General features: G+C 39.9%; 5 protein-coding genes across 6 annotated transcripts; 4 read left to right on the top strand and 1 right to left on the bottom strand.

Annotated features, from left to right (window-relative positions):
- Window positions 1–7,048: 7,048 nt before the first annotated feature.
- LOC133994355 (uncharacterized) lies at window positions 7,049–10,410 on the top strand. The gene is made up of 3 exons (XM_062433600.1): window positions 7,049–7,190; window positions 7,290–9,436; window positions 9,583–10,410. The coding sequence occupies exons 1-3, from the start codon at window positions 7,049–7,051 to the stop codon at window positions 10,408–10,410; spliced, it is 3,117 nt and encodes a 1,038-aa protein (XP_062289584.1).
- Window positions 10,411–24,527: 14,117 nt separating this feature from the next.
- Window positions 24,528–41,525, top strand: LOC133994014 (transmembrane protein 164). Its single transcript, XM_062433181.1, has 6 exons — window positions 24,528–25,382; window positions 31,670–31,719; window positions 36,252–36,318; window positions 37,468–37,546; window positions 39,012–39,112; window positions 39,957–41,525. Exons 1-6 carry the CDS (start codon window positions 24,945–24,947, stop codon window positions 40,161–40,163), a joined length of 942 nt encoding a protein of 313 aa, XP_062289165.1. The 5' UTR covers window positions 24,528–24,944; the 3' UTR covers window positions 40,164–41,525.
- Window positions 41,526–44,818: 3,293 nt separating this feature from the next.
- On the bottom strand, window positions 44,819–57,137 carry ammecr1 (AMMECR nuclear protein 1). 2 transcript variants are annotated; one of them, XM_062432892.1, is made up of 6 exons: window positions 55,530–57,132; window positions 52,931–53,041; window positions 51,548–51,662; window positions 51,247–51,337; window positions 51,009–51,105; window positions 44,819–50,063 (listed from the first exon to the last, which is right to left on the bottom strand). In XM_062432892.1, the coding sequence occupies exons 1-6, from the start codon at window positions 56,012–56,014 to the stop codon at window positions 49,949–49,951; spliced, it is 1,014 nt and encodes a 337-aa protein (XP_062288876.1). In that variant the 5' UTR covers window positions 56,015–57,132; the 3' UTR covers window positions 44,819–49,948. The 2 variants fall into 2 exon arrangements, with proteins under 2 accessions (XP_062288876.1, XP_062288875.1); XM_062432891.1 differs by having other exon boundaries at window positions 49,937–50,529; window positions 55,530–57,137.
- Window positions 57,138–63,290: 6,153 nt separating this feature from the next.
- kif4 (kinesin family member 4) lies at window positions 63,291–75,655 on the top strand. Its single transcript, XM_062432925.1, has 31 exons — window positions 63,291–63,374; window positions 64,685–64,829; window positions 65,221–65,335; window positions 65,748–65,938; window positions 66,049–66,138; window positions 66,252–66,418; window positions 66,725–66,819; window positions 67,000–67,119; window positions 67,301–67,476; window positions 67,649–67,710; window positions 67,794–67,926; window positions 68,132–68,190; window positions 68,479–68,584; window positions 68,725–68,832; window positions 69,044–69,226; window positions 69,437–69,540; window positions 69,676–69,820; window positions 70,133–70,243; window positions 70,359–70,442; window positions 70,696–70,809; window positions 71,004–71,159; window positions 71,281–71,378; window positions 71,675–71,804; window positions 71,900–72,070; window positions 72,187–72,303; window positions 72,418–72,495; window positions 72,666–72,767; window positions 72,925–73,092; window positions 73,212–73,337; window positions 73,722–73,820; window positions 75,051–75,655. The coding sequence occupies exons 2-31, from the start codon at window positions 64,707–64,709 to the stop codon at window positions 75,246–75,248; spliced, it is 3,729 nt and encodes a 1,242-aa protein (XP_062288909.1). The 5' UTR covers window positions 63,291–63,374; window positions 64,685–64,706; the 3' UTR covers window positions 75,249–75,655.
- Window positions 75,656–89,381: 13,726 nt separating this feature from the next.
- adssl (adenylosuccinate synthase, like) lies at window positions 89,382–98,987 on the top strand. The gene is made up of 13 exons (XM_062433536.1): window positions 89,382–89,721; window positions 91,128–91,230; window positions 92,011–92,079; window positions 92,887–92,937; window positions 93,017–93,083; window positions 93,240–93,347; window positions 94,141–94,222; window positions 94,590–94,716; window positions 94,803–94,957; window positions 95,954–96,078; window positions 96,215–96,312; window positions 97,217–97,366; window positions 98,061–98,987. The coding sequence occupies exons 1-13, from the start codon at window positions 89,488–89,490 to the stop codon at window positions 98,111–98,113; spliced, it is 1,422 nt and encodes a 473-aa protein (XP_062289520.1). The 5' UTR covers window positions 89,382–89,487; the 3' UTR covers window positions 98,114–98,987.
- The last annotated feature ends 7,555 nt before the right edge of the window (window positions 98,988–106,542 follow it).

Raw genomic sequence — 106,542 nt, 5'->3', positions numbered from 1 at the left:
AATTTAATCCATTTAACACTGCAAATTGATTTTAATGAGTAATACATCAATACTTATTACTTATTACTTATTCAGAAAATAAATTATACATCTTAACAAGTCAAATTAGCCACATTAGGATAGCAGATGCATCCAATAGAAGTTACATTAAGAAAATGGTTTACCAGGAGATTTGCTAAGAATTCTATTGTACTATATTAACACTTATGTCAGTGCATCAGATGACTACTTTGACCCATTTTCTCATTGGTTAAAATCGTTTAATTTTTTTTCATTTGTCTGTTGATAGCAAAAAAGGGGAAAAAACACTTTCAGAGCCATACAGCCACAACCTCTGCACTCTGAAGCTGGACTACAGCAGAATCTCTGTCATCCAAACTGCTCACTGACTGATAAATGAATGGACCTAAATATGCAGTAGTGCAAGAAGGACTCTTAATACAACCGTGTGATTAACTGCATTTTTGTTTTGTTTTTTCAAGGAGTACATTCGATTAATTTCAAAAAATTTAATGAAACAGTATTTTTGAAGAATATGCATGTGCAGTGGGTATATTAGGAGAAGAATTTATCACATTTGGAGGGGTTTTGATCAACAGGACTCTACTGCATTGTCCCCTTCATGTGGTGAATCTTTTCCTCACAGGGCCAGAGTTAACTTCAGCAGAAAACATGTCATCCTATAAGATACAGTATATTAAGAGTATATTACTATATGAATATATTTATGCTATTCAGTACAGCATTAAATAGTATATGTTTTATAAAACATAACCTCTACAGCATTGATGCAAACCTCTTGTAGAAAGCCGTAGACAAATAGATGAACTGAACAAAATTATTCAACTAAGTGGCAACAACTCTAATCGCTCAGAATAGTGTTACAAAGTTGTGAATTTGTAGATATTGTGAAATCAATTCCGATAGTTTTTTGTGAATATTGATATGTCACGTTATTTATTTTTACATCGGATAAATACTGCTGTCTTACATTGAGCTCTGTAACACTACGTGTTACAGTATTTTAAAAAGACGTACAGTAGAGATTATGTTCATCAAGCTACTACTACAAGATTAATACCTTGTGTGCACTTTTTCAAAAACCTAACTGTGAATTAGCAGCTGTTTGCAAGCAGAGTGGTACACACTGTGTTCTCTCTCTCCAGCAATTTCACTGCATGTCCCTACACATTGAGAGATCAAAGACTTCCTCCACTAAAGACAGCTCCGGGAACATAGTGGACTTTTGTGTGTGTTTTTTTGTTTGTTTTTGGGGGTTTTTGTTGGGAAGTTGCTCTCTATATGCTCGATGACTGGACTCTGTATGTTGCCCTCTCTCGTTCATGTGCTTACTGTATGAGATGTAGAAAATGGAAATGGGAATTAAAGCGGACGTTGTATTTTGTCTCGGAGTCATGAGGCCCCATTCTTGGTCACATTCAAGCCCCTGGGTGCTTTTTTTTTTTTTTTTTCAACACGGTGGACTCGTCTGATGTTCCTTGAGACGCTCATTTAGAAAAAGCGCTCCTGTCTTTGTGGTTTTCATCATTGTCTGGGGGCTGTGCGTGCGAGTTGTTTTGTTTGTATTGTTTACACTGTTGATTAATGGGAGGGGAAAAAATCCAGCAGTACAGTGTGAACAAAACACAAAGCACAGCCACTTGAAATGTCTGAATATTACTGTGATATTTCTGTCCTGCATGAACAATATGCAACTCACAATATTTAGGACTATTGTTCAGTACACACAAACAGCCAGACAGTTTTATAAGCTCACTATACTCCCATTTTATCTACTGCTGCGCCTCAGCAGGTGCACCAACAATTCACCCACTTGACTTCAAATGATTTAGCATTACAAGTACAAAACCTACAAATCCTCAGAGCCGATGTTTTTTCTATGAGACTGCCAACAATTCCCAACAAGCATTGCTTTTGTTTCTGGTGCATCAATAATATCAATACCACTATCTAAAGCTGGGATCTTCAAACTGTAATGAAATAGACACAAAAAAAGAAGATTCGACTAAAGCCTGTGCAGGGCAGGGAATGAAGCAGAGGGATTTCACTGTTAACATTACTGAGTTATTTTGAATAAACAAGGCTGTGCTGCTACCTGCAGACTCTGAAGGTTACTGTTGCTGTCCTGTAGACTGCACAGGAACACCATTATGTTTAAAGTTAAAAAACACCTCATTTTTCTCAGCGTACCATGGAAATTATCTCTAAAGTCCCCACGTGGACATGTGAGGTTGTTTTGCTCGCTTGTGCTCGCTATGATAAATGAAACTATCCATTACACGTTTAGTGGCTATTGTTCATACCAGCTCTAGGACCATGTAGTGCTTTGTGTGGGTGTGTGGGTGTGTGTGTGTGTGTGTGTGTGTGTGTGTGTGTGTGTGTGTGTGTGTGTGTGTGTGTGTGTGTGTGTGTGTGTGTGTGTGTGTGTGTGTGTTGCACTGTTAAGCTCTACTCCCTGATATCACACCAGAAAAAAAGACATTTGAGAATTTTATCATAGTAAAGATGAAAGACCTGTATGCATTTATATTTAATCAAGGTAAAAGCTGTCTTATGCTGGCAAAACAGCTCTATTTATTCAGAGACAGTGTAACATACAAGACAGAGTAGCACTGACACAAATCCTCAATACAAATAAATGAATTATAATTTTTCTGGTGGTTATTTAGACATATTCAAAACACAAAGCAGTTTTAAAAAAGATGTATCATTTGGAGTCAAGAATTATATAAGAGGTAAGGTCACAAAAGGTGTTTATATATATATTTATATATATTTATATGGAGAGAGAGAGAGAGAGAGAGAGAGAGAGCGAGAGAGAGAGCGAGAGAGAGAACATTGGGATATAATGCCCACAAATATGTTTTCCCCTTAAAGAAGGCAATCTGACACCTAACATTTTAAAATAAACCAAGTTAAAAGTTGTGTAAGTCATTCATGCATGAAGAAAAGTGCAATGCCATTGTTAAAGTGTTTGATATGTACAAACTGACAACCTCAGTGAAGACAGTAAGTCAATGGAAGCTAACATTGAAACACGCAACCGGGGCTAACGTGCTTCTCTGTGTGACCTGAAGAGAGTTTTTGAACAAACAGAGTTCATAATGTGAGCCCTGGCCCTATCGACGGTGTGAAAAACAGGATGTTGCAGGAACGGAAGAAGCTGCTCTCTGATCTCTGCTGACTTTTGTTCTTATGAGGATGATGCGGAGCAATCCTGTCAGACGTGAAAAGTTTTCTCCCCTTTATTTTTAACCTTTGTTAACCGTCATCTACAACATTTTAAAAAGTGTTCACCTTTCTATTACTGAGGTTTATTTGTGGGGCTAGTGACAAGATGTTTCCATCCTTTTTGTCCGGGAATTGCTGTTCTTCACAGTGAATAAAATATAAAGTGCTTTCATGTGTCTGTTAGTGTGAATGACTGTTTGGTTAAAAAAAGAAAAAAGAAAAAAAGAAAAAATGAGCAGCTGATTCCAGTTAATGAAAAACATTACGGAGAATACTGCAGGCCATGGATGCGCCAAGAAATAGTCTGGTCCACCAAAAGCTACTCAGGGGAGTCTTCAATCTTAAAGACATGCAGTTGTGCACAGGAGATAACACCATTAAACTGGAGCCAGCCAGGGGGGGCACTTGAGATGTAGTTCAAAAGGTGCAGAGACACATCTTAACACTACAGTCAGACAACTCACATGGAACGGATTTATATGAATGCTTAATGTATAAGTCTTCTATGCAGGCCCTGACCTTGTCATTCACTGTACTGCGCAAGTTCAGCACAGCAGAAAGAGCAGGGTGACAATAAACTCTACCCCTCCAACAGCAACATACAACCTGATGCCATATTATATGGGCCACTGCCTGACAAGCACTTTCACACATTGCAGGGAAAATGCAGAGAAAAAGCTTTCAATCAGCTGAGATGGAAATATCTAAACTATGTCCAACTGATATGCAGCAACAGACAAAGCCATGTCATCTATGCAGCTGGAAATTATATGTTTTAAAATATACAAAAATGATCCGCTTTGAATAATCTTTTGTGTATTATATTTTTCTCCATTATAGAAGTTCAACTACCTCAAAATGAAATCTACTCCTCCTTTATTGGGAAAATCTGTGAATTATATGCAAGTTCACTCTCAGTGTTTGTGCACTGGAGGCTTCAAGTTTCCACATCACTCTTGTGTACGTTGCATACTGATAAACAAACAGAGATGTCAGCACTCACACATTACTGTATATTATTATAACTTTAATGGTGCACAGCGGCAGAAGCAACGGGTGCGTTTCAGCCCTGAGCTTTCGTCAGCGTTACTGTCACTGTTGTGGTTTGAGACTATAACACAGCAGACATGGATCCGCTGGTGATTAAACGCAGCTGAAACACATCATCTCACAAGGTTTCATCAACCAGAAAATAACAAGAAAATACCTAACACATGAGATGTTCCAAATTGTGACAGGGTGACCAAAAAATTCAACTATTACTTTACATGAGCAAATATGTCAAGGAGTCTACAAATATGATTTCATCTTTTGCAGAATCTCTATAAGAACAGCCGACCATTGCATAAAAACAACCATCTTCAGGAGACCCAGTGTGTTCAAAAAACAGCCTAAAAATAATCAAATAGGACGAAATGTCACTTTCTGTGACTACAACAGCTCCATTAAGACCACTAAATCCACATCATGTATTGCACATGTAACTGTACCATAAAGCATGCGTGACTAACTGATTTACCAAAGACATCATATATTATAAAAATACTAGTGACCAGTAGGTTTGCACAGGAACATTGAAAACATATGTCCATGTACATAGACTAATCATGTGCTAATCACCACAGTAAGTGCAAAAATACATATATCAATAACTAATACAAGGACTAATATTGTGTTTAAGGCCCATCAGTATAAACACTAACAATAAAAAAAAATGTGAAAAAAATAGTAACCAGAAAATGTATCTAAAAAGGAAAGTTCTCTTTCATAATATTTCGTTCGATGTCTCACTATGGGATGCACGCCTCGCTGCAGCCCTCAGAAGCATTTATCTCATTACGCCAATCCTGATTGGCTGGTGAACGTGTCCGTCCGCCACAGGTAGTCCCACCTACCTTAAATAGCTCATGCGGACGGCACCACCCTCATTCAAACACCTCTTCTCACTCGGAGCATATCTCGCGTCCAGAGCTAGCTAGCTTAACTGTCCATAGACGGATCTTATTTAGCTTCTGTCGCTGGGCGCTACTAGCTTAGGACATTTTTTCTGCTTCGTCGGTCACACCAGATCGAACTCAGTGCTTTCCTGCCCTCCACGGCTTGGTCAGCACTGCTCTCGACGCCCCACCACGGCTACTCGAGCACCGGGCATTAGCACACCAGCTAATTCTCGGCTTCTTCACGGTTAGCACACCAGCTAACTGCCTCGGCTCCCTGCCTGCACACCAGCTCGCACGGAATGGAGGCTAAAACCCCTCACACCAGAGGGCACGGAGACTCCGGAGCCAGACTCTGTCGCTGCGGGAATAAGATATCGAGCATGGATCCACACCAGGTCTGCTCGTGCTGTCTTGGGCTGGAACACGCCCGGGCGGCTATCGAGGTCCCCGGCTCGTGTCAACACTGTGCGGTGTTCACCATCAAGAGTCTCCGCAGACGACTAGCCCGCCAGGCTAGCCTGTCTGGACATGACCCCTATCTCTCTTCCGACGGCGCCGCCGTCGAGGGCGGAGAGGAGGTGGGGGTCGCTGCGGTGGCGACACCGGAGGCTAGCGCCAGCTGGGGCTCCCAGCTCGAGCTAGCCGCGGTTCCCCCGCTGGAGGAAGACGTCCTGGATTTGGACTATGGGGAAGATGATGATGGCGCCTTGGATCTCCTCATATCAGAGGATGAAGAAGAGGATGACATCTTCATCACACCGGCTCGGGCTGCAAAGCCCGCGGCTTCCGTCGACTCTCGGGATGGAGACGAGAGTAGCACACCAGCTTCTCCCTCCCCCAGCTCGGACATGCTCGACGTGTGCAAACGCGCAGCTGCCCGGCTGGGCATCCCCTGGCCCGCTGTCGTAGCTGAGATCACCAGATCACGCTACGAGGGGAAGAAATTGCCCTTGGCCAAGAGCGCGACGAAGCAACTTCTCCCCGTCTTCCCGGAGCTGCTGGAGGAGGTGGCGCGCTCATGGAGAGACCGCCCCTACAGCAGCCGGAGCCCGGTTCCCGGGGCCTCGTCCCTCGACTGTGAGGCGATGGAGAGCCTGGGTCTGCTCCGCATGCCTCCGATGGAGCCACTTGTTGCAGCTCACCTTCACCCCCAGCTGTCAGCGGTGTCCTCCCGGAGCCCCAGCCTGCCGTCCAAGTCCGACCGTTTTCAGTCAGCCCTGACTGAGAAAGCGTACAAGGCGGTGGCGCTCTCGGCCAGAGCGCTCAATGTCCTCTCGCTGCTCACGGCTTACCAGGCTGAGTTGTGCGAGGATGTTGTGCAAACTCAGGACTCAGCTGCGTGGGAGGAGATACCGGTCATCACCGACCTGTGTCTCCGTGTCCAACGCTGCGCGGTCCAGGCCACGGGTAGAGCGATGGGGACCATGGTTCTGCAGGAGCGAGCGCGGTGGCTCAACCTCGCCAGCCTGTCAGACAGAGAGAAGGACGACGTCCTGGACATGCCCATTGTCCCGGAGGGGATTTTTGGTTCCGCCCTAGCATCGATGCAACAACGGTGTGAAGCCAAAAAGAAGGAAGACGAAGCTCTCAAGCTCTGCCTCCCTCGCAAGCCCCCAGCTCCCTCTCCACCTGCGCAGCGTAAATCATTCGCGCAGGCTGCTTCCCGGGTTTCGCAGTTCAAAATACCGAAACATCCGAAGCCTCAAACCGCCCCGCCGCCCGTGCCCGGTCGGCCCGGCTGGTTCAAGAAGCCCTCGGCCCCGGCTACAGCTCCGCCGGCACAGCCCGCGCAAGCTACCAGCCACCAGGCCAGGAAGAAAAAGAGAGCGGCCTGACCGCCCCTCTCGTCACCGGTGATGCAGCTGGAAGTTCCCTGTTCTCCAGCTCCACCTGTTTGGCTTCCGAGCGTGCACTCCGGGGCCCCCCACGCCCCCATCTCCCAGCTGCCACGGACCGTGCCAGAGCAGACCGGGAGAGACGGACATCTGACGGCAGAGGGTTCAGCGGTTGCCCCTCTCCCATGTCCACAAGCACGCACACACACACAAGTTTTCATAAAGAAAATAAAATGTGTCCCGCTGTCGCATCCGGGCCGAGTGCCGAGGGCGCAGCTAATAAAAGCCAAAACTATAAAAATAAACAGCGCGGTGGCGGCACCTGCTGTCCCACCCCCGGGGAAAGCTGCGGCTTTTCCCGGGGTGAGGGCAGTGAGGTCCCCGTCACTGCGTTGTCCTCCCGGGCCAAAGTGCACAGCACCGCCCAGAGGCCATGTCAGTTTTCCACCACGAGAGGGCGCCACCGCACCGCGGTTGGGACCTCTCATGGTGGAAGAGCTGCAGCGCGTCTCACCTCTCTGCCGCAGGTGGCAGAGGTGGGCTGCGCTCGCAGCTTCGCCCTGGGTGTTGAAGACGATTTTGAGGGGTTACAGGCTGCAGTTTGCCGCTGTTCCCCCTCGATTCGCCGGCATAATACACTCCCAGGCTCAGGGAGAGTCAGCTCGTGTTTTGCAAGAGGAAATCCTCTCACTGTTAAACAAAGGAGCAATCTGTGTCGTTCCTCCCACACAGTGTCAGAGCGGTTTTTACTCCAGGTACTTTCTGGTCCCAAAACGGGGGGGGAGTGGTATTCGCCCTATCCTGGATCTACGTGCTCTGAACAAATTTCTCAGGAAATACAAGTTCAGGATGCTCACACACGCATCCCTGCTGCGCCTGGTGCGACAGAACGATTGGTTCACTTCTGTCGATCTGAAAGACGCGTATTTCCACATTCCAATATATCCTCCCCACAGAAAGTATCTGAGGTTCGCTTTCCAGGGGACGTGCTACGAGTACCGCGTGCTCCCATTCGGTCTGTCTTTAAGCCCGAGGGTGTTCGTCCGGTGCACGGAAGCGGCGATAGCCCCACTGAGACAGCAGGGCATTCGCTTGGCCACATATCTGGACGATTGGCTACTTTTGGCACAATCGAGGCAGGAGGCCATGGCGCATACGCGTATTCTCACACGGCACCTATTAGACCTGGGTTTTGTGATAAACGCGGAAAAGAGCATGCTGTGCCCGACACAGGACATAATCTTTCTGGGATTATCCCTGGACTCGGTGATTTTCACGGCGCGCCTCTCGGCGGAGCGAGTGAGAGCTTTCAGAGCATGTCTCGCGCTTTTCCATCCAGGCAAATCTGTTCAATTCAGATTGTGTCTTCGATTACTCGGACTGATGGCGTCAGCCATTCTCGTGGTTCGTCTCGGTCGCCTCCACATGCGGGAATTCCAGCTCTGGGTGGCCTCATGCGGGCTGGATCCCGTGCGTCATGGCGCACGGAGAGTGTTGGTTACGCCGGGGTGCGTCAGGGCACTGCGCCACTGGCGAGCCCCGTCGTTTCTGACCCGCGGGGTGCCCATGGGCTCTGTCCTGTCCAGGAAGGTGGTCACTACGGACGCCAGCCTGACAGGGTGGGGCGGAATTCACGAGGGCCGGTCAGTGAGGGGCCGCTGGAGTGTGGACCTCCAGCGGTCTCACATAAATTTTCTGGAACTTTCAGCGGTGTTCCTCTCCCTGAAACACTTCCTTCCGTCTCTCATGGGCCATCATGTCCTGGTGAGGACGGACAATACGACGACGGTAGCGTACATCAACCGCCAAGGGGGGTTGCGCTCTCGTCAGTTGCACATGCTGGCACGCAGACTGATCCTGTGGAGCTGCGGTCGTCTCCTCTCCCTGAGGGCGACGCACGTCCCGGGGGCTCTGAACACGGGCGCAGACCTGTTGTCCAGGGGCGCGCCGGTATACGCCTGGTGGACTCTGCACCCAGAGATTGTGGAACAGATATGGGCCCGTTATGGTCGGGCCGCGGTGGATCTGTTCGCGTCAAGAGGAAATGCGCAGTGCGCGCTGTTTTACTCTCTGCGCAACCTGGATGCTCCCCTCGGCATAGACGCACTAGCGCACGTCTGGCCGCACGAGCTTCTTTACGCGTTCCCTCCCCTGGCCCTGATACCCCCCACTCTGTCCAGAGTGAGGGACCACGGCCACGCGCTGATTCTGATAGCTCCGCATTGGCCTGCAATGCATTGGCTGGCGGAGATATATCGGTTGCTGTGCGCGCAACCTTGGCAGCTCCCGCTGCGCAGGGACCTGTTATCACAGGGGGGGGGGACGGTTTTCCACCCGCACCCAGAACGCCTGGCGCTGTGGGTTTGGCCCCTGAGTGGTTCAATTTGTCGGCTGTGGGACTCCCACAGCGTGTGATTTCCACTATACAAAGTGCTCGAGCCTCTTCCACTAGGTCTCTGTATGACTGTAAGTGGAGAGTGTTTGAGGACTGGTGTCACAGAAATGGCCACGTTCCTTTTCAGTGTCCAGTAGGTGTGATATTGTCATTCTTACAGGACCTGATTGACAAACGAAAAGCCTTCTCCACAGTTAAAGTGTACTTGGCAGCTATAGCCGCCTGTCACGTGGGGTTTGGGAAACAAACAGCGAGCCAGCACCCGCTGGTTTGCCGTTTTATGAAGGGAGCGCGCAGGCTTCTCCCCGTGTCCAGACCGCTGGTGCCACCATGGGATCTGGCTGTGGTTCTGGAGGGGCTCAAGGGTCCTCCTTTTGAGCCGCTGGGGGGAGCAGGCTTGAAACACCTGTCTCTCAAGACAGTGTTGTTACTGGCTCTGGCTTCGGCTAAACGGGTTAGTGACATCCATGCGCTTTCGGTGCATCCATCATGCACTCAGCTTTACCCGGGGGATGTGAGGATGATTTTGAAGCCCAACCCGGCCTTTGTGCCTAAGGTAGTGGGCTCATGTTCTCCTATTGACCTTGTGGCCTTTGCTGCCTCGCCTGGAGAGCGGCGGTCACATGCGTTATGTCCAGTCCGTGCGGTGCGCACTTACATGGACAGGACTAAGGGTTTCAGGAGGAGCGATCAGCTGTTTGTCTCCTGGGCTAATCCTCATAAGGGGAAACCTGTCACAAAGCAGCGCCTGTCCCACTGGGTCGTGGAGGCGATTGCTTTGGCTTATACGAGTCAGGGTTTGCAGACACCTGCGGGTCTGCGGGCGCACTCGACTCGGGGCTTGGCCGCATCCTGGGCCTTATTCAGGGGAGTTTCTGTTCAGGACATCTGTGCTGCAGCGAGTTGGTCCTCGCCTCTCACTTTTGTCCGTTTTTATATGCTGGACGTCTCCGCTCCGTGCGTGGCACGCGCGGTTTTGCTGTCCTGATTGGAACAGAGTACCTTTTTCCCTGTGGGTTGGTGGACGCTCGATAAGCTTGTCTGGCAATACGGGAGCAACCATATCCCATAGTGAGACATCGAACGAAATATTATGAAAGAGAACTTTAGGTTATTTACATAACCCCGGTTCTCTGAGTAATATGAGTGAGATGTCTCACCAGACTACCCTTCTTGCTTGGGCGAGTGAGAAGAGGTGCTTATCTTGAATGAGGGTGGTGCCGTCCGCATGAGCTATTTAAGGTAGGTGGGACTACCTGTGGCGGACGGACACGTTCACCAGCCAATCAGGATTGGCGTAATGAGATAAATGCTTCTGAGGGCTGCAGCGAGGCGTGCATCCCATAGTGAGACATCTCACTCATATTACTCAGAGAACCGGGGTTATGTAAATAACCTAAAGTTTTACTTTGATTTGATGATACTTCTAAAAGAGTTGAGTACGCCACCTCTTTTGTACAGTAAGTTACATTGGACCAGGATTGGCTCCTAACTGGTTACACAGCTTAAACTGAGATGTAAGGTGAGCACAGAGAAACTTTCCTCCTTCAGCAGCAGATAAATGTGAAAACAGCTTTACACTGTCAGGCTGTGCACATACAGTACCATGTCAAATGTTTGGACACACTCATTTAATGCAATGGAGAAGTGTGTCCAAACTTATAACTGGCACTGTACATCATTCAGCACAGTGAAGGAGGGCAAGCTTTTTAAACTAAAGTATATTACACTCAGACATTCAAAGAATTCATGGCTTGGAGCAGACAGTCTCTACTTATGTAATGTTATGCTGTGTTGCAGCATATGACCTCAGTACAGTACATTCTATATGAGTTTAATTAAACCATTAGGCTACTTTCAAGCTGAAATGTTTCTCTAATGCTGAGATAAATATTACAGGAGAGAGGCCAGAGGTCACTGTGTTTTTTTTTATTTTTCTGAACTACTTTACATTAGCAGGCAATATATTTTGCATTCCCTGTAATTTGCCCCCTATTACCATAGAAAAGGTTAGTGTGTTGGGTCAGCCCTTCAGAGTGTTATAATAAAAATTAGGATAATGATCTGCAGATCCTACAGAATAGAAAGATGATAGATATGTACTTGACATTATGTATTCATCATTTGTTCCTTTCAAAAAGGACGAGATCCAACAATATACAGACACTGAGTGTGACCACAGCTGCAGCAGGCTATTCATGGCAGTGAGATGAACGATGGCTGAAGCTGTGGCTCAACCTGTGACTGTGGATATTAGGGGCTAGGGCAACAGATGCAGCTGTGGCTGTTTATATTGCTATAGCTATGGACATGGCCTCGGCTGTAGGTGTATTGCAGCTATTCTTCAAAACTCCCATAACATTATCTGAGAGAGCATTGTAAATCCAGAGATGAACCAGGATATGAAGCCTGTATTTCACATTTGACAGACGTGATGCCAACATGCACCAAAGGGGTTCAGGAATAACTTTACTACGATGATAAGCCAGTACAGCTGTGCCAATTCACTATACACACACACACACACAAAATCCCTGCATGTAATTAATAAATGTCAAAGCCATGGTAACCATAACAACGGAAGCCAGAGCCATATGGCTTTGGTTGTTAGGTGACAGTGACAAAGCTATTGTCATCCTCTGGCCTCAGTCAAAGTACACATGTGGAGAAAAATGTGCCGCCTACCTGTGTGGCACAAAAGCTTTTAGTTTCCCATGAAGCTAATATTACAGGAGTATAATTATGTGAGATAACTGCCAGACAATAGTCACATTTACACCCTGAACGCAAACAAGCTTACAATATTACTCTCTATTAGAGACCCTCCACAGTAAGCTAACAGCAAAGTCCCCAAAACAACAACAACAAGCTGAGAATAAAGATGTCAAATTGTGTTTGGTGCTGTACCTGGGGAGGTATTACAACTTCTTAGTGGTTCAATATTAACACAGACTGAGACTGAAAATTTGTTGGCTGATCCTATAAACAGTAGTGTATTTCTTGGAGTTGACATAGCCAAGAACAAATGCTTAAACAAATATATTAGAAATCATGTACAAGTTGCAACACTACCCCCAGGAAGATTCTTTCGGTCATCTATTTATAGAGAAGTTAACCGGTTTAAAACTTGGATAATTAGAGACAAGTTCTGTCTTAATAATAAAGTTAAGGAAGTTTCCTTTCAAATCTCGCATTGTATATATCCAGTAAAAAAGACATTAGAGAGATTTAGAATAGATATTGAATACTCTTGTGACTTCTGTGGTGTAGAAGAAGAAACAATGTCATTTATTTGTTCACTGTATACATTAAAATATTTTGGGTTGATGTACAACATTTTATAATGAGAAAAACTAATAAGACATTTCAACTCAGAGATAGAGATGTGTTTTTACACTTTGAAAATGAAGAGAAAGACAAACATTTTGTTTATCTTGAACAGTTAATATTGTTGCTGGGAAAATTCCATATACATAAGAAGAAATGGACTGACTCCAAGCCCAGCTTTGGACACTTTTCTCAAGAACTAAATCAATATGGCACCACAATTAAGGACATTAAAAACAGTAAGGCAATGAATACAAACTGTATTTTTGAATACATGTGATTGTTTCCCTGGCAGAAACAGATTTGTTTGTATATATTACAAACAATATATGGGAGAGGGGGGGAATAAAGTTGTCATAATTCAGCTCATAACACTGTTGAGTCATGTTGGGAGTCCAAAATAATCACTCGACTCACAACAACAGAAAAAAATATAACAAGAAGTCCATTCACACTTAAAATCAAAGCAAATACTACACAGACTAGAGGTAGATTCAAGTAGACTACAGCAGCATGAAGAGCACCAATTAGCGGCTAGCAGACGCCAAGAAAGTGACCACTAGCAACTCTGTGGTAACAAACAACCAACAACCACTAGCTTTGACAGCCATTTTACCAAGAAACAAAACACAGAGTAGTGAACAGAGAAAAGACAGGACTCACAATAAACATGTCAGCAAAAGCACCAAATACAAACTTACCTGGGAGCACAAACAAAGATGGTTATTCCTTCACAAAGTCGTCCTGAAGAAACAGGCTGGTACAGGTGAGCTAGCAGCAGGTGTCATGTTTGCTAATTAGAGAGAAAAGGCGGGCGGATAATACAACAAGCTTAAATAGAGCGCGTTTTTTTTTTTTTAAAGGTGCGTTTGATAAACGTCACAGCAAGCACAGTGTGTCACGTGTAGTTTGAGTGTAGCAACTCAGTTGTCACCTTGAACTAGAATGAAGGCTTCCTGCCATGTAATACTCCTTTTTCACAACATTTTGACCTTTCATGGTAGAAAAAAACGCACAAGTGATACTAATAACATTAAAAATGTCTCTGTTTTATTCAAGTGTCCCAGTGTGCCATCATTAGAGGTGGAAAGGAACTATAAGTAGGCTACATGACACAAGTCTTTAAGTAGGCTACAACTACTACTTGTAGGCATTGAGTATTTCCATTTACTCCAACTCCATTACATTTTTAGAGGGAAATATTGTACTTTCTACTCCTCTACATTTATTTGACAGCTTTAGTTACATTTCAGATGAAGATTTGACACAATGGATAATATAACAAGCTGTCAAAATACAACACTTTGTTAAAGATGAAACCAGTGGTTTCCAACCTTTTTGTCTTTTGATGTCTTAAAAACAGCAGTGTGTAGTCTGGGTCACATTTCAGTCTATGAGTTATTAACAGCTCCACCAAATAGTGATTTTTTTCCCTCTAAACTTGACATGTCCTCTGTGAGAAAGGCACACAGTCCAATTTCTAAAACTATTTTGAGGTACTTGTACTTATTTCTCTATTTGATTGTTTTGCACGTCAACAGTGTCAATGGTTACAGATTTTGTTAATAGACCCGTTTCACAACAGACACTTTTGCTTATCAAAGCAATGTTGTAAATAATAACATTAACAATGGCTCCATTGTTATTTCCATTAATTTTCCTAGTTTAGTTTAGTTTTATTAGGATCCCCATTAGCTGCAGCCTTGCTGAAGCTATTCTTGTTGAAGCCATGTTGGTGAGTGAGCATGCACAATACCAGGGCACTGCACTGGATCACCTAAATCATCCATCACTAATGTTTTTAATTCCACCTGTGCTTTTTCTGCTTTGACCAGTCAAATGTCTGCCATTAAAAGGGTCTCTACCATTACCTTGAGCTTGCAAGTTACTTATGTCCTCATTTTGGGATAACAATGATTAGTTATTAGTGATAATATTGCAGGCAGAAATTTAACTTGTGAACTTACCTTACACAAGTTGTTTAATTTGACTAATTTTACCATCTCATTTTACAGCACATCACTGTACCAACCACCCTCAAATATGGTAAGAAGGCCTAGTCCAAGCTATTAAAGTATGTCTGTAAATGTTTAATAGTTGATGTTGCAGATTTTGTCCTACAAATCTGCCATAAGCTATAGCAGCTTTTACAGTCAAGGTAAAACTGTAAATGTTGAAGAGACTCCAAGAATCACAGCTGCTAACATATTTTCATCTCCAGGCAAATTTGATTAATACATCACACTTTGTTCCACCATGTAATTTGACAATAATACAACATTTATGGATAGAGGTCACCACTACCAAATAATAAAAGTGATGCCGGCCAAAATCTATTGCAAATTTGTATGACTTTTTCATATGGTATATATTGAAATGGAAACTCTGGAATATCACTGTTTTTTGAAGCTGCTAATCTCCCCATGAGCATAAAGAAGTCTTTTAAAGGATCAGGAGATGTCAACGTAGTCAGACACTTTTGAGATGCTTTGGAAGTGCATGTGGAGGTGTGAATGAAATGCATCAATGTGAACTGACATTTAATGAGTCAGTCATCTTTCAGCATCCCTTCAGCTTATAAAAGCCTGACCTTTGTGCCCACTGATGCAGCTGACAAGTACATGTAAGTCAGTAATGCACAGTATTATTATCTTTAATTGTAGCCATGTAGTGAAGCAAGAGCATTGCCTTGCCATCTTCAAGGCTTTGGAGCCATTTCTCCTCTGTGTCAACTCCGACTGTTACAGTGAATACAGCCTGCTTCTTTCTGATCGTCACTTTCTAACATTACGATGAGTCTCTAATTGTTCCATCAGAGTGTGAACGTAATCCCATTTGTACATGATCCTTTTCAACTATTTAGTCTCCTTTGGGGCCAGTGTCCAATGCAACTGTAATGCTCAGCACGACTCCACATTATTCTTTAAGCCACTTGTCACTTGGACAAGGGAAATAACCTTTTACTTGTCCAAACCTATAATTACCCAGACAGAAGATATGTGTTTCTCTGTCGACATCTGTGCAAAACATTCAGTATGGTAGCATTTTGTGTATCAGAAATTATGTTTTATTTATTGGCTCATTATTAGTTAAGTATGGCTAGTCAGCATAATTGATGATTATTATATAGTAATAGTTATAGCTATCTAAAACACTTACACTAGAGTAAATCATAAATGAGTTGCCTATAATTATTAGTAGTAGATACTGATACAGTTATCATTTCTAAAAATATATATATAAAGTAAGGACCTTAAAATAATGTCAGGTTTCCTTCTTGTTATTACCATGTGACTTGTATGCTTGATTATGTCCTTTTTTTTATTGTAAGACTATTGGAAAGCGTGTAAGTGCTGTAAACATAACCACAAATATGTGGGTTGAAACTGAAGCTTTAATTTGATTTATTTTCCTTCAAGGACTCCTCTACTTTGACACCTTGTAATATTAGGGCTTAGCTCAGTGGTTCTTACTGAATAAGATACCACTGGCCTTGGTGCATGCTGCTTTTCAGCGATTTGTTCAGGTACTGGAACCCCGCAGGCAGACACTTTGCCTGGAGGGCTTGTCGAGGCAGGCTTTTGTAGCTACGTCGTATATTAGGTTGCTTGCTTTGTGTTGTGCATTAGTGAAAATAATACTTAAATTGTCTCATTTTATTTCTGCTATTCTCATGTTATAAAACACATGAAAATAAGTAATAAGTGGAATTATCACAATCAAACACTCACAACATATACAACTGATTATTATGGAAGGAAATTGGAAGATAATAATAAGATAAATTGCCTTAAAGCACCACTCAGTGACAGATTCAAGTGTGCTGTGCCCTCTAGTGGGCAGGTGGGACAGGTGCAGAATAGGTATACAACTCCATTACCCAAAAAACTTTCAAGTTTAATTAATTAAGTAGTGACAGGAAAGGTAACAAATCAAGGGAGGATTTTGACTCTCCAGAATCACTGTGTACTTGCCAGTGAATCATTTTAGAAATCAAACAGTATATATAATAGATCTTTTTCACAACAGACATTTTAACACCTTAGGAAACAGGCAGGTGTTACTAATAACATTAACAATGGCTCTGCTCTAGTCAAGTGTGCCAATTGCCTTTTTGACAGTGTGTGATCCAGCATGCAGAATAGCAGGACCCTGAAACTGAAGCATCTCAATTGAATTCAGCTACCATTCATTTCATTATTTACACCTTTGCTTTCTTTTACTACTGTGGCATGTCAAAATGTATTTTGTTAAAAAGGCCTATTGTCTTGATGGAGCCATTGTGTCCTGTGTCAGTACCAGCAGTTAACATTTGATAACCTTAAGATTTAAAAGTTAAATACTAGTATAGAATTAGGGGGAAAAAACTTTGTGGAGAAATTGTAAATTATGGAGGATACATATTTGCCAGGTTTTTGTAGGTCCCTACACCTGCCAAATGGATGTTTCTAAAGAGCCATAATTTACTGATTGTACCTTTAGAAGCACAGTGAATAGCACCAGGATTTTTGCTCAGGGTGATTATGATTTATCGTCAGGGGGCTCAGCCCAGTGATGACGATAAATACTTTACTCAACACCTGCAATTACTACCCTGAGAGCAATTATTTGGTGTGTGCAAAACAGACTGAAGAGGCATTTTTTCTGATCTGAACTGTTGACTCATGGGCAGTCTGGTGGGCTACAGTGCTAATGTGTTATTGTGATGTCAGGCACTTTTTGACTGTGTGAACAGGGACCTTTGTCACATGCCATTGCCATTGGGGACAAAAGCCGTGTCCCCAGTTGGGAAAAAGCTGATTTTGGGGTCAGTGGTTAAAGTTCGGGCTAGGTTGAGCGTAGGGTTAGGGTTACACAAGCAGTGGCGATGCTAAGGGTTAGATTAAGCCCAAGGAAATGAATGTTTGGCCATTTAAGGTCCTGAGAAGTGTCCATAGTCAGCTTGTGTGTGTGTGTGTGTGTGTGTGTGTGTGTGTGTGTGTGTGTGTGTGTGTGTGTGTGTGTGTGTGTGTGTGTGTGTGTGTGTGTGTGTGTGTGTGTGTGTGTGTGTGTGTGTGTGTGTGTGTGTGTGTGTGTGTGTGTGTGTGCGTGCTTGCTTGATGCCTTGTCATTTTATCTGCCTGGGAGAAGATTGCCCCACAATCTCTGATGATTTTTCAAGCATACAAGAGCAGACTGACTGGTCTAAACATTACGACGAGGCTATTCATCTGCCTCTGAGTTCTGACACGGCCCTCTGCTGCTGGGACAAGCAAAGGCCCCTGTGGCTTCAGACTGTGGATGACTAACAAATGGTTTTGGAAATAAATATGTTATGACCCGAAGAAAACTTGACTTGAAGAAAAGTTTTTGTCTCCAAAGAGGAGGAGACACTGGATACACACAGATGCAGATATGAATAAATTGTGTATACTGTATGAACTTATCATACTTTGTTGTGTTTTGAGGAAACAATTGTCCATGTGATTAATCAAATGACCCCCCAAATTTTTAATGTGGGTATGGCTGAACTGCACACGGACAACTTATGTAAGTATGTGTAATGATGTCAGTTCCATCAAAATTAAAAATGTTTGACACTGAAGCGTCCTTGACCAAGACAAAATATTGCATGGGCAACAGTGATGCATCCCAGTATTGTTGCTGTAATGCAGTAGCTGTCATATGTCGGGTTTTGATTCATTACGTCATAGCAGTATGGCTGAATATCTTCCCCTTGCTAAACATTTAATGGAATTGCTTAAAAATGTACCTCTATGCAGCCTTACCTCCAGTAGCTGAATTGTAAATTCAGCTTTGGTTATGCCATTGATTAGCGAGTTAAAATGGAATATGTTGGCATGTTTCTGTTGCATATAGCACACTTGACAGTCGTGGTACATTAGATTAGCTGTGGAGTGGAAAGCTCATGCCCCGCAGTCAGTATGGGGTATCCTCATGGAGGAAACAACTCGACAGCTGTACTTGTCCTTGGGAACATAACCCAGTGCGAACAGGAGAAACACAGAGGCAGAATAGAATATTGTGTGAAGGTGATGAGAGAAAATGAAATGCAGCATATTTTAGGTAATAAGAAAATGGACTGGTCCTGAATTTTAATATTTCCAGCTACTTTTGTGCCTTATTACAATGGCTGGAGGATTAGATTTCACTAAGATGAATTACATTAACATATAACTCAGACATATAGCTTTCTTCTTTTCCCACACAGGAGACACGTGTTGTTCTTTGCTGGCCACATGGCGACGGTGGCTTTCTCAGCTCTCTCTGGCTTTTTTGTAATACAGATTATGATGTGGTTCAGTGAGCTATGCACAAATTTCAGTTTTGATGGTGCCAACCTCTTCAGTTTGGGTTTTATTGTGTGCCTAAAGTCAGCCCTCATCACATCTCCTGAGATGATACCCTGACACACTTACCCATTCAACTCCCTTCCTCGAGCCCCCCTGCCTCCCCCAGGAGATGCATGGATGAGCAAGCTTATTCTCCTTGTGGGGTGTTCCCCATGCATGACTGATGTTTAGATTAATATCCTTGACTGATTCCTGCTCCGCAGTGAAGAGAGGAGCGGGCCTATCAAAGCACAGCCGCACTCTCAGGAGTCCATTGATTTTCACACCATTCTGACAAATATAAACCTCCTAGACCAACAAAATATTTTATTTGTTGTCCATTTAGATGCTATCTCCTCGGGCCCAGCACAGCTGTCCACATCTGCTTTTTTGTTTTAAATGAGTGTTCTTCATCCTTGTCGCAAAATCAAGTCTGCTGCCAGATATAGCTTGTGAACCGGATCCAGCTAGAGATCAGTTATGTAAATGTATGCAAAATGTGAATGATGAGTATACACTTTGACTGCATCAAATCATTTAATTTATTTATTTGGTTTTCTTTCTCTTTTTTTGGAGCCACAGTATAGCTTATTCTGTAGCAGCTGTAATGTTCTTGTGGTCCACATAATAAAATGTTAAATGACTAAATCAATATTTAATAAAATAAGTTCTAAAAACAATAATGAATTAAATGTAAACAAAATCACAACAAACAAAATCAATATGAAGATTTACGTCAAAAAATATTGACCTAAAATGTATGATGTGAGGTCCAAATGTAGTTTGGCAGCTGCACTGTGTTGATTTGACTCCTAAGTCTAACTCTTTAAGTATTTGCAACATGAAAACAATACAATGACAATAAAATGCTGTTTTTGGATATTAAAGCACATTAACCAGCTAAAGAACTAGAGCCCTATAAGCAATTGCTCTGTAATTGGTGTGCATTCAAGAAGGTTGGGATTTGCAATGAAGTGGTACTTTATCAAATATCCCCTGAAAAGCTTCATGCGGGATGAATGCTGAAATCCACACGGAGAGGAAAAATGACAATATCGCCCCCTGCTGACAGTAATGATACTAAGGAAAGGCTTCTCCTTGTGAAAAAGATTATACATTTTATTGCCTTATTAATTCATTTCAAAATGAAAATTCCATTTGTAAAAATGTTTGACATTATGTTTGGTATTAGGTTTCATCCCAAGTCCAGGTACAAATGTACAGAGCTATTATTACAAACAGTACTGACAATGTGATACCAGAGCTTGTGCATCAGTGTGTATGTTTGTGTTTGTGTGTTTGTGTCAGACATAATCATAATCATTTTATATTTGAACATCAGGTTTTGATTCAGTTGTGACAACATTGGCCTCATAATTTTTGCAGTTTGGAGGGCTCGAGAGTGAACCCAGCTTTGAATCCTAATGCCTTTAGGTTGATTCAGAGCTTAAAAACTGTCACGCAGCTCTGTATGAGCTTAACAGCCAGCACTTATTTAGAGGGACAATTTATTCTTTATTATAGGAATAAAAAGATATCAATAATCGATGAGCCAGCCCAAGTATTATTACAGCATTAAAGGAACAAATGGTAAAGAGGACTAGGGAGGATCCTGTGGTCGACATTGTAAAATAAATCTACAAAAGGATGGAAATAGAGTACGTACTATATACTATCTATATCATTTCATATACATTTCACATTTTAGCACAACCAAACAAATCCCATCAAGTGTGACGTTTATGTGCACTTAAACATTTTTCAGTATTGACAGTCTCTTGCATGATGCATATTCTTTAGCTTTAGTTGCAAACATAACAGAGACTAAATGTTAAAATGATATATCACAGGAGAAGGCTAATGTTGAAAATGGTAGTTTTTAGGTGAAGAGGTCTTGCCCAGAAATGTCTTATTGTTTGTATTTCTCCCTATCAGAGATCTGCTTCCTGTGTTTCCTGACAAAGACTGCAGCCTTGAAACTACAGTACATAAAAAACTGTAAAAGAAGCTGTGCTGCTGTTTTCCCTTGTCGTCCAGCTGTTCTTCCTCCATCTTTTCACTCTTAAATTATTTGGCCTCATAAGGTCGACCAGGCCTTAAGGGTCTCGATTTTAAGTTGCTCCTGTCTGACAGTTTTCTTCCGAGTTCCGTATCTCGAGCCAAGGGACCAGCTCACTCTTTATCCCTCAGGATCAAGTACTAGGAGGCCATTTGATCTTTAGCCCTCTTTCTGCTCCTCTCCACCTCCTGAAGCGAGCCCTGGAATCAAGCCAGAATTGGCTTTTGAACTGAGTCAGCGTATTTCCCCTCATGGGACTGAGACAATATACTGAATCACTCTTTTAAGCATGTTGGAAGTGGAGTTCAATTTATTTTTCTGGGCAGCAAATGATAGGAAAGTGTCTGGTGATGAGATATCAGCAGGTTCTCTTGCTTCTGAACTGAGGCCTGATTCACTTCAGCAGCCTGTTTGGAGTCTTTCAGGTTTAATATGTTTAAGTTACAGCTCTCCCTGTCCTGGTCACTTTTGACTGGTCAGCACCTAAACCCTAATGTCCATCTGACATGAATGATAACGACTCTCATGAACCTTGACAGGATATCAATAATTAAACATCATGTTCATACACAAAGCTAAAAGGATGTTTTCCCTCAAAGCACTGGATAGTAACATAGTGCTGTGTTTGCATGCTCAGTCATGGGTTTCATTTATTTAAAATAATAATAATAATAATAATTAATTTAATTTGTACTGCACTTTTCGTTAATAATGAAACTCAAAGTGATTCAGTATTAATAACAGAACACACAACATAAATAAAATAGTAATATGGGTTAAGTTTTAAAAAGTCTTGCTGAATAATACGTTTTTAAGCTTTTTTTTTTTTTAAAGAGACTAGGGTCTGTGCTGCCCTCAGATGGTTAAGAAAGCTTTTTCCACAAGTGTGGTGCAGCAGAGCAGAAGGCTCGATCCCCAATGGTGCAGCGCTTAGTACTCGAGGCCTGGAGGAGCAAGCTGCTGGCAGATCTGAGGGTGTGGGTGGAGATATGTGATATGATCAGGTATATTTAAGGTATTTCCATCTGATAAGAATCACCTATTTCCTCCTTGTGAGGCCTATCTGTGTACTTGCAGTGCACAGACAGTTTCAGTTATGCCACTAAGAACACAGAAAGCTCATTGTCTTTATGCAGTAACTTGACTAGAAACTGAAAACACACTCAGACTCAGTTTCTCCACCATTAAAACCAAACCAGAGTGACATGCTAATTGCTTGTTGTGCTCAGTAAAGCAGGTTTGGCCACAACTGCAACATTTCAACATTTTCAGTGTCATTTACACTCAGGATGGTAGACGCTTTCAAACGAGACCTGCACTACACTGAGTGCTACACACACACATACTGCTATACTAATGGAAATATGTCAGCATGTGGTTATTTCAAAAACTGAGCATATGGCAACCAAAGCAGGCGTTGTGGGAGAAACATTAGATGCAAACCAAAGCTTCCTCATTGCTCCTCTTTTTCTTCCCTCCTGAGTCTGTCAGTCCATTTCCTGCACCCTCAGTCAATCCACTCTCCTTGTGGCTTCGTGAAAAAGTATTTGCCATATTGAAGGGCATTCCAAACCAATAAGTGTGGAGAGTGCGTACGTCATTTCCCTGTACTACGATGGAAATCCAGTGCCAAACAATCACATAGGAAAGCGGCTTACTGGAGAGTTCTCTGTGGACTTTTATATTGGCAAGTGTTTTGTAATTCACATCAATCAGACTTTGCTGCCTTTTCTCTCTCGTAGTTAATGAAGAGATTTCAAAGGAATATTTGGGTCCCATCATAATACTAATTAAAAAATGGCTCTCAAGTTAAACCTTCCTATTGCTATCAGTTCTGTTCATGGTTTTAATACTGTATATGTAATGCATTTGTGGGGATTAAGTTGAAAAAACAATAATAACAATTAGATGAATAGAGCACCCTGGTGGTTGAGTGGTTAGAGCGCATGCCACGTAATTGCAGCATCCCTGGTTCAAATCTGGCCATGGACCTTTGCTGCAGGTCATTCCACTCTCTCTCTCTCTCTCTCTCTCTCTCTCTCTCTCTCTCTCTCTCCTGTTTCCTGTCGGCCTTTGTGCTATCTGTCTAAATAAAGGCAAAAAAAGCCCAAAATAAATCTAGAAAATAAAATTTTTAAAAACAATTAGATGAATGACGTATCTATTGATAACCATGGTGATGGCTGATTTCTTCCAGCTGGTGTGCCACAATTACCAGTTCTTTACCCTCTCACTCATTAGGGAGCACTCTGCATTTGGAATGACACCCTGCAATTAAGTGGTGGTGAGGATGGAAGCAGAAGGTAAGACTGGAAATACTCTGTTTATGGCAACACATACAGGCTGTTACATGGGTTTAGATATGTAAAATTTGGCCTGATGGCCGAGCTTGAGGAAAGGTCAAAGGGTTGCCAAATTTAAAAGGTTTCCCACTCTTAGGAGGCTGAATTTGGTTTTAGAGGATTAACTGAAACTGACTAAGAGAACTTATTGTTACTGTGTGTCTCCATTAGTGTGGATATACATGGAGGTCTAACAGGGTCTAAACTGTTTCCTTACTCTTTAGTGGCAACATCTGGAAATAAATATTGCACTGAAAAAGTGTATCTGCCTTACATCAGTGATTCATAAAGTTTAAAGGTTAAATAAGGTGTAGCTAAGAAAGCCATCTGAAACGTTTATTATGGATAGTATAGAATTAAATAACTTTACCATAGATTTGTCCATATGGAGAAAGAAAACCAACCATCAAAATATGAACCTGCAGCTTCTCATGTCTCCCATGTGTAATGAAATTAAAGTAATACTCATTTGGTTGAGGAACCCCTCACATAAACTGTAATTTATTACTGGAACGCAACTAAATCAAGATTCCTGATCTTTCATGAACGCTCCATCCTTAACATCACGTGTGATATGTCCTTGCTTTTTCAGGGTGTTCTATTTCCTGAGGTCGGGCTTTCAGGGAATGCTCAAACTCGGCCAGGACGGGGTGAAAAAAAAAATCAGTTTTTCCAAAACCGACGTTGCCATTAAACACCCAACAGAAGTAATAACTACCATTGATGAACAATGAACATCACTCTACTAACTATACTCGTGTTTACTCATTAATATACATTTAATGATAGCTTAGTTGCACGCTTGACTTCCACATGTCTATATTAATGTGTCAAACACTAAACAGTTGTTGTATGTTGTTTGTAGTAAGTAATTAATAATAGGTTACTGAGCAAACAAGAACATTTAGTCCTTTAACTTACACACATGTGAACATTTTCCCACTTAAACTAAGGGCCGTGAATGCATCACCTACGCCTAGACCCAATGAGATTCGTGCTCAGTCTGAGAGACTAAACTCAGGGTTAAAGAATGTGGCGGTACCTTTTCAGCAAGGTAGTCTCTGTAGCTAAGCTGTAGCTAACTCGCGCTAAAAGTCAACCTCCGGCAAACTGCTGCAGACAGCTTGATGTGACTCCGAGCACGGAGCTTACATGCGTGCCTGCTTCGTTTAATGCGGACTGTCCACGTCGGAAAGGCCGGTTGCTGTCGTGTGAGAGGCGTGAAAGAGGAGAGAGAGAGAGAGAGAGAGGTAGAGAAGCTCGTCACTGCCCACCACCACCAGCAGCAGCCGCAGCTCCGGGTAGTCTACAGCTGCATCCTGCTGCTAGCTGAAGTTCCTCATCCGTCTGTGGAGGAGGTGGTTCTGGAGAAATTAGCTCAACTGGAAACACACCAAGGCGGGTGGATACATGTCTGCCTCTCAGCCACGACACCAGCTACGAAAGGGAAATCTCGCAGTTCATGTTTCGCCAAGAAGTCGGTGTGACGTCTTTTATTCCATCTTGTTCGTATCTTTTCCAACACGAGAAGAGGAATATGTCCAGATATAACATATACAGCCTGTTGGACTGGATCTATGGCGGGGTGGACCCGAAGTTTGAGGGCAACGGGGGCCCCGAGTGCGCCGCCTTCCTCGCGCCCCAGCAGCGCATCAGTGAGAGTCTGGTCATCGTCGTCATCTCCATACTGGAGATCTTCGTGGCGCTGAGGAAGATAAACATCTCCAAAGAGCTCAAAGTGGTGGGGAGAGACTGCGTGAGGGCGAAGGAGGATAGTCTGGGCAAGAACCTGTTGCTGGTTGCCCTTTGCATGACTTTTGGTGTGGAGGTCGGGTTCAAATTCGCCACCAAGACTGTGATATATCTGCTGAATCCATGTCATGTGATGACCATGGTGCAGGTAAGCATGTTCCTGATACGTGTGTATGTGTTAACACCACATGTATTTTGGGTGCACCAGTGTGAGTTGCTTGAAACATTTGAAGACATTTCCCCTCCTTTTTCTCATGTAACATATTAGCTGGCTTTGATGGGAGTTGTCCTATCACAGTCCTCACCCCACCCAATTACAGTGCAGTGACATACAGTGGTTGGTGTTGTGCATTCAGTTACCTAAGTACTTGTTGCTTCCCTCAGTTGCATTTCAACAAGCTGTTCATTGTGGTCCTGCAGAAGTGGAAGTTACAAAAACTTTGTGGCAAACACACAAGTTATATTTGTTTAACTATATGATGTATTGACAGTTTTCTCTATGTCTACATGAGGTGTTTAGTATTGCTTGTCTTTTTTCACATAAATAGTTATGTCCAATTAAAATCTGGCCATTATCTGCTAGTAATTATAAACTAAATGTCAATTGCACAGCTGTACTCAAAAACTATAACAGACCAATAGTAATCATCACAACAAGCGATTCTATTAAATCAGAAAAGGGCAAGCACAACTCAAGAAAATGAAAGTTTAGGTCCTTGTTTTTAATTAATCTGGCCTGTTTTGAGGAGGTGGTCCACACACAGAGAGTTCTGCTGGAAAATAAGACCAGATGTCTCGAGTTCAGTTTTCGAGCTTTGCAGAAAAGAGCGGGGCGTCATCTGATTTGAACCCAGCGGGATTGTTTATGACTCATCTGAGTTTATAACCACACAGGTAGCTAAGTGAAGAGTTTGAATGACACAACAAAAGAAATGAAGTTTTTATTTAATTGTATTGAATTGACAGAGCAGAACATTACAAAAGATCTCAGGCCTTTTTTTTTGTTTGTTTTTTTAATGCCTGAGGGCCCGGATCTCTGCTGCCATAACAACACACAGTACCTGCATGTTTTTCTTCCTTCGCCTCCAGGCTGACCTTCATGGTACATGATTGCACAGCACAGGGTCACGGTAACAGGTCACTGCCAGCTGTCTTTTAATGTGGCTGTCATGAACTTTAAAATATGGAGAACAAGCAATATTGATGTATTCTGCTTAATTTACATAGTGTGACAGCCCAGTGGACACTGATGAATAATTCCTCGTGATGGAAGAGTTGAATGATGGTAGAGAAACGTCCTTCGTGAATGATGACCAAGGTTAAGATCACTTATGGAAGGTGCACTTCATGTTTGCTGACACCTGAGTGAAGTTAGAAGAGGAAACGTATTAGAAAAAAAGAAAAAGCTGCACTGAAATGAAGTGGATGTTGTCAGCTTGTTGTTGAAACTTTTATTTAAAGCAGCTGTTTCAGTTGACGGGGCGGCTTCAGAGAAAGTTCCCTCCAGGTTTATTTATTGCATAGAAAGTGAAGCAGAGGCTTGCTGCAGCTTGACTGTATGATAGCAGGAAATACTTGTGTTTGTGTGTTGGTTATTATGGCTTTGATGAAAGCGATGAGGTGCAGCTGCAGAAGATTTCTCCAGGAGATGTCTGGAATTGTTCTTTGTTAAGTCTGTTTATATTCCCTCACTTTATAATCTGACTCAGAGTTGGTGGATCAACAGCGGTTGGGTGTGGTTCCTCTTTCTTTTTAATCCCTTTTAGATCTAATGGAATAGAAGGGATTGCAAAGAGTGGCCCAAATGCTGCTTATCCCACAGATTGTAATTATTAGACAAACACGTACATAATTTTTAGGATGGAATGTCTTTCATGTTACAAATGTGGATTCTTCCTGTTCACTACAATAATATAAATACACTGATTTGGAAGACATTTTACACCTCTAACTTAACAAAACTTAAAAAATAATGCTTTGTCATGTCAGCGGAGGAGTTCTCACACATGTTGAGTAGCAGCAGAGAGAGGGTGAAGAGTTCAGAGTCTGATGACTGATGAGTTGATGCCCCACATCTGACAACGCAGATGTCTGATGTGGTTTTCTCCGCATAAAACAGGAGCCGTCACTCGCTGTACGTCCAGCCGATCACTGACTGTCTGACTGATCAATCTGCCATCATTCACTTTCATTTAAATGCAGGAAAACACGCATCTCATCTTTTTCTTGAGTCATGCTGCCAGGGGGTGGTGGATAATGAGATGGAGAAACATAGATACACAGGGCTTCAGAAGTAAACATCCACATGTATTCAATTTCAGGTTTAGTTTGTTTCTCCTCAGTAGTCGATAAGAATTCATGGCAGCTGTAGAAATGCTGTCCAACAATATGAATGAGGATGCTTCGGGGAGGATATGGAACAAGTTCAGGAAATTGAGTGTCGCTGTAGTGTTTATGTGACTTCCAAGTGACTCATCAACCTGCCACATGATCCTCCAGTGTTGTCCCAAGAGAATGGGTGTTTCCATTTGAACACATGATAATCGGTAAGCTCTTATCAGGTGAACTTTCTTCCCCTCAGGTAAACAGTAGACGATAAATATTGCTCCAGGAATATATAAAGTAATCATCAGGCCTCTCTGTAGCAGCTTTCAACAGGTTTAATAAGAGTTTAAAAATGTATAAAGACTTTGCTCCATAGCTGGAGAGTTTGTCTATAAAGCGAAGTACTGTGCTGTTAATGAGAGACCTTCAGTATCAATAAGAGATTACAGTATCAGCGTTATCATCATTTTTATCACAACCAACAAAACAGATTGTTGACTCAGTCATTGAGATTACGCCGAAAGCACTACACTGCATTACTTTGCAACTCCACTCGTAGAAGGGAAGCGTGGTTTATCAGTAATGAGTTCTCTCATTCTATAAATAATCCTTCTTTTGATCTTTTTATATATCAGTTTTTATTCTCAGCTTGGAAGATGATTACACAGTTGCAGTTGTAACAGTGACACGAACATGTGAAATGTAAATGCAGTTATATTTGCACTGCATGAGTGTACACTGTGAAGTCAGATTTACATAAGCAAATAGTCAACATTACTCGCTTTTTTACTTGCAGTTTTCCACACGAGTATTTTTTCTATTTGTTTTGTTGGATCGCTTTGCATAAAAACTCCTCATGCAACCCTCTTAAACCTGTTTGTCCCCGACTCTCTCACGTTGTTTCCCAATCCGTTAGAAGCAGAGCAACATTAGGAAACAGGAACGATGATGACATAACGTTTCAGCCTGTTGCTTCTCTGTAGCACCTCCAGATACATTTTTATATTTCAGCTGTAAAATTAATAGAGAGACACGACCATTAAAGTTAATAGTGTTTGTAATGCTACAACAACAGCGTCAAGGTTGGTTTGCCTCTCATCATTGTGATGCTGCATGTTGATGTAATCTAGGGCCCGACTCATTATTAGAGCAGCAGAAGCTCCAGCGTAGTGATAAGACGATGAAGACAACTGACCGTTGAAATATTGACTTGAGTCTCTTGCTTGTTGGTCAGTCAGCGTATTTTTTTGGACTCTTTGTTAATTCAACAAGTGATTATCCAGGATCCATACCATCATTCAATTATCAAGTAGGTGAAGATACATTTTCTCCCTGATTTGTAATTAATCCATTTAGTTGATAGCACAAAGTAGGATATGCCTGCCCTCACTAAAAGATTAATACACCCACATAATACCAACATTTAGTATAAATATTGAATACTAATAGAATCTCCAAATGTTGCTTAATGTGAGTCATCTAAACATTTGGAGGATTTGTCGATTTGACAGAAGTTCTAATGTTGGTCTGTCTTTAACAGTCCATCATCCATTTAGCTGAGTACTTGTGTGAAGTACTCTGCATAGTTAATATGAGCACAGTGCTTTAGATAAACATGTGTTATCTATTTATTGAACGCCCAGGATCCTCTCTTCCAATATATACAGCACTGGATTATACCTAAGCAGTACTCCTCACCTATAAATAGGATCATGACTTCATGGACCGGTATCCCAGGATTAATGCTTGTTTGAGACTGAAGTGGCCCTTTGAATCACATTAACTCAAATTAGCTTTCCCAGACACTTTTTTTTGGGAATATGCCTAGATCTAGCAGTAGTAGTCTTGCATTAATTGAAATGGTTAAACAAAGTAATATATTTGTCCAGGAGTGTTTCAGCAGGGACACATGGAGGGTTTAGGTTCATTTCAGAGTGGACCAGCAAGCATCACCAATCACACATTTTCTGTAATTGTAATTCTCTTTCTGAAATAGTGAAAGTCAGCGGTAAAGTCTTAGGTTTCCACCACAGTAACCTCACTGACAGGTCTAACAGACAGGTAGTGCACGAGTCTAAATCTATCCTATCAGTCAGTACCCTTTACCCTGAGATCCAGATCCTGCATTCTGGCTCCGGTCTCAGGTTTCCACTGTAAAGAGCAACAGATACATTCCCAACATCATTTCCCTTCCTTACTCAGGCCAGGGGCGCAGATAGTGGTGGTGGTGATGATGATGATGATGATGATGATGATGATGATTGTGACAGTGTTTCACAATACTGCCGACCTTGGCTAATTATGTTGATTTGTTTAGTTTATTATCTATTAACTATTGTTCTCCATTATCTATTATATTGTCAGCTGTGTTGTTTTATGTAAGATGGTTAACTTGTATTGCCATAATATCCCTGTTGTGTTTATGTTGGTGACCTCTTGTAATCGATGTCCTGAAATTCAGCACTGCAGTTCTATGATGGGAAAGGGATCACTGTTGTTTTCTCTGAGTCCACAACATTCATTAAGGCGATCACTCAGAACAGCTTTGTATTGATTCGCAGTGACTCTTCCCTGTAAGGGGACCCAAACCATGCCAGCAAAATGCCCCCCATAGCATAACAGAGATACCAGATCCTCTCACTGTAGGGGTCAAGCATTCAGACCTGTAATGGTTTTTCCATTCATTTGTCACCAGTCTGTACATCTATACTTTGATTTTGACAAGGTAGAAAAGTGTAAACAAGATGAAAGATGTACAATAGAAACATGTATGCCTTCTGAAAACTGTGTACATGTAGGTTCAGGGTTTTTGTGCTAGAAATGAAGTTCCAGTTGTGTTCTCACTAGTGCAGATTTTGTATGAGTTGATAAATGTGCAACAAATCACACCTATACACAAATCCCAAAGATTCTCAGTCAGTGGATAGTTGTGCTACACACCTTAAGTCAATTGCTTTCCTTAATTTTGTTTTCAGCTTTTGCCTTCCATGCAAAAGATGTGTCAGATGGTATTTTGAATCAATCAGTGGCTTTTATGATGCTAACTCTGTGATTCATTGCGTCCTCTCTTCTTCGGCCTTTAGCCGTGATCCGCAAACTCTATCTCCCTCTATCATCATTGAGGATCCTTCAATCACTTAAATGCCTCTGGTGGAGCGATGATTCTCCGTGAGAGCTCAGCAAAGAAACACAGGTGTATCTTACGCAGAAGTGTTTTACCAGAGAGTAACACCCTTTAGAGTCAGTATGTTTACTGACTCTAAAGTTGTGTTCTTTCAGTGATTTACAGATTTGAATTGTCTATTGGTGTCTTATTTTATCAATCTAAACTCAAATGATAAAAATTTGAGTAGTTTTCAGTGTTTTTTACTTCCAGCTTTCACTATGTAGAAATGATTAAGTGACAATGTAAAGCGTTAATTAATTGTACATGAATTTAAAGTGTAAACTTTAGAGTTTAAAGTGTTATTGCCGTCTTCTCAAAGTGAGGCTTGAGTGAGCGAGGACGTCCTGTCTGATGAATTATATTCTTCCGTTCTCGCATCTGTCTCTCCCCATTGGGTGGAGCTAAGATGCGAACGAGTGTAGTGAAGAGACAAGCAAGAATAATGAAAAACACCTCATGTGTGAAGTCTCCCACAGGCCCCAGCAGGATCTACACTAAGTGTAGATGAGATGCATAACTGAGATTGAAAGCCACATTTAGAACCTTTAATTTGTCTTGGAGCTCGTAACCTAAATCCTTACTCAAGATTTAAACCAGTATATTAATCTGAAAATGAGGATATTAGAGTCTACACTTGCTACTGTTAACGCATAGACTATTTTGATAAATCATTAGTGAATTTATCCTGAACTCATAAGTCTTAACTCTGCATTTTGTGTTTTTTGGTTCCCCTTATTTGAAGTGAGCAGCACTTCACAGTCGCCTCTGGGACTTTCTGTTCAAGGCTGCTGCTCTTATTATAATATTCCAAACTTGTTAAAGCAATTTGTTCCCTTTCTTTATGTACAGCTCTGAGCGCTGTAAGCTCTCGAAGCATTGAAGCTGCTCCATAATGAGTCCAACGCGATGAAGTGATTTCTTATTCATCTTTCTGCTCTCCACAGATCTTCCTGCTGGCCTGCCCGCCATGTAAAACAGCGATGGTTGTATTTAGGTGAGTATTTGTTACCTCATGTTGCTTTAGAGTTCAGACCCCGATGCCTCAGCTACATTCAGGGCTGCCCATTTATGATGACATCATGCTGGAAGTGCCACGTCCTCAGTCAGTCATCCACCCTCCATTTCAACCTGCCATAGGCGGACGAATCTGCCACGAATGAAACTCTTCAATGTGGTATGAAATGATTTGGCAGACGGAACCAAATGAAACACAGATTTTATCACCATAAGAAAGCAAATTGCCACATTGATTGGAATTACCTGCAGGCGTACAGAGTAAATAGGGTTTTCACAGTGTTGTTACGCCTCCGCAATAGCAATTGCTTCAAATTTGGCACAAGCGTCCACTTTGACTCAAGGACGAAGTGATTACATTTTGGTGGTCAAAGGTCAAAGACAGTGACCTCATTTCCACCCTATTCTCTCGTAAATGTGATATCTCATAAAACACCTGAGGGAATTTTATTACTTTTTTAGTATTTATCAAGCACAAACGTCCACTTAAACTCAAAGGATTGAGTCCAAGTTTTAGAATTTCTAGCGTCTTAGCGTTTTAAAATCAGCTTTACTAGCCAAGCATGTGAACACTTTGCAATTGTCTGTATTTCTGTATAAATATGACCTACACAAGTCCTACAACTAGATAAAGGAAACCCACTTAAACAAATGAGACAATAACATTAAATGTAGTTATTTATTTATTGAGGAAAATTATTACATCTTCTATCTGTCCTATTTTGTGTGAGGCAAAAGTATGTGAACCCTATCCTGATCCTCATTACAGAGCAGTCTCAACTCATAGATGTTGTTGGGCTCCTTGGCATGAACTGCCGGCCTCAGGTCCCTCCACAGTATTTCTGTAGAATAAAGGTCAATACTTTGACTCAGCCATTCCAAAACATTAACTTTATTTTGCTCTAACCATGCTTTGGTAGAACAACTTGTGTGTTTGTTGTCATTGTCTTTTTTCATGAGCGACTTTCTGTTGACCTCCAGGTCATGGACGGATACCTTGACATTTTCTTGTAGAATTTGCTGGTACAACTCAGAACTCATAGCTCTATCAATGATTACAAGCTATCCTGGACCAGGTGCAGCAAAGCAGGCCCAAACCATGATACTGCCACCACCGTGTTTGAATGAAGGGTTTGTTCATCACCAAACAAAACGCTTCTCATTCAAACCGAAAAGTTTGATCTTGGTCTCATCCGTCCACAGAACATTTTTCCAGTCGCCATCTGGTTTATCCATGTGGTCTTGAGCAATCCATATATGGCAGCAATGTTCTCCACGTGGTCTTGAGCAAACCATACATGGCAGCAATGTTCTCCACGTGGTCTTGAGCAAACCATACATGGCAGCAATGTTCTCCACGTAGTCTTGAGCAAACCATACATGGCAGCAATGTTCTCCACATAGTCTTGAGCAAACCTTACATGGCAGCAATGTTCTTTTCAGGGTTGCGGCTTTCCCTTTGCAGCTCTGCCATACACACCGTTAATGTTCAATGTTCTCCTGACGTTGGACTCATGAACATTGACTGTAGCCACTGTAAGAAAGGCCTTTAGTTTCTTAGACATTAGCCTGTGGTCCCTTGTGGCCTCCCGGACTATTACATGCATTGCTCTTTGTGTGATCTTTGTTGTCCCACCACTCCTGGGAAGGGTAACATTGGTGTTGGATGTCCTCCATTACTACACAATCTGCCTGATAGGCAACTGGTGGAGTCCAAACTCAATATAAATGTTTTTTAAGCCTTTCCAGCCTGCTTAGTATCACCTTCTCCTCTTCTAAGGTCCTCAGAAATCTCCTTTTTGTGAGCCATGACACACTTCCCCCTTTGATAGTGAAGACTCAGATTTCTCTTTAAATAAAAGAGCGCCTTCCAGACAAACACTTGATTGTCATCCCATTGATTGAAACACCTAACTCTAATTTCCCCTTCAATGAATTGATAATCCCAAAGGTTCACATAGTTTTGCTACACACAAATATGTAAAATTAGATCTTTTTTCTCAATAAATAAACAAACAAGAGTAAGGTAGCTGATGTGTCTTTATCTAGTTTTAGGACTTGGATGGAAATCTGATCACATTTTAGATCATATTTATGCAGAAATAGAAAATTCTAAAGTGTTCACAAAACTTACAAGCAGCAATCTACATAGGCTTAAAACATCTTTATTGAATTCCTTTAAAATCTTACATGTATTATATATGTTAAATCTGGACAGACATGGATGTATACTGCAACTTGACTTGTTGAAAGAGGCATGCAACCGTGAGGCCATGTTTCTAGTATCGTAATGAATTTGTTGGAGGTTATCGTCTCCTCACCAGCTGCCCTGCTCTGGTTAGTTAATTATTCAGGAGAAACAACTGTGTTTTTGCCAGTGGGAGCAGGAAATGGGATTTGCTCAGAAATAAATACAAGCAGGGTCACTTTCTGTTGCCACAGCCACAGTGAACTGACACTGTAGCCAATTCTTAACTGAAATGACCATAAAGTTTCTTATTAAATATAAGAAATTGAGTTTTAGAAGCTTTATGAAACACATTCTAACAAGTCTCTCATCACAAATATTAAATAATGCAAAAATAGCTCTCCCTGGTATTTATCCATCAGAGCAAGTTTATATAATGCTGTATCATTTCATGGATTTTTCCAATGAGAAATTATTGTATTTAAGTCTATTTTGATTTATGTAACAATGCATAATAATTACCCGTTGAGCTGGTTGCACCAGTTGTCGGTAAGTTCAAACTTAACGTTGTTAGCTTATAGCATCAGTATTTACTAAGTGCAGATTTACATCAGCAAATTCAAGTCATACCACACAAACTGGTTTTTACACTGAATGTAAATGAATGTAGAGATGAGGTGTTGTCAAATATTTACACCCGTTTGTGTTAGCAAACACCAAAACTGTCATTTTTGACAGTTAAGTTACAGTTATTGATGCAACTGTCACTTCGTGGTTACATGGTTAGTTGGTTCTTATTGGACAAATGTTTATATCAGCAGATTATTTAAATTCGTTAAAAGAAACATGACTGAATTGTTGACTAGATAAAACATTTATCAGATTTGAATGGTGCGACCTGGTAAATCATTAGTTTGAAACCAGCTAGTAGTCCCTAAAAACTGAAGAACTGCACACACAAACTGAGACAGCAGCTCAGTCTTGTTCAGGAGGCTGCCGTCTGTAGTTTGTGTAAACAAAGCATTTAACATGAACCTGGCAACGCTAAGGTCAGGTGGTCCTAATGCCAACAACCAGGGATGAGGACAAAAGCTTTTCAGAACTGTTTTTGTGATGTGACTCTAAGAGCTCAGTGGAAGACTGAACATTTGACTGACTTGGGTTTATAATCTCTGTTTCATCATCATGCACGGATACAGCTGCAGTATAATTCTGTATCACAGATGTAGTATCGATCAGACAGTCCTAAGACAGAGTAGCATTCACACATACCAAACCTCCATCTCATTTTCAAACATAGTCAGTCAAATGAGAGGGCAAAGGTCGCTAATGATCAATAAATGCGGTGGCTTTTAATCCTATATTGGATTGAAGCAGACTGTTTTTCCAAAAAAGATCCGGAGGCCCCCGGAGTGACAGCTGGGCTTATTGGAACTGACATTCCTACAGCACTGCTGTTTTTCCAGTGACCTTGGCTGTCACAACAGTTATTTTGGCTCATTTGACAAAAAGAGCAGTCAGAGGAGATAGATGTCTGCCCACACTTTGACACATAAGCTCCTGGCTTTCTGTACATGGTGGCTCTTAGAATAATTGTTGTTTGAAAGAAGCATTTATTCTCATGCTGGATGTGCGGCTCCGCAAGTGAACTGAACAAGCATCACACTCTCTCTGTCTGCAGGAGCAGACAGGCTATGTGTGTACTGGATGGTGAGTGAGATGAAAGCAGCTGACTCCGCTAACTAAAGGCTCCGAAATGTCCAAATTATACTAATTATGAATGAATAGCTAGAATGACTTGATTTATCAGAATCACAGCAGCAATTTGTGCAATTTCTTCGTCGGGTGTAATAATGTCATGTCTCTCTCTCGCTCTCTCTTTCTCTCACACACACGCACACAGGCAGGCACACACACACACACACACATACACATACAATAATTGCCTGAACCGGCAGTCACCTGACTTCTCACAAACGCTCACTCCCACAAGGAAGTGACCCTGACAACGAATGAGACAGCTGCTTCTAACAGCATCAGGGAGGACTCTGATTGGTTTTCAACAACACAGAGCATAATCTGTACTGTCCTCCACCTGTTCCTCTGCGCTTAAATCAGCACTAATCAATTCAAACTAATATGCCAATGATGCGTGCAGTGTAGAAATGATAGTTAAAATGTTCCTCCCTGGCAGATGTGGAGGAGGAGGTTGCACAAATCTGTGGTTTGGTGAGGTCATGTTGTAGCAGCATTTACTAATATGAATATTGAATATGTGAAATGTTTTTTATTATTGGCTTTTTTTTTTTCCTGTGTGTTTTCAGGCTGCAGGTCCATATGTTGAACGGTGCTCTGCTGGCTTTAATGTTTCCAGTAGTCAACACTAGACTGGTAAGTAACCCTCAGCAACCCATGATGTCATTCACAGCTCACCTTCTGGTCTCATCTTGTGAGCTCTCATCCTGTCTCTGAGGTTAACAAGTCTTTGTTCCTTTTTTACGTGAATTTCATCGTTCTTTATGACCGCTCAAGAAGAGAGCAGCATTTATTTATAGGTTAGAATGCTACTTTGTGACATGTTATGACCATGTTGCCAAAAATGTGACATTTCAATGAATAGAGCCTGAAAATGAAGAATAATTCCAGCACACACAAGACAAAATGTTGGACACAAGCAGCAGATCGGTGTGACAGCTGCATTCTGCAGATGAAGCCTAGGTGGATTAGTGCCAATGCAGTAACTTTAAACTCAATTTGTGCAAATGAAATCAAGTTTAACAGGTTTGATCTGTTGAAAATCATCCAATTCTAACATGATCCCAGTGAAGCTCAAATGTTTAAAGTAAAGCTACGTAACTCTAGTTCCCTATTGGATAAACCTCCAACAATGAAAGTGTGCCTTCACAGAGCAGCTGAGGTGTGTAATAGTTTCATTAGCATCTCTCTACATTGTCATTGTTGAGCCTCGGCCTTAGAAACTGTTTTCACAGCAGATATTCAAGGCTGAGGACTGAACACTAACTCAATTTAAACTATAACTATTTTAAATGGAATCGACTCAGGAGGCAATTTACAGCAGATCCTGTTAAATCTTCTTGTAAAAACATTGCATTATGCATGAAAAGTATTAAAAATGAACACATGCCACACACATTTACAGAGAATAGGTGAAGCATTTTTAATAAAAACTGAGCTGTGGACTGCTTGTGGACAAAAAATAATAAAATAAAGTAACTGAGTCACTGTATCTTATTTATTACTTTTAAAGTTAGTTGTAGTTATTTACTGTGGTTAACTGTGTTTAGAGTGCAGTCCCTCCAGAAATAATGCACTGTGTCTGTATTATTCATTTTATAAATATTAATAATATTAACTTCAGCGAGGCTGCTGATCTCAGGTCTGTTTTGAAGAGGAGTAATTTCAGATAAAGTCAGGGATGTTTTTCCTGACTTTACCTCAGATGTTTCTTTAGTGTGACTATCTATTTCCAGTTGTGTGTGTCTTAAAGTATAGAAGTGACATGTTTAATTCTCTCCCCAGCTGCCGTTTGAGAAGGAGATCTACTACATCCAGCACTCCATGCTCTACCTGGTGCCTCTTTACCTTTTCAGGAAAGGAGGTAAGTGTTGATCTACAGTAATTCTAATCAGCTGTGTTGTTTCCATTCACAGACACCCACAATGACAAACCTTTAGTTTATAATCATAGGACGTGTTTTATCCTTAAATCCTTTCGTTGATGACATTTGAGTCGATGTGGATACTCGCTTCTTCTTTGGTCCGCTCACATCAGCTACAGTTTTTTGGTTGATCAGTTGCTAAATTAAAAAAATAGAGAATAATATTTTTATGTTGCTTCAATGCTTCCTGTTTTTCTTGTACAATTAAACAAGACTAGTTTAAAACCTACAGCAGTACATGCAGCGGGTATGAAATGCTAGACGGCTTTTCATTGGAAAACAACAGATACAGGAAGTAACGACACGTGGCAACCAAGCCCCCAGGAAGTGTGCCAGGCTTGAACTGAAGCCAATTTGACAGAAACTTTCTATATGCCAAGTGTGCCAAGTTCAAAATTGTTTACCTGCTAGTTCAGACTTGACAAGTTGAACTCAAGAGTACAACACAACTATTTCATCTCAACTAAATATTCACTCAATAATCTCAACAATCCCAACACTTTTTTATTCACCAAAAAATAACCTCATTGACAGAGAGATGCAGTAAATGATGTAGTTCAATCTGTAATGAAGCCATAATACACATCCAAACTTTAGCTTGATAAAACAAAACTAAATTGAATAGACTGATCTGTTCATTTTAATAAATGTATATCTATGTAAATGTGGTGATATTTTTACATATAGAGCTCCAGAGGCAGTTACAGAGGCAACATTTATCTTCCAGAAGGAATTATTTCATATATCAAAACATTATTTGGATAAACTAACCACATTCTACATTGTTACTTTCTCACCTGGAAAAAACAATATTAAAACCTAATTAAGTGACATATTAATAATAGCTTTTAATCCATCTTGACTGTCGGTGACAGACCCATTCAGTTATGCTTACAGTGTCGGCAACGGTGCCGACCAGCGAAAGATACCTGCTCACTGCCCACATTCTGCAGCAGCATCATTATCATACATGCTATATTTCACCCTTTGTTATAAAGTAATCCAAACCTTCAAATTTCTGGAAAAGGGGGCCGACATAAAGAACTGAAGAATGAGTCAGATCAGTTATCCAGGGTGTAGTACGGTAATCAAACCCCAGTAGTGCCTCATTGTTCTGCAATAACGTGACACTGGAGCCCCACAAAAGGAAATATCCATTGTTCAAGTTAAACCAATAGTATAGTTGCACATTTGGAGTCTTCCCCTGGTACAAATCTTACAAATGCCAACAGTGAAGAAACAGGATAAGCCACTCTGACACCACAGCTTCCTGTTCCCAGCTTTGCTTTTGTTGCAGGGTGTTGCATCCATCGACTCCTAGTCGACTTGTTACAAACACATCAACACAGGGAAGAGAATGGAAATAGTGTCCCTGTCCTTTTTTTACAAGTCTTTCTTTTTGTAGGCGTCTACAAGCCGGAGCCTCTGGGGGACATGTGGTGGGCACTGCTCTCCACTGGCATCCTCTTCCTCTACCACTTCCTCTTCCTGCAACTTCTGGGTCTGGTAAGATGGAGCCCTCTGCTGGGCATGCGTCATAATTCACTATGCAAAGTACACTGTGTGCAGTTATGTTCAGCTGTGGCTACACACCATCACTTATGTCACCAGATTCATTTAAAGGAGAATGAAAAGTCATTTATTTAAACATGGAGGTGTGATCAACAATACTTTCCAATATAAAGCAAAGCTACACAGTTGTGCTTCAGTTAATACTTCCTTCTGTGAAGCTTATATACATTTTATACTGCAGTTTTAAATCATCCTCTTGATGGTTCCTTTGATTAACCCCTTACTGAAATGAATTTAAAAAATTGATTATTCTATAGTTTTAGTTTGAGGTATAAATTTTGAGGCTGGCGCCTTTCAGTGACCATTGATAAGGGTTTACATGTGACCACTGCTGATTCAGAAATGCTTTTTCTAAGCTTGCTTTTCTGCTGCTGGTTACTTCAAGGTTAATATCCTCTTTTGTGACACATAGCTGTTATCTTGTCCACTTGCCAACCAAAGTTAGATAGGAAGCATAAAGACATATTGGATTGAACACCAAGTATATACAGACAAATCTAAACTATTATGAAGACTAAGACTAAACTAAAAAAAGGGGAAACAATTAATGAAGAGAAACAGTGGTCAGGTACACTCTCCACATCACTGACTGAGATGTATTAGTCTTTCAGAGCAGAAATGAATGATTACAAAGATATGTAGGCTGAAGTCAGACATGCCATTACTGAAAACTCATTATCCAACTGGGTACTTGTATTATTACTCTGATTACGAGCAGTATGTGAAGACTTGTTCTTATTCAACCTGTCTCTCTGTCCATCTCTCTGTTCCCCTCTAGGCAACTGAGGTCAATCTGAACAACATGCTTTGCCCGGCTGTGTCCGATCCCTTTTACGGTCCCTGGTACAGGGTTTGGGCGACAGGCCACCAGACCATGCTGACCCTCTGTCACGGGAAGTTCCTCACACTCCTGTCGCAACACACAGGTTCCGTCTGCAGATACCTGCTGGACACCCTCCGACTGCGCAGCAAGAAAGTTGATTGAATGTCTGCAAAGACACACACAGACCTGGCCTTTCACTCTTAAATGCCTGCTCTTTTCATGGAGTTTTTTTTCTTTTTCTTTTTCGTTTTTTTTTTTTTAATTGACATTTTAATGCATCTTTTAAGACTCGCTATCTGTTTTACTGAAACATGTGAGCATTTCAGGGTCAGTGAATCAATGTGTCATATTTTTTTTAGTGTTGTAGTTGGCTTGAATACATACAGTACTTGCATGCACAAACATAATAGGCATTTTAAGGGTGGTAGTTAGCATCATGGAGTTGGACTTTTTTGTTTTGTTTTTTTGGAATACACTTTCCAGAAATACGTACATAAATTTGAGGGAGATAACTATTTCTCAAGCTGCCTTTTTGTAAATGTAAAGTTCTAAGGACAGAAAATAGGAGTCACCCTAATGTCACTATTGATCTACATTTGTTACACTTTCAGTTCTTTACGTGGTAGTTATGCTAGATCATATGTTAGTGGGTATAGCTGCCATTTTATTTGTCTCAAGTTTGTTTTGAACCAGATTGTTAATGTGAGATATTGTAAAAGTTGTTGCTTGTTTATAGTCGGATTGACATGTATGGTCCCCTCTCAGTGTTGTCATGGCTGCAAATAGAAACTTATTTATGGTGCCACTCTGTTCCCACGTCACTCCACACAGGTACAGGGTTAAAAAAAAAAAAATTAAAATACAGCGTCTGTCTCCCACCTTCAGCCCATTCAGAACATTCCAGCTGTGATAATCAGGGGACACGAGGATGTATTATTGTGCTGAGATTCAAAGTGATGAATGAGAATTTATAAAGTTACACTGGGGGTGTTATTATGACCTCTGCCAAGGAGGTTATGTGTTTGTGTGTGTTATTTTATTGTAATACTGGACCATATTCAATGAGGTATAAACTTCAGTGGTCATTGGGATGAATGTGATGTTTGCCAAGATGGAACAGATCTTGACAAAATATGTATTTGGGCTGGAAACTTGCATCATGACCCTAATATTGAATTTCTTTTTTTTCTTTTTTTGATGCTCAAGTTAATCTTACAACACACCCCAAATTCACTGCACCACCCACAACTGTAACGAGTCACAGTCTCAGTTTTGTATAAAAAATGAATCTGATGATTTGCATGAAGTCACTTTGGGTCATGTATTGACTACCCATTGGGAAGAAAGTGTTAACTATTAACATTGATAAATGGAATAAGCCAGTCATAGTCTGTATCATTTCAAGTGTGAGGGGTGTGTGTATCGTACTGTAATGTAGCATATACTGTACTTCACTGTAAAGAAGGGATAAGAAACTTTTGTATTTCTATAAGTTTGACTGTGTGTGCTGTATTGACAATAAAAGTGATTTCAGTTCATGAAAGTCAACATTGTGTTTTGCCTTTTCTAACCATGTTCAGAGTCTGTAACACATCTTGGCATTTTACATTTTGTGCAGATTCAATACTTAAATCTCTTTTTCCTCACACTTTTTACACTTATTTTATGTATCCTCAAAAATTACTAAAATAATTTGAAGTTACTGAATAATTTGACATTACACAAAAAAATGTGCTTATTTATAGGGCTATTTCTTAGCCAGGTTCATTGACTTTTTTTAAAGATACTCAATGCTTCACTCTTTATACACATTTTTTTAAACTAATTTTACTTAGCCCCACAAATGACTTAAAAATCATTGGAGGTTACTTAATAATGTGACATTGAGGGAACTCTAACACTTTATGGTTGACAGTTAAATGAAAAGACTGATGCCAGTCTCATGTCTGTCCATTTTACAGTACATGAAACTGCAGCAAGTTAGCTTAGCTTAGCGACTAGCAACAGCAGTGAACAGCTAGCCCAGCTTTGTTTGGAGGTAACAAAATCTGCCTACCAGCACCTCTATTATATCTAGTTATATTTGATTTGTTAAGTAAAGAATTAAAGTGAAAAAGCAATAATTAGCTATGAAGTTTTTGACCACTAGTAGCATTGTGGATTTTTACCAGTTGAATGAGGGATATTTGGCGTTAATGTACCAACAAAGATAAGGAAAAAGAACACTGCAAATGTTTTCTGAGAAAGAAAATGCACTCAACACATATGTTAGACATCAAGGATACAGACACTAAAGATAAACTTTGTTTACAAGAAAAACTCCACAGGGAACCAAAGCTCCAGGAAGTCCCTCTGACCAGCTAGTCCCACATATAAACCCCACAAATGTGGTATAACTTTACAGCTGCTGTGGGTGGATTTTATTGGCTTTGGATAGAGCCAGCTTAGATGTTTTTAATGTTTATGCTAAGCTAAGCTAAGATAGCCAGCTGCTGGTTTTTGCAACATATTTAATGGACAGTGGTGTCAATTTTTCCATCTAACTTTTGGCAAAAAAAAAAAGAAAAAGGAAATGCTTCACAAACTAACTTCCTTTAATAATATAGCTTCTCCCAGCACACCGCAAAACTACACTGGAGCCATGTTCCTGCCTGACACATGACTCCTGCTCTCATACTGTATGTGTGGGTTTATTGTTCTCAATGAGGCCAGACGGGGTAAAAAGCTTGAAGTGCAGCATATCGACTGAAGTGAGCCACAGACAGTTTTCACAGGCCTGCAGATGCTGATGGCCACAGGCAGTCAAGAGGAGGAGAGGAGGTCGATCTGAAACCAGCACAGCGGCTCAAGGTTGAAATTTGCTCTTTGAGCGCTTGAGTGGATGAAACAATACATACAGGCAGTGCTTTTCTTCAAATGTTGTAACACAAATGATAAGATAATATAAATCTCCTAAGAAAAAGGGCGAAAACTTTTTCATTGTTATCATTTTATAGACTGATTAATCAATTGGTTAAAAAGGTCATAATCATATATGAGCTGATGATGAAAGTGAGTCAGTCAGGTCTATATGTGTGGGGGTTTTTTTACACGTTATGTGTCTGATTTTACTGCGAGGTGTCAGTTGTTGCAGAGCTGGCAAGTCATTCACTTCTCAGTATCATTTATTGAGACAGATGGAAGCCCAGCGGCACACTCAGGAGAGAAAGTTAAGTGCTAGTTGGATTTGAACACAGGCCAGCGTTGGGTTCATGTGTGGCTACGCACCAGCATCAGACTGAGCAGCTCAACTATCTCTGAATGTTCAGCTCTGAGTATCGTATAACAGGCTAGACATAGTTTCACATACACCTGTCCAAGTTTCTCCTGACTCGATACTGAGCTTGACTGGAGGAACTGGTGGAGAAGGCGGTCAGACATGTGAGGATCCTTCTCCTTATTACCCTCCCAGCTTCACATGAGCCATGAGTGCAGCTCAACGTGGCCAGGGTTGTTTTTGGAGACACTGAACCACTTTGCTCAAATGCCAGTATGATAACATCTTCAATACAAACATAAAAGCTTGACTTTCAACAACAACAGAAATTCACACAAAGTCCAGTTCTGGAGCTTTTGATCATATCACATGATCTTCATTAGTAGATAAAAATGTGCTCATTTTCATGAAAGGCGAAATAATATTACATTGCTGCTGGCACACGCAGATCTTTTTCGGGAACAAAGAGCTCCCCTGTTCGGTTAATGTCATAAATTTGGATTGAAAGGACATTTTTTGAAAGGATGTTTTATAGTTTGAATTTGGGCTGAGCGCTCAATGACACTTTTATCAGTCATTGGAGAAAATCCTCATTTAGCCCACAGTCACAGCATGTGCACTGCATGCTTCATCTGTGTTCCAAACCGCCTGAAGTCATTTCATTTCATATAATTGAAGAAAAGGCACCGATGCATCAGAGCACACCATCAGACAGTACCTGCGGGACTGTGAGGACGTCATCATTTCTCACTTATCTCTAGCAGATGGTTTGTTTTTCTCTAAGTCCACATTATAAGATACACCTGAATTGTCTGCCACGAACACAATACTGTGGGAGTAAATGGACATAGTTAGTCCCAATGAGAGCTGCTGACAGCGAGTTTGTCTTGCAGAAAAAAACTAGGCAAACAAACACCGTCCTGCTCTATCATTTGAGGCCAATATGTAATGTAACTGACATCCTGACCCTGCAGCATTCAACTGCACTCGCACCACTTAAGAGCACATTGATCAGCACGGATCAAGTATACTTGTAGTGAACAAAGCTACAAAATGTTGACACATGACCATGCAGACAGACTGAAAAAGATCTTCTCCTACCACACACCTTTTAAAGGATAAGTTCACAATTTTCAAGTCTGTTAAGACAAGTCAGGTGCCCAAATGAACCCTGAAACTGTAGTGTAATCACTCCTTTTCATACTGATTGATCCCTTAATCATGTGAAAGTGATGGAGGGCAAAATCCAGTCATTTACATTAAAAGCACATCAGGAAGGGATCTTTTACCAGCCAGTATGAACACGTTGAGTGATTACAGTAAGGGAAAACCTCTTTCACCGTTCATATGGACACGACTGTTGTTTTAAGACACACTTAAAAAGTTGCGAACCTGCCCTTTAAGTATATTGATTTGGCATTTTAAGCTCTGATTACATGTGATGCACTCTACACATGCTGAATGTTTCAAATGTTCAATTTTTCAGTATGAATTTAAAATAAATGCTGCGTGTGGATGTGTGTGCTGAAAGAAAATCGAATGACACGTTTTCTCTTTTCAGTTGATTTTGTATTTTTTATTGAATAAATGATTTTAAAAGGTAATAACAATGTTTAAAACTACATTATCTTCACAGCCATTGCTTACATACTCAGATAACCCATCTATATATATTCTGTCATCCCCCCCCCCCCCACTTTTCTTTTGCAATTCTTTTGCTAATTTCTTTTGTTTTGTTTTTTTTTTCCTTTTTTTTATATATTTGTTTGTTTGCTTTTTTTTCTCTGTTGGAGTCATAGTATCATAGTAAATGCCCATTTCAAGTCTCATCACACTAACAGCAATTCAATAGGAAAGGAGGAAGGGTCTAGCTCTATAGGGGATGGATTTGAAGTTCCCAGTTCATATTTTTCCATCAACATTTTTCAAGTTACTAAAGCAGAGAAATAAAGTTCCAAAAAATCGAACGGAAAAGAAACAAAAGTTGGTATGAGGAGTTACACCAGGCAACCCTCCCAGCCCATCAGGCCACTGCAACAGAAAAAATTCATTTTGTACAGTGACACATCTTAGAAGTCAGTGTCTCAAAAATTCAGAACATAGAAAACCACTAAAATAATTTTGAAACTAGATCCAAAATATTCTTTTGAAAAGAATTTATTTTGATGTACAAAAACAGTCATTTTCTTTTTTATTTGCTTTTATAGTTTTTTTTATAATAAAAAAAGTTTCAAACACAAGTTTATTGTAGTTCTTATTTCATTTGTCATTATCATTATTATTATTGATTCATTTATTCTTTTTTTAATTTTTATTCATCTATCAGTGCGATTGTATACCAGTGCAGCTACTGGGTCCAGAGTAAAGAAAACAGGCTTTTTCATCTTTAATGGCATAAAAAATAAGGAAAAATCCATCTTTTATACAAAGTATAACTGCTGGTCTTTAGGGAAAAAAACATTTATAAACCCATAAAGCTAGGAGGCACACCATGGGATTTTCATTTTTGTAAATTATAGCAATAATAATACTAATACTAATAATAATAATAATAATAATAATAAACAAAACAAGTAACAACAATTTGCAACCATTTTAAACCATCCTTGATGCCATGAACGGCTTCAGAGACAGATTCAATGAAAATTCAATGAAAATTCATTGAAAAAATGGGGTTGCTCAATAAGTCGACAGTTGAGAAATCGCACACACAAAAAAAAGACAAAGAACATTTTGTCAATTGCAGGGGTGTTTTTTGGAAGGACAGGAAGCCAGGCCTGAAGAGCAGCATTTGGGCATGGCCGCTGGCATCTTTGGTTCAGTCGAACATACGAAGGTAACATGAGCTTGAGCATTCCACCACGTATGAGAATGACTGCACAAGGAATGCTGAGGCTGAACTCTAACCCTGGTATGGAACCAAAACACACACGATCTGCTACAACAAACTACACATGTCGTTCCATAATATCCCATGAGGTATCAATGCTTTTTAAACAGTTCATCAGTACAGAAACATTAACTAGAGTCTGCGTGTTCTACGTAAAACATTAACTCCCGGTGTAGGAGACGCTTGTCTTCGACTTAGGTCCTTCTCTACTAGTCAACAAATCAAACCATGCCTTTTCAGAGGAGGTCAAACGGATTCAGCAGCTAGAGGAAAATGGTGGATGCGCTCTGATAAAATAAAAAACACAAAGCGACATCCGCCATTTCCGGGAGAGGCAACGATCACTACTACTGCCACTATCTACCGAACGACGCACACATCACACCTTGACAAACTAGGCCATGAGGTTGGGCCACAGTGTGGGGGAGTAATCGAGGGGAGGAGGTTAAACGTGTGACTTCTTGTCCTTTCAAACCTGCAGGGGTGTTGACTTGCACTGGTAGGAAAAAACAAAACAAAAAACAAAATAACACCTGTTGAACAGATCTGCATATATCAAGGATAGTAAAGGTAACATGTAGGATTTTCTCTTAACATATCACTGTTAAATTGTAATAACGACCACTGACAGTACATTCCATAGCCCCTCTGACGTGTTTGCTGCTGGGACTTGTCCTTCTTCCTTATATGTGAAAGTATCTGTTTTTCCCATAGGGAACTGATCCCAAAAAAAATTCACCCGCACTGGACACAATGAGAGCTGGGGCTACTACGTATCGATGACAGTCACATCCATCAATATTAAAAGTGTGCCGTCGTGAACAATTTCACAGCAATACACTAAAAAAAAAAAGAGGAAATCTTACATGTAGCATCTTTAAGTATGATATGATCGATGAGTCCGCATGACCAGTCACGAGATGTGACCACCCCAATATGAGGTCCGATAGCACCATATTTGTCTTTTAAATCTCTTAACGGTTAATAAGAGTGTCTAAGCCATAGATCAAGCATATCATGGATAAAACCATAGGTCTCATACTCATACATACATGCAACAAAATACATTGCATGTGTATACAAAGACATATATGTAAAAGAGCATGGTCAATTTGGTTTTGCAGCAGAGAAATTCAGGTTGTGCTGTATTAAATGGACCAGGAAATGAATGCCTGACTGTTCCTCTACATAAAAAAATAAATAAACGTCATGAAATGTGTAGTGTATTTTTTTAACGGTGTGAAGTCTCGTCTTCCCGTGGTTTTAAATGACGCCACAGTGTGCAGAATTATTTTAAAAGAGAATGTGTTTATGAATAGGTTTTAAAAATAGGGGGGGGGTGAAAGTATTGAGGAGCAGCAGCTGGGTAAGACGTGATCAAAAAAAAGTCTGCAGGCATACAGGAGCCCCCATATGTCTAAGAAAGTATTAGCGATAGCATTCAAGTGAAGAAAACACCATCTGGGGCCCTCTCCTGCCCTGTGGTGTAAAGATGGAACTGGGAATAAAAAGAAAACCACGGGGACAGAGGAGCACTCAGGAGCAACATCTACTGGTCCATCACGTATTAAATCATTCATTTAAGGCAACACAACTTAAATCTGGGTCATTTCGGGTTACTGTGGATGGAGTGCCAAAAGCCCTTGACATTTTGCATAAAGAAAAAATAACCTGTCAGTTAGTAAAGGCTGTTACAAAGAAAGTTGTTGGTCAAGTAACCTCTCAAAAATTCCAGTTAGCAAAACCAAACCCAAAAACGAAGCGGACCACGTGATGGTCCTCGACGGTTCAAAACATTCCGGAGAGTATATCCGACTAACCTAACGTGTGTGTGGATGTGACTCACACCAGGTAATATTTGGATGGGGAAATGGCTTCTTAAGTCCTTACAAAGCTCTGGCTTTTTTCTTTTTTTTCCTTCTTTTTTGTAGACTTCCATTGCGAGCCGCCCCCGGCCCCCGTTGCGGAGATTCCGCTCAAACTGATTCGACTGTGTCTGCTCTAACTCGCTGCCAAACAGCTGACAAAACAGGCCGCATATCAAAACATTTCCTGCGCCGGGGACACGCAGATCAAACGGGATCTCACTGAAAAGCAGAGTGTGAGAAAAAGGAGGGGACGGCGGTGGTGCGGCTTCGACAGCTAAAATCCACGAGCTGCATTACTGCAACTCAAGAATGTAAAAAAAAAAAAAAAGAAGCACAATGACATGCAGCTCTAAATGACCACGAACATGTTGATTACATCACTTCCTTTGTGCGTCAGAGTGGTGTGTCTTTCATTCAAAAATGACTATTTTAATACATCATACTTTGTGGACAAGTGACAATGGTTAGCTATTAATCTGAAAGGGCAAGACAATGATTCCACAAGGACGCAGGCAACTATTCACGAGACGGACAGATGGCTGAAACCGCCAAGCTCGACGAGTATTCAGTGATGCAGCCTTAGCCTGTGGCTTGCTGGTTTACGTTTGCATTCAGAGGATGAACACCTCCCTCCAAAATGTTTAGTGGCATCGAATGCAAACACTTCAAGCCAAACAACTGACCACTCTTACAAAGTGTGGAATAAAAAGAGAATATGGCTTTAAGTAGTTATAGCCTGTCGAGTGACTCCCTGCCAGTGAACTCAGAAACCAACACACATTTGAAAGCATGCATTTTTTCCCCCCAACTTATTCTAGGGACCTGTAGTTACAACTGCTCCCCCTCTTCAATGCAGGGAGATCGGACCCACTCGTAGCCCATTTATTTTACAAACACAGTTAACAAATCACCTGCACAGATGTGATTATCCTCAGACAAAATGGCTTCCTCCGCAGTTACCATATATTTGAAAAAAGTTGAACCGAAAAAACTAAAAGAGTAGAGAGGGAACGCAGCTGTGAACTCTAGCCTAACAAACGCAGTTCAAGATGTACGGGTTCAACCACAAAAACACTACAAATACTCCGAGGGGGGGGGGTCCAAAAAAATTATCTTAGGGAATCTTTAGGTTCAATCCAATTACTAATTTACTCTACTGGTTTTTCATCTCATGGCAGACCAATGTCTATATCCACACACAGAAATACACACATACACACACACGATTGTGAGCTCAAACAATAAAGACAACCAGCGCGGGCTGGTCAAAGGGCATCACAATCCTACAATCTATACTTTGGAGTATACAGATCCCAGTATATATAGTTCCAACTACAACACTACAGTTTACAAGGCTAAAACAACCTCAACAGTCAACCTTTTTTTGAGAGGAATCAGAATAGAGACGACACAGCCTTTGAGAACTGCAGTTGCCTTGCTACATGGTATACGTAATGTCTGGATAGTAAGATAAAGAAAATGAGGAAAGAAAAAAAAAACGAATTTTCTTATTAAATGTAAAATTGTAGCAAAGCCTAAACAATATAAAGAGCAAGACTAATCCACTGTAAGAGACTTCCTTCCATCCACAGAATCAAACACCTGATTAGGTTTGCTGAAAAGATTAATAAAATCTAATATTTGTTAATTTTTTCAAATAATATGAATGAAGGGGGTTATAGATAGAAGTATACATATGCTGCAAAAACTTAACCACAGGCAAAGAAAACGAAAAATGTGGATTTCTTCCCATTATCAAATGATGCTTCGTTGCCACCCGTTGCCATGTCAACGTCTGGGAGACGGCCAGCATGGCAACGGAAACTATCATCATAAAATGGTACAGTAGTAGAAATAGCTAGACCAGGAGGGGGCAGGCTCTCCTGGGAAAAGGTCCGCGGAGAGGTCCAATGATTGGTCATGCGGCTCGCTGTCAGGAATAATGGTTGTAGGGTGGTAGAGGGTGCCCAATGCCATTCTGGTAGTGATGGTGCTGGCGGTGGGCAATGTACTCTGCATAACCCATTGTCATCTTCTCGCTACGGTACCTAGAAATGAGAACAGACATGTCGGTGAAGGGTAGCTGACCCCGTCGTGTCCTGTGGGGGGGTTGGAGCTATTATCAGCCACAGTGAGCACATGCTGTGACCCTGTGCAGCTGAAGTTAGTTTAACACGAATGAGTCAATACTAGACTTTGGAAGCTTCGGTCAGAACAACAAACAGTCTTACGGATTTTTTTCTCTTAAAGGGGAAGTTTCACGCACATTTGCAGCTCTGTATTTAAATTCTGAGACTCTACTAGGATATCTTTGACTTACAGTTAAATAACTCATTTATTTTAACCTGGCTGATATAAAGCCCATCTCCTGATGAGCCCACTCTGTTCTGATTGGTTATTTTCTGGAAGCTGTCTCCTACATACAGTCGTTTCAGGATTTCACATCTTTCTCGTTCTTTAGGCAAAATGTCAACTTCTCTAATACACCCATACATCTGTGAGCCTGGATCTGATCTGAAATATGAAAGCAGAATATGAGAACAACCCAGGGCACAACCTTAGACATGAAGACTACAGAAGTGATGGCTGTTTATGAGTGAACAATTTGACATCAGTTTGAGGGGAAACTAGAAATAACCAAGCATTCAGAGCAGATTGACGCCTGGGTGTTTTGACTTGTTGGGAGCATTTTTACACATGTTCACCTCATATTTTGGAACACTGACCATATTTTACAGACATCCTATCAGTATATAACTGATATGACTGATATGGATAAATTGATAAGGGAGGATAAAAAGGAGGACAGCACTGACTTCAATCCGATACCTGATCATACAATATTAACATTAATGTAAGTTTTGTACGGCTCCATTGTGTAACTAATAAATAATTAGGTCAAATTTTCTCTTATACTTTGCGTATATGGACTTAAATGAAATTGTGTATCAGCGTGTGTGGAGATTAGTTTCATACACCAAGTGTCATCTTACCTGGTTAACTTAATGGTCTTCCTGAAGTCATTTGTGATGGGAGCTTTGTAACCTCCCTTTCGTAATAAGGAATCTATGGTTTGAATGTGGTCCCAACCTAGATAAAAAAAGGTAGTTAGTAACACATATATGTATATATATATATATATATATATATATATATATATAAATATATAATCATCTTATTTTAACATAAAGTAGATGAGGCTGGCTTGTTAGGAGCACAGAATGATCTCACCTTGCTCCTTTGCAACCTCTGGTAGGTAGGTGGCGGTGCGCTTTGATCCTTTTTCATTGAAAAACTCTATCCTAATACCGTGAACACCCACCTAGGATTCAAAACAGGAATGAAAAAGAAATCATGTATATTTTAAATTCCATAAATCTCTCCCTCTGACAAAGTTAGCAGTAAAAACTTTAGGTTGAACCTAATAATTACAGCAACACTCTTAAGTCCATATATGCTTTCAGGTGCCATACCAGAAAGAAGAAAAATGTGGACGAGCGGCTAAAATTCTCAGCTGAAATGAAATTATTACCTCCCAGTCAAGGTAATCACCGACGTCTTCAAAGTTGGTGAGAAGAGACACTGAGCAGAAGAGGCGAGGCAGCTCATCCCTTGTCATGGGGGGGAAGCGGCTGTCTTTAAGGGCACTGCACACATACAAGCACAGAAGAAGACGCTTTTAAAAAGTGCTGATTTGGAAAAGTCATCACAGTCATGTATTGAAAAGGCCCCGCGGTTTGATTACTATGTGTAGGAATTGAAAATGTCAACCGCTGTGGCGTGGTCGCAGCTTGATCACGGCGGCTCGCAGCAGTTCGGTGCCGTTATTGACATTTGCATCTGTACACAATAGCAGTAAGGCTACATGAGAAGCTGTGTGTGTTTACATGTATTCGACAAGTCAGCTGTGTCTGCCCTCAGGTCAACAACTGCTGGAGAAAAATATTCCACACCAGGTGTTTACTTAGAGCTCTGTTTACGTGAGGAGGCCAACTCAGACTTCAGTATGCAAATTAACAGTGCAAATGTTACCACCGGCAGTATGTTAGAACTAAATTAAGATTAAGTTGCAGTTCTCTCCGCACTAACGCGCCCGCCTGTGCCGCCTCTGCTTGGTTAAACGAGTCATAGTAACTACTGTAGTAAATATTGAATTCCTAATTGAAACACCTGCGCAACTTGCGTTAGGAAGGGGGTCAAGAAGCCCAGCGGGTGACGCTGACCCAATTAGATCAACCACAAACATGGGTTTAACTCTCTGTGGGTCTGGTAAGAGAATAAAACCGTCTGATACGACTACACGACGAGTCTTTATGTGCACAGCTTTACTTTTTTTTTTTACACTTACAATGATCCACACATTACAGAAATACCACACATGGTTATCAGTACATTTTATTTATGTCAGTGCCTATCCTCTTGATTTAAATCAGCTATGCTAGCACATGATAAGTACTGTTTGACTGTTAAACAACATTGCTTGCACATGCACAGTAAACATCTTAACCACATGACAACCTTAAAAAAAAAATTAAAAATTAAAAAAAGGCACCCTGTGTTTCCTTTTTTTATATAATGGATATGGATGTTAAAAACTAACTTTGGGAGAATAATAACTCTTTTTTAAAATATTTTTTGAACTCCCAGGACCTGAGATCATATAGAAACATGCTTCCCTCACCGTTACAGCAAGCTGCACAAATGAAACAGAGCAAAAATAAATCATGTATGTAAATGAAGTTTTTTGTACACATGCACAGTTCTACTATGAGTGCTGAGGGCAGGTTGCCATTATTGTTAAGACAAAAATCGCCCCTGTTAAGGTACTTGATTTCAATATGCTGCGTCACTGCTCCGTCACAGCACTCGTCTACAGCTTTGATGTATAGAAAATGTACTCGGTATCACTGCTCACCTGGTAAGGGTGTACTCCCTGAGTCCTGAGTGCAGATTCATGGCAGAAAATGTACCTATACAACCCCTCAACCGCTTGTCTCTGCCTATTTTCCATGTGACAAACAGCGGGCTGAAAAGAAACAAAAGAACAAGAGAACGGGTTAAAGCAGATCACCGTTAATAATGTGCACACCAGATGTTTGACGCAGGTGATGAATAATACTGTTGAAATACTACAGACATAAATGTCAGAAGACCGCACACGTCACACCCACAATTCTGATTTAGTATGTTCAATACTTATTCACATTGGGTAAAACTGGCATTGGCATCTGTCCACTTATGACTGGATAAGCATTATTATTTTTTTTAAACAACAGCTTTCTACTCTTCGTGGTGTTAAAAGGAGTTTCCAACTTTGTGCTTTTTACAATGGTGAAACAGAACATTAGCCTCTAAATAAGCCTCGGGACAAACACACTGATCACACGAAGATACTTAAATGATCACATACAAAGAGTCATCACATCTCTGAGTGAAATCATTATCAAAGCTGCACTGATTAATTGATTTGTTGCCAATTATTAAATTAATTTTCAACTATTGTTATAATTGATTTATTGTTTTGAGGATATGTTTCCCCCATTCCAAATTCTTTGATTTCAGCTTCTTAAATGTGAATAATTTATTTTTGTGTAGTCCTCTGTGACAGTAATCTGAATATCTGTGGGCTGTGGACTGATGTTCAGGACACAAAAAGATATTTCGGGATGTCACATTGGGCTTCGGGAGATAATGATTGACAGTTTCAGTACATCATAAAATAATCAACAGATTAATCGATTATTTAAAATAAAAATAAAAAAGTTAATTCATTAACAAAATGTGTGGATGTCCCCTCTCAGCAATGAATAACCTGATCAAATACTGCATTAGATGTTTTTGATACTTGCAGAATATATGATGTGTTTAACCGTTTAGATGTTGTGACTTAGTTGTTAGGTATCATGGTGGATCAGATCCTTTTCTGAATGCATCGATACTCTTCAATTTTAATATATACAGCTGTCTACACTAGTCATATAATGGCTCACATAATTCAATCAAGCTTTACATTTATAAATGTGACCAAATGTGTATTTTTATGCTTACAACTTTTGGAAACCATTGATTATCGTGTACATAATGTATATATTGTGCCTAGTATGTGGGACTGTTTCCCCGAATAGATCAAACGCGATGCAGCTGTTAACATAAATACACATTTTGACGACATCAAACACATGATATGCGTTTGAATTTCATTTTACACTTTAATATGTCACATGACAGTTGCAAAATACATATTTTCAGACAAAATGCTGTAATTCCTCCAACTATTAATACATATATAAGAGCGATATTTGTCCTTAAGTTAATCCAAAATGTCTTCATTCATTTCAGTTCTAAACACTGAATAATCAACCCCGTTTATTTTACAGCCTAAAAATGTAAGTAAAGCGACCGCAAGTCGATGTGACGATATCACATTACAACGCGTTTTTAAAGGTGGGGTCAATATGTTTCTGTGGAGGGCGCAGGAGTGCGGTTACACACAAAAAATATACATTTTTGTTTCTTACGGTAATTGTGGTGATAACACATTTTCTTACGTTCAATATATACTTCATATTGTCTATAACAGCGTTTGGTATACGCATTAAACGCTGCCACTGCGTATTTTTGGTTAAATTTAGCTATTCGCACTGGTAAGTACTTGGCAAGAACCACCTTTTCTTTGTTGGTGAAAACTAAATTCAATTGTTAGTTTCCTTTAATTTGACAGTACACTCACCCCTATCAGACAAAAGCTGCTGAAAAACGACTCATCTGAATGGTTGTCTGGCCGTGATATCAGAGACTTTTTAATACATGTAACGTTACCATTAAATTAATGACTACAAGCTCATTAGTCCTCCGTTAGTAAGCTAACGTAGCTTAGTGCTAACAAAGCTAAGCCTAGTATGTGGCAAGCCAGAGTTCATTAAGGATAACTTAAAAGATTAAGAACACTAGCGTTGACTTTTGTTTTATATATTAGTGGCTTACACAGCCTTTCCTTGGCTGGTAAAGGTGCCACTTTTAAACCGAAATACATCGATGTTATCTTGTTCGTTCCAAGCCTCTTTCTTTTAACGCTAAATGTTAGCGGCTAGTAGCAAACAGGCTTAGCTAACGTTAGCCAGTGTTAACCAACACCAGTGTTAACAGCGTCGTAAATGTATTTTTCGTCGAGTACCAACGGGAATTTTAAAAGTGAAATAGTAAATCATTCACCTGTACGTAACATAACCTGATGACAGCACGTCAAACCATTCATTTGTTATGTTTAATGTAAGACTAGTGTTAACTGCAGGCCAGTGCAGACAAGGCCCGAACTCCAACTTCGCCAAATTTAAGCTTTTCGCGTTGAAATGATTGTAAGTGAAATGTTATTTCGGTGTGACAGTCGGTGTCCTAACGCTGGGACACAAACTAGAGGCAAACCCAACCAAGTGTGCCGCAGCAGACATCAGTAGTGAGAGCATATCGCTGTGCTTTTGCGTGCAGCAGAACAAACAAAAGGCAGAAATACTCACTAGGGATCGTTTGTAAACCTGGGTGTTCTCGGAGGTTGGTATCCGTACAGATGGCAATAAAGCACGTCGAAACAGAAGCAGCACATCTCCGCGGAGACGACCATTTTTCTTCCCCCACTTCCCGAGCCAGGTCCCGGGCTGAGATTCGGGGAAAGGCCGGATGAAGTGTAACCGGCCGGGGCTGGGGACAGAGCGTTCGTCCCGCTACTGCCACTGCTGCTGCCGCCGCCGCTAACGTTACCCCCGGGTCCCCCCAGGCCGTTGGCTCTGCTCGCGTTGGCCGCCGCTGCCGCTGCTGCAACAGTCGCCGAGGAGCCAATCCCTAACTCCGATCCACAATGTCCGGTTCCTGTCACCCCGCTTCCCGCCCCCACCCCGCCGGGACCCCCCGACCCGGGCGATCCCGACAGTTTCTGCTTCTTCACCCCGCAGCACCCGGCCGCCATCTTGGAACAATCTGCACCGACACACCGCTTCCGACCCATAACCGTCACCGCGGGAAGGGTGGGGGGGAACGCCGACCAGACGTAGAAATCCCACTGCGTTGATGCGTATGACGGACAATACTCCACTTTCACTCTTTGATTTTTTTGTCGGACGACGAAATAACCGATGTGGTGAGAAGACTGCAATGTCACCCTAGCGTTGCCTTTAAAAATGCGTGACTTAGCTACGCAAAATCCATAGCTTGACAAGCGTTTTTTCCTTGAGTAGTCAGCCAGTCCAGCTTTGGACAACGGTGTTCCCAGCGGATCACCGATAACGTCAAGTTCCCTGTCAAATATTCACCCCTTCCCCTAACACGACAACACCATCCGAGGCGATGTCAATAAGTTTTCCCACTCAGACATACAAGTTCAGGGAGTGCACAGTCCGAGCAGGCCGCAGATGACAGTATCCAGGCGGTCCAGATGTGAAGCTGACAGCCAGTGCGCTGTAGCCCCGCAGCACACCTCTCCAAGTGGAAGCCGGGAGCTGGAGTACGCAGGACCCATAAGCTTCAGCACAAATTGCGCACAATGCCTTGGACAACGTAGCTTCTCATTGCACCAGCTCGTTTGCCACTGCCTCACTCACGGACTTCTAATTACACAACAGGCCCAGTATGTTGGAAGTCCAGACGCTGGGGTAACGCAGAGTAAAATGGCATCTGACAATGCGGGGCTGGCATGGCACAATGAAACGCGTCAGCGCCGAGCAAGTCATTTCAGTAACGTTAGCCCACAGTTTGCACCTGCATGATGTCTGCTCTTGGACCTGGCTGATAAAAAATGTCAATAACACCCCCGCGTCAGATGCAGAGCTGAAAGTTTTCAGTGTAGGTTTGTTTGGAGGTTGTCATCCGTTCATGGGGATACATATAGAAGTGCATTCTAGTCCGTGAGCCGTGAGAAATCCTCCGGGTTTGGCCGCCCTTGCTCCGCACCCGTCTCTCAGCTGCTACCATTCAGTGCTGTTCGGGTAAAAGCCCTGTGATCAGTCCGTGGGCACGCAGGCATCGGTGTCGTCGGCACGCCGGAACCGGATTCAAGAAAATGCGTTGCGCCCACCAGATACACATAATGCGTAACTTCTGGGGGTATCAAATGTGCAATTCAGAAGAAATCTACGGTGCTCTGAAAGCGTGCGCGCTCATGACGCTCACGCGCGCGTTTGCGTGCGTGCATGAAAAAGTATCCCAGTCTGTTAGACTGGTATTTTTCTCTGGGCTTTAAAAAAAAAAAAAAAATATTCACACTTCAGTGTAAATGCATGCTGAATGGATTTGTCTGTATTTCAATGAGGTGCAGATAAAAGCTGCATAGTTGACTCTCTCTTATATAATATATATAATAGTTCCTGATAAAGTAATGTGTAATTTTGGTTTCATCCTGATTGGTCAATATAACATTTAAAACACATCATATCCCTTGTTTCCAGGGCTGCTGTTTGAGATATAGGCATCATGACCACAGCAATACTGTAATCTGTAGCAAAGTCACCTCTCTAGCTCTGGGCCAACTCCATCACCCCTCAGCACCTGTGTGTCTTGGTACACATTTAGTGAGAAATGATTTGAGAGAGCAGTGAGCATCGTCTAAATGTCAGGGATTACTATATACACGTTAGGATCAGATGATCATGACTGAGCCCTGACTCATGATGCTGGGCTGAGCGAATGCAACTGCTCTATGCCTGATTTAGTAGGCTGTAATATTACTTGGGTGGGTTTCATGGGTGCAGGAGATCTTGATATCCAGATGCTAAACCTGCAGCTCATGGTGCTGGGTTTAGTGTGCACATTAATGATCCAAACATCTAGATATTTAAAGCATTACATTTATTTAGGGGTGTATTTTCCTCTCCTCCGATGCATTCAAAATACTGAGGTTTCTGCGAAATCAGATTCACATGCCCAGATCTAAATTTGAAGCTATATCTGTGAGGCTGACTGCTGAAGTCAGTCTGGAATCAATTTGCTTTTGTAATACAATTCAAGGCTCATAAGACTTTAATAACTGTTTTTCCATACACATTTTTCAAATGAAGTTCTGGAGATTTATTTTACATTTGTGGTCCAACCTTAAGGAAAAGCTGCATACTTTGTGAAAAGAACTAATGATGAGCCAAAACAGTTAAGCTGTCCAAATGATCACCAGACTTCACACTTCCTCAAAGTCTCACTCTTGCCCAACATTTAAAGTCTGGCTGGCAGTAGAGAACAGGGTGATTATGATCAAGTTGAGCCTAATATCCTCATCGTTATTTGCTTTATGTGTGATGTTGATTCTCATAACAGCACCAGTGCCAACGAAAGTGATGTAAATGCCTGCAGTACCGCAGTGCCAAAAAGGTGCTTTTATTAAACGGCCCTTAAAGTTACTATGCATTCAGTACCCACCAGCTTTGTCTTTACTCCCATTTACTCTCAAGTGCAGACACATTTGAATTCATTATCTGGGTCAGAATGGTAAGCAGTAGCCCACAGACACCCTTCTCTTAAAGTGGCTCATGCCTGACACAGCATGCTGCCTAGAGCCTGGTTTAAGATTTACAGCTAATTATTTGTAGGGCCTTGAAGATGCTGCATAGTGGAAATCTGAGCATTTGCCTGGTACCAGCCCCCTTGGGCAGCCTCAAGTACATTTTAGGGTAAGTAACATTAGTTAAAGCAAAGGTTTGGCGTAGCTTCAAATCATCATTCTACTGCATGAAACACTTGGACAGTTCACCACTATATTTTCTGTAAAACTTCGTTGGGGAATTAATCTGGAAGGCTTGGCAACTGATGCAGTCACTGATTGGTTGGCCTGGTTTTTCTTGTTTTAGACAAATTATGGTTTGCATTGCATTGTATTAAAAAAGACAAGCAGGCAACAAAGTCCTTGAAAATAATTGCACCACTTTTTCACAGGTTACACCCATCACCTGTACTGCATGAGTAGTAACATGCATGTAAAAGCTGTAGTAGTAGTGTCAGCACTCATATGGTTTTTCTTATTTGAGAAGGTTGTTTTTAGATCAATTAAATGGTAGCAAAACAGGATGTTGTGTTACTGTGCAGATTAAAATAGTGACAGTAAAATATTGTAATACTATATCAGAAAACTGCCAAGCCATACATTTTTTTCCACTTTAAAATATGAGTCAACTGAATAATGTGGAACATAATGTCCTCACTTTTGGTGACATTACAAAATGATGTATTGTGGCTTTATTGTCACGTTCAGCATCTGAAATTTGCTGTGTCACAGTTGCTCCATTTAAAACACAGCAGTCAAATAAGTAGCGCTGTGAAGTTATGGAGTCTATAGATTAATCAGCTCTGATGTGACATTTGAGGAAAGTGCAAACTTTTCAATAACAAATATCTATACCAGAAAAGTCAATTTCAACATTTCTTTTGTTCAGATGTTAATTTTAACAGTTAAAGGGGAAACTCCATTATAGATTTTTAAGCTTAGCAGAGCATGAAGCTGGTATGTACACACGGCTTAGTGCAGCTGAGCGGACTGTATTCTTGACAAAACCCCATTCATGCAACCATTGGATTTTAGGTGTGGGTGATGTCATTGCAATGCAATTCACCCCCATCCAGATTATCTTTTGAAACTACAACAGGAAAGGGGCGAGCAGGCCGAATTTCCTCCCATTCCAGCAACTGTATAAGAATGTGCACTGCTGTTCAAGGTCTGGGTGGCTTTAAGTAAGCCAAATAGGCTGACCTGAGAGCATTTATTGTTCCCACTGTAATCTTCCTATTCAAGACAAATTCTGACGTTCAAAATCATTATTTAGTGTATATACGTATATGGAGAGTATTGACTGGTTTGTTCCATTCATTTACTGTCTGTTCTTTCTTGGGAGTATAGGGGCAATCTGGTATGTTGTTATTAGGCCTTGTGGTGGAATTTCCCACAGCAGCAGGACTCCACTCACCTCTGAGACAATGTGTACAGTAGCTGACTGACAGAAAGTGAGCAGCAACGATAATTCAAATCGATAGAAAGTTTGGTCAAACTTTACAAGCGCTTCAAAAAACCAGAAATGACAAAATAACACTATGTTCGGACCGAATGTGGGGTCAACCACATACTTTGTGGTTAATAAGGAGTAAAATATTGATGAAATTTTTACTTCTCGCTGACACAAAATGGTCGTATACATCAGCAAGGATCCGGTAAATCCATACTAATGACTCAGTTATTACTTCTGTCTTTTCCTGCTGGGATTCACAGATTTCAAAACAGCACTTATCAAACAACATTGACATTTTGCACAAAATCTCTTCACCCACTAGAATTTTAAGACCCCTCCACCTTTTCACAGTTTCAATGTATATGATTTCAACTGCTCTGTGGTAGGTGATGAATAGCAAATCGAAGTGATGGCGGTGACCAGTATTCAAAAGACATTTTATCACAACATATTGCAACATGATATAACACACGCCCACAAAATTATTCTATATGCTCTCATAGTTCACCCATTCAACTTGTGAAATTGTGACTTCATTGTTTGTACGTGGGGTTTAACCGCATCTGTCACAGGAGGGGCAGAGGCTGAGCCAGACATCTGTGTTGGAGAGGATAAGCTCTATCAGTGTTGCTGCAGTTCCCTGTGGTCGCAAGGTCACAACACAGCTGTGAGTGTTTTCATTTGTCCTATACGTTCAATAAATCCTCCTCCTCTAGCATGTACAGGCAGGGCAAAAAGGTGGATGCAGGGGAAACATTTCGGTGACACTTATGCATAGTAACATATTGAGGTAAATATAAAATAAACATAATATAAAATAATTCATCCCCTGCACACCTACCCACACAAACATACCCAGACATATGTCTGTGCAACACACCCACTCACATTAACCCAAAGAGAGACAGACAGCAATAGGCCTGAGAGAACAGGTAGGTTCATAACTTGCTTTTAAAAGACAGCACAGTTGTGGTACGTCTTATATCATCAGGCAGTTTGTTTGAACTGATAACAAATGCACCGTCACCAGATTTCCATGTGATCTCAGGTACAGTTAGGAGACCAGTTTCTGATGATCTGAGGGACGGTTCTGGGGGGTTTGTAAGCCGTGAACAGGTCAGTGGTGAATTTAGGAGATTCACAATTAAGTGATTTGTACCAAGTGAATAGTATTTTGAAATCAATGTTGTATTTTATTGGAAGCCAGTGAAGTGATCTAAGTATAGGAGTAATATGCTCAGTTTTTGTTGCCCAGTATTTTGGCTGCACTATTTTGGATGAGCTGGAGCCATTCCACAGTATTTTTGGGAAGTTTGGCAAAAGGGGCATTGCAGTAAAGGAGATGAATGTATAAACCAGCTTTTCATCATCTGACTGAGACAAGATGGATTTAACTTTGGAAAAAGTTTTTAGGTGGTAAAATGCTGTCCTAGTTATACTTGTAATATGGCTCGTTCTGAATCATATAACACCAAGATTTCCAACCTGCTCACTGGGTTTCAGAGAGAGTGAGATCAGTTTGGAGTTGAACTTGGAGGTGAATGGTAAGATATATTTCACTTCTGTACGATGGAACCAAGTGGTGATTAAACAGTAATGGACCTAGATGTGCCTTGTGGGACCCCCTCAAGAGATGTTGAAGTTGCCTGATTTAAAGTTGACGAGAGACACAGAGAATATCCTGCCTGTTAGATAGAAGAGGAGCCAGAGAATGACACAGCCAGATAAGCCAACTGAATTTTCTAATCTACTGAGTAAAATGTCATGATCGACAGTATCAAAAGCTGCAATCAGATCTAATAATACTGAAATGGGAAGTTTTTTTGCAGCACTGTTCATCTTTAAATCATTGACTACTTTTATAATAGCTGTTTCAGGGCTGTGTTTAATCCCACAACCAGATTGATACACAACAAACAGATTGTGAAGAGATAGTTACATATGCAGCTGTTTGTATACAACATTTTCAAGTATGTTATTAAGAAATGGGATATTGGAGATTGGTCTGTAACTGCTAATCACAAATGGGTCTAATAGCATGCTTGAGGGAATCGGGGAAGACTCTTGATCGTAAATGGACTACATTAATATTGCACCAAGCTGGTCTTCCTACCACTCCTACCACAAGTGCTTTACACTACATGCCACATTCATCCATTAACAGGCTGCCATGCAAGGTATCTGCACATCAGGGGATCTAGTCTAATACTCATTCACAACAATATGGGAGCAATTTAGGGTTCAGTATCTTTCCGAAGGACATCTCTATGCAGACTGGAGGAGTAGGGGAAAGAACTGCCAATCTTCCGAATAGTGGACGGTCCACTCCTGAGCCACCCGCTCCATAAACTTGTATAGAACTGCTAACAATATTCAATATTCAGGTGGCAGACAGTGGAATACACTTTTTTTTTTAAATGTCAGAACTAGGTCAAGGGAGCAGGTAGAGGAATTTAGTTGGCTTATTGGCTCATCTAGATCATTAGAGGTAATAGGTGAAAAATTATAGATTGTGCCCACAGTGGTATGATGAGAGGGGCAGAGACAAGCCATATCCATCAAAATGAGTAATTGTTCTGCAGTGTTGCCATCTGCTGTGTACTGTGCATGTGGCAATAAAAGCTATTGAATCTTGAATAGCATTGTGTTTCAGATGCACACAAACACAATGGCAGTCCATGCTCTGACTTCTACTACTGGTCCCTGCATCGCTCTCTCTTCCCTGCAGAAACGTTGTCATTACTTTATCTGGACTCAGCTGTTTTCCCCTCTGGCTCCCAGTGTAATGACCTTTCTCTTCCAGCCAGAACAGAAGAGTCACTCCCCATTTTCCATTGTAGGCTGAAAACTCATCTCATCAAGAGGGATGTCGTGTCACCCACTCAACTTCCCTTCTGCCAGATCATCCTACCTCTATTTGCACTTATCTTGAAATGAACAAACAAAAATCTTCTCTGAGCTTCTTATTTCTTCACTTGACTTCACATCCTCATTTCGGTCGTTTTAGAGGGGATCTGACAAATATTGCTTATTCCATTTATTGCCTTCATTGATGATAGTTGCAACAAGAAAGCTCATGGCACATTCGCCTTTGAAGCTACAAATATTACAGGTGTAATTATGATTTTTTAAAGCTTTTGTAGTAGAAAATTATTACTAACCATTGACTGTATATTTATGTACCGTCAATAATACTAGCACTGTGTTTTTCTTCTTTTCTCCTGTAGGGGTCAGTAATGATGCCCAGCTGCGTTGGCTCTGCCACAAAATGACGAGCAGAAGAAGCAGCAGGAGGCGGAGCTGCGTGTTTGAAAGTGGCGGGCAGTAACAACATTCATTTCAAAGATATTGCTGGGAGTACACGGTTTAGGACAAATAATAATCAAGGTAACCGACCATTTCACAGTAAAAAGTTTGTTAATGGCGTCTAATATTAGGCCCTTTGACTGTCAGATCCGTTGAATACTTGTTTCGTGATATTTAAAGGTTGGCACCGGGGGAAACGCGAGGGTATTAACGTCTGTTCACATTACGTTGACGCTGCTTTTTTATTGAATTATTATTTCTCATTAAGGTTGGAAACGCTTTATTTTGCCATTGGTACTCAATAAAAATGTTTACTTTACCAACTGCCAACTAAGAAGTAGGCGATGTTACATTATTTTGCAAGACTTAATTGAAGAAATACTGAATGTTAAGTTTAACGTAAGTTAGCGTTAGCTTTCGTATCCTGGCGACGTGTTGAGTTCATGGTCCATAGGAGATTAATTTACAGGACTAAAACTGTTCAAAGTTATTGCACTAGTCGGTTTTGATAGGTCTGCTTGAAAGTGGGTTGTGTGTAGGCGATGTCAGACTAAAGCTGGAGCTCCTCCACAGACAGTGAATAATTGATATTTCACTTTGCATGACAATGACAACAGGGTGGTGATTTTACTGAGATGTGGGCCATTGATTCAACACGTGAAAAAGCCGCAATACTCTTAATTTTGAGAACAGTCACCTCAGTGTCAGTGAACTAAATTAGATTATATACATTTATAAATACGGGCCTTGCTGTTTGAAATCATCTGAATAGCGCATTGTAATATCAGACGTAGTTCCATTACTTTCCATGTTTAAAGTAAGTGGGTGTCCAGCTTTTCTACAACAATGGATGCAACCAAATGATTGGTTCTGTTGTTCAATGGACACATTTTGTAGGTTAATGAGATCCAAGTAATGCAGATGTCACATTTATGTACACGACACGACACTCAACAATTATATTGTTATGGTGATGTGTTTAAATTAATCTACAAAAGCAACAAATAGCTGCTATGTTTGTTATGTAATATTGGCATACATTTAAAAAGTCAGCATTAACTGCTTATGTTATTGTTTAGATCTTCTTTTTTTTTTGCAATACCTCTTTAAATCCTCCTCTAGTATTCACACAGTGCTTAACTGTTTACATGATGCTTCATTACTTTTGTCAGCATGAAAAATAAATCACAGTCGCCCCATCACCGTTGCAGTCAGTGTTAATGCTGTATCATTTTAGTCCTGTTTCTTATTGAAAATTAAGTTTTTAATAAAGTCTTCTGTCCATTCAAAATATGTCAGCTGTTAGTTTGTAGCATGTTAGTTGGTCACATTATAAGGCTGATATTACCTGGCTTCTTTATGATAATCTCTTCTGTTTCTGTTATAACCAGTTGTTAACTGGAATCTTCCACTATGGCGAACGAGGATGCAAAGGTGATCCCAGTGCGGGTCGCCTTGCGGTCTCGCCCATTGGTTCCAAAAGAAATCAACGAAGGATGTCAGTGCTGTCTCAATTTTGTGCCTGGGGAGCCACAGGTTGGAAAAATGTGTTCTTCTTTTTTGTCTTTTTTTTTTCTGTGTGGTTTCAGAGTAATGTTTTGTAACAACCCAACCTTCATCAGAGACAATTAAAACTCAAAAATATGTGTAACAGTCTTATGATATTTAAATTGTTGTTCTGTATTACACAGCAGAATTCCACTCTGGGTTACGTATAAGGACAAATAAAAGTGTGACCAGAATAATATCAGGACTGAAGTTTTATTGGCTAACAGGTTTCTTATTGTGGCATTAGTAATGTTTCAACAACACCATGCAACTAGTTAGACCACGTATAGGTGGATATAGTGTCTTTTTTTTCACTCTTATGCAACACTATACATTATGTTCAATAATTGCTAAAGTATATATATATCTATATTTGCAGGTGATCGTTGGTGCAGAGAAGGCGTTCACCTATGATTATGTATTTGATCCCACTGCTGAGCAAGAAGAAGTCTACAGTTCTGCTGTGTCCCCCTTATTGCGTGGGCTTTTTAAAGGTAGCTGTACCTGTTTTACATGATGATTTATTGAGCTGTTTTCTTTATGGTTTTTACACACTTCCTGTGAGGTTACCGTGCATGGTCTGCAAGATGTACCTTGAACCAGAAAGTATTGTTTTTAATAGTTTTAACTGTTTTTATGCCTCAGGGAGTGCTTTCTACAATTCGTTGTATTGTTGTCTGTCCCTCAATATAATGACACTAAAGCTACGACAACCAAGTACCGTTAAATTTATGGTTTAAAAAAGACACTTCAATACGGACAGTGTTTGCCACTGGTGGCGCAAAAATGTAAAGCTAAAATAACAGTTGAAACTAACAGAAAAAACATATTTCAATTAGCTAAGATCTGAAATTAGTATCATAACTTTTTCATTTTTTAATCATTTTGCCCTCCTGCTTTTTGTAGGCTACCATGCCACTGTACTCGCATATGGACAGACAGGATCAGGAAAGACCTTTTCCATGGGAGGAGCGTACACATCAGCACAAGAGAATGATCCTTCAGTAGGCGTTATTCCACGAGTCATCAAAAGGATCTTTGAGGAAAAGGAAAAGAGGGCAGACTGTAAATTCGGCCTGGCAGTGTCTTACCTGGAGGTTGTTGGACATCATTTTTAGTTTATAGATAAAGCCTTTAATGTAATTTGTGAATGTAAAGTGGTCAAGATTTACACTAATGAGTCAAGCCTTTCCCTTTCTGATTGTAGATTTATAATGAAGATGTTTTAGATTTGCTGTGCATATCTAAAGATAAACCCGCCATCAGCATTCGGGAAGATCCTAAAGAAGGCATTAAGGTAAGTGATTGACATGTTTAGAAGAATCTACCTATAACCCTGTTTTTCTGTGACACCATGTCTAAGTATACTGTGTCAGCTTCGGTTTCTGTTGCTCATGTCCCATTTTACAGCTTGTGGGTTTAACTGAGAAGAAGGTGTTCTCTGCCCAAGAGATGGTGGGCTGTCTGGAGCTCGGAAACTCGGCTCGCACCGTTGCCTCCACAGCAATGAACGCCGCCTCATCCCGCTCGCATGCTATCTTCACCATCACACTGGAGCAGCGCAGAGGGGGAGACAAGTCAGTTTGTCATCATTTCATCACGCCTTCTGCTAGACATAACAATTTAAATTTGAAATGAATTCTGTAATCACTTTTTGCCCTGGGCCATAGTTATATTATTATAATTAGCTTTAAGATAAGCCATCTATCCTCCTCCTCATTTGGATAGTGAAGCCCAGAGGGGGAAGGCTTGGAGGTTTTCTGAGGTGAAACAGAATACATAAACTGGAACTGAAGATGAATTTGCTGTTTTTATAAAGACACCATATGATTTTGCCCCTGAAATTCGTTTTTTTACAATGAATGTTTAATATTTTATTGCAGGGTTGACTCCATTGTTTCAAAGTTGCACCTTGTGGATCTGGCCGGTTCAGAGAGGCAAAAGAAAACCAAAGCAGAGGGAGATCGTTTAAAGGAAGGTAATCTAAACATGTTTTTCTTTACATTCATTCACTTTAAAAACCGTCATTATTGAATGAAACATTCATCTCGTTATACAGTATTGGCTGCAGTGTAGAATTTCTGTGTTTTTTCTGTCTTGTGTTGGTGTGCTGAATATCATAGTTTCTGTTTTTGATGCTATTTGTCGTCATCTTCAGGCATCAGCATCAATCGAGGCCTTTTGTCTTTGGGTAATGTGATCAGCGCTTTGGGAGACGAAAGCAAGAAAAATACCTTTGTTCCTTACCGAGACTCCAAGCTGACCCGCCTGCTACAAGGTACGCTTTGATTTTAGATGTTCAGAAGTTACATAGTGATTATCAAGACGGTCTTGATAATCATCCTCATTTTGAACACCTTTAATCATTTGAGGAAAAAATATTTTTGGGAAAGGATCCATCAGGTGTTCAAAGCAGCAACACAGCCTATTTTTGAACTTTTGTGTGTTCGTTTCATCAGATTCTTTGGGAGGCAACAGCCACACATTGATGATTGCGTGCATCAGCCCTGCGGACTCAAACATGGAGGAGACCATCAACACGCTGCGATACGCTGACAGAGCTCGCAAGATTAAAAACAAACCTATTGTCAACCTCGACCCCAGAGCTGCGGAAATGAGCCGTTTGAAACAACAGGTACAGGAAGTGCAAATCCTCCATCAGTCCTCTTTAGTTCTGCTTAAACCTCCATTTCGCTTGTGTAGCAATGCTGCAAGTTAAATGCTGTTCAGTTACTTGAAGAGAAAGAAAAAGAGGTTGAAAGATTGAAATGCATCAAATGTTTAGCTTTGACACTTTTCTCCCGCAGGTTCAGGAGCTGCAGGTGATGCTTCTTCACGCCCGCGGAGGTGTTGCCCCGGTGCTCTCTGGGTAAGACATAAAACCTGATGTAACCAGTGTACATATTACCCATAACAAAAGAGCGTAACAGTTACTCAGTTGGTCCGTTACAGGCCCGAGTCAACGGAGAAAGTGACCAAGCTGTTGGAAAAGAACCGTTCTCTGCAGGATGAGAACAATAAACTGAGCAGGGAGCTGAGTGAGGCTGCAGGACAGACCGCCTTCATGTTCGAGAAGATCATTATGGTGAGCTAAACCTTAACATTTACCAATCCTTCCTGCAAAGTTACCAGTGGCAACGCGTGGCAACGCTTTAAAAAAAAAAAGAAAAGGCATTAAAAAACATTAAAACATTGGTTAAAGTGATGCTTAATTTACACATTCTATGCTTTGTCTTTTTTTTTTTTCATCCTTCGTGGTTATCACACTGTACTTGCTTCATTTTTATTAGACGGAACAAACAAATGAGAAACTCCAGAGCAAACTGGAACAACTGCGGCACCATGCAGCGTAAGTTTACAAAAGCACGGAGCCAGGAGGGCTTTACCGTGTGTCTGACTAAGCTTAAAAAGAACACTGAATACTTAAAAGCTACTGTTGTTAAAGGCTTTGTTTGTTTTTTAATGGCCTAAGTCAGTTTTGTTCATGATTTGTTGTTGCATACTGAAGATCTCATCAATAGCTTTAAAAGTTAAACAAGTTTTAGTTGAGGAAAAAATAGAGAAAAGGTAGCAAAAGTCTGATATACTAGGTTAATTTAGCACAATGCTGTCTTATATCTTTACATCTTTCTTTCAGATGTACAGTGGATCTTGAGAAATTGATGGAGACCCTGGAGGATCAGGAGTTGAAGGATAACATCGAGGTGATGAGGAACCTACAAGACATCATCCTGGAACTCAAGGTAACAAAGTCCAGCTTATATATTAATGCACCTATTTATCAAGACTCACGTAGTAACAGAGTTAAATCCAGCAATGCTGATTTGAATGTTCCTAATATTCAAATTTCACGGATTACTGTTTTGTTTTGTTTTTTTCTAAGAATGAGAGTGCAGGCATCGCTGCCTCCATTGATGCTATGGCTGCAGGAGAGGATGTACCAGAGATGTCAGAGAGTGGTGGCAAAGATGCAGCAGATGAGTCCCCATCAGTATGTTAACATTTATGTTCTCTTAATGTTTATAATTTAAAGTTTATTATTTCTTGAAGTGCTTTTCATGAGACTTTTTAGTAGTGAAACAATAATATATTCACTCTTTTGATCACATCAATTGATCAGAGAATAAAAACTGCTGCAGCTCTTTGCTTTTTTCACAATAAAGTGTAAATGTAAACAATGTCCCTTCTCTCACATTAAACAGGATAACACTGACGCTGCTGGTAAGGAATCACCAGAGGGCTTTACAGCCCATCATGCACTGCGACAGGCCCAGCTCTCCAAGGAACTGATTGAGCTCAACAAAGTGTTGAGTCTGAAGGAAGCTTTTGTGAGGAACATGTGTCAGAATGACAGCCAGCTGGAGGGCATGCAGTCAGAGCATCAGGTATGAGGACCTTTGACCCACTCGCTCATTTTAAAATCATTTAAATTCCAGTTATTTATAATTAGTTCAAATTCAGTGAATTTTGAATTGAACTTGAGGGGAGTTAATCTGTGGTGACACCTATTGGTTCATGAGACAGTTGAAATGGGTTAAATTGTGTGATTACATTAAAACAAATATATACTGACTCATGTGCATTTGTCCCTCCAGAAAAACGTACACAGTCTCAAGTCGTCAGTCGACTCTCTGCAGAAGGAGAAAGAGGAACTGATTTTGGCACTTCAGTCTGCAAAGAAAGACACCAACCAGGCTAAGTACGAACAATCTGCTTTTTGGCCGCGGTAGACGTACTTGTGCTAAATTTGTTTTGACGTGAATTCTCAAAAGTAATCCCATAATCCCTCACTCTTCACGATCTTCTTCATCTGACATACACCATCTTCTTCTAGGCTTAGCGAGCAGCGCAGGAAGAGGCTGCAGGAGCTCGAGGGCCAGCTGGGAGACATGAAGAAGAAGCTTCTTGAGCAGTCTAAAATGCTGAAACTCAAAGAGACCTCTGTTCAGAAAGTTAGCAAGCTTGTGCATGAAATCCAGGTAAGCAGTCATTTTCTTTACTTTCACCGAGTTCTGTCGATGGTGAGGGAAATAAACATATTGATTCCATTTTGGATGTAAATAATTAATTCTCCAATATCTGTTTGACTGTTTTTACTGATCAATAAAGACGAGTGCATAATTATATTGCTCAAGAATAAACGAGAGATCAAATTCTTTCTAAAGACCCACATTTCTAAGATATTTCCTACTTTATTACATCACTGTTTGCTATGAGTTGAAACACAGCACTGTTAATACACGTGTGAGCTATAAATCCCGAACCGTAGCACAGTAACAGTGTCCTTGCAGGCTATGAAGACTCAGCGTACACAGCTGATGAGACAGATGAGGGACGACTCTGAGAAATTCAGAGCCTGGAAGAGCAAGAAGGACCGAGAGGTGCTGCAGCTCAAAGAAAAGGTCTGTGGCAATACAAGTTCTTCCTGAGACACTGTCAGGATTTAATATATAAATTATTTTTATATGAGGTTCATTTTCTTCTCGAATCCCAAAGTTAAATATTTATGTTTTACAGGATCGTAAACGTCAGTATGAGTTGCTGAAACTCGAGCGGGATTACCAGAAACAGGCCAATGTCCTGCGTCGCAAAACTGAGGAGGTGAGGCCTCTTCCTTTATTATCTGTGCAATTTAATTTGTGTGAATCGATTTTCAAAACGAGCATATAAAATAGAAAGTTTCTACTTAGTACTGTTGGTTTTGATGTGTTTCACTCATTTGCACTAACCTGGCTGCAAACCTCTGAGTCACTGCCCCATTTTCAAATTCTTCATGCAGTATTAGGCTGATGTTGGAATTAAGTGTAACAGGAAATTATTCACAGATGCTTATTATGATTTCCCCCCCCTTCAGGCTGCAGCTGCAAACAAGCGACTGAAAGATGCTCTTCAGAAGAGAAGTGAGGTAGCAGACAAACGCAAAGATATCCACAACAGAGGAATGGAGGGAGCTGCTGCAAGAGTTAAGGTAGTAAATCTGATTCTAGGACTTCTCTACACTCACAATGACTACCAAGTATAAAAAAACGTATTCAATTATTGTTATTAAAAAAATAATTATCCTGCTTGAGAGGTTGAGGCTAGAATTATTGTGTGTAAATACAGCCAAAATGAATCCAAATTAGACAGAGATAAAGTTTCTGCATTACCTTATGTGATCAGGCTTGGCTTCTCAATGAAGTGGAGGTGATGGCGAGCACAGAGGAGGCCCGGCGCCACCTCAACGACCTGCTGGAGGACAGGAAGGTCTTGGCTCAGGAGGTCAACCACCTCAAACAGCAGATAGAGGCAGGGGAGCGATCTACTGCCAAAATCAGGGTGAGCATATACTTTACATTCAAACATTCACAAAATGGAAAATAAGCTAGAACTGCAGTGAACCAACAATATAAAAAATATCAGGAATCAATCTTTTGTTTTGTTGTGGCTTTCCGTGTAGCGCCGGACGCTGATTATCTCTGAACTGGAGAGCCAAGGAGCGATGGAGACTCCTGTGACCAAACAGGTAGAGAACCTGGAGACAGAAATGGGCCTCAGGTGAGTCAGAAAAACCAGCTCAGTCACTCCTATAAACACTTAATTCAACCCTGACTCCCCATAGCAAGAATTAGCTTCTCATCTACACAACATTTAATGACACACACAATGTTTTAAAAATCTATCTAAAGCTTGCTCTGCCAGGGGTATTGCTGCTACCTCATGAAACAAGATACTTTTAACAGATATATTTGCTTTTATTTAATATTTCACACAGGAATCTATTCATTTATTTTGTGCCTCACTGCTGGACAGGAAATGTTTTAAGATGTTCAGTATGATTTGTATTCTAACAGGAATGCTCAGATAGCTGACCTGCAGCAGAAAGTTCTTGTTGCAGACAGCGAGGGACGTCTGAAACAGCGCATAGACAGCATCACAAGTATAGTCGATGCCAAGTGTGCTATTAAGGTGCTGATGTCTGAGGTGAGCAAAAAGGCTAATGCATATTTTTTATATTCACATTTGCCACTGCTTGTCCGTATTTCCAAAAACCATAAAATGTTCCTCTTTTTATTCAGATGGTGTCCACTAAGTCAGCCAGCGCCAAGCTGGAGAGCGAACTCAAACAGGAGAAAGGAAACGCACAAGATTTAAGAAAGATGATGGCTGATGAGAGAAATGTGATGTCAACCATGGACATGGAGCACCAGCAGCAGCTGGTGGAGCTGGAGCAGAGCCATCAAGATAAGGTGCTCATACAACATCTGTTATTCATATACCAGTTTGCATCTATTTCTACTTAAATGCATATTTATTAAATGGATAATTTCATATTTATGATTTGTCTTTTTGTTCCCTCTTACAGGTCCTTTACCTCCTGAACCAACTGCAGAACAAACCTATTTGTAAAGAGTCAGATGAAACAAAGAAAGAGGAGGAGAGTTCAAAGGAGAAAGAGCTGCTGCAGCGCCTCAAAGTTCAGGTTTGTCTCTTTGAGCTGAAGAAGCTTAGTCTCCACATTTCTCCTTGATTTAGGAGAAAATGTGCAAAATGATCTCAGTGTGTTAATTAATGTTGTTCTTTGTAATCATTTTAGGAAGAAGAGCTTGAAAAGCTGCGAGAACTAAATGAGCAGAACCAGAAACTGGTGGAGCAGAATGAGCAATACAGACAGGTAACTGCATCATTGTTGGCTTCCATCTGTTGTTATTTTTAATTATTTTAATGTTAAATTGAATTGTAAATAATAAATATTCACACAGGTATAACAAAAATGTAAAAATGTCAAGGGAAGCTGTGTGACTTGCTCAAATCCAATCATGTCTTGTTTTCTTTCCTTTACAGAAACTGTCACTGCTCCACTTGGCAAGTACAAAGAAAATCCTCATGCCTACGACCAACAAGGAAAACAGTCCAGATGACTCATTTGAGTATGTTCCTCCAAAGGTACGTTTGCAGATATTCACTGTTCATTTTTGTACAAGGTTACAATGTAATATAGATGAAGCTTACTGTGCTTTCACAGAGAACATACAGAGACATACTGTACTTTAAAATCCAAGTGTGTTCATTTTTCTTTGCTTGTGTTCTCCACCAACAAAAGCCTAAAGCGAAGCGCTTAACCACAGCTAAAGCACACGCCAACATGGCCATCGAGATTGAAGAGCTGATGTCTCCCAGTGAGGATGAGAATGTGGAGGAAGAGGACGAGTGGCGTCCCCTGAAAACTGAGCGAGGTCGCAGAAATTCCAAGAAAACAAAAGCTACCGGGGTGAGTCTCAGATTACGATTGAAATCCTTGAACTAAACACAGCACTGGAATATTTTCATTATTTGTGATTCAGCAGTAAAATAATGATGTGCTGATTAGCCTCTTCTTTTTTTCTTCAGTGTGCGTGTAAAGGTCGCTGCGGCAACAAGCAGTGCAGGTGCCGTAAAGGAAAGATGACATGTGGGGAGAACTGCCAGTGTGACCACGAGAAATGTCGAAATATGGACAACCCGGCACCTTCTGAGGTAAATTATCTGATGATTTCCAATCTATCTATTGATAACTTACCCTGTAACAGGTGTACGATGACTCTGCTCTATTCAAATGTCCCAGTAAGCCAACACCACAATACCAGTACCCTGAAACCGAAGCAGCTGTTGTCATAAGGAACAGTTAATAGCTGTATTGTCATTCTTTATGTAATGACTGAGATTAATGCTCAGAACTAAAGGTATTAGACTAATAGTTGTTACATCATTAATTATATACCATAATAACCTGCTGCTACTTTATTATTACATAACTTGTCATTTGTTACCATAGACATGTTTCTTCTGTCCAGTCAGAACTTGGCTCTCATTGATTTGCTTTGTAGAAGAATAAAATAAATTGAGCTCTGTTCATTTCAGGATTCGAGTCAACCAGAAAACGTTTCCAGAGACTCCACATCCGTCAGCCCTGACAACAGCACCTTCTTTAAGCCGCCTTCCTGTACACCCACCAAGAAGGTAAGCTGTCTCCTGGACAGACCTGAAGTCTCAGTAATATAAAGAATAATCATCCATACGGTGGTCTGGAGAACGACTGGAATGCATGCCGATGTTAGGTTTAAAAGACAGTCCACTGGATCCAAGAAGTGTGGTATGTAGGCGTGTCACGAGATCTCGCGATATTAAAACATGATGATATTCTCGTCGAGGTTAATGCTGTCTTGTGAAGCAGTATTCAGGGGGTAGCACGGGGTGCCAAAAAAGACGATCAATTTTCTATTGCTCATTTGCACGTCACGTCTTCTTTTTATAATGTCACAAGTGGATCATTAACTTTGTTAGAGTGAGTGCCCTCATTTTAGTTTGTGAACTAGCAACTTCTACCTGCTGAGAAGATCTCACAGTCAGAAGTATGAGATGAGGAGAGGAGCAGCGGTAGGTTGACCTCAGGTCTCTACACTGAAAGTCTGAGGTAGGAGGAGCAGGGAATCTAGTGCAGCTATGGAAGCCTAATCATGCAAAAAGGAAAATGAGTCACACTACCAAATTTATTTAATTATGTTGTTCTATTTGTATATTCGTGTGATAGGATTTGTGCAATTTACCTTTTATTTCAGTTTTTATTAGCAATATGTTAATGTTAATGTAATTAGTGATAATTAGATTCTTTATTTTATTTATATGTATGTACTAGAATTGTTTCTATTCTTCATACTTTTTTGGTATTTGTGACTCCTTTAACAGTGCTTGCATATTGCATACTGCATATGATAATTCATACTTAGAAAGTATAACTGAAGTGACATTCATTACAAGATGATTAGTTAAACATGTCAACATGGACCACCTGCATTGTTTTGCATTTTGTGACATTCAGTTAAATAAAATACTATTTTTCCAGTCAGTGAAGTTTTCTTAAAAATAGTATTTAAAATCTCATCTCGTTCTTGTGAACTCAATATCGCGTATAGTCTCGTTTCGTGAGCTGAGTGTATCGTCACCTAGTCGTATGACTTCTCAGTGGCTGTTTGGTCCATTCTTGCTCAAGTAGTTTAAACATCTCAGGTGATTTGCTCTCTGGACTGCTGCTTACTCACAGCTGTTTTCTGTATTCAATCTCACTATTTTATTCTTCCTGTTCAATAAACATCTCACAGCAGGCTGATGGTGAAATGAAAACAACTGTTATGACTGTGTGTGTATTTTGACATATAGTCAGCCTCCAATGTCTCATTTCACTCTTTTCAGGTGCTAAAAGAAATTGGAGACATGGGACATGCCACTGCAGACCTGAAGGAAAAATCTGTCTTGTCAGATGAAGAGGACGATGATGTCGATGAGGAGGACAAAACAACAGTCAGCTTCCTCAAGAAGAAGAAAAGGATTCTGACGAGCTTTCAGAACAGTTTTTTCTCTGGCTGCACTCCCATCAGAGAGGAATCTTAGTCGGCACAGAGCGTGTTGGTTGGTTTTTTACATTAGGCGTCTTTGTTTAAATGTTTGTCCTGTTTCAGTCTGTTTTTATAGGTGACTAAACTGTTGTGTTACTGTTACTACTGTAACTGTAGCTGTTGATTCTAAAACACTTCACTGTTTTTCTGTAGAGGTCATAAAAGGACTGTGAATAGTATTGAGTTAATTACTGGAACATACAATGAGATGATCAAGAAGCCTGTATATAACTTTTAGTTTCACATTCCCCATAGAGTAAGAGTAAATTGACTTTGCTAATACGTATAATTAGTAGTCCACAAACTGATCATTATAACACAACATTGAGGTTTTTAACTGTTTTATTATCAGAGCTGAATAAAGTCTTACAGCCAAATCTTGGTTTCAAGCAACTACAAACTGTTCTTCTTTCATGTCTGAATTTAATAGTGTAATGTTTTAGTGTAATAAATAGATGGAAATTAATTTATTTCATTCATTAGACTGTTTATGATTCATGTTTTACTTTTCACTCACTTCTGTTGTAGTTTCTTAGAGGCAGCTGAGTTTTAGTGGAAATGTTTTTAGACATTGAATTAAAAAAATAAACCTTAAACAGAAACATTCATTTTAAGTCAAAGTCACTGGATCAAAGTGTGGTGCTTATTTTGGTTCACAGATGTCTGAACCTCACAGTATCAACACATGGATCATTAGCATGTTAACGTGTTGGTGAATTTTGGCTGAAGGTTGAATAAGGGAAATTAATATCTAACCAAGTGGACTCTGTATATATCTAATTGAGTGTTTGAGGAGAAGATCTTTGATAGACAACAACTTAACTAGTATTTGTCAAGTCTTTATGAAGCAACGGTTCTAGAAAGCAGAACATCAAACATGAACATTTGCAGCTTTTCTGTTTAGCATCATTTTAAACAACATCTTTAGCATTTGGACAAGTAATTTGTAGGCATAACTTTGAGCTGTGAGAACAGGATCAGATTGGTTGCCGCTGGACCGATTCTGCTGGTTCCACGCATATTACACCATTTGATGGCTGATTAATTTTTTCCTTAAGATGTTTTTAATAAGGATCCATTTAATTTGTTCCCTAAGGAATCAATAAATGCCTTTATTGTCATTACACAGCAATACAACAAAATTGTGTGTCCCCAGTGGCTTATTACACACAAATACAGCAACGGACAATATACATAAATCAACAGACATAAAAAACACTGGATAAAAATATTTTTGACTATGATATGAGCTGATTGGCATATTTCACTGTTGAAACTATCTAAATAATGGAGACACTTTCTATATCATCTTTAGTATTCCTCTGCTTTAGTCTCTTGTTACTTATCGACCAACATATATGCAGGTAACTGATCTGCAAAGAGCCATTACATCAGTGTGCCAAGTAACAGTAGTATCTTCAGGATGTTTTGGATTTTATTCAGTTTGTTCGTCCTGCTCCTATCGAAAGTTCTCTGAGGGCAGGTGAGAGAAAATCTTTAGTGCCCTTGATCTGCCCGGTAGGTCTCCTGGGTCCACCATGCCTGATACACACAAACTGAGTCAGCTGAGAAACATCCTCAGAAATCATTGTTCTAAAGTCCAGTCACAACATATTGATCAGGTTTTTAATTACTGGCAGTGATTCAGCAATTAAAGTTCTCACAATGTGTTCCTCTCCTTAACTCCCCAAACATTTTCACCTGATAAAAAGTCAAGTAGAGATTATGATAGACTTCATAAATGTAAAAATAATGTATCAATAAAGAACATGAAGGCAGAGAAAGATGTTTAAGCCTTCATGGGAGTGAGCCAGCACAAAACAGGCACATCTAGTGTAAGAGGAGAAGAGGCTTCAACAGGCCTTAGGGAAATAGGTTATGAATACTGAAAATGTTCATTTAGTCTGGATAACAGCATCAGATTTCTGTCACAGGATAAAAGGGAAATGAAAGGTTGCTTCCACCTGATGAGAAACGCTCCTTCAAACAGGAGAGCAGAGGAGACAAAGGCTTTGTTCAGGACTTTAAGAAATCATTTGAGAAAGGGCAACAGAAAGAGGATAAGAGGAAAAAGCCACATTTGTAATATTACAGTGTTATTGCTTATGATGTTTGGTACTACCATAGCTTCTGTGATGGACCTCAGAGACCCGGAACACAAAGCATGTTCAATTAAGTTTAGCTGTCTGTGGGTGAGCTGGCTTCAAACAGGCACATGGATATTGATCGCAGTGAATTGTAGACAACGTAATCACAAAAGATGAAGAAGCATGAGAAATAATTCCCTAATATTAGATATAAAGCTAAGACTTCAATTAAGTGTGTGAATGATTACACTGTATATATATGTTTAGTATAGAGAAGGTTCATGCATATTTAGCTTTTTGTCTATTCTGGATGCACATGAAACCAAAGCAGAGAGGAAACGACAAGTAGTTAATGCCTGATGAAGTCTATCTGACTGAAATGTTGCATTTATAGTGACAGCAGCTAATCGCAGTGTGTGGATCATTTTCCCAGCAAAAGACAACAGAGGGTTTAGTTTTCATTTCCACCTATCATCACACCATCGCCTCATGTTATCCTGCGCTGCAGTGATGGAATCAGAGCGTAAAAGCATGGACACTGCCAGCTGTCCCTTTCAGGCATGAAAGAAACTTTGTACAATGATAATGCAGCTTCAGAATCAGAATAATCTTTATTAGCCAGGTATGATTATGCTTACAAGGAATTTGACCTCGGTTTTGTGACTCTTCATGTATTCACACACAGGATATACAAGAAATGACTATACAGGTGAAACTGTTTCTGTGAACTGTAAACAAAGTGCAAAGAGGTGTGAAGAGTGCTGAGATAAATACTCAATGATAAAAAAAAAATTACTTTTCAGTGTTGCTGTTTTTGCTATGTGATCTGGTCACCCATAGAGGGCGTTAGAGGTCAGACACATTTTTTAAGGCCTGTTGAAAATCCTCAGTATTTGTCAGCAGGTGTTTCAATACTAAAAACTGTCTAACTATAGTATAAAAGTCTATAACAGCTCATAGGTGATTAGTGAGCCTCTCTGTATCCAATACTACAAGTGTAAGCAAAGTTCAACAGGTTTAAACTCTTTTAGTTTTGTTCAAGACTCACATTTGCATATCCAACTTCAGTAATGAGTTCTTTGAGTGGTAGCGGAGATGAAAGTATGATCCTCACTGATGTTTAATGTTATTCTCATTTGCATGCAGGGAGGGGAAAAGTCTTTGAGATTTTTAATTTGTTTAATACATGATTTTACGATTATTACATTTCACAGTGGGTCTGTAGCTTGCTGTGCATTTAAATGTTTAAACGAGTTTTAAATGAATAACTTCTGATTATCAACTGACTCTATTTTCATTATATCTTTCTGAGTCAGTCAACTATCCAATATTAGCACAGGGGGAAAAAAACCCAATATTTTTGATGCTATTCCTGTGTCTTTCAGTTTGTCTCATAACTACTTGCATGAGATTGTTTTAGTTAGATGTTTTGTTAATTTCATTCATTCACATTTACTTTACAGCTTCCTGGGAATCAGTGTCTACAGTGACAAGGTTTTAAGATAAGGGACAATGCTGATAATTGTATTTGCAGACAGATGAAATAAGATTAAGATAAGATTCAAAAGAGAAGCTAAGGTTATGTGTACGTAGATTAAAATAAAAATCTTGAAGATTAAAGTTCCAGTGTCCTCAATAATTATGACAGTTAAAGAGATGTTTGCAGGTGTGTGCCCATGTGTACATTTTTTTTAAATTGTGCAAATATGCAGTACTGGATATTAGCAGACTGTGTACTGAAAGTTAAAATTACAGAACCATTTTTAATGGGTTTATTAGGTTTTCAAGAACGCATTAGAATAATAAAATTAATCAAATCAAAAAATAATTGTTGTTTTTTTTACTGTAGATGTCAATATCTGTGCATTGAATAACAAATATCCAGCAAACATAGCTTCAAATTTTTAAGTTCAAAATTATTTTATTAAGAGTATTAGACAAGTTTTAGTTTCACACATACCCCATAGAGTAAGATTAGTACAATTAGTAGTCCACAACCTGATCATTATAACACAACATTGAGGTTTTTAACTGTGCTTTATTATTAGAGCTGAATAAAGTCTTACAGCCAAATCTTGGTTTCAAGCAACCACAAACTGTTCTTCTTTCATGTCTGAATGTAATAGTGTGTAATGTTTTAGTGTAATAAATTGATGGAAATTGATTTATTTCATTCATTAGACTGTTTAGCCTATGATTCGTGTTTTACTTTTCACTCACTTCTGTTTCTTAGAGGCAACTGATTTTTAGTGGAAATGTTTTTAGACATTAGACATTCATTTTAAGTCAAAGTCACTGAATCTTGCTTGTTATTCTGTCAAAGTGTGGTGCTTGTTTTGGGTTAGGGTTAGGATTAGGGTTAGGTTCAGAAAAATGTCTGAACCTCACAGTATCAACACACAAGTCATTAGTAGATGTCAAAATCTGTGCACTGAATAACAAACATCCAGCAAACATAGCTTCAAATGTTGAACTTCAAAATTTGTAGCTTCAAAATTGTTTTATTAAGAGTATTAGACAAGTCGTATGGAAACTTAAAATACACATACATAGTTGTCAGTGTCAGTGTTAGAAAAATGATGATGATGAAACAGCTCAGCTCTATATAGCCCCAAAACTGACTAAATGTAGTGAGAAAACAAGTTATCAGACAAGTCAAAAATAGAACTGAATACATAAATAAATAATATTTTAGTTTTTCCTTCCCCTGGAGTGGATAGGACAGCATGACTAACTAGCTTAACTTTAAACACACTGAGCACCTACCTTTTCAGTTAGCTAATGTTACCAGGCTGAAGCTAACGTCCCTCATAAAACTACACCAGCATTTGCATGTACTGTTTATGACTCTATACTTTTACTGCACACTGCTGTAGAAACACTGTATGAACTCTTGGACTGAGATAAAACATTTTAGCTTACAAGCTAACACTAAAAAGGTTAGCTAGCTAAATTACTTGGGGGAGCGTGTCTATGTTCTCATAGCCCTATGTTCCCCCAGTTAAACAATAAAATAAAGAATATCACCTGTCTTTCAAGCATTTTCATATATGAAAAACAACAATACGTTATGTGCATTAGGGAATGGCCATACGTGTTCTGTGGGAATGAAGGACTGAGGAAACATAGGGCCTAATTTCTTAGTAACCTAATGGGGGAAGATACGGCTGTGGGAACATAGGGCTGTCCCCGTTACGGGAAAAGTATAACAGTCACCACACGTCTGTCTTCATAACATTACCTTCATCTTTAATGCCTCTTTTCATCAAGGACAATGATTTTTTTTTAAATAGAGGAAAAAGTCAATTGAGATATCAACTGATAAATGGCAGAGGTGAAAAAACTGACTGGAGTTTAAAGGAAAAGTGTATTTTAAGTCTACATTTCAATGACTTATCTAACACTATCATTTATTGATGTATTCAGTTATATTTCTGACTTATCTGATCAAATTTAATTACATTTGGTCAATCTTGGGGCTCCACACAGCATGGAGCCATTGAAAAAGAAATATAAGCTCTGCAGGCTGAACACTGTTGGACAGAAACAGTGTGAAATCAAAATGGTGCAAAAATACTAAAGGTTCATATTTCAGGCCTTAATAAAAAATTCAACTAACATGGTTAAATCATTAAGATTATACTGTTTTTATTGTTGAACGTTGTGCTTTCAAATAGGACCTACAGCTAGCCTACCTGGTGGTGCCAACCTGTCTGTGACCTGGAAATGTGGACGAGTGACTCAAATATGATCAATTACACCAATGGATTTCTCTGGATTTTCAATATGTTTGAAAACACATCTCAACCTTCTTTTTTTTTTTTTTAAATCCCATGTTCAGTTCAGTTTGGCACAACTGGACCACACTACAGCAAACCTAAAGAGCAAAAAGTAAAGTGCATAATAGTAATGTGTCATAGAGATAACGTTATGTAGGGGATTGCAACATGTGAGTGACACTTTGCACAAAACTCTCTAAATTTAAACACAAATAAGTGGCTAACACAATACAAAATTGGCTGAAATGTTAAATTAGTTAATTGCACTCAGAAAATTGAACAATTTGTCCATTAAAAGAGCTTCATATATTCTTATAGAGTAAATCATTTCTGAAATGAGCTCATCCTGTGACAGGATCAACCAAAGTTAAGATTTGAGGACTGTTTGTGATCTTTGCACGAAATGATTTCATGCTCAGCAGATTGATGTGGTTATCTGATTTATATTGCAGCTGAAATTATTGTGACCTTAGGCACTGTCAATTCAAAGGCATAAGAAACGCCTTTATCTGTGTGGCAGAATAATGCTGTGCACATATTCTCTCTCTTAAAGACACTGGACTCTGCACTCTGGCATACCAATCCCTTGAACTTCTGAGATAAGATAGCCCAAGTATATGAACGAAAGAGGAGGCAGAACATGTGAAAATGCTCTGACTTTGAAGAAAAAGATCTATATTTCAATACACACAGTAGTATACTATGTTAAAGAGCTTGTGCGCTTGTGCAGGTGTGAAGTGAGGGACTGAAAACAGTAAGCCTCATGACCAAACGTCATCATGAGGACGGAAAAACAGGTTACTTTTTTCTGCTGATATACATTCTGTTTCATTATCTGTTTATATGGCTTAAAAGACTTTTGCCCCTTTTAGATCACCAGATAGCTTATCTCCTCTTTTGCAGGCATTCCTCTAGCAGATCAGAGAGGAGAGATACTTATTTAATATTTAATTAACAGCAGAAAATAGTGAGATCCAGAAACGCAGGGTGCGTGTGAGTGAAATATAATGAACTGATGGCAAGAGATAGGAGCTCCTTTAAAACTGTGCAAAACAGTAAAAGTGTTAATATAATTGTAAAACAGTTTATTGCCAGCATTTTGTGTCACATGTCTCGTGTTGTTTTACAGTCGCCCCTACGAGTTAAAAAATGACACATCAGGAAGAGTTTATCATTCAGGGTCATATACCATGACTTCACACGTCCTGTATTAAATGATAAAGAAGCTGTTTTGCTCCAAGTGTACTGATCATAAACACTATTTGTTGAATTATTAATAATTTGCATGCATCAAAGTTCTTTCTGCACCCTCCTCCACTCTACCAATCTTTAACAAACCATTCAATCAGACTTTTATTGTGCTGTCGTTCACTCTTGCTCCGTGACTATAGCCCTGCTTCCTCCTGCACTATTGCTTCATATCTACTGACTTTCATATCTGCTCATTCCAGTAATTGTGCGTAGGTGTGTGCCTGCGTAAGAAATATGAATGCAGCAGTAAATGTAGATTGGACTCACGTGCTATAGACAGCTAAAACACAAAAAAAGCAGAGGGAGTGTGGTTAATCATATTTTGTCACGCCTATTTTGGTGGGTAGATTTTTTACAATATGAACTCAATTAATACGTAAAAGCCTTATGAATTATAACACAGCAAATCAGTTCAAGTTTTTCAAATCACAGAAAAAGCACTTCTTGCAGAGGTTTTTTTCTTTTCTTCTGCAGGCCATGTGAGGCGTTACATATTTTGTATTGTGGACAAAAGAGATGTGCTTGACGCTGGCCCTACCCTCTGTGTCAGTCAGTGTGGAATCAGGATGTTGGACTGAGGGGTAGGGCGCTCGGCCTGTTAAATATTGACTGCGAGTGTAATAATTAACCTTCCAACAACTCCTGATCTCTTAAACTGGCTGCTCTGCCTCGCTGCCATTGCTCTGCTGTCATTGCTCACCTTAACATCAAAATGCTCCTCTCTAAGTGTGCTTCATCCTCTCCATGTCACTCTTCACCTGTCTCGGTCCTGCCTGCTGTGTGTTTCTGCTCTTCTGTATTGTATTTCCCTCCCCTTCTCTCTTCTGCTGCTCCAGCCCAGCTCCCTGTGTCACGACACCCTGCCGCTCGTCAAACCTTTGGCCTCGTCCTGTGAAAGCCACCGGGCCATGTTACATCTAAAGGTGAGTACAGCTCATGTCCAAAACTGAAGACTGTATTTTGTGAACTCTACATGATTTTATTTTAAAGAAGAATACCTGACAAAAGCAAACACGTATTTTCACCATAAAAAAAACTAAAAATATATTTAAAAAGCTCCATATTCAGGGAGAAAGTATGTTTTCTTGGACAAAATCTTTCTTACTTTCATATTCTACTTTCATACCCTAACCCTTTTTTTTTTGTTTGCTTTGCTCTTTTCTAATGTTTGAAAGAAGTCTGAAGTTTGGTAGGCCGGTAGTATTATTAGTCTTTTTTTGGCAGGATGATGTAAATTGTAATTCTAGTCATTTTGTAATAATGTATTTCTTTCATTGAAGAGGCAGAAAGCAATAGATGCAGTCTTATTGGTCTATTCAACAGAGTAAAATAACGACCAAGTACGAGCATAGACGGCCTAACAGAGCAGCTAATCTTTTAATTGCTTTATTGTTCTGTTTTTGCTGGAGTCATAGGTGGAGGAGTTTTATTGCAAGGCAAAGTCTACACAGAGATACCACTGTACAAGCTGAGCAAGACAGGGCGAAAAAGAAAACAATTACTACAGAATTTGTAGGGGAAAAAAGCTCAATTTGGTCCAAACTGATAGAATATTGACCAACAATTAAGCCAGCCTTTTAGTAATTATGAAGACTCATGTCAGTGTGAGCAGGAAATGTCAGGCCCAGAGCTACGCTGGTCAGACACACCCATATATTCACATATTGAAAAGCAGCCTCATGTTGACAGCTACCATAAAATCTGTGTTATCTATACTGGCTTTGGCCCTTTGGCCATGCTGTTGGAGGAGTGTAAGCAATGATGGTGTCTACTTTAGGCAATAAAACTGGGAGGAGGAACTTACCAGGTCAAAGTCACTTGTGAATGGAGACTCCTCATGTACTTAAGCAGCTGCCTCCCAGTCCAGATCCTGAGTTAACCATGGTGCTTTCATGTGCTCCTTTTGACCTCCTTCTGTCTCACTTTCATCTCAGGTTTATTTCCACACCGGCACTCGACCGCCTTGAGGAAACTAGAGGTGAGATTTTGTCACAGGTTTCTTCATTTGTAACATGACTGACTCGGAGAACACCTGGAAAAGCGACACTTTGCCGTCAGTGTCGGTGCTTGCTGGATGTAACAGCAACTCCATGTGGAAGCTGTGGCTGTTCCAGTGGAGGTGCTGTTACCTGCAGAGAGCCACCAAATGCAACATAAAGCCTTTTCTTTTAACTGTTGAGTCTCTTTTGTCACTTGCGGACATTTCATCAAGCTCACTGTTAAAACATTTTTTTTTTTTAAATGTTGAAGTAGCTGGAGAGCAATGGGGCATAAGGTGATGACCTATGAATTGACAGCCAGTGATTGTATCATCTGCCTGTCAGTTCTGTAGGCCACTGCTGTTTGTCCCCATGAACATGCGCAAATAACAACAAGAAGATTTTGGTTTCATGGATGTGTCGACAGCTGGTGCATCAACAAGCAAACAGCGACTTTCGTGGCTTTTAAAATAATCCTGATTGTTTTTGATGGATCTTTTTATAATGAATAAAGTTTGAATGAATGTTGTTCTGTCTGTACATGAGTTTGTCTTTTGCTCTCTTGCTCATCTGAATAAAATGAATGTATTGCCAAAGAAACTGAAGTTTATTTATTTAGCCTGAAATCACAAATGTGCCTCTACAGTGTGTTTAATACTTAACCTACCCTCTGTGTGCATAAAGAAACCTATTATATAAGCCAGAGTGTTGATGCAAACATAATTAAGGTATATTATTAAGTACAGGATCATTATAGGAATAGCAAAGATAAAGTTGCACATTTATTCATCTCATAACTAATTTTAAAAGTGAAAGCTGAGGGTGGTAAGGAAGTCCTGATGCCATTGTCACCAACCGTTTCAGCCTCATAGAGACAGGTTGAAGCGATCCACTACATCTACTGAACACTTTAGAGGGCATAAATTCAATATCCATTGGTTTTATTTCATATGATATTGCACATAAATATCTATAAAAATAAAACCAAACCTGACAGTTTGTCCAAATGGAAACTGACAAAGATGTGGCAATATGCCACATGCTCTTAATTGAAATCCACTTTGCAAACAAATCTACTGTGTTTACCAGATCATCATTAAACAAGAATGACTGATAACAGCCAACCAAATTTCACTTTTACATTCTGTTCTATTAATAATTCACCACTTTGCTAAGTCACATGTTCACTGGACTCTTAAATGTTACTGAGCATTAATAATGACAAAATAGAGCTTGTTTAAATGCAACAACATACCTTTAATCTGATATGTGTTGCCTCAGTGGAGGTGCAGTTATTCTGCTAATTTGATCAATGCATTAAATAATTAAGAGGAAATATCTTTTTTTTATACAAGGATAAGATATTTACACGTCTCATTCAAGCTTTACCACTGTGTCAGGTCACTGTTTGAAGGGATCAATCCAGTAAACTGACGTGAGTGACCTGTGCAGTCCCCCACTCTGAATATCTTCTTCATTGGATAATGGGATGGAAGTGAAGACTTTCAGCCACAGTGAGTCCAAACAGTCCAGAGCAAAGATCACGCAAACATCCCGTCGAGGTAGGTGAACGTAATACTACAGAATTACTGCAAAAACACAAATAACTAAAACTACAAATGAATACAAAATACAACAGTTGTACAAAAAGAGACAAGATTCAAGCAATGAAGCAAAGTCATTGCAACTAGGCTGCACAGTATCTGAAACAAATAATAGGATGAGACAGATGTAAAGACTTGTGATACAGAAAACCCACCAGCAGCCAGACACTGGAACATTATTTGATCCCGCTCAGTGTCAGCTTGTTTGCAGGGTTTTGATTAAATGCTAATCTGCTTTGGGATATGTACCTGTAAAGCACAGTATCGCCTGAAATGACAGAGGCCTTTCAAGGACAATGTATGTGATGAAAATGTTGCCTTTGCTGCCACCTAGTGGTCAATAATATCACCTTGATGCACATGTTGCAGTATGAGATCAGTATAGGGTGTTGGCTCAAAGGCATCAAACCTGAAACCTTCACTATGAATTCATATCACTCTTTAAGACAATATTTTGACAAAGGACCCATTTACAGGACAGCACCACTAGTATTGATAATGATATAATGATAAAATACCTACTTTGGGCCTCAATCATTTTAATTGATGCTTAAACTGTGTAAATGACCTCTAAAATGTGATTTTCATCAAATAACAAAAACCAGGTAATAGATTCTAAACCAAGGCAGTTTCCCTTGTCTGGATATTGTCTGGTAGATATAAAGCAATGGATGTGAACTCAAATATTATATATATAAAAATATAAACAAATATCAACATATTAAACATGGTATATTGTGTGTGCCTCCTCTATATATACAGTTCATGCTGTTATTATCTGGCTCAAGGCTGGTACCAAGAAGGGAGGCCACACTGGTGAGACACATTGAGATGCCTTGAGATGACTTTTGTTGTGACTTGGTGCTAAATAAATAAAGATTGATAAAGATTGACATAGGTCCAACTCAAACAAAAAATAAACATATTAACTAACTAGTGAGTGTGTGTGTAGAGACATCAGTTGTGTTAACAGTGTATGGATGTGTGAAAATATGGTGTGAAGCGTGTTGGCTGGTGCAACAAACCAAACAAAGGCAGAAGGCTGAGAAAGAGAGAGAAAAGGGCGGTGCTTTTATGTGTTCTTGGAAGCCCAGCCCAGATAGGCAGGTAAGAGCAGGCGACCTTCCCAGTTCCACCTGCCACCTACATCCCAGTGTCTACAAAACAGGCAGCAGAGCAGAGCAAACATGCAGGCAGAGTGGGAAGGGCCGTCACAATACAAATATAGTTAATCTTTTACTCATCTGTCAATTAGTTAGTCAGTCCTAAATCATCAATGAACATCTTAATGTAATATGCTGTTTGAGGAACTGCTTTTCAAGGATGATGGCTCTGCTTTCCATTGTGTATCTCAGTGGACTATTTACTCATCAGAGCAGACACTCGTTTATGAGTCCATTACTTCTGATTGGAGTAGAGTGAATCACATTATATTCTTGTACTCTGTAAAGTCTCTTCACCCAGGTCTTTTAAGTCCGCCTCCACTCAAAAATGTGTTTTTCTTCTTGTTCCTCCAGTAGGATATGTGAGCTTTACTGTGCGGAATGATACAGTGCCTATAAAAAGTATTCACCCCCTTGGATGTTTTTCCTTTTTATTGCTTTTATAAATTGAATCATGGTCAATATAATTTGGCTTTTTGAAAAAAAAGAATTTACAAAAATATCAAAGTGACAGATTTCTACAAAGTAATGTCAACTAATTGGAAATATATCATATAAAATAAGTGATTGCATAAATATTCACCCCCTTCAAGTCAGTATATAGTAGATGCACCTTTGGCTGCAATCACAGCACTGAGTCTGTGTGGATAGGTTTCAATCAGGCTTGCACATCTGGACAATGCAATTTTACTCCATTCTTCTTTGCAAAACTGCTCAAACTCTGTCAGGTTGCGGGCGTGAACCGCATTCAGCCACAAATTCCCTATTGGATTGAGGTCTGGGCTTTGACTCGGCCCCTCCAAAACATTCACCTTGTTGTCTTTAAACCATTTCTGTGTAGCTTTTGCTGTATGCTTCATGTCATTGTCTTGCTGGAAAAAATAATCTTTTCTCAAGTCGCAGTTCTCATGCAGACTGAATCAAATTGTCCTCCAGGATTTCCCTAAATTTTTCTGTATTCATTTTACCCTCTACTTTTACAGGCCTTCCAGGTCTTGCGGCCGTGAAGCATCCCCACAACATGATGCTGCCACCACCATGCTTCACAGTGGGGATGGTGTGTTTCTGGTGATGTGTAGTGTTTGGTGTCCGCCAACATAGTGTCTAGTCTGATGCCAAAAAGCTCCATTTTGGTCTCATCAGACCAAAGAACCTTCTTCCATTTGACCGTGGAGTCTCCCACATGCCTTTGGGCGAACTCTAGTCGAGAGTTTTTATGAGTTTTCTTCAACAGTGGCTTTCTCTTCAATTGGATGGACCTCTATTCAATTAGGTCAGTCACTTTGAGGGGGGTGAATATTTATGCAATCACTATTTGTACATTATATATTTTTAATTAATTGACATCACTTTGTAGAAATCTGTTTCATTAAAGAGTTGTTTTTTTGTCAATTATTTTTTTTAAAGCCAAATTATATTGACCATGATTCAATTTATAAAAGCATTAAAAGGGGAAAACATACAAGGGGGTGAATACCTTTTTATAAGCACTGTATATGTGCAGAGTTCAACACTAGGAAGCTGTTTTCACATTGATCTGCTGAAAGTGTAAAGTTTCTCTGTGCTATTTGAAAACCCAGTTTTAAGGGGCAAACCCATTAACAGGATTTGTGAGATCACAACTAGTTTGAAACCAATTCTCGACCAATATTTGTAGTAGTAGTAGTAGTGTTTATTCAGTCATCACAACACAACAAACAGAAAAGTACTTTACTACAGTATACAATAAGTATATAGATTCTAAATAACAGCATAAAGTAATTAATGTATGATGTTAATGACTGAAAAGGTATAGGCAGAAGCATAATGCTTATATATGCCTATCCTACATAAAATCCCACATTAAATTAAGCTACCCACCAAAAAATGATAATGAAAATGAGAAAAAAGAAAAAAGAAAAGACTACCTATTTCAATGTGTAACTCTCAAAAATAGCCATGTAAGCCCTTCGTAAAAAAAAAAATCAATAGTGAATTACACATTCTCAAATTGAAGTCAGTTTACGCAAGTGTGATGTGGATAACTGAAGCCTCCAGTGCAGATACTTTGAGATTGGACTTTACAGTGAAGTAGGACACATCTTTTGGGATAGGGATTATATTTAGATTTTAACAAGATAGTTGATTTTTCTGTGGAAAAGCATATTATTATTCTTCAAAGTAGAATATTGTATATACACCTTAAAACATAGTTACTCAAATAAAACAACAGGTCGAGCCCTCTATAACGTGGTACTGATCTCTGAATTGACATAGTAGTGTTTTGTGATTTCTCTAAAAACGCAACACTGCCATCTAGCGGCAGATAGCTACTTCCCGTGACGTAAACAAAACGCGGTAAAACGATATTCCGGTTTGTAGAGAGGACAGCATGGCATCCGACAGCACTATGGCTAACCTCAACGGACGCGAAACCGTCTCCGTGAACGGGGAGCCGGTCGTTAAGCGGCTGCGGGAGAGCGTCTCGTCGGATTGTCCCGTCCGTGTACCGAAGGAGCCACCGAACTTAGTGACCGTCGTGCTCGGAGCGCAGTGGGGCGACGAGGGCAAGGGGAAAGTTGTGGACTTGCTCGCTATGGATGCGGATATTGTATGCAGGTGTCAGGTACCGAACTGTTCCGTTAATTTAACTTCACTTTTTAACTTCCAAGCCGACCGTTTCACACAATGTCGCTGTTATTAAACACCACCGAGGCTGTTACCGTTTACTGTTAGCTAGCTACCGTTAAATATTCACGAGTCGCTGCGACGTCAACAACCATGTTTGACCTCCCGGATGTAACGTTAAAGGAGCTCGGTGAGGTTTGGTGCCAGCTATGATAGCTTAGAAAATGTTTATTTAGTGATTAAATACCGTAGTGAGGGTTAGAAATGAGCCCCGAATCCAGCTAATGACCTCGACATACACACACACACACACACACACACACACACACACACACACACACACACACACACACACACACACACACACTGATACCCGTATCTATCGAGTGAGCGGTTATATAAGGCTCAGACCACACAGCTGTTCCTCTTCCTCTTAACACTTTCAGCACAAATGTGAGTTTTCTTTTTGTTAGTATGTTTTTGCAGAAGCAAGTTGCAATTACAAGCCTATTGATAGTTCCTGTGAAAATCAATAAAAGGCTTATAAGACGTTTAAAATATGTATGTATAGTGGGGCCCAAAAGTATGAGACCGTCCCTTACGTTGTTACCCCATGGTATTTATGTGTATATGCAAGATACACTAGGAAAAAATACAATTTCCAATAGGACTATGAAAATCCTACAGGAACCAAACATGTTTTTCGTTATAAAGAGAATAAAGTCATATAGTACATTTAGAGATGTATAGCAATTCTAAGGGATTTTATTAGAACCAATAAAACGGTAAATGGGCTATTTATTTTATACTTTCTAGTCTTAACTATCGCTTAAAGGGCTTTACAGCACATGCCACATACACCCATTCGTACACACATTCATATAGGGATGGCAGAGGCAGCTATGCAAAGTGCCAACCTGCCCATCAGGAGAGATGCAGCGCGTCCTATCCAGAGTGCCCCATAATCTTTCTGTGCTCGTTTACCCACACACTCACACCCAAGAACATTTCAACATGCAGACTGGAGGAGCATGGGATTGAACCACCAACCTCCTGATTGGTGGATGACCTGCTCCACCTCTACATCCTGATGGAAAAACTGATTTCCAGTAGGACCGAGAAAATCCTAAAAGAACCCAAACTTCTTCCCTTAAAGTTTTAGAATTTCTTGGGAATCCTAAAGGATTCTTTTGGAAAACATGAAAGTCTTGTAGGCCTTTTTGACCAAGATGGACACACCGTTTTTACATCAGCTAAATTACTTGCCCCTTGTGTGTGTACAGTAAAACCCAGACTGAAATGTTATACAAGAGCGTGACGCTGTGACTGTCCTCAGCAAAGTTGTTGGTGTTAATAAACCCTCAGTGTTGTGTCATAAGTTGAATGTTTTGAACTGTTTTGCAGGGAGGCAACAATGCAGGTCACACAGTGGTTGTGGACAAGGTGGAGTATGACTTCCACCTGCTGCCCAGCGGAGTGCTCAACAAGAAGGCCGTCTCCTTCATCGGTACAAAATAATCCCTATGTTTTTATTTAGAAAGATGACAGACTAGGCGGCAGGATAAAGGATAAAACACCAGTATATGACCATTGTCAGGGTAAACATCAAGAACCACCGCAGACAGCCTTATCAGTTATCTGTTCCCAGTCTATCAGGTACAACAGCAATAAATACTACATTCATGAAGTTTGTGATGTTCAGACTGTATGGAAACTGAGTTCTTGAGTGGTTCATCTTTATGCGTGTCTAGCCCATTTACATCAATGAGTGTAGATTAAGTGTTATAGAAAGTTCTTGGTATACAGTTCAACAACAAGCAAAGCATTCAAAAATGACCATAAAGTTGAATCAACACCTTTCTGAAAACAGTTCCATCAAAAACATTATAACCTGCATCTAGGGCTGTTGTGTTAGACTGCATCAGTTTTAACTAGGTGAACTGGAGAGTACTTGTATGTACACATAGGAGCACTCAATACATACCATACGTTGTTACATAATGGAAACGAAAGGTTAACCAAAGGTAAATAAAAGTAAACTGTCAATTTAACTACACCCAGTGTCTAAATATCTCAGTTTGCTAAATTACTCTGGTTTGTTAATCACCATTTAATTTGAAGTAATTCCACTTTTGGTTGGAAATTATATATATAAAAAAAAGCCACAGTGATGATCTGCATTGTACAAATAAACATAATTTATTTGTTACTAGAAATATGTTGAGTAGTTGTAAATGAAGCAATTTTGTCATGAGGATTGAAGGAGTTAATTTTTTTTACATTACAGGCAACGGAGTGGTGATACATCTACCAGGTCTGTTTGAGGAGGCTGAGAAGAACCTGCAGAAAGGCAAAGGTAAAGTTTCCTAGGAATGAGAGCTACATTTTGACATGCCACAGTAGGCGTGTAGTTTAGTTCAGTGGTCAGGCTAGAAAAAAATGATCAAATTTATGATGTGTGTGTGTTTTTACACTAACCTTTAACCTTGGCTTCAAAACAAACAGATGTTTCCCTAAAAGACAGGAAGCCTGCAGGATGTTGTTATCCCTGCTGAGGCCTTTACACACTGTTTTTTTCTTCTTCTTTCAATTCATTTGCACGATAAAATAGTTTTTCAAGCTGTTGTTTTTTATCATGAGTACTTTCATACAGAACACGAATATTACACAACGAAAAAATTCTTCTGGGACACAGTTCGTGTTTTCACACAGTGAATAAAGGCAACAACCAATCACAAAGTGTAATCTGCTCAAACAGCTGTTGATTGTGAAGGTTTGACTATCCCGCTGTATGTGTTATTTTCTACATCTACATTGATTGATCAGCTTTCAGTCTGTCTGTGAGTTCACCTGTTTGACTGCAGGCAGGCAGGCTCACTCACTATGGTTGGCCAGGAAAATAAAACCAATGAATCAATATATTGATTAACAAACACTGTCATCATCTCTGACCTGTGTTCACTGTCTCTGTCCAAAGAAGCAGCCTAAGCAGAATCAGCTGTTGCAAATTTGTTTGATAGTTTTGATGCAGAATATTCACTGGCGTGTGTTGGGCATTTTCGTGTCATTTGTCACGTCGCTGGTGTGTAAAGGCCTGAAATTCAGCACAATAGATTTTCACTGTAGTATAAACATGTAATGTGGGATTTGTTGTCTCACGCAGGATTACAAGGATGGGAAGACAGACTGAAGATTTCTGATCGTGCCCACATTGGTGAGTAAGCATTTTGTCACGTATTTTTTTTGATTGAGAAAATGCAGTTTTATTGAAAGACACCTCTGTCCACCTCTAGTGTTCAACTTCCATCAAGCTGTTGATGCCACCCAGGAGCAGCAGCGGCAGCAACAAGAAGGGAAAAAGTAAGTGTACTCTGATTTAATTTAAATACTGTATAAGTCTGTTTGTAGGTGAAATGTTTGTTATAATGTGTTCAACAACTGTCAAGCTGAAGTATTTTCTATTAAATCAATAGATCACTCTGGTGATTAACTTTTGTGTTTTTGTTTGTGCTTCAGTTTGGGAACAACTAAAAAGGGTATCGGTCCTGCCTACTCCTCCAAAGCTGCTCGGAACGGTCTGCGAGTCTGTGACCTGGTCTCAGATTTCAAGGTTTTTGAGGACAAGTAAGTGTTTTTTTTGTCATTTATTTAGTTTAATTTTCATATTGTCTCTAAATGCTGCCACATAATCCATGACCATGAATTAGATCAAATGATGAGGAGCACTGATAAGAGTCTCTATGTCAAGCTTAATATTTCGCACTTTTAAGAGATTTTCAATCACAGAACGATCTGGAAGGTGGATTTATTTCAGCATGCAGATGATATCTTTAGTGTGTTTTTGCCTTTGATACTTTTATAGTTAAGAGGCCTTCTGTACAATTAGCGAAATGTTGAGAGAGAGAGAGAGAAGGGATGACGTGGAACACAAAAGTCTGACCAGGTTTGAGCCAGGTTTACATGATGCCTATCTTAGCCCTGCAGGCCACCATGAAAACAGTGTCCTCATTTGTTTATTTTTTTCTGTGATGCGCAGCTCACTGAAAGAGTAGTTGTGTTTCCATCCTTGTTTTGTCCTTCCCTAAATGTGATAACTGAATTTGACAAAATACCAGTTGAATTAAAGAGCATCTGTTGTAAATTTTGAGGTTTGACCTTGTAGACATAAGGGCGTAATAGGTTGTTTTTTTTAATCCCTATGAGCAGATTTATTTTTAAGTGTAATATCACTCCTGCCAGCAGGTGGCCACAACAGGCCGTGCACAGTGGAAAACTGCCATCTACTTTCATGAAAGCATTATATATCTAAAGTCTGTTTGTCCTGTGTATCATGTTGTGAAATAGATGTGTGGAGAAGTATTTTCATACATAGGGTTTTACTCAGACTATTAAACTCTGTTGTCCTTGTGTCTTTCAGGTTTCGTATGTTGGCAGATCATTTCCTGGCAATGTATCCAAAACTTAATGTGGACATTGACGGTGAACTGGCACAGCTGAAGGTGAGAACTGACATGTACTGACAAAATAACACATTACAGAATTTTTGGGCTAATTTTTGGCATTGAGGTTGTTGTGATATCAAAATATTGCCACAATCATTTTTTAAAATTGATTTGGAATTGTAATACTGATAATAGATATAAAATATATGACTATAATGCAGAGACACTGCTGTAATCAAGTTTTTTCATGCCCTGATATAAAGTGATTTTGAGTGATGGTGTGTCTGTTGCCCCTTTCATTTACAGTTAACAATGACACAGTGTGAAAAAGTTGTAATAGATATTTATTACTGAACTTTTCTGAACTGAACATTCTCACTATCGTACATAATTACATGATGTGTTGGTGTGACTGTTTTCTCAGATATATGCAGAGAGACTGCGTCCTCTGGTGACTGATGGTGTGTACTTCATGCACCAAGCTCTTAATGGGCCCAGTAAGAAAATCCTGGTGGAGGGAGCCAATGCTGCTCTCCTGGATATTGACTTTGGTGAGCAGCAAGGGGTTTGTGGAATAAATGATTAATAGGGATGGATGTTTTTGCTTCCTGGGGGTAACAGATGTTTCTCTGCTCAGGGACGTATCCTTTCGTGACCTCTTCTAACTGCACCGTGGGAGGCGTGTGCACCGGTCTCGGCGTGCCTCCGTCATACGTCGGCCGAGTATACGGTGTGGTCAAAGCTTACACCACCCGCGTGGGTGTAGGTGCTTTCCCAACAGAGCAGAACAATGTGAGTATAGATATGTGTAAACTATCAGTTCTTGTAAGTGCGTAGATGAGCGGGATCCCATTAACTGGAGATAAATTATTTCAAGCTTAAGTTTCATTGATGTTGTGATTGAAGCATCAGATTCTTCACGCTGGCTTCTAAGGAACTCACAGCAGCTTTTTGTAAAATAGTCATTATTATTTTGAGTTGAATGAGACGTATGTCATCAGATCAGATGCAGCTATTAAATGTGGTCGCTCTTAAAACTGTGCTAATGGAAAAATATAACGAAAATATTACTGAAATCTCATCATTTATCTGATGAAGGAATGTTTGAATTTGATTATTGAAACCTGAACCTGTTTGGATGCATATTTCTCCTAATGCTGATACTTCACCTGTAAACCTGAAAACAAATTCAATATTTAGGTAATCTCACTTTAAAAAAAACTTTAAAAAATTAAATAGTGAGTATTTAATGAGCTCGACTAGCCATGAACACAGAACAGTAGCAGTAATATCTCATGTTCTGGCTGCTGAAGTCTCCGTAATCCAGGTTCTTTAATGAGAAAAGCGTCAGTGGATTTCACTCTTTCAGAAACACCTGTCAACAAACTGACTGAAGGATTTGACTGGAGACAGTCTGTTAATGCCTTTGGTGACCTCCGCGTTCATTCCAGTACTAAACACATCTATCAGGTTGCTGGGAAAACCCTCTGTGGGGATGGTAGACATAACTCCTCCACTTTAGCTATGCACTTTATACCCATATAGTCTGGTAGAGCTTCTCAGTGGTTTACAGCAGAGGAGTGTGGTCATACTGGGCCACTACCACATGCCTGTGTGTGTGTGAAGGGAGTTACCGGTAATCGGCACACTCGCTCAGCCCACATTAATTGCATCGATAAAGTTGGAAAGAATAGCAGACGGGGTGAAGTAATTGTTTATATCTACATCGTTTTTATTTGTCAAACAGTTGTTTTCCTTACACAGCTGACAGTGCTCTTTGTGTCATAGGAAACTGGAGACATGTTACAGTCCAGAGGGAGAGAGTTCGGTGTGACGACGGGCAGGAGGAGGCGGTGTGGTTGGCTGGACCTGATTTTGGTCAGATACGCTCACATGGTCAACGGTTTCTCCGCGTAAGGAATCATCACACCATTTCACATTTATAACTTGTGGAGGTCTTGCTGTTATAGTTTAAAAAATATGATTCATCACAAGCTCTGACTGTCCACTGCCATCAGAGTTAATCAGAGCGACTTTCTCTTTTTGCAGAATTGCCCTGACAAAGCTGGACATTTTGGACACGTTGTCAGAGATCAAAGTGGGCATAGCTTACAAGGTTGATGGAAAAACTCTGCCAAGTTTTCCTGGTAGGTCATTCTCCCCTCAGATGTTAAATTGATCTACTTGTTGTTTTCCTATTGAAGTAAAATAACATAGGCTTTAACAGTCAACAGTTGTGACATAGTAAGTTCACTGCTGCTTTAAAAAACTGGTTCAAAAAGATTTTTCTTACAACAATCTGATAACTTCAGTTCCTACAGTTTGGTCACATTTTACCTTCTTACTTAATTCACTGTTTATTTAAAACACTGATGTTTGAAGCTCAGAGTTTACTAACATTTGAATTTTAGAAAAAAATATTCTTATTTAAAATTATTTACTAGATTATTTACTATTACAAAGTGATTGTTGTTGTCAGAGCTACTGCTATAGTAACAGGTGAATGAGCAGCTTTAATGCTGGCTAATGTCTTATTTTACACAGGTCAGCATATACTAGCAGGAAATGCAACATCTTTAGTTTTTGAAAATCCATTTTGCAGCAGATTTAAAGCTGCATTTATCTTCTGTATGTCTTTGCTTGTAGTGCAAAATGGAGCAAAATTTTATTGTTGAGCTAATAAACCAGAGGATGATCAAATAACTTCTTTCTTTTTGCTTCACATGACTCTGCAGCTGCACCTGACCAGCGTGTTCACACTGATTTCTCTTATACATTTATCATTTTTGTGGTCAGTGTGCTTGAGGTTTAATGAAGTGGCTTTTTTCCTGATTTAGGTTTGTTTCTACAAGTGCTTCCTGTATGTGCACCAGTCTTTAAATAATTAGAGAAACTTATTATATAGAAGAATATTAAACCTGTCATTCTTGCATACGAACCATAAAGTTGTGATATACAGCTGTACAGAGGGCTGTTTTGATGGTAGTCTCCTGATGAATCGGTAAGCAAAAATGTCATATTTCACTCAAGGTTATTGATCTTCTTTTTTAGCAAACATGGACGTTTTGACGCGGGTGTCTGTGGACTACGAGACGTTGCCGGGCTGGTGCTGCAGCACTGAGGCAGCTAGGAGCTTCGGGGATCTACCACCACAGGCACAGAGTTACATCCGTTTCATCGAGAATTTCCTGCAAGTGCCAGGTTTGTAAAGAGACACGTTACATCAAAGGACCAGTCTGTAAGATTTAGTGACGTACAGTGGTGATGAATACACCTCCTTTCACTTTTCTTTCCCGGAGAGTAGGATAACCTACAGTGGCTGCAAAAATCACAAAAAATGTGAAAAACTTTCTCTAGAGCCAGTGTTTGGTTTGCCTGTTCTGGGCAACAGTAGAAACATGGTGGGTTCCGTGGTAGGGGGGGCAGCTCCCTATGTAACAGGGGCAGTGGAGCTGATAGTCCAATATTTTTACCCTGATTTTATCCAATTGCCAATACATGCTACTTTGGCTCTGATGCAGCAGCCTTTCTCTGTAGTCACTGCTGGTCTCACACAATACTACAATGTAAAAACATTGTAGTATTGATACTTTTTATTGGCCCTAGGGAAAAAAAACATATCGGTCAACCCCTACTATGAAGATATAAAGGGCTCATTCTAAGGGAACAAAAATACAACAGTTCTTATTTTAATGGGATTATACAAAAATAAAAACATACTTGATATTACATACATATTATATTTCCTTTCTGCCAGGTCCGTTCTGCTATATGTCACTAAATATTACACACTGGTCCTTTTTAATAGAGAGACTGCAGCCAAACTGTCCTGAGCTTTACCAAACCTATAAATAACATTTTGTCTTTTTTCTTCTTTTTTTATTTTTCATTTCAGTGAAGTGGGTCGGAGTCGGCAAATCCAGAGAGAGCATGATCAAACTGTATTGATCTGTGTGCAGACATGCAGTCCTCCTTAAAGAAGACTTAGATGATGAGTTCAGGTTTCGATAGGATCACCAGACGTTTCAAAATGCAGACTCTATCCTAAAGGAAATACTTCACCAGCAAGGTCATGTGTGAAACTTTTGGTTGCGCTTGTGCATCACACTTACAGACATCCTTCATAGATATAAGTTATGCATTCCACACAATGTTTTCTCTATTTATTAGGGTGTTGATTTTTAAAACCTGGTGCAAACAGATCGATCATTCCTAATTCTATTCCACAGAAAAGCACGCTTGGTGTACTTTTTTTTTTTTTTTTTTAGCTTTTATGGCTTATTGACCTCTATTAACATCTGTTCACCATGTAGTTACTTTTTTACAAATATTTGAAGAGCCATTGATGAACAGATGTGTCAAAGGGGGACACAATAAAGTAAGAATATTGCCAGGCTTTGTATGAGATGGAAAAATAATTGAAAGCCATCTTGGGATTAGTACGATTGTGAATTTTTCTATTGAACAATTTTAAAAATACTTGAAAAAATGTGAAAGCCTCTCAGTCGTTTAGTTTGTAATAATATTTTCATGATGATTGTTGGGATACTTTTTAAATCATCCTCAAAACAGATATATCAACACTAAGAAATATGAGTTGAATTAAATGTTTTCTCCATGATGTTCGAGGAAAAGTCACGTCCACACACACACACACACACACGCGCGCGCACACACACACATGCGTGCACACATTGGCTGGCATTTGCAAAGTTTGTGTAAATGTGAAGATAGCACAGTTCCAGACTACATCTCAATATGTTTCCTCCAACATTTCATTCATTTTGTCAATAATGTACAAGACCCAGCTTGCAATTATCAATAAAAGGAAACTGTAAAAATGTTGTTTTTTTCTAGCTCTAGAAATATGTTCTGAGAAAGTAATTAAATAGCTTGATCTAGCCTTTTAATGGGAAATGAAAAGCTGTTTACATCCTATGTTTTGTACGTTGTTTTTAGGGGTCCAAAAATCTGATTCCTAGAAGATTAGAGCTTCTAGGAACATACTTAAATAAAACAAAAATTGCTGTTTTTAATTCATACCCTTTTGATCTACAGAATCATACAAATAACAGATCAATGATTTCACATCATGTACTGTCATACTCAGCTCTGTGGATACATTCCATCAAAGCTCAGCCAGCTCCAGATTTTACTAGACTGATATTGGTGTTTGAAAAAACCTGAAAGATACATCAATCATTTTTTTAAACATAAGCACACATTTGATTTGATCCCTTGAAAGTGTGTTTGGTAGTTTGTTTTTGTAACTGTGACCACAATACGTATCTCAGCACATTTTACAGTTGAATGATAATAAACTCCTTTCAGGTGGACAGACTATGTAATGGAAGTAGTTTCTATAATATCTCAAATTTATTTTTGGCATTTGAATAATTGGTTAAGCCTTTTGTTTTCCTTTTCCCTTCCAAATCTTAGAGAGGTACTGTAATGAAGAATGACACTGTTGTTATCCGAGAACGGCAAAAAAGCACAAACTTAATGGATCAAAATGTTTTTTTATATGGTATTAAGGTATTAGGATTATTACGTATCTCACTACAACGAGTGGAGCAGGGGAGGAGAAAAATGGCAGGTGAACACTCAGGACAAGGAAGAAGGAAGGAAGTAATTTACACCTTGGACAAAGGCATTGGGAATTCCTTCTTTTTCTTTTTCTTTTCAAACCATTGGGTGAGAAATTGCTCATTTTGTCTTTTTTGTCAGTTAAAAGATAAACAAATGTGACCCATCTCCAAAAATAAAATTGACCAAATAAATGAACTTAATTTAATGATAGATGAAAATAGGTATGAGGCATTATGTGTATACCTGTATCTGAGCCTACCGCAGTATCTATAACATGTCAAGTCTTACAATTTCTAAACGAAACTGCACAATCATTGCACACCAGGCAGCATTCTTTAGAGTCTAACTAGGATGACACCACAGCTGTACTAGCAGCCTTGGTAGATCAAAATCGACCCATGAGTGGAGAAAAAGGGGAAGTGCATGATAAAATAGTGTCCAGTCTCCTTCTCCAATGACGTTGATTTGATTAGAACTGCTGAGCCAGTACAGATATTACTTAAACATATTGCCTCCCTGCCAATGATTTCACAGTATCCTTTTTCTCAAGAAAAGAGAGAAGGCATTTGACCTGTAATTCAATCCTGGCTAAACTGAGGAATAATCGTGGCATGCAATAGTCCATGCCACACTCCTGTACTTCCTGTACTGACAAGCCAGGGAAACCAGAATTCAGATTTGTACAAGACCAAAGACTTAACAATGAAATGATGATCCCCATCTCAAAGATCTTTAATTTCCAGGAGGTTCTACCCTAATGCAATATGTAGCATTTGACAAATATTGAAATATTGAATTGAAATATGCATTGCTGTCTAGGTCTACCTCACAAAAAACAATCTTTCATACTCTTTGTACATGAGAAATGTGGATTTGCACAATCGGTTCTCACTCATTGCCTTAACCTGTTGCTTATTTTGCCTTCAGACTGGATCCTGCGGAGACTTGCATCTTGTCTAAAAGAAGTAGCTTTGTCCTTACCTTTCAGAAACTCCTATCTCGAACTCTGATCTTTCTGATCTTTTCTACACTGATTGATCTGTTTATGGAGAAAAAGGAGTACCAATTTCAATTATTGAAAGCGTCACCCTGCCACCCTTGAGCTCTGCCAAGTAGCTGAGTTATATGCCCTGATGAGAGCTTGCCACCTAACAAAAGGTAAAACTGTTACCATTTACAGACACTCCAAATATGTTTGTTTTGGGTGTTTGCATGACTTTGGTATACTGCGGGCAAACCCAGGATTCATTACATCCTCAGGGACACCCATTGAAACTTTTAGATTGGTGAATTGTTAAACACATGCCAAGTACCCATCTATTTCTGATGATCCTGTTCCATGATGCAATGCTTTGGGTGACCGTACAGCCTAAGCAGCTGACAAATGTAGCATTCCTGTCCATGTAAAACCCGACCTTCCATACCTGCTAACAACCTTGCTTCTGCTAGTTAGACATCCCTTAAACAAGAGGGCACTGATGTGGAGAAGCATGGATTGTGACTTTCTAATGAATATAAATATGTACATGACTGTGACTTCGTCCACAATGAAGGGTGTGTTGTTGCTGCCACAATTCTGTGCCTGTGGCTTACTCATATGTTGCAGGTACCGGAGTCTGAGACGAAACTGCTGTACACCCGATGCTGACTAAATCGTGGAGAAGTAACACCAGAGACAACAAAGGACCAACAAAAAGCCTGATTGGATAATACATAAACAAAGAGAGAAATCTACAGATACCACAAACAGGACCTTTTGGTACACCAAGAGAGAAAGATGCCTAATGGATTCGAACCACAGCCCTTAACAGACACATACCTCCATCTGGCAAAAATGATAATGATAATTGCCCCAACCCATAACTCTTATGGATGTGGATTCATCCCACACATTAAAAGAGAAGGACTCACATTGATGGCACTTGTCACATGGTACACTTTAACTCCACCTATGAACACTGCAACAACACAACTCTAGAAAAACAGTACAGGCAACAATGTTGACCTGCTGAAAGACATTGTTCCAAGATTCGGCATCCATGCGAGCATCGGTTCAGACAATGGTCATTTCACTGGACAAATAATGACACAGCTATGTAAATCACTGGGGATTAAACAAAGACTGCATTGTCCAAACCACCCACGTTCTGCAGGGACAATTTGAAAGACGATATGGTATCCTGAAAAGCAAACTAGCCAAACTGTGTGCTGAAACAGGCCTGAAATGGACAATGCTGTTGACCCTAGCCCTAATGTCAATGAGGTCCACACCCATCAGGAAGCACAGACCAATAACTATACCAACTAATTCAGTACTAGGAACTTGGGCTGTCATTGAAACTGAATGTTGTACGTTTATACCTGACCACAGTGCTACCATACAAGAAATAACTAACCATTTAAATAACATAGCCAAGACATTACATAACCCTGTCATCACAGGTTAGTTTGACTGGTTTAAGGAAAAGTTAAGGGCATTGGGTTAGTTATTGATTTTGTCTTGCTTGGTTTTTTTAATCCTGACTGTGACTATAGTCTCCTGACCACCTGTCTCAAATCCATTTGCTAATTATTTATCATGAGAACAACCACTAAAATCATGTACTTCACCGCAACCCAAACTGTTCCACAGAAGGAGGAAAATTCAGATTTTTTTCATTGAAATTGAAAGTGATTTTGTCAAATTAGGCTATGGATATAACCTACAACGTAAAAAACAACAAAAAAGTGTGGATTGATGAAGAAAATACATTTAAGCCCCTTTAGACTTGCTAACCGATTGAGTCTGCCCCGTGCAGGTCTGAATGCCTCCCCTCACCCTCTGTGTGCTGGCATGCTTCAATAAATTCACAATACTACAGCAAACCTCTGAACTGTACTTTAATGATTTTCTTCAACAGCCCTCACACAGCTTTCAGTCGGTAATATTTTTCACTCTCTTTCTTCTTTACTTTATACCCTCCTTAGTTATGTTGACTTCCTGTCCTGGTTTAAAAGCTTTTCAGGACTTGGAGGGATTAGATTAAAGTATAAAATGGATTCCTTGGCAGATCGATTGCAGGTGTAACAGTGTATTGCAGCTTCTCAGATATTCCAGAGTCTAATGCATTATATGCATGGTTATATTAAAAGAACTGCATACTGCATTGGAGGCGAGGCCCCATTCATTCATATGAAAGTTTCTCAGTGGCACAGTCCCAGAAATTAGCCCAATTAAAACATACTGCGCACACTCTATGGGCCCAATGCACCTGTAAAGTATGCTCACCAGAGACCTCAGCCAGTGGAGACAGCTAATTTTCAGCTTAGCTCTCTGGCTAACTTGCATGGGGATAAAATAATTAAATAGTGCAGCTCTTCTAGACTTTCCAAATGTGACTGGACCAAATTGGTCAAATTCTGATAGTTATCCATTTCGCAGGGGTTGTGGTGCTCAAACAAATGTATCCACTGTTTTACAGCCACTCCTTTTCCTTTTATGGGCCACTTTTGGACCCTGAAGTTGTAATTCCGCAGTTTGGCCACTATGTAAAATTGGCTTCAAAGCCCAGTACTCTTCCTGGGGGCTTGGTTAAAGGCTCTGCACACCAATCCAGGTGTTTTCTGTTAGCCTGGTGAATTGGACCTTTGCTCAGGTGGATGTTGGGAAGAGCTTGGCTGGGATGGTACATGATGTCATTGAACTCTGTATACCAATGAATGCATGAAGGTTAAAAAAAAGATGTACCAAAACAAAAGATGGCTTGTCTGGAAAAATGAGTAAAAATGTACTTACGTTTTGTTGTTGTTCAAGCCTTTCAGGTCATTTGTCTTAAACTACTCAATCAAAATGTTTATGTGCCTTTATGTGGGTCTGTGGGTACGTCACTTTGGCCTAGCATATAAGAATAATATGAAGTTGTTGACAATAATATACACACAACAATAATATTTAACACATTTACATTGTGTTAATCAAAATGTCTTACATCTTTCCAAACATAGAAACCTGCAGATAAATTAGCATTGTTCATGTAATTTATAACAAAGAATTTGCTTTCAGTTTTTTGCCGCTGCCATATAAAATTTTAAAATTGTCTTCTTTTCTGGTGTTTTTTTCTACTACTGTACACAAAGTGCATCTTCCATTAAATGAGAAAAGTTGCAGACGTTTGCTAAGTCCAAGAAGTCCCTGCATCATCAAAAATGGTAGAAAGTGATCTTACAGTATGCGAGAAGGCTTAATTGAAAATAAAGTGCTCATAATAGCAGTGTAGTCATCCTCCTCCTCACGCTTCTGTCCGTCCCCCTCCCTCTCTTTTATTTACCACCACCTTCCTTTACTTGTAATTGTGGGTATATTTATCATCAGGTCAATCAAGTTGAGATTTTTATTCTGGCGTGGCTTCTTAGATGTTCTGATCAGATCTCTTTGTAAAATCTCTTGTTTTTCTCCACTGGATGGACTTAATTAATTTGTCTTCATATTACTAACAAAACCACACACGCGATTAAGAGGACACCTGGAAGTGAAGCCATCAGTCGACCAAAAGTAAGGATTTTTTTAACATTCTCTAACTTTCTTGCATGAATGACGCGTGACCAGGAGTTTGATGGAATAGAAGCTGGGTAAATTATGTTTAATGTGGTCTGATGTGATGACAAACCAATCATGCAGATGCTAGAGTTAGTAGTATACAGTACAAGCAAAGAAAAGTACTTGAAAAAATATTATTTGTAGATGTATTTTAGAGGTCTAATTACATTTCTGGTGTCATCTTTCATTGAAACTATGGAGTAATATTTGTATTTTTTTTTTTTTTTTTTTTCATAGATCAACTAGATATGACGATGAGAAAGAATTTCAGAGATGTTTTTCGGACTATGATTTATGTAAAAGGAAGGAAACATTTTGTGTGAACTACATGTGTGCAAAAAGTGCTTTTCCTGCACTATTTTTCCATAGAGCTTCTGTTTAACACTGATTACCACATTCATAATCATTCCTTTGTCCATTTCCGCAAACATTCCTCATACTGCATTGTGTCGTGGTTTATGTAGCCACAGCAATAACACACTTGTTTCACCGCAGTTGGACGGTGTTCAGTTTTCATAAGAACAGCGAGACAGCAGCTCTCACACAGATTGAATTGAAGGAGCTAAATGTGTTTATTTGATGAGTGCATGAAATAAATCAAATTCGGCTGCTCAGCAAGTACAAAGTATTTACAGGAAAAGATTGAAAAAGATGTGTTAACTTCTATCTCATCACTAATAGCATCTACTCAGTTGACAAAATGCATCGAAAGAAATGACATAATACTGTATATAATATATAATTTTTGATGTATTTTTCTAATACTGTTATTTTGGCTTGTGTCCACTTTCATTTCCCCAGGGCTCCTTTGTAAAAGAGATTTTAATATCTCAATGGGACTTCGTCTGGTTAAATAAAGGATAAATAAAATAAATTTGTTTATAAATTCGTAACCCAGTTACAGTCATTTACTCAATTAAGTCTACATGTGTACATCTTTACTAAACTAAAATGTGCATTTGTAAGGTGAGCTCAGTGCCATACAGTGTTTTCATATTCTCCTAAATCCTTTTCTGTACCTGATTATACAGTTTCACTCTCTAGTGTTACATCACAAATATGTGGGGAGAAAAGTAACAAAGCACATCATTATATGTTGAAATCTTACCCCTCTCTGTTCCTGTAAAAAGTGGAAAAAACAAAAAACTCATCTAGCAATTAAGAGGCATGTTAAAAAAAAGTCATCCAATTAGATGCAATAGATCTGCAGATGTGCCGATCAGTACAGCAACATGGTGTTTATTTGGCTGACCGTTCTGCAAAAACTTGTAAGACAATCTTTTTACTTTTAAGGTTGTTTTAAGATGATGATGATCATCCAACTGTCATGCTGTTTCATGCAAAAAAATACCCCAAAAAATAATACAATCAACAGTAGAAAAAATTAGAAAATTGGTGTGTCATTCATGAAAGAAAAAATCAATTTTTGTTGAGTTTGCTCCATGAATCATTGTAGAGATGAATAACCATGTCAGAATATAATAACATCTGTTAGCATGGACTTTTAATAAGTTTCTACTAAACTGGATGTCAGACACAGTATAAATAATTTGTTCTTAAAAGCAAAAACTGAAAAGCAGTAAAATATTTCCCAACATCAAAGCAGCCTTTTACCACCACAGCCGTGTTTTTGACAGCTTCATTCCTCCCACAGACCTCTTCTCGATTTACGGGGTAGGAAAAGCATGAGCAGATACGCAGCATCATGGTCTTCTTACATAAAAACCTCCACACAGCAGCCTTCAGATGATATATATTAGGTTGGACTTTTCTAAAATAAGCCTGCTTGCAGCTTGACGTGTAGAAATGTAGTTTGATGCTCAGGTTTCTGGTTCCTCACAGCTAAAGCATATATTTCTGTTCAATTTCTCTCAGTCGTGGCTGCCAGGGACTTCAGCACAGCACGAGCACGGTTTCCAGGATGAAAGTGTCAGGGCAATATATCAGGCTGAGCAGGATGAGCAGTTGCTATTGTTTAGAGAGGAACCTGTAATTGGAGGTACAAATAGTGAAAGGTCACAGTAAAAAGGATTAAATGTTGTGTCCAGATTGTAACCATTTATATATTATATGCCAAAGCTATCAGCCCTGAATCTAAAAATAGTACTTATATTGTTTACTTGGTTTGAATGAATTTTACTGAATGACAATGTGTATGATTAGATGTGTTTGACTGATTATTGACCCACCCAGCAGCTGGGAGGAGACTCCT

The sequence above is a fragment of the Scomber scombrus genome, chromosome 14, assembly GCF_963691925.1.
Source record: "Scomber scombrus chromosome 14, fScoSco1.1, whole genome shotgun sequence".
NCBI classification, from domain to species: Eukaryota; Metazoa; Chordata; class Actinopteri; order Scombriformes; family Scombridae; genus Scomber; species Scomber scombrus.
Note: the sequence above shows the minus strand (reverse complement) of the source record. Positions and strands in the feature narration are given on the sequence as shown.

Coding starts and splice junctions, on each gene's coding strand:
- LOC133994355 (XM_062433600.1), top strand. CDS start 7,049: ATGCAGCTGGAAGTTCCCTGTTCTCCAGCTCCACCTGTTTGGCTTCCG. Junction 7,191..7,289: donor CGGACATCTGACGGCAGAGG/GTTCAGCGGTTG, acceptor ATCCGGGCCGAG/TGCCGAGGGCGCAGCTAATA. Junction 9,437..9,582: donor GGCTGTGGGACTCCCACAGC/GTGTGATTTCCA, acceptor TCATTCTTACAG/GACCTGATTGACAAACGAAA.
- LOC133994014 (XM_062433181.1), top strand. CDS start 24,945: ATGTTTCGCCAAGAAGTCGGTGTGACGTCTTTTATTCCATCTTGTTCG. Junction 25,383..31,669: donor ATGTGATGACCATGGTGCAG/GTAAGCATGTTC, acceptor TGCTCTCCACAG/ATCTTCCTGCTGGCCTGCCC. Junction 37,547..39,011: donor TTACCTTTTCAGGAAAGGAG/GTAAGTGTTGAT, acceptor TTCTTTTTGTAG/GCGTCTACAAGCCGGAGCCT.
- ammecr1 (XM_062432891.1), bottom strand. CDS start 56,014: ATGGGTCGGAAGCGGTGTGTCGGTGCAGATTGTTCCAAGATGGCGGCC. Junction 51,106..51,246: donor AGAGGTTGCAAAGGAGCAAG/GTGAGATCATTC, acceptor TTTTTTATCTAG/GTTGGGACCACATTCAAACC. Junction 50,530..51,008: donor AAGACCATTAAGTTAACCAG/GTAAGATGACAC, acceptor TTCATATTTCAG/ATCAGATCCAGGCTCACAGA.
- kif4 (XM_062432925.1), top strand. CDS start 64,707: ATGGCGAACGAGGATGCAAAGGTGATCCCAGTGCGGGTCGCCTTGCGG. Junction 70,810..71,003: donor GAGCTGCTGCAAGAGTTAAG/GTAGTAAATCTG, acceptor TTATGTGATCAG/GCTTGGCTTCTCAATGAAGT. Junction 72,768..72,924: donor TTGAGTATGTTCCTCCAAAG/GTACGTTTGCAG, acceptor CACCAACAAAAG/CCTAAAGCGAAGCGCTTAAC.
- adssl (XM_062433536.1), top strand. CDS start 89,488: ATGGCATCCGACAGCACTATGGCTAACCTCAACGGACGCGAAACCGTC. Junction 92,080..92,886: donor GAACCTGCAGAAAGGCAAAG/GTAAAGTTTCCT, acceptor TGTCTCACGCAG/GATTACAAGGATGGGAAGAC. Junction 96,313..97,216: donor AACTCTGCCAAGTTTTCCTG/GTAGGTCATTCT, acceptor CTTCTTTTTTAG/CAAACATGGACGTTTTGACG.